This window comes from Panthera onca, chromosome D1 (genome assembly GCF_046562875.1).
Source record: "Panthera onca isolate mPanOnc1 chromosome D1, mPanOnc1 haplotype 2, whole genome shotgun sequence".
Classification (NCBI taxonomy): Eukaryota; Metazoa; Chordata; class Mammalia; order Carnivora; family Felidae; genus Panthera; species Panthera onca.
In genome coordinates, this window is record NC_138348.1 from 40854752 (window position 1) to 40997255 (window position 142504).

Here is a 142504-nt window from a genome sequence, read left to right on the forward strand (position 1 = left end):
CTGTACAGGACAAGGAAGTAGGCTGTACTGCTATGCTTTAAAGTCCACCTTTCAATAGGGGTGCCTGGGTGGCTCAGTCGGTTAAGCATCCAACTTCACCTCAGGTCATGATCTCGAGGTTCCTGGGTTCGAGCCCCACATCGAGCTCTGTGCTGACAGCTCAGAGCCTAGAGCCTGCTTCGGATTCTGTGTCTCCCTCTCTCTCTGCCCCTCCCCCACTCATGCTCTGTCTCTCAAAAATAAATATTGAAAAAAAAATTTTTTTAATTAAAAATAAATAAATAAGGTTCACATTTCAATGATATATGCAGGTGTCATGGCACTCATTACAGCCCATATGTCCCTTGAAGTCAATAAACTATGTAAACATATATTTTTTAATATCCTTCATCACTTTCCATTTATCCCACAATGTGCATCAATGTGACCTGGGTATTTCCAGTCTACTGTGGATTCTAGTAGGAAATAAATGGGCTCCAACAACGGACCTTCTCTCACAACTGTAGTTCTGAAATTCCATGATGCCTTGGAGGAGGCTTTATATGATTCATTGTACTAAGCACTTAATAATTCTTTTTTTTTTAACATTCTATTTTTAAATAATCTCCACACCCAACATGGGGCTCTAACTTACAACTCCAAGATAAGAAGTTGCGTACTCCACTGACTGAAACAGCCAGGCACCCCATTCAATAAATTCTTTGTATCTGCAAACTCACACCTTTCAGTTTTATAATTTTATCTCTTGAATAATTTTCTTCCCTCTCTTTCTTTTCACTTCCTAGAAACGTCCATGAGTGACTGGACTTCCTGATCGGTCCTCTAATTTCCTCTAATTTCATCTCTTTTCTGTATTCCATTGTTGACATTCTTCTTTCCAGCAGCCCAGTAGAAGTAAGGGGGATTCTTGCCTCACTGTCCAATATACAGATTTTTACCTGATCCTACTGCTTTGTATAAGATGCCTGTCTTTACTGTCCTTGATGTCTTAAGTGTAGAACATGCCTGATTCAATTACTCCAAAGAATGTACTCCTCCCCCTTGCCTGCTGGGATGTGAGAGGCAGTTACTTGGTTGATAAAGGTGCAGAAGAGAATCTGGTGGCTTTCCTTCTCATCATATAAACTTTTAACCAATTCTCCCATGTTTTTCCCATCCCTCACCTCCACCTTGTGAGACAACTGGTACTTCCGATTCCTAAGCCTTTCTTGGGGTTCTGGAATTTAACTGGCTTGGCTTTTTGTCATCTTGCTCTGCCAGTTTTAAAAAAAAGTCTATATAATATCATAAAGCTTTTAAGAACACAGGATCTGTGTCCAGATTGCCAAGGTTTGAATTCTAACTCCTTCACCTACTAGCCACTTGGCCATGGGCAAGTTACTTAATATCTATGTTTCAGTATTTTTGTTTATAAATGGAGATAACAGCACATACCTCCCAAGGTTGTTATAAAGATGAAATAATATCTTTAAAACATTTAGAGAAACAAAAGACTTGTACACTGAAAACTACAAAACGTCGCCGAAACAAATTAAAGAAGACACAAATAAATGGAAAGACATTGCATGATCACGGGTTGGAAGACCTAATATTGTTAAAATGTCAACATACCCAAAGTAATCTACAGATTTAGTGCAAACCCCTATGAAATCCCAATGGCATTTTTAAAAGAAATAGAAAAAAACTCCATGCTAAAATTAATATAAAATCTTAAAGGGCTCTGAATGACCAAAACAATCTTGAAAAAGAATAAATCTGGACGTCTCATGCTTCAAACCCTATTGCAAAGCTATAGTCATCAAAATAGTGTGGCATTGGCATAAAGAAATATAGACCAATGGAATAGAGAACCCAGAAATAAACTCTCACAGGGGTGCTTGGGTGGCTCAGTTGGTTAAATGCCCAACTCTTGATCTTGCTCAGGTCATGATCTCATGGTTTTTGAGATCACGCCCCACTTTGGGATCTGCACTGACAGCACAGAGCCTGCTTGGGATTCTCTCTTTCTCTGCCCCTCCCCTGCTGGCATGCATGCTCTCTCTCTCTCTCAAAATAAATAAACTTTAAAAAAAAGAAATAAACTCTCACATATATGGTCAAATGATTTTTGACAGGAATGCCAAAAACCATTCATTGTGAGAAAGGAGAGTCTTTTCAATAAATCATACTGGAATAATTGGATATTTACATGCAAAAGTATGAAGTTGGACCTATACCTTACACCATATACATAATTAAAATGGATCAAAGATATAAATGTAAGACCTAAAACTGTAAAACTCTGAGGAGAAAACAGAAGTGAAAAGATTCATAACATTGGATTTGGCAATGATTTTTGGATATGACACCAAGAGCTCCTGCAACAAAAGTAAAAATAGATCAATTGAACCACATTAAAATTTAAAAATGTGCATCAAAGAACACTATCAACAGAGTGAAAAAACCATGGAATGGAAAAAAAACACTGGAAAATAATATAATTGATAAGAGATTAATACCTAGAATAGAAAAAGAACTCCTACAAGTCAACAACAAATACCCTGATTTAAAATGGGCAAAGAATTTGAATACTTCTCCAAAGAAGATATACAAATTGCCAACAGCCACATGAAAAGATGCTGTGTAAACAGAAAGGAAAATTAAAGGACTTCCATTGTTATTTTATCAAATTGGTACTTGGATAATGAGCATGTAATACTTACAATTTTAAAAAACTTTTTTAAATATAAGCTTCTGGGAAATACGATTTTCACCCATTACTCTTCCAGGAAGGCAAGGTATGGAATCATTTAAACAGAATATTAACGAAATAATGCAATCAATGTTTCTCCTATGAATAAATGTAAGTGGTCTAGCAATGCCTGGCTAGACCATGTACTTTATCACATGGTAAACTCCAGATAAATGTTTCTTAAATTATGTCAAAATCAGATAAGTGAATATATATTTGCTATCAAAAGATTAGCCCTACAACCCTGAACTCATCAACACCTACAAGACTTCTTACTTACCTTCAATAAGATACAAATAGCACAGGCCATGCCTACAGCACCAGTTCCGACAATGGTGATCTTACTCTGGGAGATCTTCTCTTCCCCAATTAGATTCTCAATAAGCTTCTCCTTGACAGTTGACATGTTGAGAACCTGATAGGAATAATGAAATTTCAGTGGAATCAAACTCCCTAAATTGATCACTGTCATAACTACACTGAAGACCTAAGGACCTACCTTTTGGGTTTGCAGAAAGTTGGAACCAAGGGTGGGGGGTCAAGGGGTGTGGAGAGGTAAAGCAAGGACCAGTCTACCTATCAGTAGTAGGGGTTGGGGAACCAATAAGCTTTTATTTCCCCTTGCCCTCGAGCCACCATTTTCACCCCAGTACTAGACACTCACAAATGCTTTGCCTGGCACAACTTAGCCAGAAAGCACAACACACCGCCTTTAAGGAAGATTTAAAAAAACAAAAAAAAGTAACATCAGAAGAAAAGCATCAAAGGCAGCTGAAGCGCGGAGCCCTGTAACGGTTACTCTCTGGACGGCCAATGCACGCACGAACGCCCCCACGCACGATTCCCTTTCGTCAGCACGCAAGCTCCGCCCCCCCGCTGGCCCAGGGGCAGGCACCTAGGCAGGCTGTTGACTCTGCTCCCCGCCTGTGGGGAGAGGGAGGGGGACTTTTCCAGGTGCCTGGGGTTGAGCCCTCTTCCCTGTGAAGAATTCTAGGCGTTCTTTAAGAGTGTGAAAAGGAGGGATATTGGGGTATCGTTTCGTTTCCCTCAGCCAGCCTAGGCCTGGGAGTGAGTTTAGCGTCGAGTTTTTGGAGACTTCAGGCCCCACTGGGAAAAAGCCCTCTTGGGAGCACCTCATTTTCTTACGTTGGTGCCATCTTAAGACCGCGTCCTGATGACATAGCTTCCAAACTGCTTCCAGATAACTTGCCTCTTTCTGAGAGGGCATGCTGAAAGGACCTGAACCCCCAAAGACTAAGAATTTAAGGCTGGGCTTGGGAATGACCAACCTGAATTTGACGAGTATTTTTTGATGTGCTTTATCACGCCCTTGTGCATACATTTATTTGCAGGAATTCAAACATTATTATTGAGCTCCGAAACTTCAGGACAGAGGGCTGAAATAAAGTTTGAATTAAAGTAATAATAAGGGGCACCTGGGTAGTTAAATCAGTGGGGCATCTGACTCTTGATTTCAGCTCAGGTCATGATCTCACTGTTGGTCGGTTTGAGCCACAAGTCAGGCTCCATGAGCCTGCTTGGATTCTCTAATTCTCTCTCTCTCTCTCTCTCTCTCTCTCTCTCTCTCTCTCTCAGAATAAGTAATACATGTATACATACATACATAAAGTAGTAATGGAAAGGAAAAGCCATGTGTAATTTTCTAAGGGTGTTCTTAATTTATACCATGAATTTATAACTCACAGAAGGGGAGCCAACCTCCTTGGTCATCTTCTGTTGAGTATTTGCATTTGAAATCCTTTTCCATTTTCTGTTTCAAAGCCTATGGTTTGTTTTTAATGTACTTCAGACCATGCAATCAATCGCCCTGCTTAAAACTCTTCCATGGCTTTCCATTACATTTAAAATAACCAATTTTTACCATAACCTAAAAGACATTCAAGATTTGCCTCCTAAAAAAAAAAAAAAAAAAAAAAGATTTGGCCTCCTAGCTCTCCAACTTCATCTCAAGACATTCTCTCCTCACTCCCCACCAGCTTTTGGACTGCTTTTTCTTGGCTCAGGACTTTTTGCTGTTCCCTATATTTAGAAAGTTGTTGGGGCGCCTGGGTGGCCCCGTTGGTTAAGCGTCCGACTTCAGCTCAGGTCAGGATCTCACGGTTCGTGAGTTCGAGCCCCAAATCGGGCTGTGTGCTGACAGCTCAGAGCCTGGAGCCTGCTTCAGATTCTGTGTCCCTCTCTCTCTCTCTGCCCCTCCCCTGCTTGCATGCTCTCTCTCTCTCAAAAATAAACATTAAGAAAAAGTTAAAAAAAAGAAAAAAGTGCTTCCCTAGCCCTTCTCGAAGTTGATTTCTCGTTTTCGGTTTGGAACATAAATGGCACTTCCTCTAGCTTTCCTTGACCAATGTGTGACCAAGGACCATCTCCTCACATCTCTCCTGTTTCTCTCATGGCACTTTTCACAAACTACCAGCTCCAAGAAACAGGTTCCCTGTAGTAGACAGGAACAGTAGCCACTGTTGGTCCTGTACTACCTCTTGCTTGTATGCTTCCTTGCACAGCAACTCCCCACGCCTGCACCTCATTTACCAGGAGGTTAAGAGGGAGACACTGCTGGCGTGGATGATCATCTGGTGGCAGAAGGAGGTAGTGACCAAACTCCTGATCCGGATGAAGAAAAAGGCTCTTCATTCATACCTACCCAAAGTGCAGGGCTGGCCCTTGAGGTCCCCTGCCTGAGTGGGCTCTCTGGGTGGCTACAGTCCAAATTAACTTAGCCATTTTGCTTGATTGTACAGCTTGATTGTGCGGCAATGAAAATACAGGAGGGGCAAGATCTGTACATTCCAACATCTGCCCTAGTATAAATGCAGTAAAGAATTCTGAAAGAGCATGGCTTTGAAGTCCTGATACTTTGGCAACATGGGCTTCAGTGAAAAATATATGTGCATTTTTCTGTCTATATATATATATATATATATATATGAACATTATTTATGTATACATAATATACATTATTATATATGTATAATAAGGAAGGAAGGAAGGAAGGAAGACTATGTTCTGAACATCCCATTTGCTTCCCCACTAACTGGTATCTTCTGTAAATGGAGCTAAGGCATATTTAATCCACTTCCCCAAGGTTATTAAGACTAAAATGAGATATTACATTTAAATTTTAAGTCTATTTATTTTTGAGAGAGAGAGAGAATGAGCTGGGGGAGGGGCAGAGATGAGGGAGACAGAGAATCTGAAGCAGGCTCCAGGCTCTGAGCTATCAGCACAGAGCCCAACGCAGGGCTTGAACCCACAAACTGTGAGGTCATGACGGAGTCGTAGTTGGATTCTCAACCGAGTCACCCAGGCACCCTGAGATCATATTACATTTAAAAGAATCAAGACTTTGCAGAATTGGCCCATTCCTTGCCTGGAACAGGAAGATACAAGGTAATCCTGAAACACTTTTTGTGCCTGTGGCACAAGGGAGTGCTTTAGAAGGGAGGTGCTTTAAAGGGAGGAAGCTTTAGAAGATTAAATCTAAAAATTCATGGAAGATTAGGTTAATATATCTTTAAGCATGACTTTTCAGTCATGTTGGCATTGACTAATTTAGTCTATCAGATATGAAATTAATAAATGTAAATAAATTTTTATAGACTAAAGTTGCCCCAAAGTTAAAAGAGGCTATAGGCATAGGTACATGTTTGTTTTTGTAGTAATTAAAAAGTTCTAAGATTAGGTAGTGGTGGAGGTTGTACAACTATGTGAATTCACAGAATTATACGCTCTTTAAAAAAAAATTTTTTTTATAATGTTTATTTACTTTTGAAAGAGAGAGAGAGAGAGAGAGAGAGAGAGACAGAGCACAAGCGGGGGAGGAGCACAGAGAGAGGGAAACACAGAATCCGAAGCAGGCTCCAGGCTGTCAGCATAGAGCCCGATGTAGGGCTCTTGAGATCATAACCTGAGCCAAAATCGGACACTTAACGGACTGAACCACCCAGGCACCCCTGCACCCTTTCAAATGGTGAATTTTAGGGGCGCCTGGGTGCCTCAGTCAGTTGTGTGTCCGACTTTGGCTCAGGTCACAATCTCATAGTTCATGAGTTAGAGCCCCGCGTCAGGCTCTGTGCTGACAGCTCAGACCCTGGAGCCTGCTTCGGATTCTGCGTCTCCCGCTCTCTCTGTCCCTCCCCCACTCGTGCTCTGGCTCTCAGAAATAAACATTAAAAAAAATTTTTTTTAATGTAAATTTTATGATGTGTAAATTGTAGCTTGTCTATTTTTTTTAAAGCCTGTATAAAAAGCAAATCATATTATAGTACTTGTTAAGACTACATAGTTCATTCTTTTCCTTTTACATTTGACACACTGAAAAAAAAAAAGCATAATTCTTTCTCTTCACTAGCTTTCAGGAAGGAAACTTTAGTGAAAGATCCTGGAGAAGTGATGACAATAAAGTTGTTCTAGTTAACCTCTGGAAGTATTCGGGCCTGAATAAGGATCATAGTTGTAGACCTATTTTGAGGAAAATCTAAAAGTTTTTGAGTGGACAAACCACCAAGACTATTTGGTTTAAAACTGTTAAGTACCATCAAGTTACCGGCCTCCAGAGAGCCAAAGTTCTTAAAAATCTGTGTCTCCCTATAGTGACAAAGTACCACTGCCTATGTTGTTGGTAAGTGATATTTTTACATTCAGGTGTAGAATGCCATCTACTTGACTTGTAGGGTACCAGTTATGATTAGCCCTATTATCAAGTTATCTCTTAATATCTCGTGGCTTAGCATAGTAAAAGGATTGAATATAATGGAAATGGTACCAAAACAACCTACTCAATCTAGTCATCTATTAATTATATTAAATCATGTTAAACTAAAGTCTGATCATTAGTAAACAACACACCTTAAAAATACCACTGTAGTGTTGCCCATGAATACCCTAATGGGTCCCAATAATGTAGTAAGTCGCAGCTTTATTTATCTTAATATAGTAAGAGAGAAGTCACTGTTCAAAGTTTATTTGGTATTTTAGTTGGTTGGTATGACACTTAGATAGTTGGTTGCATTGTTTATATGTAGATCTTTCTTTTTACATTATATGGCAATGTACACTATGTTCTGACTTATATAGGACACAAAATAAGATCCTTTAGAACAGTTATGCACAATACATGCAATACTGAATTTATACATTGGATCCCAGGAGGTGATTGGCTGGAGAAAAAAAAAAAAAGGTTGGTCTAGGCATGTTGGGTGAAGGAACCAGAAGTAATACAACACGCAGTAAATACACGTCTGGTTTGAATAGCAACTGCAGCACATGCCACATTGGCAGTGGTGTCTCTGAGGTGGTGCAACTATTTTCAGTTAACCAACTTAGGACGACGCAAGATGGGTACCGTCCAGCATCAGGATGTAGCCGCAAGGTTTTGTGAACCATTCCTATTTGTAACTTAGGAAACTGATGTTTTTCCTAGGCCATTTTTAATATTATTACTTGAATAAGAGATCAGATAATAAGGACAATATACACAACCTCCAACTAAAAATCCTGTTGTAGTCTAGACAGTGAAGTGGTACACCATTAGAAAACGTTAAAACTGCAGCTCTTTTTGGATCCCCCAGAGCGTATCTGCACTCTTCTTCAAACGGGCCTCTTCCTCAGGAGTCAGGGTCACCTTCACAACGTCTGAGATTCCATTCTGTCCCAAGATGCAAGGAACACTGAGGAAGACATCATCTTTTATTCCATAGAGACCCTGAAGACAAAATGAAAGACATTTTATGTTTTGTCTATGCATTTTGGGGTCTCCCAAGACTTCCATGCTCTACAAATATGTATGCTTATTTAATACAACTTGGTAAGTAGAAATTTCTTTCCACATTTTCAGTTAGGATGTGATGAACAGTGCAAATCATCAAAATACTGGCAAGATTCCTATTGTAAAAGAAACTCTAAACTATTGCTGTTATCCGTAGTACTGTCACATTTTTATGGATAACATCTTGGTAACTCTAACTTCAGTGTGACTTCTTTTTTTCTTCAAAGAAAAAATTTTTCGTTTATGGTCATGCACCTACCCCAATTTATTATTAGTCAGTTACCAAGTATCTGTGTGGTGAACAGGGTACTAGTAGACATTATTCCTAAAGTGCAACCACGTCTCTCCAAAAAAGGAAAGTTGTTAGTGCATTAATTTATTTCACTCAAATCAAGGACTGATGACTAATCTGCTTTCATAGAAGACTCTTTTTTAAAAACCAGAAAATAATGGCATTTAAATACAATGTATCACTACACAGACCTACCTTAATCATGGTGGAAATTGGATGCACCCGCCTAAGATTCTTCATTATGCTTTCTGCCAAATCTGCCACAGACAGTCCAATGGCCCAGGAAGTGTAGCCTTTCAGTTTGATCACCTCATAGGCACTGTAGGGTACAGAAGGACAGGGAAGGTAGGAAAAAGTAGGGTAAGAGAAACAAAGAACAACAACGCTTTCACTGAACACAGGCTTTACAGCAAACAATGGCACAAAGTTGCATTATATACCTGAGTAATGATTGCCACGTATTGCCAGGATATTATGAACAGGGATGTTCACAACAGTGTTGTTAGTAATAGCAAAAGCCTGGCAACAAGCCCAGGATTCTCCAACAGGGGAATGGATAAATTGTGGTACATACAGTGAAATATTCAACACAGTGGAATGTTACATAATGGTCAAAAATAACTGTATCTACATGCAACAAAATAAATGATTCTTACAATGTAATACTGAATTTTGGAATATAAATCCAAGATTATGTATGGTATGCTTGACTCAAGATTATGTCAAGTAAGGGATGGGTGGAAGGGTGAGTGGGAGAAGGAGCTCAGAACTCACTCATTTCCAAGTACGAACATACTAATAATTCTAATTCCAACGAACACTATACTTAGTTGACAGCTACTGTCAACATTTCTTAGGTTTTATTTAATTAAACGAATACAAAGAGGGCCCTGCCTAAACCAATCATGATTCATTATTCAATTCTATATACCTGAGATCCACACATGACCACATGGTTTATAATAAGTAAATAATGCCACCAAGCATGAAAGCTTCCCTGTTTCAACAATTTCTAAGAGTTAATATTTACATTTTAGTACCATTACAAATCTAGACGTTCCTTGAAACTTTATAATCATTTGAATAAACAAATGTCTCTATTCATAAAGCCCATAACAGGAAATTGGATTTAAAAGTTCTTACTCCTGGGGTGGGGTGCCTGGGTGTCTCAGTTGGTTAAATGGCTGACTCTTAATTTCGTCTCAGGTCTTAATCTCATGGTTTGTGGGTCTGAGTCCCGCATCGGGCTCTGTGCTCACCGTGCTGAGCCTGCTTTGGATCTCTGTCTCCCTCACTCTGCCCGTCCCCCACTTGTGCTTGCTCACTCTCTCTCAAAAATAAATAAATGTTAAAAAAAATTCTTATTCCTGGGGCACCTGGCTGGCTCAGTCAGTGGAGCGTGTGACTCTAGATTTTGGGATCGTGAGTTCAAGCCCCACATGGGGTGTAGAGACTACTTCACTAAAACTTTTAAAATAATAAAAAATTCTTGGGGCGCCTGAGTGGCTCAGTTGGTTAAGCATCCAACTTCGGCTCAGGTCATGATCTCACGGTTTCTGGGTTTGAGCCCCATGTCAGGTTCTGTGCTGACAGCTCAGAGCCTGGAGCCTGCTTCAGATTCTGTATCTCCCTCTCTCGCTGCCCCTCCCCCACTCACACTCAGTTTCTCTCTCTCAAAAATAAACATTAAAAAAAAAAAAAGTCACATGCTCTACCCGACTAAACCAGTCAGACATCCCTAGAAAAAAGTTTTCTAACAAGAAGTACTCAAATGCTATTAAACTTCCAACTTTAAAATAAAAATAATAAATTTTAATCTTCTACATTGCCAAACTATGGAATCTATTACCTGTCAACCACCTGTTTGTGAACCTCTTTCCACTTTTCCTTATCTGCATCAGTGCCTAAGTCAGGGTGCAGATTCTTCAGGGAGACACCAGCAACATTTACTCCACTCCATACAGGTACTACAAGAAATAGCACAGAATACATTTATTTCCATACATCATCCAGCAGACTATAATAGCACTCCAGCCAGCCTTGCTTCAAGTTAACTCACTCCTTGCTTGCTGACTTAAGACCCTTGATCTTTAACAGAACTAATTTACTTTCTTTAAGATTTGCAGACCACTGGCCTTGGAGAATAAAAGACCAGAACTTTCCCAGGCCACAGAGGCCAGCAAGTCTGTTTGAGGTCACCTCACCTTTCTGATTAGCCCAGCAATCTTTCAACAAAATGTTTTTCTTTTTTAAGGTCACACAAATGACTTTACTGACCTCCTTTTGTACATCTGTAGACCTTGCCCTCTTTTGTAGAAAGAACAGAGTACTCTTGCACAACCCCTGGGTCCCATGGAACCAGACCTTCTTGCACAACCCCCACCCCCAGGCACCAAGGAACTAAGACCTTGCACAAACTCCAAGCACCGAGGTAACTCTGTAACTGGCATCATCAAATCTGCATGTAATCAAGGAATGTCACAGACCACTGCATTTTCTTAACTGATTAGACACCTTCAAAAATCTCTGGGCCTGGCAGAAACTTTGGAGTTGACTTTTGCACAAGAGTCTGCCTTCTCCCCACGTGGCCCGCCTCCTGAATAAAGCTCATATTCTTTTTCCAGTCAAAACCCTGCTCTTGAGTGCTGGCCTTTTGAGCAACAGGCCGCCAAACTTGGGTTTCGGTAACAAGACTAGTTATTTTGACCCATTTTTCTAATCCTCATTTCTTATCTGAGGAGGATTACCTGCTTTTGGTAGATGGTAAAGACTACCAATGCCCTTACTCTTAGATTTTCATTGATTAGATTATGTGAAACTAAGAATTTTCACCATATTCTGACCTTTTTTCCTAACCTATTGGGATGTTTAATCCTATTTGAAATATAAAGATAGTATGAGATCATAAGGGGAATTTTCTTAGTATAAGTAACTGTGAATTCAACTGTGATAGAATTTTTCCATGCACTCCATTTGGATTGGTTAACCTTTTCACAGCCTCACAGTTCAAGTCTCATATAGACAGTTGTGATAGTAAATGACTGAGGTCATCCTAAGAATTATCATCTTAAGTAAAAGAAATTTCATTCCCCATCCCCCATGCCATAAGAGGTCACATAAAATAGCTATAATCTGAATAATAGATTTTTAGAAATCATTCTACTCTAATGAATGGATATCTAATTTCAGCTCTGATTTAATAATAAAACTTCTATCAATATCTTACACAGTCTTTTTGAAAACAAAAATAGAAAATAAGTTATGCTTACCACTGGAGTCTCCATGCTCTCCAAGGACCCACCCATGACAGCTTAATGCGTGAACTCCCAGCCTTTCCCCCATTAGGTAACGGAACCGGGCTGAATCCAGATTGCAACCACTTCCAATAACACGGTTTTTGGGAAAGCCACTTATCTTCCAAGCCACATAGGTCAAGATATCCACTATGAAGAAAACATTTAGGCAAAAATACTAGGTAAATCATTAGATGATGTTTGGCTACTCAAGATACATGGCTCTGTAGGAATCTTGATATTGATCATAACCAATCAGTATCTTTGTCAATATTTTTAAACCTGTATGTATAATATAGCAAATTCATTAAGTATTCAAGAAGTGTAGTATAATGAAAATAAATTGTGCATCTAGAACACCTTATTCATACCCTTTTCCCTTATCTAAGATCTTCTCGGGAAAATAATTTTTAAGTTCTAACTACATTGAGGGGCACTGTACCCCTTTAATATGTTAAATTTAACTATTTTACCAAATCCATTCACAAGAGGAAAATGAAAAATACGAGAAATAAATATGTATATATAGAATATGACATATGCCATCAGTGTTACTCAAGCTCATCTATTTGTGCAATTAAAGGTCTCACCTGGATTGGAAACAACAAGCAACTTGCAGTTTGGGCTGTATTTTACAACATTAGGAATGATGAACTTAAAGATGTTCACATTACGCTGGACCAAATTAAGACGGCTCTCTCCCTCTTGCTGACGTGCCCCAGCTGTGATAATAACCAGCTTGGAGTTTGCAGTCACATTATAGTCTAGACAAAGGGGAAACAAAAACCAGATTAAGGCCTTAATCTCTTCCATACATTTTTTTTTATGGGCAATTTTATTAGTGTTTTGTTACCTCCCTTACTTCCTTTCACGCATAGGTAAACACAGATAAATGACACTAATGCCACCCCTCCCCCCAACCCATGACTCCTTTAGCTTTTGGTTTTTTCACTGTGGCCACCTAACATGGAGGAAGAGTACATCAACGCCTTCCTTGTATTCTGGTTTAGACTGTGACTTTATATAACCACAGTTGGGAGGAGCTGGAAAGAACCAAATGAGACATTATCCCCCAATTTTTTGCCACCTGAGCTCAATGCTCAGACTCTTCCATACCCCTATTTCTACTTAATTACTTTACTGTGATCATATCAGCACAGAGATAGGCGCCTTTTTTTTTTTTTTAAAGCAAAGGCAACTTTACACTTATCAAGATCTTGCTTCTAGATACCCTATGGCACAGGATGGTTAACCCAGCCCATAGATAAGTGGTCAGTTATTTTCAGGTGTCAAAAGAAACACTATTTGTACACATGCCAGGTTTCCTGACTAGGGCTCGTAAGTGTGAAAAGTCTGAACTGGCTCATTTACCTTATTCTCAACCTTGTCTTAGTGTCTGAAAGGAAGTAGGGGAAGTAAGTATATTAAATTTAAATATTTGAAGCAATGTGGTTAAATATGGACCTGAGAAGCATTACTAATTACATTCTAATTCAGATGATTTCCACATTATAGACTATTGGGTTTCCATTACTAGAAACTGAAACTTTGGTATAAACAGGTTGCCAATGCAAAATGGCTCAAGGGCTCTTTGCTCCTATACGAGAATAAATCTTTGAAAAAGGATTTCAAGCCTGATAAAAAAAATCAAATCTAGCATAGATCACAATATAAACTTGTTGAAATCAACCTTTGCCAGAGACAATTTTTGGTGTTCTAAGGAATAGGCTGCCATGCTGGAGATCCATCATCTCTCCCTTCAATTTGTCTTCCATGACATCAACAAGAGCAAGTTCATCTGCCAAGTCCTAAAAGATACAAAATTTTTAGTCAAATAGAAAAGAGCTGCTTCCACATTTTAGAAAGGGATGCAAAATTTCTATGTTTCTAGCATAGGAGAGCTCTGCCACTTTATTAGTATCAGGACATACCTCAAAGTAGAGGCAGGCCGCCATTTAAAAACGGACTCACGGGGGTGACTGCGTGGCTCAGTCAGTCCAGCATCCAACTCTTGATTGTGGCTCAGGGCATGATCTCACAGTTCCCGAGATTCTCTCTGCTCCCCCCACCCCATCCACTAGCATGTGTGTATGCTCTCTTTCTCTCTCAAGATAAATACATAAACTTTAAAAAGTGACTCACGGATGACCCATGCATAGGAAAAAGTACCGATCCTCTCTCTTCACGAGAGCAACTTCTTTTTTTTTTTTTAATTTATTTTCTTTACATTTATTTATTTTTTGAGAGACGGAGCACAAGTTGGGAAGGGGCAGAGAGAAGGAGACACAGAATCCGAAGCAGGCTCCAGGCTCCGAGCTGTCAGCACAGAGCCTGACACGGGGCTCGAACTCACAAACTGTGAGATGACCTGAGCTGAAGTCGGATGCTTAACTGACTGAGCCACCCAGGCGCCCCTTCACTAGAGCAACTTCTGCAAGCACTCCACCATTCGACTGTGTGGTAGCAGAACACTAGATTGGCAATGGCTGGAATAACATCCAATTACATAAGACTGCTCTGTTTAGTCTCTCAATTTTACACATTAATTTTAGGCCATTAATCATTACATAAGTGATGTTGACCAGTATTAAGACTTGGAAATTAAAAAGTGATATTCTGGATCATTCCTTTATATGTTTTCCATATATTAACCAACACTAAGTGTTCCAAGAAGACAGATTTGTGCATTTGCAAAATAATATTGGTGAAAAATATCCTTTCAGTTGAATCTGTAAATGTTTATAGGTGCATCTCAGACCAGGAGCACCAGCAACAGATTTAATACACATGGGGTGTGAACTGTTATAACCAAGTAAGTTATACTAGCTGAGCAACAGATCTACCCCCCCATGTCATCTGTAATATAATAACCTTATACACACCTGAGTTAGAGGGCATAGGTGTGGAAAAAACAAATGGCATCAATTCCTGATCCAGTGGAAAGCTGTAAAAATTGGTCCAGGTATCCCCTGATTGTCAGAAGTTTGCATTATGCCACTTCCCTTTTATAAAAGACCTAACTTTAGTACCTGTTTTCCCTAACTGAAATAAATCCAAAGAGGATTTCTGCCTTTAGGAAATAAGGCAATTGGGGCGCCTGGATGGCTCAGTCGGTTAAACGTCCGACTTCGGCTCAGGTCACGATCTCGCGGTCTGTGAGTTCGAGCCCCGCGTCGGGCTCTGGGCTGATGGCTCAGAGCCTGGAGCTTGCTTCCGATTCTGTGTCTCCCTCTCTCTCTGCCCCTCCCCCGTTCATGCTCTGTCTCTCTCTGTCTCAAAAAAAAAAAAAAAAAAAAAAAGTTTAAAAAAAAAATTTAGGAAATAAGGCAAAAAAACACAAAAAACAAAAAACAGCATTCAGTGTTTGTTTCGCAGTGAGCCCTTACAGAGGCAGCACACGTCCTAGTTACCACCTTGGTTCCACCTGATGAACCAAGTTCCTCAGGAACTTTACTCAGCATCTCAGCATCAAGCTGCCATAGCTTTGAACTTTGTGAGCATCTGTACCTTATCTCTATTTTGTGCATGCATTAGCACGATGTGTCCTAAGGTATCAGAAAATCCTAAGGTTATTTTTTGGGTCTGGGAATGTTAAAAAATTTTCCACATTAATTAATGGTAATTGCTTCTTTGCTTTACACCAGGCTTCAGAAAGGTTTCATAGGAATGCTCTCCTTTCGGATAGTGGGGGAAACCTTTATACTATGTGGCCCCTCCTAAGAACACATAAAAAGCAACCTATGTTGTTACACAACCTCTGCATAGCTCATTTCTGCCTTCAGTTCCTTATTTCAATCCTTTCCTGTTCAAAACCCAGAATTCATCATTACAGTCCCTTATTAGTAACTCCAAATCTAAACTTAAAATATTTTAATATTGTAAGCTGCCTCAATTTCTTTTTTTATATAAACCAGGCTCAACTACTATAAAACATATTCTTTATTCATTCTCAAATTATCTTTTGCTATCTAACTTTTAACTCCATAACTGGTACCAAAATTATTATTCAAGGTGAGGGGCACTGGGGATTTTTGTGGGAGAAAGACTTAAGATTCCCCACATTGTGTAACTAAAAAAATTTTTTTTTATTTTGAGAGACAGAGTGAGCGCACAAGCAGGTGAGGGGCAGAGAGAAAGAGAAACAGAATCCCAAGCAGGCTCCATGCCATCAATGCAGAGCCTGCCTGACGTGGGGCTCAAACTCACCAACCACATGATCATAACCTGAGCAGAGATCAAGAGTGGAACTCCCAACCAACTGGGCCACCCAGGCACACTCAGTGATTTTAATTTTACCAAATGTGTGTATCATTTTCAACTCAAAAATTACTTTAAAATAAAGGCATGTTTAACTTAAAGATATAGACTATGTTTTCATTTGTAGGCAATTCATGCATGTTAATACAGCACAGTGAATTTAAGGAACTGTGTCACCAGCCTTATAACTTTTAATGTTTTTAGTACAGATACTCTTTCGGTATAGCATCACATTACTAAAGTTTGTTCCACATAAAGTTCTTCAAATGAATGCATGAACCTAAATATTTGTATATACAATGTAATAATGCAATTCTTGGAGGTGTGGGGAGATCGTTGGGGTCAAGGTATCCTTGGCTTTCAGAGTGATGGGCTTTCACTTACCTTCATTAAGATACTGATGGCACAAGCCATGCCAACAGCACCAACCCCAACAACTGTAATCTTATTCTGGGGGGTATGGTCTTCCTTAAGAAGATTCTGAATCAGTTGATCCTTGAGAGTTGCCATATTGGATTTAGAAGCAAAAGGAATCTATAGGGGGGAAACACACACTGTCACTGCATCCTCTTTAAATTAACGCTTATTAACCAAAAGCTGTTCTAAAAGAGCTTATTTTACTTCCTTTTGGGATACTTGCCATTAAAAAGAGGGAAGGAACAAACCTAAAGATGGCCAAAGGGATACTGAAAGGCCTAAAGCCAGGGTCTGGTCTGGCTAGGATCTATCTTGGTATAAAGGATCTCACCTTGGCGTGGAAAAATAATATTGACGTTTGGGTGTAAGTATAACTTCCTGAGGACTCACTCATCTTGATTTATTAACCCCAAGCGGGGCTGCCTTTCCTCACACAAAATCGCTGTGACTGCCTGCCCAAATGTACTCCAATCACCAGTCCTGCAAACCCTCAAAAAAAAGTAGAGAGAAATGTGCGGAAGGTTCCCGTAAATGCCTCTTGGAACCACCTGGACGCCGTAGGATGTTAAAAACAACAACAACAACAAAAAAAACCTCTGCTCATGCGCACTCACTCCTTCCTCCAGCCCCAGAAGATGGGGCGGATATTAGACCAACAGCTCTGTTGGCTGGGAACCCTCGGGTTTTCCGCCCCTCCCCCACCCAGCCCGGCGCGACACTTGCGCGCATGCTCATTTCGAGCGCTGGGCGGGGACAAGAGTAGAGCCTACAGACCGCGGCTTTCGAGAGCTGGGTGCTGGCGCAGAGGCGCCAGTCTGGAAAGCCCCGCCCAAGAGCGGAAATAATTGGGAACTGTCCTGCTCTTAGGGTACAAGGGAGAGAGCCACGAGGCAGAGAGCCCCGAGGTGGACTTTAGACTTAACTAGTGCCCCTACTGGCAGCCTCCCTGGCCGCGGGCAGAGCCAGACTTTAAATCGGAATACTAGACCCAAGGAGCTGTTAACCAACAGGGAGGGAGGCGCCTCGTGTGGTTTCTGCCGTGATCCATGTTGCAAAGGCGTGAGGCCCGATATGAGGAAATTTTGTCAATACAGGAAGTGCAAAAATAGCTGCAGAGGCCTGGAGCCCTAAAGTTAATAGATACTTGGTGGAATCCTCCATTCCCAGTGTCGGGGAGGGGGCCTTCGCCCTGCTAATCCAACCCTGCACTGCATTCACTGGAAAGATTATCACAGGTTGCACCCTGAAGCACCACGTCTGGTCTTGACACCACCCCAAAGGGCAAAAATATCCGAGAGGACTTCCAGGCAGGCAGCCCAGAGTCACCAAGGTGGAATCAGATCTCTCCGCGTAAATCACTGCTATTTCTAGACCTGGCCTCACCAAAACCTAAACCCTGGGATCCAGCGTTCCCTTCAACGTGGGGGCACGGGTGAGGGACGAGCACTGCAGAAAGTGGGTCTACTCCCCCAACTCTGCCACCCACTCTGTGACCTCAGAGATGCCCTAACCCTCTCCCAGCTTTAGGTTCCCCCATTTCTCAAGAGGAGGGGACGGTACCAGATAGCCTGCTCTCAAAAGACCATCGGCAGGAGGGCTGAGACTCTTCCTGCTTCATCTTTGCATGCACCGTGCCTTGCGTAGCACCCGATACATCAGCAGCTGCTTAATAAGTGTAATTTGCGCAAAGAGCGCCCTATAATCCGCAGGCAGTAGCCGCCCCATGGAGTCCACCTCTTGAAGAGTCCCAGGGTTAAAAAGCGACCCAAGCAGCGCTCCGCGGTTGTCGACCCCCTCCCTCTATCCCTCACCCGCGACTGCTGAGGGTTTTTAGGCTGGGTGGGCTCTGGAAACCCGACCTCCAGTTCTGCGTTGTTTGCCTATTTTAAGCCCGGAGGTATGCCCCACCCTTTAGATCTGTCATTTCCTTGTCTTTCTGCATCCACCTGGGCTTTCAGCCACAGGATAGCTGCGGCCACCTCGGTTCCCCAGCCGGACCAGAGGCCATGGTGCCCACTTAGAGCAAAAGCAGAGTGCGGTGACCTCCGAGTCCACGTGAGGATCCTGCCTTCCCCCGACTCCCCGGGAGCAGAGACCCCTTCGGGGACAGCGCCGAGCTAGCGAGCCGGAGGCAGCTCGCTCTCCTGACCCTCCCGCGCAGTGCGCTCGGGGCCCGACCGTACCGGGAGTGCACGTCGAGCAGGCGGGCGTCGGCGGCGCGCGGTGTTGGGTCCGGACTTGGCGGCAGCGGCTCCCGTACTCGGAGCTGGGCGCGGGAGGGGCCTTAAATGGAACCGGGAGGCTGACGTCAGGGGGGTAGCCGGGCGGACGTGCGGGAACCCACGTGTGGGTCGGGCTAGGGGCGGGCTCGAAGCCAGGCGGGGCTGTGGGGAGGCTCAGGCGGCGCGCGCAGCGGGACCGAAGATCTGGGGACAGACCCACGTGTGCCTTGGGGACCTAAGGGGCTGCCGGAACCGCTCAGCCTCCGGCCACAAAAGCCCCGGCCCTCTAGAGCCACCAGCCAGTCCAGTCTACCCTCCGGAAAGGCTTAATCTGAATCTTCACGGTTGTTTCCCAATTGACCGGAAAGAACAGCTTCTGGCCCGTTAGGCACTCAACAATTTGTTGGAAGGGAGGGAATGCCTAGCACGGCATCAGTCTCCTTACCTAGGTCGAGTGATTCCCAAAACTTGACGCTGCTTCCCCACCCCCCACCCCCCTTTGCTCAGCCTGCCTTCCTGCTCCCTATCTTCTTTAAATCTCACCCATCATCTGGTTTCTCTCTCTCTCTGTCTCTCTGTGTCTCTTTCTGTCTCTCTCTCTCTCTCTCTCTCCCACACACACACACACACACACACACACACACACACACACAGAGTTAGTATCTGCCTTGTCTCTGCATCCGCTGAGCTGTGTCTCCTTCAAACTGGCTTGCATTAGAGACGTGTGTCACTTTGCTCTCCTACCTGACAGCGATTCTTTCAAAGGCATGGATCAGTCTACTTCCTCCTTTGAACCTGGGACCAACTTGGAGTCCAGTTCTGAGAAAGATCCATAATTATGGGTCTCTTGGTTTTGAAGGGAACAAGCTAACCTCAGCTCCAGAAAAGCAGGGTATCTGTCTAGCATGTTGTAATAGTTTTCCTATTGCTCTAGGAATCCCAGAAACCTAGGCTCTCACCTCAAACACACAGCTGGACAGGCTGAAGGCCAATCACAAATTCTCCGTTGTTTCTCAGGGCAGGGCTGACTGCTTGAGGTTCCCCAGTCTTTGCAACAATATCCTCATTCAGTCAGGGTTGGGCCCCTGCCTGCTTATCAGATGTGACTACAGCTGCTGGCAAGAGGGCAGAGTTCAGAGAATGGAAGGTAGGCTGGGGAGACAGGTAAGAACTCAGGAGGAGGACCTTGGGATGACCTCTAAAAATAATCTGGGTGGAAAGTTTACAGCTCCCTAAATTAAGGCACATAACAGCTCACTCCAAACACAGCTTCCTTCTTCTTATGCAGAACAATATCCTCTACTTAACTCTACAAATGTGGATAAAACAAGTACTATTTACTGAGCACCCCCTACGTGTCAGGCAGCAAGCCAGGTAATACCTTCACTCTAATTATTTGGAGTAGGCATAATTATTCACATTTTGCAGTTAAGAACCCAAGGCTCAGAAAAATTAGTTATTTTGCCAAGGTCAGACAACTAATAAGTGATTTCAGCTGGTTCTTTAGGACCAACTGGCTCCAACCTCTTATTTTTCCTGTTGTCCCTTCTCCACCCCTCACCACTGACTCCACAAAAGTCAAGAAATTGTGGTGCAGGGGGGGTGCGCCCAGGTGGCTCAGTTGGTTAAGCGTCCGACTTCAGCTCAGGTCATGATCTTACGGCTAGTGAGTTTGAACCCCGCCTCAGGCTCCGTGCTGACAGCTCGGAACCTGGAGCCTGCTTCAGATCCTGTGTCTCCCCCCCACCCTCTTTCTCTCTCTGCCCCTCCCCACTCACACTCTGCCTCTCTCAAAAATGAATACATGCTTTAAAAAAATTTTTTTAAGAAATCATGGTGGGGGCCCAAGCTAGTCCCAGGCTCAGAAAATTTCATTTTCTGTGAGAGCTAGTAGATGTTACTGGGTGTCTCTGCCCATCTGTTGAGCTGAGACATCAGTCTTCTCTGCCCTCAGACTGGTACTACTATCCATACTCCTGCTTTCCAGGCCTTTAAACTTGGACTGGAATTTACACCACCTGCTGTCATGGGTCTCCAGCTTACAGATGGAAGATCTTGGGATTTCTCAGCTTCCATAATTGCCTGAACCAATTCCTTATAATAAATTTTGTTATACCTCCTATTGGTTCTGTTTCTCTAGAGAACCCTGACTAATACAGCCCAAAGAGAAGAATTTCTGTACTAAAGCCCAAGCCGAATGTGGGATCCATGGGATGGATCAGAAAGCACTATTTCAGAGGGCAGAACAGACTTCTCCAAACTAACCAAGTGTTCTTCAAGGATGGCCCCTTTGAAAGGGAACATCTCACAAAAGAGGTGGCTTGACCAGGGGATAGTCTGACCTCAGAGAATGGGTGGTGCTCAGCAACCAATATAAGATTTTCCTAAAATGGACCTGGCCAACGAATGATGTCCACCCAAAATACAGTGCTGAGTCATTCCTTCATTAAGTATTTGTTACAGTCATCCTCAAAAAAGTTCAATAGTTCCTCATTCAACAGCATCAAGAATAAAATCCAAATTCCTTGGAAGGCACACTAGATGTTCTACAATACAGTGTCCACATCCCCTCTCTGGCCTTATCTTCTGTTTTCCTTCATGCTTCCCATATGCCGGTCCCAAGGCTCTTACACTACATTCCCCCGACATGCCATGTATTCCGCCTAGGCGAATTCTTCAACCTGAATGTTCTTTACCTTGCCACCATCCCTGTCCTCCCCAAACCCACACATTCATAGGTCAAATGCTGTTGCTTGAGCTTTATTTTATTTTATTAAACATTTTTTTTTAATTTTTTTTAACGTTTATTTATTTTTTGGGACAGAGAGAGACAGAGCACGAATGGGGGAGGGGCAGAGAGAGAGGGAGACACAGAATCAGAAGCAGGCTCCAGGCTCTGAGCCATCAGCCCAGAGCCTGACGCGGGGCTCGAACTCACGGACCGCGAGATCGTGACCTGAGCCGAAGTCGGAGGCTTAACCGACTGAGCCACCCAGGCGCCCCACTTGAGCTTTATTTTAAACTAATTCTTATTGCTATCCTCTTTTTCTCACTAGACTGTGAGCTCCACATGGACAGAAACTTTCTGCATATTCTCAGCACATATATTTATTTGTTTTTATAAATGTATTTTGAATTACATGCCTGCTATGCTAAATGCATGAGGGCACTATGCTAAATGCTGGGGATATAAAAATGAATAAGACATATTTATAAGCCTTCAAAGACTTTACCATTTAATGGGGAAGGCCAATGGCATTCCCCTCTTTGGTTAAAATGCAAGACAGAATATAACACTGCCTCAAAAGAGGCAGAAATAAATTGCCCTAACAATCATAAGAGAGAAGGGTCCTTTGGCCAGGACTATCAGAGAAGGCTTCCCAGGGGAGGTAGCATCTGAGCTTAGCCTAGAAAAAGACTTCAATTGCTGAAGATCAGGTGTTGAGAAAGCAGAGAATGAGTATGAGCAAATGCGTCGAGGCAGGAAATTCAAAGTGTATCTGGTAAATCTTTAGCTTTAAATGCCAGGCTATGAAATTTAGGTGTTTTGCTGTTTTGTTTTGTTTTTTTTTTTGTTTTGTTTTGTTTTGTTTTGTTTTTTGTTTTTTTTTTGTTTTTTTGTTTTTTTTTTTTTTTTGGTGGGCAGTGGAAGTCAGATGCTTTTGGAGAAGGGGAGAGAGAGAGAGAGTGAAAGCAAGGTAGTTGAGAAGTCTGGAAAGCACAGCGGGGTGGGGAGGAACACACCTTGTTTTGTAATAACACAACAAGAAGCTCGGAACATACGCAGCTCCAACCACAACGGCACAGAACATACACTTCTCTGATATACCCTACATGGCCCTGCAGCCCCTCTTTTTTTTTTTTTTTACCTTTTCCATGTTTGCAAAGCTGATGGCTTTTCTGAGTTTCAGGGCCCAAGATGCAGATGGCCTCATCAGTCTCTGTCCCCAACAGGCCAGGCTCTGTTGTGTACGTGCCAAAGCAAAGGCTCCTCTCTCTGGCAAGAGATCAGGTGCCTGTCCCTGGGACTGCTTCATATCATCCCCCTAACCCCATCCATCTCTCACATGATGGGAGTGGAAGCCACAGACTCCACCCTGACTCCTCAAGTCCCCCTGGGTGCCACGTCTCCTGGTACGCCAGTGCCCACCCTCCCCCACCTGTTTCTCCTCCCCTCTTCCTCCCCGACCTGCCCTCCTATCAGGTACTAGAAGCTGCCTCTGTGTCTCTTTTCGGCTTAGATTGTTATTCCCTCCAGAGTTCATTCCTCCCGTGAGCACCTAACAGAATCCACCTCAGAAACTCTGGATTCCTTTTTCTGTAGACTGAATGTTTGCGCCCTTTCCCCCAACTCATGCTGAAACCTAATCCGTAATGTGATAGTATTGAGATGGGGGAGCACTTAGGAGATGATTAGATCATCAGGGTGGAGCCTTCATGAACAGGATTAGTGCCCTTAAAAAAAAGAGGAGCTCCCTTGTCCCTTCTATCATGTGAAGACACGGCAAAAAGTCTATGAACTTGGAAGGCTCTCACCAGACATCTGCTGGAGCCTTGGTCTTGAACTTCCCAGACTCCAGAACCATAACAAATAAGTTTCCATTGTTTATAAGCCACCCAGTCTGTATTATTTTGTGACAGCAGCATGAATGGACTAAAGTACCTTCTTTTCCAAGGAAAAGAAATGAGACCTATGCCCTTTTCTCTCCATCCAACCCTGTCACAGAGTGAGGCCTCAAGCTTTCCATCACATTGACAGGTTCCAAGGCAAAAACTGTTACCAAAATATAAGTGGTTTCCAAATTGAGGGCCCACAAAATCAGTGTGCAGAGGGAGTCCCATGGTGTCTCCAAGCCAGACAATCCCCAGCATGGTAACATAGTGCCCTTTATCTAATCACCACAGGGAAGGACCGTGGGAAGCTGTGATAGCCTTTCCCTCCAACATCTTGGGTGGCAAGGACAGTGATGGGGATGGCTTAGCAAAGTTGAATGGGCAGCCTGCTGGAGAGGAGACACTGACCTGAGGGTCAGGAGACCTGAGTTTGGTCATGGACCTCTGAGTGACATTGTGGCAGTCACATTCCCTCTGTAGCCCCAATATCCTAGACTAAACATAAGAGGATCTCTGTTCCAGTTCTAACATCCAGGGGGGCTCTGAGTTAACGAATCAAGCCTCCACACACACCTTCATTTTTGCAATTGCTCAGAACTCAGAGGCAAAGCTGCCCCCCCTTTTTGGGAACTGGTTTGGGCTGCTCCTCATGTGGAATGAGGAGCTTCCAATGTGGAAGCAGACATTCAAGGGGCCTGACTGCACCCATGGCAACAAGAATCCCATGCCTAGCATTCTCTTGTCCTCCATTTTAGTTCGAAAACTGGGTCCAAAACACCCAAGGCACTGGTTGGGTGTTGCATCTGTTAATAAAAAGCCTCACTGGGCTTTGAAAACAAATTACTGATAACAGGAAGCCATCTCTGATTCTTTAAGGAATTCTTTACACCTTGCAACCTTACCAAGTGTGGAAGTACATTCCAAGCCCTAGCTCACGAAAGAAGGGTAATTTCCTATAAAATTCCAAGAGGATCAAAGCAATTGTAACTGTGAATAAAACCAGACAGGTCTATCCGTAATTTCCTGGGACTAGGGTGTGGGCAAGGAATGGAGGTCTCCTGATTTGTGCCGATGCTGACTGGCAGAACACCCTCGCTGAAATTTGGGTCTGTCGGCTCTGGGGCTTTGTTTAAACTCCTATACACAGCCACTCATCTAGCTACACCTCACAAAGGAGGTTCTGCCTGTACTTGGAGCCTGTTCAGAGGACTCTGACCTGAAAAGCCAGCCCCACCTCATTTTTTTAGGGTACTAGAAGGGGTTCTGGCTCCCTGGGGAATGTGGGATTCTGGTAAGAGAAGCAAAGGAGAGCTTCCCGGTACCCCAAGAGGGATCTCAGGCTGTGGTGGGGCTGGTGCAGGCAAGGAGAAGGCTCCCCCTGCAGCTAGATAAAGCTCACTGGGCCCTTCATTTGTGCATAGCCTAGGGTGGCTTTCATATCAGTTCTCTAGTGACATTTGTACTTCAACCAGAAGAAAGCAGAGCAGGAATTTTTACTTCCATTTTACTGGTGGGACTGTGGAAACCTCAAAACCTGGAATCGCCCCAGGCCCTGCAGCTGGAAAGCAGCCTGGTGGATTGCACATTCCCAGACCAGCTTTCCTTCCCCTGTAACACTCTGCCCCTCTGTCTTCACAGCCTGGAAAGCAGTTGGCCCTCTGCTCCTTGGATATCAAAGGGCAAATGTGACAGGGCTGCAGAAAGGTCCAGGCGGCTCGTCTGTCCACAGGGCTGCTCCAGGGCCTTATCTAAGCAGCCTCCCTCTCCCTGGCACTCCATTAGCTTGCACAGCCTGTGTGTGTACGGGGCCAAACTCTGCCCTTTGTACAAACACACTTGCAGTGTCAGGCCCTCTCAGAGGATATTTCAACTTAGCTCAGTCTCCAGTTTTAGCCACACGAGGGATGAAAGCCCAAGAGGGGCCCTCCCAGCCTTGGCCCTTCCCACCTGCCCCTCACGCCTGCCCCTGCTTTGCTTACACTGCAGGACCTCTCAGCTACTCTCTTCTGGCCCACAGGGCAAACATTCGCTGTGGGGAATTAGGGCTCGGTGCAGGGAAGGGAAGTGCTCTAGGCTCCCATAATGCTTCAGTGCTGGTGACTAAGGGCTGGAACCTCCCAACTAGTCCAGTACTTTCTCACTGCAACAGACACATGGCCTCTCAACCAGCCTGGGCTCTATCTTGTACTGTGGGTGTGGCTCTCATTGCGTCTCCAAATCCTGGGTTTTTTCCACTGTATCAGAGCCTCTTCCAAGAGCCTATGATTGAGGCTGGCACTTGGCAGTGAGGCCTCACTGTGCAAGAGGCCACACCCCAGCCATTAAAGCTACAGGACTGGCAGGAGGCCACCTCAGCCTCAGCCTTCTCTCCACCAACCCCCAGCAGCAGACTCATGATATCACAGACCCTCCCCTTAATCTCAGCTAGTTCTGAAGCAACTGCATTTCTCCTCCTCCTTCTCCATCAGCCTTGGGTGGGCACAGACTGTGCCAGCATCTCCATGGTAACCGGGGCCACAGCTTCCTGCCTTGGGCAATAATCCAGAGCCAGCACCCTTGCAGAGCTCCTTTGTAGACGCCAGGATGGCTGACTGTCGCTGCAGGCCCCACCACACCTCAGTGCCATCCCTGGGGACAGCCCGGGGAGGCAGCCAGGCTGGGTTGCACTGGAAGACTTTAAACCCATCTGTTCTTTGAGAAAGGTCTTGAAATGGGGTAGGCTGGGAAGCCCACCCCCTCTCCCCCACGTGGAATTGGTTCCTCACGGCAGGCTGTGGGGCTCTGGTGTTAAACTCTCTTCAGGGCAATGGGTGAAAGTTGAAAATTCCACAATATGTTGGTTGGCTTTAGACTTTGCTCTCCCTGGCAGAGGGGGTTGTGGTGGTGCCGGAGACAGAGCGCAATAGATTAGGCAATAATCCCAGTTCCTAGCATCCCTCACCCCACAAAATGGCTCCTGGGGCAGGTGAGGGGCTGGCAGGCTCTCAACCAGGGAGGGTGGTAATCAACAGGGAGTCAAAGACTCCAGAGGGAGACAGTAGGCAGATCTGCTCCTTGTTAGCTCTCCTAGTGGGGGAGGAAGATGGGCACTGGCAGTGTACCCCGGCGCTGACCTCACTGCCACCGTCCGAAGGACTGGGGAGAGTCTTCAGAGAGGTTCTGTCTCCAGGAGAAAAAGAAATCAGAATGCAAAGTAGAACTGCTCCTGGTTTCTCATGCTTCCCTTCTCAGCCCTCTGTGTACATCTCTGCTTCCACAACAGCACTTCTGGCAGAGGAGAGGAGTGGGCTTGCAATTCAGTTGTATATACACAGTATGTAGAGTTCACAGGGCCATTCCTGTTCACCTCCCCCCCCCCCCCCAGTCTCAGAGGGGGGTTTGTCTTTAGCTCAACCTGTTCTTTGGGCTTTTTTGATGCGGAATCAAGGGCACCAAGTTGGCCCTAAGACTATACAGGAAGGTTGAGGGGAGAAGGATTTAGGTCTACAGGCTGTTAATCCACATAATAATAAAGAGGAAGAAGACACATCTGAAGGGAATTTGAGAGGCAGTGGGGATGGGAGATTTAAACAGAGATGCCCTGACTCTGTGGTCTGTTGAAGGTAGGTGGGTTGCAGAGGAAAGGCGATTCTCAGTTTGTGCTGCTGTGATCCCACTTTGCCGCTCCCACTCCCACTTTGCCGAAAGGCCAGCCTAGGATTTGAGCTATTTTCAAATTCCTCGTGACTGCTGAAGGGTCAGTGCTGGGAGACCAAACCTCATGGGTCCAGACTTGGTGAGAATTGCCAGAATAATCACTCCCATGTTTACTGAACATTTAATATGTACCTAGCCCTCCTACTAAACCCCTTAAAAGCATTACCTAATTTAATCCTCACAACTACCCTTTGGAATAGGGAACATCATTATCATCATTTTAGAAATAGGAACTGAGTCTTAGGGAGGTGCTGGCACTTGCCCACAGTCACACAGCCAGATGTGCTGTGGCTAGGCTTCGAAGGCAGGAAATCCAGGTGGCATCTGGGCAGGCTCCAGCGTGGATGTCAGGAGCAGCTACTGCCTCTAACAGCAGGAACAACGGAGAGTTCCTCCCAGTAGGCTCTCTCAAGGACATCGCCAGGCCTTGCTGAAGAGGGCTCTCTCTGGAGCCGCAGACTCTCACTGACCTAATGAAGCAGAAAATGGATGAGGTTTACATGAGTTATTGCTGGTAGATGCTGCTCCCTCACTGATGTGAGCAGCAGGAATGCACCCGGAAGGGTGTGTGTGTGTGTGTGTGTGTGTGTGTGTGTGTGTGTGTGATTATCTGGAGCAGCTCCTGCCAGCCTGTTTCTGTGCCATTTTGCTAAATCCTGAGGGTGGAGGGGAGTGAGGAACACAAAGCCCAAGTGACCTCCTCTGAGGAGGCCCTTTGTATCTTTCTGTCCAGGCCTTTTAGAATATAGGCATCTCCCTCCTGCCCCTTCCATACAGAGAAATGCTTTTCACATCTCCTCCAGGACAAGGAGGCACAAAGAACAGGGCCTCAATCTGTGCAGCGTTGCTCTAGCTTATATCGAACCCACTATCCTTCAGTAGGATAGACTGTCTTAGTGGGAACCTCCAGTCTGGCAGCCACACAGACCTGGGTTCCAACCCTGACTCTATTCCTACTGCCCTTATGTCTCTGAGCAAGTCCTTTAATCTTTCTAAGCCTTATGCAGCTATGAGATAGGAAAAATAGTAGTACCTCTCTAATAGTTTTATTTTATGTTATATTAGTATCATTATTTTTAGAGAGAGCGAGAGCATGAGCAAGAAGGGCAGAGGCGGAGAGAGAGAGAATCCCAGGTGGGCTCTATGCTGAGCATGGAGCCTGATGAGGGTCTCGATCCCACGAGATCAGGACCTGAGCTGACATCAAGAGTCAGATGCTCAACTGACTGAGCCACCCAGGCAGTGCCCCCCCCCCCCCCCCCCCGCCAATAGTTTTAATGCAAGCAAAGGGACTCAGCACAGGGGAATTGCTCAGTATACCATTTCCTTATCTCAGGAAATGAGCTGAGGAGAGGAGGGTTTGTGGTCGCCGTTCTGACAGTTTGTCATCTATTTTGGACTGTAACTGGTTCACAGAATTATTCTTGGCCCTGCACCCAAGCCTAGTCTGACCTCTTCCTCAGGTGAAGGCTGTTCCATAACCTGTACATTCTGCCTGCCTTATCCAACTTTGTTTTTTTTTGTTTGTGTGTGTGGACTTGTTTTGGCTTTTTTTTTTTTTTTTTTTTTTTTTTTAAGAGGAACACTTTATTACTTAGAACTATAGTAAGTTACATATACTGGGCTAGGCTGGTCAGGGAGGGGCTACCAGTTTCCTAGTTTTTTATGGTGTCTCTAGACTATGATATAAAACACATGGGTGTTCCTGGCCACCCTAAAATGGCCATGCTGCCCGGCCATTGCCACACACGCCACATTTCTGCCTCTTGCATGGATTCAGAAAGGCAGCCTCTGCCTGGGAGGTCCTGGCTTTCTGCCATTTTCTTTTTCTCACACGTTTGAAGACAGACAGCCATGCAATGTCCAGACAGCAACCAAGGGAAGCATGCATCTCCAGGCAACAGGTTCTGCTTTGTGTCTTCCTGTCACTATGGCTCTTTGCTTTGGCCTCATACTACTCTGGGTTTGACTCCTGGCTCTGCCACTTATTATAAGAACTTGGACAAGTTACTTGATCGGGAGCCTCTGTAGAATGGGAATGATACCATTTGCATAGACTGTTGTGAGGTTTAAATGTAAAAAGCTCTGGGGCATAATAAATGGTGCCCAATAAATATTAGTTCCCTTTTCTATCCTTTTGGGTCGATCTGGAATGTTGAACTTTTGGGACACTTTCTGGGAAACTCTCAAGAGCCCAATCTAATAAGGGGGACCAACCCCCAGGAGCCAGGAGAGACCTCTGATACCAGGTGTTTCCCAACCTGCACTGCCTTGTCTGGGCTGGCGATATGCCAGGGGCAGCAAGACAGGCAAGGAGCCAGTTGCCTTCCCTGAGGCTAAGAACTAAACATTCCAGCTGCCAATTACCCTCCACTCCCATATGCTCACCTTGCATCTCAGGGCAGCAGGAGAAAGGTGCAAAGGAAGGAAGGTCCCTGGGAGCAGAAATACAGCCCTAAGAGGGAGGGGGTTTCTAGGAGGTCTGCTTTGCTATTGTAGTTCGTACCCTCTGCACATAGCCTCTTGCAATTCAGAATCTCAGCTAACTCACACCAGGGCAGAAGCATTTCTACATTCATTCCACAGAATCAAACTTGATTTCTGTGGGGAAGGCCAGCACTGGGCAATCCTTAGTTTTCATTCCAGTTTGGGGACCAGCAGGTAGGAGAAGAGCACACGTCCAGGGCTGTCTGGAAAGAAATGTGCTTCTTCTTCTTCCTTTTTTTTTTTTTTTAGGTTTATTTATTTATTTTGAGAGAGAGAGCACAAGTGTGTGTGGGGGGGGGGGGGAGGGCAGAGAGAAGGAGAGAGAGAATCCCAAGCAGTGTGGAGCCTGGTGCAGGGCTCCATCCCACGAACCATGAGATCATGATCTGAGCCAAATCAAGAATGGGATGCTTAACCAGCTGAGCCACTCAGTGCCCTGGAAAGAAATGTGCTTCACAAGTGTCCTTTCTGGATCATGTAGCACTAGCTAGCTTAACTCAGCAGGATTAGTGTTTACCACCTTTCAGTCATCGGCATATTGTTTGCCACTCCTGAATAGCACCTATATTATTATTTATTCAACACCTTTCTTTAAATTGACTCGCTGTTTTATTTAGACTCATCCTTAGCAAAATATGGTCCTGATGTGCTAGTTACATTTTATTTTTTAGTTTTGAGATCAAGAGTCAGAGGCTCTACTAAGAGTGCCAGCCAGGTGCCCCATGCTAGTTACATTTTTAAAAAATATATACAATAAAATACATAACTGTTACAATTACAATTTTGAAATGATCATTCGTCTAATACTTAGCCAAGCCCTTGGAGGTATGCTAACCACACTTTAGAAAACACTGGGCTAGGGGCACCTGGGTGGCTCAGTCAGTTAAGCCTCCGGCTTTGGCTCAGGCCTTGATCTCATGGTTCACAAGTTTGAGCCCTGCATTGGGCTTGCCGTCAGCACAGAGCCCGCTTCAGATCCTCTCTTCCCCCCTTTCTCTCCCCGTTCCCCATGCGCATGCGCTCTCTCTCAAAAATAAATAAATATTAACAAAAAAGAAAGAAAACACTGAGCTAGTGAAGAACTCAGTAGTAGAATCATGTGACATGCCCATGCCATGGGAAGAAGCTAGGTAACTGGCTTCCTGTATCACAAAGAGCTGAGGCTACCTAATAGGGGTTTGGGTGGTATTGATTTGGAGCAATCACCTTATGGGGCCTTTAGGCATGAACTGATGAGTATTTATCTAGACCTAAAATAAAACATCTCCAAAATTCATCACTAGTGGCTCTCTGGTTAAGCATGGTGGATTGAACTCATACGTTTATCTTAGCTAAACTAAATTGATGGTATAATCACACAAAGATGAAGGGACTGGAAGAGGAGATGACCGCAGGTGACATCTGCCAACAATGTTTCAGAAAACTGAGATCAGTGTAACTCACACTGGAGTGAAATCCAAGAGCCCACAGAAGGTTTACCCTGCGACTAGCAACTGGAGGTAGCAGGTACTGTGGAAGGTAGGAGTAAAATTTGGGACTGGCACAAGGGATCTAAGGGACAGTTAGACTCCCAGACTCCTATCGCCACCCTGTGAAACAAAACACCTGCCTCTTGTCTCTACCCTCACTGAAAATGTGAGGTTTATTCTTTGGGAAAGTGAACCAGGACCTAAGCACAGGGAGAGGTGTAGTGAGAGGTACTAAACACAGGAGCGTAAGACAATGTCTACATGCTGAACAGAGAACCTCATTCCCGAGGCAATTCCCGGAAAGCTAGCATCTAGGCTCACATTCCCAGGGAGAAACGCGGAGGCACCTTCTCTGGACAGACTGAATGGCCTCAGAGAAAAGTCCCCCAATACGGACACTTGAAGAATCCTGGGTGGAAAAGCAGGCCTCCCTCCCCAGTAACCCCTGGGAAGCCCTCTACTTGACAGGCCTGCCTCTGCACATTGAGCTTCAAAAATCCACTTTAAAGTATCTCACTCGTATATAAGGGCTAGTTGAGGGGGTTTATAGTTCTTTCACTGTGAAGTACAAGTAACCATAGGCATGTTAGAAGATCAGGCAAACTGCAGGCTGTAGTGAAGTTTTCCAGGAAAGACAAACAAGTTGGTCAGTGCTAAGTGACATAAGTCAGAGAAAGACAGACCATATAATTTCACTCATATGTGGAATTTAAGAAAGAAAACACACAAGCAAAGGGGGAAAAGAAGAGAGGGGAACAAACCAAGAAACAGACTCTTAACTATAGAGAACAAACTGATGGTCAGCAGCGGGGAGGTGGGGGAGGGGGTGGGTGACATAGGTGATGGGGATTAAGGAGTGCGCTTGTTGTGAGGAGCCCCGGGTGACGTATGGAAGTGTTGAGTCACTACATTGTACACCTGAAACTAATACAACACTGTATGCCAACTAACTGGAATTAAAATGAAAACTTAAAAGAAAAGAAAAAACCGGTTGAGAAGGTGGAGGGAAACAGCCCCTCGGCCAGGCCGCAGCGCTAGACTTCTATTTGCCCTGCAGGTCCACTCTCCCCTTCCCCGCTCTGCTCTGGGGTGTGGGGGACTGACCTGAATGACCCACACAGCAGTGGTGTCCCATGCCCTCTGCCTCTGCCTTCACTGGCAGAGACTGGGAGAGAGGGAGGGGGAGGGGGAGCTCTTCCCGTGGGACCATGGGTGGGCTGCGTTTCTTAACTCGCGTCTCTTCTGTCCTGGTAACTAACGACTCCTTTCCATCACCTCATCAGGCATAGGCCTAGTAAGTTAGGGTACTGCCCTATTCCTTATGGTTTCTCTATGCTCTGCCCCCACCTTTGGAAATAGTCTCCTTATTAATCCCCCCAAATTACCCAGTTTGAGGGTGCCATTTGTTTCCTGTCAGGACCATGACTGAGGCTGTACACAATATTTACATAATCAAAATGTAAGCACTGACTATTGATTATCAAAAAAAAACTGTGAAATATTGGGAGGATGCAGAGAGGGATATGGGAATAATGGTATAAGAACACTAAATCCCCAGGGGCACCTCAGTGGTTCAGTTGGTTAAGCATCTTGATTCGGCTCAGGTTATGGTCTCACGGTTCGTGGGTTTGAGCCCTGCATTGGACTCTGATGACAGCACAGAGCCTGCTCCTGATTCTTGCTCTCCCTCTCTCTCTGCTCCTCCCCCTCCTCCTCAAACTAAACATTAAAAAAAAAAAAAAAAAAAAGAAGAAGAACACTAAATCCCCAACTACCAAAATAGAAAGTCAGATAATAATAAAATTGATAAATTAAGGGGGCGCCTGGGTGGCTCAATCGGTTAAGTGGCCGACTTTGGCTCAGGTCATGATCTCGTGGTTTGTGGGCAGGTCATGATCTCACGGCTAGTAAGTTCGAGCCCAATGTCAGGCTCTGTGCTGACAGCTCAGAGCCTGGAGCCTGCTTCAGTTCTGTCTCTCTCTCTCTCTCTCTCTCTGCCTCTCCCCTGCTTGTGCTCTGTCTCTCTCAAAAATAAATAAACATTAAAATTTTGTTATTTTTAAGACAAAAGAAAATTTATTTTTAAGGAATAAAAAGACATTTTAATTTTATTTTTAAGAAAATGAAATTGGTAAATTAAGAATGGTATATAAGCAAAAGGAGTTGAAAGTGACTGATTCTGTGAAGAAGGAATAAAGAACAGGGAGCAGCGGGTTGGTGGACATAATGTTCTGGTATGTGCCTTTTAGTGCTTTTGACTTTTTAAAATAATGAACAGGTTGGGCACCTGGCTGGCTCAGTCGGAAGAGCATGTGGCTCTTGATCTTGGGTTCATGAGTTCAAGCCCCATGTAGGGTGTAGAGATTAAATAAATAAAAACATTTAAAAATTAAATTATGAACAGGTATAACTTCGCTTAGAAAACACAATTAAAAAAAAATCCAGTGTCAGGAGAAAATAGGACAGCAAAGGCCCTTTTACTCTTTTGAGGACCTAGCACATAATGGATACTTAGTGGCACCAACAGCAGAGTTCAAGCCTGTGTGGCTATCCCTAGCAGCTTTAGATCCAACAATCTGTCTCCTTCATTGCACATCAGGAGCATGAAGCAGTCTCTCAGCCTTAGAGCCATCTGTGCTTGTCAGTGCGTGGCCAGACAGAAATAAAATCGCTTTCCCTCTCTCCATTATTTATAGCAGGTAGAAGAGAAAGTTCCAGCCTGCCTGAGCAGGGTGGGGAGACAGTGAGTGGGGCAGGGAGAGGTCAACAGTTTGCAGCTACACAGATTTACATTCAAGAACGGCATTTGAATCCGCTCTCCACACCCAAGCTGGGAGTCAGGGGCTTTAGGAAAGTTGTTGCACCTTTCTGAGCCTCGGTTTATTCTTAAGTAAGCCTGATTAGGGCACAATCTATTTACCCATCATCTGGGACAGTGCCTTTTCATGACTGGAGACTATAAGGTGGGGACTGTGGACTGACACATAGTAGGAGCTTGGTAAATAACTGTCGAATGAATCCTAAGGATTAAATAAGAATATATTTATGCACGGCAAATGTTTGGCAAATAGACCTAATAGGTTTCCTTTATTCTCTGCCCCAGCTGCCTGTCTGTGTTGATATTATATACTGGCCTGAGTCAATAAGCTTTGAGCTGAAGCCGGGTGATGATAATGATGATAAATGCCAGGAAGAACATGTATTGCTTAATGTGTGCCAAGCACTGTTCTAAGCACTTACACTTATTAGCTCATTTAACAATAATAAATCTACAAGTACTATTAGTATGCCCGTTTTACAAAGGAGAAAACTGAGGTGTGAAGAGATTAAGTAATCACACCACTTGTAAGTGGCAGGGCTGGAATTTGAACTCAGCTCAACTGTACAGCTTGAGTGTTTAATCACTTTTTTTTCCCTTCTATTCATGTAGAACAGAAAATGGATCACTATTATGCTTTGAAAGAAATTCTCTCTTGCCTAAGCTAGAATTGTTGAGATGTCAAATAACCATATTTAGCTCTGTGGATGTGTTCACTGAAGCCTGTTAGTGACCTTGTTTCGCAGAGAAACCCTTTACACCTACTGAATCAAGTTCAAGGTTGCTCTCCTGATAACTTTTTTTTTTTTTTTTTACCTCAAGTTTGGGCCCAACCTCTTTTTATTTTTATTTTATGATTATTAGTATTTTATTGTTAAGGAGCCCAATTCTATGACCGTTATCCATTATCCTCACAATCACCTAATCAATGAAGTACTATTATAATGCCCATTTTACAGATGAGAGAATGGAGGTACAAATTAAATTGTTCAAGGTCACACAGCTAGTGAACTATGCAAGTCCACCAAAGTCTGCTCTAACATCTCTGCTAGAATATGTCTCTACTGTTCATGAGGCTGCAATCAATCCCGGTTAGGCCTACGGGAACACTCTTTCTCTCCTCCCTGTATCTGTGGGTGTAAATGTTCTTGGTGATAACGATCTTGATTGCACATGCAAAGCCCAAAGAATTTTTGTATTTTTGTATGGATAACCAGGTGCCAGAAATAGCCCACTAATGGATAGGACCATAATTCACAAAAATTTGGCTTACAGAATTAGGACCATGAATGGCTTCTATAAGATGAAACCCACTGTCCAGGTTTACCTTAAAGGGCATGAATGTGTACACAGATATCTCTTGCCAGAAATATCTCAGGTTGTAGGTTAGAAAAATAATTAAGTGCATAGAAAAATGTCCCTAAGAAAAAGCACTCTCAGCAGAGTGAGATTTGGGGGTAAAGGTACAGAACCATCTTCTATCTTATATACTTCAGTACTATTCACCCCTTAAAAAATTATGGCTCTGTTCACCAGACAGCTGCTAGAATGAGAGAAATAAATCTGAGTAATAAAGGACTTTGAACTCTAATACCTAGTGAACCTGAATTTGATACTTGTTGAGTGGGCAAGTCCAGTGAGCTAAGTGATTTATATAATCATTTCTGTGATTATAACTAGTGTATAGCTGAGGCTTTTTAATCCAATCTGACAAAATCTTTGTCTTTTAAAGAGTTCAGTGTGTTTCCATTTAATGTAATTGCTAATAGGTTGGGTTTAAGTACCATCTTGCTATTTGCTTATTTCTATGACTACAGAAATGTAAAATTTAAAAGTTAAGCCAGAATTTATCTTTAACTTGTCTGTTCTTATTATCAGCCATCCCAATAAACACAGCAGGTTATCAGGTGGCCAGAGAGAAAATAATGTTTTTCAGGCTGTATTCTTAGTGTACTGCTGGGGGGGCAGTGCATGGAGAGAGAAGCTGGATCTGTGGCTCTATCTCAATAGGTGCAAGTCCACGTTTGTTGTATTAGGAATTCCACGGAAGACTACGAACACAGGATTCTGTGGTTACAAAGTTGGAATTCTTAAGCCTTTTCAGGGACTTTAATATCCTCAAGCAATATGGACTACAAACTAAGGCTGATCACCCCTGAACCAATCCTCCAACTCTGGACAGTTTAAGAGCTGAAAATAACTTGGGTTTCCTTGGCCTCAGGAACTAGGAGAACAGCTGAGTCTTCAAGAAGCTAAACTGGGAAAGGGCAGAGGTAATGCACTGAGGAATCTCATGCAAGTCTTGACACTGGAGACAGCAAATCTAAGTTTAAAATAGGCAGCTTTCCATCCCAGGGCCCACTGTCAACTCCAGGTGGTGTGTGTGTGTGTGTGTGTGTGTGTGTGTGTGTGTATATACACATGCAGGAAATCACTTTCTGGACTCAACTGTCATGCAAGTCTTGACACTGGAGACAGCAAATCTAAGTTTAAAATAGGCAGCTTTCCATCCCAGGGCCCACTGTCAACTCCAGGTGGTGTGTGTGTGTGTGTGTGTGTGTGTGTGTGTGTGTGTGTGTATACACATGCAGGAAATCACTTTCTGGACTCAACTCTCCCCCTGGATGAGTGGGCTACCTTTCTAGCACAGATGTTAAAGCATTCTTTTAATTTTTCAGACTGAAGTGGGGGTCACAATGTAGCTATTCATTTTGCAGTGTAAGTCCAAAGCAGACTAGTACTACTGACTTCCTGCTTCTCTCAGGGAGAAACTCATTCTCCTAAAGCAGGACGTGCTGTATTACATTTTGCAGCCCTCTGGACCCATCAGGCAGACTAACTCCATACTATGATTTGCCAGAAAAGCAACGCAGAATAGAATCAGACAGGCAGGAATAGCAGGGCAGTCATAAGAAAAACTAATCAATGGAGCTGTGGGTTGGGGAATAAAAGCTTCCAACTTCACAAGCATCTTATCCCTAAGGGACTTGCAGCTTGCAGTTTGGGGCAAATCCCAGCTCTGCCACTTATTGGCTGTGTGTACCTGGGTAAATTACATAACATCTAAACCATTTCTAATTTGTAAAATAACCTGTAGCACCTACCTGCGTCACTGGTTACTGTGGGAATGAAGTGTGACATAGCAGGAAAGGTATTATCGTTTTCCACAATGGGAAGGTAGGAAAATAATAGGGCTAAACAGCTGCCAAGATTCACTCTGAAAAGAGTCCAAAGATCAAATACTTTATTATTTTTATTTTTTTAATGTTTATTTTTTTTGAGAGAGAGAGAATGTGAGTGGGGGAGGGGCAGAGAGCAAGCCAGAGAGAGAGCGCGAGAGCTAGCGAGTGAGACAGAAAGAGAATACCAAGCAGGCTCTGTGTTGTCAGTGCAGAGCCTGATGTGTGGCTTGATCCCACAAACTATGAGGTAATGACCTGTGATGAAATCAAAGAATTGGATGTATAACCCACCGAGCTGCCCAGGCGCCCCCAAGTATCAAATACTTTAAATGCAAGCTAGACATGAAATTGACTGTTAACTCTGGTGAAATCGCCCTTAAATCCTTTATTTCCTGTGAGACTTGGTCACATACATTAGGAATGTCTTTACCCAACCCCTCCTATTTACCAGAACTACACTATAATTTGGACATAGTTTCTAGTCTGGATTGTTCCAAAGGCCTTTTAGGTTTGGCCTTCCTAACTGCCAGACTTTTTATCTATAGACCAACCAACCCAGACTCTCATAAAAACAACTTACTCAAAGTTTTCTCTGACATAACCCATGCCGAATGGAGAAGGTCTGAATTTCTTACCTTGGCATACACAGCTATTTGCAACTTGATTTAAACTGATTATCCCAGTCACTTACTTGTCACTCTCAACCCTCCAATCTAACAAACACACTGGGGTCTTTCCAAGGCCTCACACTTTTATCATGCTTTTCTCTATTCAATATTTAGTAAAGCCTACCCAGTTCTCCAAAATGGTTTCTTTCTTCAGTCTCCGTTACATTTATCACTTAATCTTTAACAGAGCATTTTATTTGTTTATACCTGCCTTTCCCAACGGACATACTCTTCTATTTCAAACATTTTTCTACCTGCTCCATTGTTATTGCTTAGAGTAGCTGTAGTGATAATACACTTGAAAAGCACTTTGTAAAACTGTAAGGTGTAAGGGATTACACCATTACTATATTGATCTGAAGGAGAGATGGGAAGACTGAAGCCAAAAGGGATGTTGCCCCTTTTCCTTTACTAGTTCAATGTCCAGGTTTTTGACCTGCTGTAGCCATTATATGAAAGATAATCAGGATTTCCAGTTACGGAATCGATCAGCCACAAGGATGAAAGGTACAGCATACGGAATAGTCAATGGTACTGTAATAAATGGTGACAGACGGTAGCTACACGTGTGGTGAACAAATAGCATAACATGTAGAGTTGCAGAATCCCTATACTGTAAACCTGAAACGAATATAATATTGTAGGTCAACTACACTTCAATAAAAAAGTTTTTTTTTAAATAACAGAAGAAAAAAAATAAAATGAGCTTGTACAATGGCTTTAAGAGTAGCCCACCCACGTAAATATAACATGTGAGAAACCATAAGATGTCTTAATAGTTAAAGGAGTATCTATAAAAAAGTTTTACTTTTTTCTGTAATTTTTAATACAAGACATCTAAAATCTAGATAAACAGTGAGTTGATCCTATTAGGAACAAAATATGGCATGATTCCAGAAACAAGAATGAAACTTTTTTTTTTTCTTTTGCCATTTAGGCTTTTCAGTCACTATGCAATGATTATCGATTCGCCAAGGACAGTAACAGATACTCGAGAAAAGGAGATATGAGAAACATCTTTTATTTTTTTCTAAAGAGGTGAAAATAAGTAAGATTTCTTATATTTCTCACTCATAAGATTTTTAAACTCTTAAAAATGCAATTTCCTCTTTTCAAAGCACATGCCATCTTAAAAAAAAATCTTAGCAATGTACATTTGCACTCAAAGAAAAACATGCAGCGCCATTGTCTTCTGACAAAAATCTGCATAAAAAATCCCACGCAACTTTCTGCAAATATGTTCCCTCTTAATCATTTAGGGACTCCAAACCACAAACATTCAGTGCAACATTTATTGTTTCTTATTTCCGTAGGAAACACAGGACCAATATGATGTCTTCTGACTACAACTGTTTCCTGATGGTTGAGCAACAGTCTCCTGCTTTAAAGTACTCTCTTTAACTTGCTGATGTCAGGTACGACTAGAATTCAGTACAACTTGAGGATCCAAGTGGAGGATGGAGGAGAAATACTTAAGGTGTACCCTGTGCCATAAACTTAAGAAAAAAATTTACAAAGAAAAAAAAAACACCTCAGATTTTATCAATGCACCCTTTTAAAAAGTTTTTTTTTTTTTTTAAATTTCTGAAAGCAGCTTAATGTGAATCAAAAGCAGTTCCTGAGTAACTGCAGTAAACAGTGTCTCTTTAAAATATATATATATATGTATATATATATATTTGCAACTTAGCTCATTTTGGTTCTGCCTTAATTTACCTCCCCAGCTTCGAGTTTAGTCACAGTTCCTTTCCTTTCAGTTCACAATGTGCAAGTACAACAGCATCAGCTCCGAGAGTTGGCATGGTGCAGATGTTTGTCACTGCTGTGTGATCATCGGCATGTCTCAGGCCAGGTTTCCAGAGTCACTGCAGGTCACAGTTCTCTTACTCTCACAAAACCTGTGAGAGTCACAGACACTTCACGTTTTCTTCATCAGACGCCGTGACTGCCACTTGTGGAGCTTGTTGTAGGCTGTCTGGAGCATCTCCTCTATGTGACTTACCAACTGAAAAACACAGCAAGAAACTTCAGCAATAACTGGGCAAAGGCTGGGGAAGTTAATGCTTCTGATCCAGATCTGGCACATACTTCAGTGTAGTTTCTATGCTCATTTCTATTACCCCAATGAGGCAAAGGGCAAGCCCTCTGTGAAGGTATTACCAGACCCATTTTGTATAAAAGGGAAGAGATGGTGGGAGAGGCTGGAAATTCACCTGCTCTATCTGGGTTGTAGTGTCTGCCCTGCCATTAAGCAGCTAAAGGACAACATGAAAGTTGAACCTGCCTGGAAAGTATATAAAAATAATTTACTTTACTGGATGGGCATAGTGGTTCCATAGTGCCAATTAGAAGAGATGAATGGCAAGCCCTCCTGTAAGACTGTACAGGTATATCTTGTTTTACTGTGCGAAGTTTTATTATGCTTCTCAGGAATGTTTTTTTTTATTCTCTCTCCAACAAACTGAAAGTTTGTGGCAACACTGCATCAAGCAAGTCTCTCAGCACCGTTTTACCAACAGCATTTGCTCACTTTCTGTCTCTGTGTCAGGTCACATTTTGGTAATTCTTGCAATATTTCAAACTTTTTCATTATTATTATGTTGTTACCCTAATCTGTGACTAGTGTGACTTTGATGTTTTTGCAATTGTTTTTGGGCACCACGAACCATGCCTGTAAGATGGTGAACTTAATAAATGTTGTGTGTATTCTGACTGCTCCACTGACCAGCCATTCCCCTCTCTCCCTTTCCTCAAGACTCCTTATTCCCTGGAACACAACAATATTGAAATCAGGCCAATGAATAATCCTACAGTAGCCTCTACATATTCAACTGAAAGGAAGAGTCACATGTTTCTCACTTTAAATCAGAAGCTAGAAATGATTAAGCTTAGTGAGGAAGGTGTGTTGAAAGCTGAGACGGGCTGAAAGCAAAGACTCCTGTGCCAGTTAGCCAAGCTGTGAATGCAAAAGAAAAGTTCTTGAAAAAAATTAAGTGTTATTCCAGTGAACACATGAAATGAAAAGAAAGCAATACAGTCTTATAGCTGATATGGAGAAAGTTTTAGTGGTCTGGATAAAAACTCCAACCAGCCACAACATGCCCTTTAGCCAAAGCCTAATCCAGAGCAATGCCCTAACTCTGTTCAAGGCTGAGAGAGGTGAGGAAGCTGCAGAAGAGAAGTCTGAAGCAGCAGAAGCTGGTTCCTGAGGTTTAAGGAAAGAAGACAACTCTGTAACAGACAAAAAAGTACAAGGTGAAGCAGCAAGTGCTGATGTAGAAACTGTAGTGCGTTATCCAGAAGACCTGGCTAAGATAATTAATGAAGGTAGCTACATTAAACAACAGATTTTCTTTTCTTTTCTTTTTTTTTTCCAACGTTTTTTATTTATTTTTGGGACAGAGAGAGACAGAGCATGAATGGGGGAGGGGCAGAGAGAGAGGGAGACACAGAATCGGAAACAGGCTCCAGGCTCCGAGCCATCAGCCCAGAGCCTGATGCGGGGCTCGAACTCACGGACCGCGAGATCGTGACCTGGCTGAAGTCGGACGCTTAACCGACTGCGCCACCCAGGCGCCCCAAACAACAGATTTTCAACACAGACAAAACAGCCTTCTATTGGAAGAGGCCATCTAGGACTTTCATAGTTAGAGAGGAGAAGTCAATACTTGGTTTCAAAACTCCAAAGAACAGGCTGATTCTCTTACCAGGAACTGATGCAGTTGGTGACTTTAAGTTTTAGCCAATGCTCATTTAACATTCTGATTATCCTTGGGCCCTTAAAAATTATGCTGTATCCCCTCTGCCTGTGCTCTATGAATGGAACAACAAAGCCTAGATGACAGCACATCTATTTATAACACGGTTTAGTGAATATTTACGGTCACTGTTGAGATCTCAGAAAAAGATTCCTTTCAAAATATTACTGGTCATTGACAATGCACCTGGCTACCCAAGAGCTCTGATGGAGACATGATGAACATTGTTTTTATGCCTGCTAACCCAACATTCATTCTGTAACCCATGAGTCAAGGAGTAATTTTGACTTTTAAGTCTTATTATTTAAGAAATACAATTCCTTAGGCTATAACTGCCATAGACAGTGATTCCTCTGATGGATCTGGGCAAAGTAAACTAAACACCTTCTGGAAAGGATTCACCATTCTAGATACCATTAAGAATATTTGTGACTCAGGGGGCACCTGGGTGGCTCAGTCGGTTGAGTGTCCGACTTCGTCTCAGGTCATGATCTCACAGCTCATGAGTTCAAGCCCCACGTCAGGCTCTGTGCTGACAGCTCAGAGCCTGGAGCCTGCTTCTGCTTCTGTGTCTCCCTCTCTCTCTGCCCTTAACCCACTGGCATTCTGTCTCTGTCTCTCTCAAAAATAATAATTTTAAAAAAATTAAAAAAAAAAAAAAAAAAGAATATTTGTGACTCAGGACGCCCAGGTGGCTCAGTTAAGTGTCCGACTTCAGCTCAGGTCATAATCTTGCGGTTTGTGATTTTGAGCCCCACTTCGGGCTCTGTACTGACAGCTCAGAGCCTGGAGCCTGCTTCGTATTCTGTGTCTCCCTCTTTCTCTACTCCTCCTCCCCCCTCTCAAAAATAAACAAACATTAAAAAAAAATTAAGAATATTTGTGACTCATGGAAAGAGGTCAAAGTATCAATATTAACAGGAATTTGGAAGAAGCTGATTCCAACCCTCATGGATAACTCTGAATGGTTCAAGACTTCAGTGGAGGAAGTAACTGCAAGCTGGTGGAAAAAGCAAGAGAACTAGAAATAAAAGTGGAGTCTGAGGACATGACTGAACTGCTGCCATCTCATGACAAAACCTGAACAGATGAGGAGTGGCTTCTTTTTTTTTTTAATGTTTATTTTTGAGAGACAGAGAGAGAGAGAGAGAGAGAGAGCGAGCAAGTGGGGGAGGGGCAGAGAGAGAGGGAGACACAGAATCCGAAGCAGGCTCCAGGCTCTGAGCTGTCAGCACAGGGCCCGACACAGGCCTCAAACTCACGAACTGCGAGATCATGACCCGAGTTGAAGTTCGGATGCTTAACCGACTGAGCCACCCAGGCACCCCAGGAGTTGCTTCTTAGGGCTGAACAAAGAAAGTAGTTTTTTGAGATGGAATCTACTCCTGGTTGAGGATGCAGTGAAGACTGTAGAAGTGACAACAGAGGATTTACAATATTACATAAACTTAGTTGATAAAGGAGCAAGCAGGGTTTGGGAGGGCTGACTCTGAATTTTGAAAGAAGTTCTACTGTAGGTGAAATGCTGTCAAATAGCGTGGCATGTTACCCAGAAATCATTTGCAAAAGAAGTGTCAATTGCTGTGGCAAACTTCACTGTTGTCTTGTTATTTTTTTAAATGTTTATTTTGAAAGAGAAAGACAGAGTACAAGCAGGGGAGGGGCATAGAGAGAGGGAGACACAGAATCTGAAGCAGGCTCCAGGCTATGAGCTGTCAGGACTCGAACTCACGAACCGTAAGATCATGTCCTGAGCCGAAGTCAGACACTCAACCAACTGAACCACCCAGGCACCCCTACTGTTGTCTTATTTCAAGAAATTTCCACGGCCACCCCAACCTTCAGCAACCACCACCTGATCAGTCAGCAGCCACCAACAGAGAGGTAAGGTGGATGGCAATTTTAGCAATAAAGTATTTTCTTATTAAGGTATGCACAATGTTTTTTTTTTTTTTTTACATGCAATGCTGTTGCACATTTAACAGACTGCACTACAGTGTAACCTAACTTCTACATGCACTAGGAAACAGAAAAATTCATTTGACTCACTTTACTTCAGTGGTGTGGAAACAAACCTGCAGTATTCTCCAAGTTAATGCCTGCACGTGGCCTCAGAATCCTTTTTACCATAGTGCTCCAGGCAGTTACAATCAAGAAAACACATGAACTGAAACCTATGTGTCACTCTTGCTCTGCTGTTGGGAAGATACTCCAAGTTTCTTTTCTGATTGTAAGTACTACCGTTATATTTTGAGAAAAATCACTGAGGACATTAGGGAATAAATACTTACTAAAAACCTTACTGATGAATTTTTCAGCTTTCAATGATAAAACTCCTCTTTTGATTATGCTACTTACTCAAATACTAAATCCTGAATTTGTATATACTCTTCTTGCCCAGTCATCTCAGAGAGGACTGCATAACAAATGAAAAACCATCTCGTGTGGTTGTTGTAGCCTTGCATTCAAAAAAATGTTAAAAAACCTGGGCACCAAGTGACGCTCTGCACTCACTACCTCACCCACAGCCCTGCCCTGCTGTAAGCCATCAGGGAAGGCGAAGGCAGACCATAAGGCAGCAACTGTACAGTTTACTGTTACAGAGTAGCAAGTCTGCCTTTCTTTGCAGGGTTGGGTTTGTGTTTGCTAGTCAGGTTTTCTAAATAATTATTTTTTTAGGAACATACACACGGGTTGTAAATCTATAAAGCAAAACACGGAGATGATTGGAGCACTTGGCTGGCTCAGTGGGTAGAACAGGCAGCTCGACCTTGGGGTTGTTGAGTTTGAGCCCCATGCTGGGGGCAGTTTACTTAAAAAAGAGAAAAACAAACAAAAACCATGGAGATGATTATGATAAATTCCTGATTAGTTGTAGTCTTGAAAGAGTGCGAAGGAGGGATAGGCAACTGGACAGGGAATACCTATGGGTACCGGTTTTGTTCCATTTCTTATGATTTGTTGGTAGATACTCGTTTCATTGTTTTATTTTATTTTATTTATTTTTTTTTTTTTAAATTTTTTTTTCAACGTTTTTTATTTATTTTTGGGACAGAGAGAGACATAGCATGAACGGGGGAGGGGCAGAGAGAGAGGGAGACACAGAATCAGAAACAGGCTCCAGGCTCTGAGCCATCAGCCCAGAGCCTGACGCGGGGCTCGAACTCATGGACCGTGAGATCGTGACCTGGCTGAAGTCGGACGCTTAACCGACTGCGCCACCCAGGCGCCCCTCGTTTCATTGTTTTAAAAAGTGTATGTATTTTATACACTCTTCTGAATATATGATGCATTTTACAATTAAAAAACAGTCCTGTGAGAGGTGCTTGGCTGGCTCAGTTGGGTCTTGATCTTGGGGTCGTGAGTTTGAGCCCTATGATGGGTGTAGAGATTGCTAAAAAAATAAAATAAACTTAAAAAAAATAATGAGTAACAGAAAAAAATAAGAGCCAATGTATCTACTCATTTACATGAAAACAAAGTTAATTTCATCATTTTGCTACACAGAGAATGAGAATCAGGCCAATCAGATTGTTGCCTTACGTTTGTGCTTAAATACTGTCTCCGAATTTTTTCTTGGAATGGGCAGAGCTTTGTAACTTGAAATCGTTCCAAATTACTTTTCATTTTCACTACCTAAAAAAAGATGAGAGAAATTAATAAAATACAGAGAAATCTCAAAGAACCTTTAAGAAGCAAGAGAAAAAGATACATAGGAAGGTTACTTTTTTTTTTTTAATACATTAATTGGCTTCAGGCAGAGAAGCAGTATCTACCACCCCTCAGAGATAATTAACACTTTGGTTCATAATTCATATCCCTCTCGATATTTTTTTGTATATGTGTATAAATGCATTTATTATACTGTTTTAAAATTTCACTTGGTTTAACGTGAACATCTTTCAATCATTAAATACTCATCTAAGTCACTGTTTAAAATGGATGCATTGTATTCAGTGTACGGGCATACCAAATGCTTCTTTAACCAAGCCCCTTCTGGCCAAGAGTTAGGCCAGTTCCACATCTTTTGGAGACAGTGGTAGAGGAACATCTCTACTGCTAAATATTTATAAATATTCTTAATTACTTCCTTAGGTTAAATTTCTGAGTGTTGAATTTCTGGATCAAACTTTTTTTTTAAAAGGTAGTATGAATAATAAAAGAAAGAACTCTTAGCAACTCAGCCATCACTGATCACTTAAAATTTTTTCTTTTAAAAATCATTGATAAAAAAAAAATAAAAAAAATAAAAATAAATAATTGATAAAAAAATGCTCTTTTGCTGTAGCGTTAAAGATGAACTTATTTGGGGCGCCTGGGTGGCTCGGTCGGTTGAGCGTCCGACTTCAGCTCAGGTCACGATCTCACGGTTCGTGAGTTCGAGCCCCGCGTCAGGCTCTGGGCTGATGGCTCAGAGCCTGGAGCCTGCTTCCGATTCTGTGTCTCCCTCTCTCTCTGCCCCTCCCCCATTCATGCTCTGACTCTCTCTGTCTCAAAAATAAAAAATAAAACATTAAAAAAAAAAAAAAAAAAAAAAAAAAAAAGATGAACTTATTTGAATACTAGTGAGTACGAAAATTTCCTCTTAGGTTTCCTGAACCACCCGCATTCTTTAGTGAGGGGCCTGTTAAAAGTCTCTTGCCTATTATTTTTAATGGGGTATTTACCGTTCTCTTAAGAAATGTTTATAAGAGTAATCTACATAGTTAAGCTATTACTATTAAAGCTGTAAATATTTTCCCACGTATCAACTGTCCTTTAATTGATTAAAAGGGTTTTAGTGTTAAACAGCTAGTGCTATATTTGTTGTCAATATAAGTTTGAATTTAATTACCTCTAAAAAATATACCAAATAAATAATTTTACTGATGTGATGTGTTTTGGATCTGTGTTCTTCAATTACTCCCAGTGGCTTAGAGGTAGACACAAGTTTTAAGACGTACAATCATAAGTTATAGAACTGGCCTGTATCTCAAATTTCTTCATCTATAAAATGGGTTTTAATACCTACCTCCATCAGGATGCTGAAGGCTTAAATTAACGTATGCAAGTGCTTATCCCAGTGTCTAGCACATGGTAAACAATACAATTTTCAAATTTCAAAACAGTATCTCGCTAAGTCACACCACCACTGAGCTGGCTGTGTTTGGAATTAATTCTGACCTTTTCTTCTAGGAATGGTGTATTAACGGGAAAGCAGGACCAGAAGTGCCGTAGAAGTTCCCCAACAGCCACATACAGGTGTTTCAACTCAGACTGAATATCATTTGGCACCATCTCTGTAGAAGAAACAAGAGGTCTATAGGATAAAGGTTATTTTTACATATGTATAGCTTCTGAAAGAACGACCACTCATAGAATAAATCTGAACGTGTGTTCTCGGCCAATGCCAAACCAGGATGTGCTATTCTGAGATAAGTTCCCGATTTTGTGGCTAACAGATCCCAGAGTTTAAATTCCCTTGGATTTTGGAGCAATTTTCAGATTTCCCTTTATTCTAAGAGGTGTAAAGTAAAAAAGAAGGCTTTTGGTATGCTATAGGGAGACTAGCAATGCACCACTCTTTGTACTATTAAGACAATTACGAAACCTAAGCTCTTGTCTAAATAGATCTCAGGATCTATATGCACAAAAACAAAAATTTCAGAAAGCTCCAAACAAAAACCAATGTAACTTCAGCATTCCTCTCAAGCTGCTCTTTAGAGCTCATTTAAGTAAAGGGGCAGCAACAGAAAGCCCAGCACATACGGTTTATGGCTTGCTGTGTCCCTCCCTGCATAAGTGCTCCTCCAGGTGACAGTGTTGTGATAGTACTGCTGGCAGCACTACTTGAGAGAACCTGCAAGAAGCGAAGACACAGAAAGTGATTTCCTCTTCCTGTCATCTTTCTTACCTAACATTTCAGTTTTACAGCAAAATGGTCAGTGCATCTTTACTCCGGCATAAACACATAATCTACAGCAACTAGAGTGAACTACTTTGTGTGAGGCCAGAAACACAGTGTGCATAGAAACAGAATAACTACCAATCTTCCAGTAATGCCTGGCACATCTTTAGACCCCAAAAGTCACACTTTGGCCCTTCTTAAGTACCAACTCAACTTGTGAGCTCTACAACTGAAGCTAAAACTGAGCTTAAGAAAACAACTAAAACAACATGTTAACATGTATACTTACTGGCAGCTAGGGGGAAGAAAGAGAAAAGTCAACAGAGCAGAAATATATCATTTGTAGTTTTCCAAGGAAGTGAATACTTAACCAAAAGGGGCAAAAACACACTCCCCACTGTATCAGTATCAACAGGAAAATAATTCACATATCTATTCAGTGAGTGCCTAACAAGTGCCAGGCACTGTGGTTATAGAGGAACAAGTCATTTGTTGAATAGCTCAAGTGCAGGGTTACCCTCTCTAAGGCTTTTCAATGGAGTTTTTATTAAGTAGAAATCCATGATATATGGACTGGGTGAAAACAAAATTTCAACTTGGTGTAAGAGTACAGGATATGACCACCACAAGTTAAGGGGACATGGGAGTTCATGTTATTCCTATCTACTTTTGTCAGAAATTTTATAATGCTTTGGAACTAGAAGCTTCTGTGATTGCTGAGCTGGCGGACTAGCCACAGGCCGTACTCAGGTATATACACCCAGACAATTGATTTCTTGGGCCTTCCTGACTCAATTCATGTGTCTCAGATATGAAATCATTTTTGGCATGCAGGGTGAGTATGGGGAAGAATTTAAGTATCTAGGATTGACCACAGCTTGAAAAAGTTAGGAGGATCTACTTAGGCCCAAGGGCCAGATGCTGGGTTACACTACAGATGAAAAAAAGGAGTCAAATTATCCCACAATTGTTATGTGTACATATATGAACATATATGTATTTCCTAGCTCTGTTCGCGGAGGGAGGGGACGATAAACCAGTAGCAAATGACACCCCAACAGCAACCAGTACACCACACCCAGATCTTGGGTTTCTAAGTGTACCCAACCTTAAAAAAGATTCTGTGGCTGGGGCAGGGCAAGCATAAGATGAACCTGGAACATCTATCTCATCGTTCCATAAAGTAAGGTACTCAAAAGGAGGTGCTCAAAAATTGATGAGGACATTGTCAGAAAGATATAGGAGCCAGTGTGAAGGGTGTGGGAAGGGTCTGATTGCAAAGAGGCACGGGTACATTTTTGGGGGTGACAAATTTTTTTTTTTTAATTGTGTCAGTGGTTACACAACTGTGTTTATTAAAATTTGCAGAAGAGACAAAAAAGGTACATTTAACTATGTAAATTATACTTTAGTTTAACAAAAAGACAGCAACAGTTCATAACCCACAAAATAATGTAAAAACCCATGAGTCCATTCTGTTATAAATAAACACAGAAGGAAAGGGAAGCTCTTTGTCTTAGCAAAGTGTCAACTGACAAATGTAGAAGGGATGATGGAATCAGAAAATCACCACTTCACCACCACCACCACAGAAGTAAGTGTTTTGTAAGAATCATCAACGGATTCTAAAAAACTAGTGGGTAAAAGTTTGATAGGAAATAGAATATTTATATGGTCTTAAAATATCTCTCAAGATACTCATTACAGAGGGAAAAATATTAACTTTTTGGTGGAAAAACCAGATAGATACTACCCTACCCAAGTGATCAAAAGTTAGGACAAATTAAGTATGTGCCTCCTGATACGATACACTGAGGATGACACATCATTTCTATGGTATTCTTGCCCAAAATGCTTAATGTGAATCCAGTCATGAGGAAACATTAGAGAAACTCAAAGTGAAGGTATTTTACAAAAACTGGCTTTTATTCAAATATCAAGATCATGAAAAACAAAAAGAGATTGAAAAACGATACCATTTCACCTTATTTTATTTATTTATTTATTTATTTTTAAAATGATACCATTTTAAAAGAGACTAAAAAACATGAGAACTAAATGCAACTCAATGAACTTGACTTGGATGCTGGACCAAGAAAAAAAAAGTTTTCTTTTGCTCCAAGGGACACTGGTAGTACAACTGGTGAAATTTTTGTTAAGACTTATAGGCTGGATAATAATACTTTATCAATGTTAGGGGCACGTGGGTGGCTGAGTCGGTTAAGCGTCTCACTTCAGCTCAGGGCATCATCTTGTGACTTGGGAGTTTGAACCCCATGTCAGGCTCTCTGCTCTCAGCATGGAGCCTGCTTTGGATCCTCTGTCTCCCTCTCTCTATGCCCCTAACCTGCTTGCACTCTCTCAAAAATAAACAAACATTAAAAAAAAAAATTCTTTATCAATGTTAACTTATCGTTTCTGTAATTGTACTGTGTTATTTATGAGAATGTCTTGTTTTAGGAAATACACACTGAAATATTTGAGTTTCTATCTCAAAACAGCCAGAAAACATTTTTTTGCAACTTTCTGTAAGTAAAAAAAATAAGTTCCAATATGTGGTAAGCACTACAAGACAGATGTAAACTCTGATTCAGAGTTTACAAAAATAGACAAAAGATGTGCCCCAGCCCCCCACCCCCCCCCCCCCCCCCACCTCCAAAACTTGTTACTGGGCATGCTGAGGATTGCTTTACAGAGACAATGTAATTTGAGTTCAGTTTTGAATAATTATGATTAGGTCCTCAGGGTCAGGAAACAGGCTAAGAGAGAAAGTATGACTTTGTTTCTATGACTTTGTTTGGGCAGTTTTGTGTGTTAGGCTGGAGAGAGGATTCTTGGTTGTGTGTGGAAAGGAATGGTGGAAATGCAGCTGGAGATGTGGGTTCGGGCCAGATGTAAAGATTCTGGCACACCAGATAAGGCATTCAGACAATAACTATAGCAACAAAAGGGGCCAGTAAAGGATTTAAGCTACAGGGTGATAAATTTGTTTTTAGAAAGAGAACTTGTAGTGGCATTGTGGAAAACTACTCAGGTTTGCTTAAACCAAGGTGATAGGAGTCAAGAAATAATGAAGAATGGACAGAACTTGCTGATCCATGTAAGTATGAATAAGAGCAGGGAAAAATAAAGACTAGATAATAAGATCTATTTTATATACTCTAGTTTAAGGTCATGCAAAATATTTAGACAGTGATATCCACAAGTTTTCTGGAAATCTGGGAAATTTCCCCAGCAACACTATGTATACGGAAGGGAAAAAATTGGCACAAAACTCATTATCTTATTTTTCATTACCACCTTAACTTCAGATGCTTCTTGAATATGCCAAATACCTTTTTCTTCCTACCTCTTTTTTTCAGTTTATTTAGTGGCAATATGTCTTTAAACGCAATTAAAACAGTTTATATAATTCAATGTGTTTGTCCTCATAAACTGAGGAAATAACTAAGGGAACTTTGGTTTTCAAACAGTACAAGTCACCTACCTGAGTTAATTTGGGTGTATAAGCTTCCATTTCTTGCCTAATACTTTGAAAAGAATTAATAATGTCCTGACTTGTTGCATACTGTAGTGACTGGATTGGAGTTGGACCATGATAATACCTGAAGATTAGCAAGGAAGAAAGAAATGACTCATAACACAGAATAAAGGCACGTAACATTTGTCCTTCAAATATTTTAGCAGTCTCAATATAACATTATCCCCAAAGCAAAAAATAATATAAGCTAAATAGATTTCAATAAAGTAACTTAATTCCTATATGGGCAGTAAGCAAACAGTACAGAGAACACATTTTTATCTTGGCTTTGATCATTTAGCATCCTTTTCTGAAATGCACAAAGTAAATTCTCAAAGAAAAAGATAATATATTTTTATGGTAAAGTGATTTAAAACTGGAGTGCTATACTTGCAGAATATACTCTGCAGTGACTTGTGTTATAAAACTATTGTGTCTCAGGTTAATTTAATATTGACCAAACTTACCTATCTGACTTCTTGAGGTTTAGTGCAATTGTTTTTATGGAATTATTTTTTCCCAAGTCTTCATATTCAATGGACTCTTGTAACTTCGCCTATAATTATTAACACAGCACTTTATATGGAAACTTTTCCTTACTAGAGTAATGAACATGATTGAAAAAGTACAACTCTACAGAGAGTAAAATATGAAGTCTTCCCACCATGAGCTTCAGTTCCTAGAGATAACTGCTCTACAATTGGTTGAACTCATTTTCTTACCAACCATTTACAGAATACCTGTTTTCCTACACTCTGACCATATTATTACTGAACCTTTAATTTTTAATAGTCTGGCAGATGAAAATGGTATCTTTTACTATTTTTCCACCACATAAGACTATTTTTTTTTTCCTAAGTAGACTTCACACCCAGCACAGAGCCCAATTCAGTGCTTGAATTCACGACCCTGAGATCAAGACCTGAGCGGAGGTCAAGAGTCGGACACTTAACTGATTGAGCCACCCAGGCGGCCAAAAGACTAATTTATTAGAAGTGTTGTAAATACGTTTTCTTCCAATTGGGCGTTTTTTGGTTTTAACTATCCCTTTTTTGCTTATTCTTCTGTGGATTAATTTTCTGCTTAAATCTTTGATCCACTTAGAATTTATTTTGGAATAAGAAGTAAGGCAGGGAATCTGAGCTTCTTTTTACTAAATTATTAGTCAGTCCTCTTAACACTCATTTGTAGAATAATCTGTCTTGTCCCATTAATCCTGAAATATCATGTTTATCATATATATATTTAATTCTTCCATGTATTTGGGTTTACTTCTGTACTCTTTACTTTGTTTTGCTCATCTTCCTCCTGTACTAGTAACAAACTGCTAAACTTCTACAGCCTACTTTATAAGACACAAGAAAGCAATCTACATGGACATTTGTGAAAATAATTCTACAACATTTCAGCCTTTACACAGCAATGAAACCTTTCTTTTTTAGTTTTATTTTCTTAACGTTTATTCATTTTTGAGAGACAGAGAGGGACAGACTGTGAGCGGAGTAGGGGCAGAGAGAGAGGGAGACACAGAGACCAAAGCAGGCTCCAGGCTCTGAGCTGTCAGCACAGAGCCCAACACGGGGCTTGAACTCACAAACTGTGAGATTGTGACCTGAGCTGAAGTCGGACACGCAACTGACTGAGCCACCCAGGTGCCCCTTTAACAATGAAACCTTCTGGTCAACCCTCACCTGTAGCTACCAGGACTAGGATCAAAACCTTTAGGTTATTAAGTAACTCTCAAAAAGGATTTGAAACTTAGTATTTTAAAGTGTCCCTATTTTGACAGTCTGAATAGTCCTCTTGTAGTTTAGGAACAGACCTGACGGTAGAATATTCAAAGTAACACATTCATCAGCCCCATTTTTTACTACTTTCTCAACTCTATACCCTTCAGCTAAATTCAAGGCATACCAATATCTTCATTACTTTCCATGTATGTCAAGCTCATTTCTACCCCTGCTGTTGCCTAAGTCATGTCCCTCCCTAACCTCCCATAACAACCCAAATCCTAAACCTCTGCTAAGGCCTCGTTAGGCATCCTGACTCACATACCTAAATGAAAAATCTATAAAGTAAGGACTTTGTCTATCACTACTTCTGAATCGCTCATTCTTTAAGACCCTTTTGCAGAACATAGAGCAGACTATTTCAAACTACTGATTTGAAAGAAGAGTAATATTGAATATTGTGAAAATGTAACAAACTATGACTTTTGACAACTCTTTAATTACCAAGAATCAAATGTACTTAGTGCACAGTATTGCAAAGAGTGTCACTTCCTGTATTTCTCCTTAAACTCCTCTCTATAACTTCCATTTCATTTTTTATTTTATTAACGTTTATTTACTTATTTGGAGAGAGAGCGCATGCATGCATGTGAGGGGGAGAGTGAGAGCGAGAGAATCCTAAGCAGACTTCCACACAGTTAGTGTGGAGCCTAATGAGGGCTTGATCTCACTAATCGTGAGACTATGTGACCCGAGCCGAAATTAATGGTCACTCAACTGAGTTCAGTCAACTGACTGAGCCACCCAACCTCCCCTGTAACTTTAATTTTCCTTTCACTTTTCTTAGTCGATTATTTATGGCTTCAATAAGTATTTTTTAAAGGAGTACACCAAGTGATGATCACCAAGCATTGTACGTAAGTGCTGAATCACTAAATTGTACACCTAAAACTAGTATTACATTGTATGTTAACTAACAGGAATTTAAATAAAAACTTGGGGTGCCAAGGTGGCTCAGTCGGTTAAGCATTCAACTTCAGGTCATGATCTTGCAGTTCATGGGTTCAAGCCCTATGTAGGGCTCTGTTGACAGCTCAGAGCCTGGAGCCTGCTGCAGATTTTGTGTCTCCTTCTCTCTCACTCCTGCCCCGCTCATGCTCTCTCTCTCAAAAATAAATAAACATTTAAAAAAATAGTTAAAAACTTAAGAAAAAAAAATATTTTCTTGGGTTTGTTAATTTTAAAAGTGTATATGCCTGTAAAAACATATTAAGTTACTGAAACATGAACTCAAGTTAAAAATCACCCATAATCCCTTTATGGAAAGATAAGCCCTTAGCGTATATTTCTGAGGTCCTTTTTAAAAAGTTCTTAAAGTTTTTTTTACATATGAAATTGTGTCACACAGTCTGATCTGTGAACTTCTTATTTAATTCATTAATTTTTATTCTGGTTCCTATTGTAAATAACACTACTATACTTTTTTTTTTCACATTTACTTTTATTTATTTTGAGAGACATACAGAGCAAGTGGGGGACGGGCAGAGAGAGAGGGAGACAAATCCTAAGCATACTCCACAGTGTCAGCACAGAGCCCGATGCAGGGCTTGAATTCACACAACGGGCGATCATGACCTGAATCAAAGTCAAGAGTCAGACGCTCGACCAACTGAGCCACCCAGGCACCCCACAATTACTATACCTTATTTTGAAATTGTTCTTTTGATTTCGTCTTCCCTATAGACACTGAACGCTGAGAATAAGAACTGTTAAATTCATTTTTGTTTCCCACCCTTTAGTATTTTAGGCAACTCAAAAATGGTTTCTTGGGTGCCTGGGTGGCTCAGTCAGTTGAGCCTCTGACTCTTGATTCTGGGTCAGATCATGATCTCATGGTTCGTGAGATCAAGCCCTACATTTGGCTCTGCACTGAAAGCATGGAGCCTGCTTGGGATTCTCTCTCTCTCTCTCTCTCTCTCTCTCTCTCTCTGTCCCTCTCTCATGCATGTACGTACTCTCTCTCTCAAAATAAACAATTAAAAAAATTGGTGTCTTTAATTTTTTATGAACTACACTACTGTTATGGTAAATGTGAACTCCTTTCAATTCAGTAGGTCATGAATCCTTTTCAAGTTATTCATGGCTGCATCGATCTACATTGTTTGGACACACCACAGATATTATTAGGATATTTGCTATTTTCTCTATTATAGTACTGTAATGAATATTTATATCTAAATATTTGCACATCTTTACCTTTTTAAATAAGTGTCCAAAATGAAATGCTGTCCCAAAATAGACAGGGCAATAAACCTTTAAAATTTTAATATATATTGCCTGATTGCCCTCTAAGAAAACTTTATCATATTCATTTTTTGTAATTGGGAAGGAACTTTAAAAAACTGAAAGAGTAGCTTGGCAAAGTTGCAAAGAAAGAAGAAATATGGAAGTAGACAATTGTGTCCTTATTCTCTCATAGCCCTAAATGATTTCTTCAATATCTAATGAGAACACATTTCTAGCTCTGAAATGCTAGGGTTAATATAAGGCCCAAACCCTATCTTCTAAAATCATATACACAGACCTTTAGTTTTTATTCTTGTCATATTGCCTTTGTTGACACTCTTGCCCACAACACAAACTGTATGTGTAGATGTGAAGGAAAAAAAGAGAAGAAAGCCAATAAAAACAGTGAATAGACAGGAGTTCATGGAAAGGTGGCTGGCAAGTTAAAACCAAGAAAGTGTTCTTTTAAGTGTTCTATAACTTATGCCAAACACCTAATGTCTCGACCAGAAGAACTGAGTCATTTTAAATAATCAAGGATCAACATAAAGTACTAGTAAGTTATACAAGGTTTCTGGAGAAACCTGAGTTCTAAACGTTCCACACTTTTTACTCATACCCTTTTGACTGCTGGTTGGAAGCAATCTGCATCTCCAGAATTTCCATCAATGCTGCTGGGCTCACCATTTTGTTCATTTTGTGCTTCTCTTAAAACAAAGTGGGAAAAATGTTAAAAATCACAAGCAGAGCAACAATACAACTCCATCTGGCTATCTTGAAAAGTCCAGTTATTGAACCTTTGCATGTATACTTAACTGTTTCCTGAGACCTGCTGCCAGGACCATGGCACTGTGATGGTTAAACCTCTTGATGATGGCAGCATTACTATTCTCCTTTATGGATTTGGAATTAGAAGCAGATGGCACAGAAGAAATGCCATAGCCCTAGGAGACATAATTTAGAGGATTAAAATTCAAAATAAAATTCTAGTTTTCTTACCCATTATGAGAGATATGCTAGCTGAAAAAATTGGATGATGGGACTTCATTAATTCTGAGAATTACTTAATTTTTACAGGTAAACATTTAAAAATAAGTTACAGATTAAAAATACAACATATTCCTTCTGGCTTCACAAAAATAATCTTAACCTTAAACCATGCATTTGTTTTTAAGATTTTATTTTTAAAAGTAATCTCTACACCCAATGTGGGGCTCAAAGTTGTTCACATCCTTTAGATCAAGAGTTGCATGCTCTACCGAGTCAGCCAGGTGCCTCGAAAGATGCATTTTTTTAAAGACCAGTTTTAGATATAGCTAGCAAAATATTAAATGAAGTAATAGAATATGGTAGGGGAAAAAAAAGCATGGACTTTGGAGTCAGATAGATATGTTTTTAAATTCTGGCTTTATAACTTTGCTAGTATTAGTGTAAGCAAGTCTAAGCTATGTAAAATGAGATACTGGAGAAACAGATATTTTCAAACATGTATTGAGTTTATGCTATGTGCTAGGCCCTATAGACAGAAACTTAATAAGATCTTGTGCCAAAGGAGCCAGTATAGTAGTTAGTGGGATGCTGGGCTGTAAGTGTACACGTAGTTAAAACTTGTATGATGTGCTGTAATAGAAGAAGTAGCCAATCCCACTGGAGGAGAGCAGAGGTAGATTCAAAAAAGCTTCAAGAAGCACCATAAGTTGAATAAGTGCTTGCAAGCCAGACATAGAGACAATGATATTTTAGGGAGAAAAATCTGCTTAAACAAAGGTACAGAAGCAACAGAATACATATTATGAGTTTTTTTCTGTATTGCAGTACACTTGGAATGAAGGGTGGGCCAGGGATTGGTAAGACATAAGACTAAAGATGTAAAAGAAAAATTACAAAAAGACTCATATACCATTCATTCATTTATCAAATAATTACTGAGTGCCTAATACATGCCATGTATGGGTGACAAGCCAATACAACAAGAAGAGTCACCCTCTGACAAGATAAAAAGATCACTTTTGAAAATGACTGATGGTATGAAAAAAAATAAAGAGGGGTGGCATGATACAGTGACTAGATGGAGAGGAGGAGCTACTTTAGATAGAAAGGTTAGGGAAGGTCTTTCTTGAAGAAGTAGCATTTGAACAGATGTCTAAAAGATGAGTAGAAGCTAGTTAGGTGGAAGAGCAGGGAGGAGAAACAGTAAGTGCAAAGACCCTGAGGTAGAAAAAGCCTGGAACAGACCTGAAAGAAGGTGTGGCCCAAAGTGAGGTAGAAGCAGACAGAGTCCAAGTCAAGAAGAGCCTTGTAGGAGTTTTGATTTTTATTTTAATTTCAATGAGAATCCATCAAAAAGTTTTACATAGGAAACTATTATGATCTGATTTATAACTCTTACTGCTAGGGGAGAATAAATTATAGGGAAAAACAGTGGAAATAAGAATACCAATTAGGAGGCTAACGCAAGCAATCAAGACAAAAATGGTGGTAGCCTAATAGTGAGGGTGTAAGGGTACAGATGGACAGATGTAGACAAATCAGAGATGTTTTGTAGAGGACTTACTGATGAACTGAGTTTTGGAGGTGAAGGAAGGGAAGGAATCAAGGAGACTCCCAGGTTTTGGCTTGAGCAACTGTGTCTATGGCAATGTTTTGTTTTGTTTTTTACTGAGATGGGAAAGACTCAGAAAGAAACAGATATATGAGGAATAAAAGGTTCCAGTTTGGACATGCTATGCTGAGATGTCTGAAATATCTAAGTGAAGATATCAAGTAAACAGGCAGATGTATGATTTTGGGAGTTCTGGGGTTAGAGAGACCACAGCTACCTGGGATTCATCATTTCATATTCATCATCATCATATTAGTATTCAAAGCAATGGAATGAAGAGAATGTATTGAGAAGGTGGCCCAAGGCCATACCTAGGACAGTTATAACACCTAGAGGATGAAAGAAAAAGGCACCAAAGGAAAAAGTGAATCAACCAAGGTCTCTATTAAGGGGTTTGGTTATATATATGTTTATATATCCATACAATCAAATATTGTATAGCACTAAAAACAGAAATTATAGTAACACCTATTATTTGTTGAGTACTCACTGTGTACCACACTCTTTTAACTCTTGTAGCAATCCCATAAAGTCCGCACTTTTTTTGTTTTGCATTTTTTCCAGATATATAATTGACATGTAACATTTTAGAAGTTAAAGGTATAAATGTGTTGATTTGATACTTACGTGCTCCAACATGATACCCTACAGCTAACTAACATCTCTATCATGTCACATACTTATCATTTTTTGTTTCGAGGTAAGGGCAATTAAGATGCAGCAACTCTGAAGTTTATAACACAGCACTGTTGACTCCGCTGTGCATTAGATATCTAAAATTTATTTATCTACTAGTGGCAAGTTGATACCCTTAAACAACATCTCAACTTTCCTACTCCCTACTAAGATCAGTACTATTAACCTCATTTTATAAGAAAACCGGGCTTGAGGGCAGGGGGAAGCACTAAAATCTTTTCCCCATATAAAGCTTCATTTTTTTCCGGATGACTTCAGAGGGTCATATTTTAATGTGTTGAAATTCAGCAAGGAAGTGCCTGAATGTGGAGAATTACCAAGAAAACTAAATTTCATTAAGGAAATGACTTATCTGGGCACCAAGGGTTATTTTCTGTTAATTTATAATCTAGACTGTAGGTCAAAATTTTAACATTAGTTTCCTCACTTGGAGAGTACATACATGAAAATAAAGGAAAAAGTTAAGAAAAACAAGATAGGAAGGTATAAGCATGTGTATATGGCCAGCAGAAGAGAAACCAAAAGAAAGGTAAGAAAATGAAAATATAAGTGTGAAGAGAATAACTGAGGAAGGCAGTTCCTACCCTAGAAGATACAAACAGGAATGGAATTTGCCCTAATCAGAAGGGATCATATCTCTCTCCATAACTGGATAAATCTGTAAGTCTGGAGACACGATGCAGGGGTAGGTAGCTCACACTTGATGGTCTAGTTGTTGAAACATATTGGAGCTAGCATAGGGTAAGGGTCATGAGTGTGTTCAAGGTCTGCCAAATAGTGGGCTATGGAAAAATGCTTGTTATCTTTTCTTCATCTACTAATATTTATCCACATTTCTTTAGATTAATGTCAGCTAGAGCATAAAGCTGGACTCACAAATACATGTTAAGCCTTCACATTATTACCTAGAGAATTGCTATGTGGAAGCTAGAAAATTCTTTTATTTTTTATTTTTTTATTTTTTTTTAAGTTTATTTAATTTTGAGAGAGAGAGTGTGTGTACAAATGGGGGAGAGGCAGAGAGAGAGAGGGAGACACAGAATCTGAAGCAGGCTCCAGGCTCTGAGCTGCCAGAACACAGCCTGATGCGGGCTTGGAACCACAAACCATGAGATCATGACCTGAGCTGAAGTCCAACACTCAACCGACTAAAATTCTGTTACAAAAGTTTTAGCAACGCCTATAAGTTCAATTCTCCAAGGCAATTTTAACAGCAAACAGTGCTACTAAGAAGCACTTCTGATAAATCACTCCAAATAACAGTACTTTGTGTATTTTATTCTCAGAAGTGGAATATCTACACTGAAGGCAATTTTTAAACTAGTTGAAACTAGGAAGACTGTTTTTTCTCATAAATTCTTTTTTTAACTAAAATTTATGGGGCACCTGGGCGGCTCAGCCAGTTAAGCATCTGACTTCGGCTCAGGTCATGATCTCACAGTTCGTGGGTTCGAGCCCTACATCGGGCTCTGTGCTGACAGTTCAGAGCCCGGAGCCTGCCTTGGATTCTGTGTCTCCCTCTCTCTCTGCTCCTACCTCATTCATGCTCTGTCTCTATCTCTCAAAAATAAACAAAAGTTAAAAAAAAATTAAAATTTGTTTTTGTTTTTTAGTAGGCTCTATGCCCAATGTGGGGCTCAAATTCACAACCCCTAGATCAAGAGTTGCATGCTCTACCAACTGAGCCAGCCAGGCACCCCTCTCATAAATTCTTTTGGTACTGCTTACCTCATCTAATGGTTTATCTTCCAAAGCTGTCAAGTCAAGCAGTGGGTTTTTTACTCCTAGTGAAACCATGGTTTTTAACCCTACAAAATCAATGAAATAAAAGTTGGTCAAGTCTTACCTTTCTCAAAAATAAAAAAAGTCATTAACAGCACTGTAACTAGAGGACTAGAGAACAGCAAATTAAATTTTAGCATGTGAGGGATAAGCAGTTACCTTTTTCATCTATTTTGGCACATTCTGCAAAGAGGTCTTTTGACCCTGTATTCAGCCGGTCCCTGTGAAAATAATGGGACTGAAAAAAACGTGTCCAAAATTCCTTTTCTGTCATGTTGTGGGGAACATTTTCTGCATATTTCATTTTTACTGTGGAAAAAAACCGTAATAGTTACATAGAGAGTTTCCATTTCTTAAAACTTCTTAAATTAGTTGAAATACAGAATAGCAAAAACTAGATTACTAAACTGCTCAACTTTACATACCATATATAATAATCTAATTGTAAATTTGAAATATAACTTGAGAGACTAGGTGAGGCACTCACTACCTGTATAAATCTTAACCAATTACAAACGAAACCTTATTTTGCACCAAAAGAATTAACAAGTTTCAAAGTTTTAGTAGAAATACCAAGAATCAATACCCACTAGGACTATCAGTTCAGCACACCTCAGAAGCTCACAATCCAATGAGCAAAGAGGTTAAGAGCATGGTCTCTTGAGCCAGAGAGCCTGGGTTTGAAATTCTAGGTCTGCCACTTACTATCTATGTGACCTTGTGTAAATTACTTAATCTTTCTCCATCTCGGTTTCCTCATCTGTCCTATGAGGGTATCAACAATGCCTACTTCATAGGGTTACTTGTGATGACTAAATGACTTAATATATATCAAGGCCTCGGAATGGTGTCTGGTATGTAATATGCACTACAGAATTACATTCTTATCAGAAAGATATAAAAATTACAACGTGATAACTTGTTGAGGCAGACACAAGCCCCTACAGAAGCAAAGGGGAGCTGAATACCTGCCCAAAGAAGTCAGGATTTTATAGAGGTGGTAGTGAGGCAGTACTTGTGTTGAATCCCATGGGGGAGTTATGTTTCTGAAGGACTAACGGGGCACAGTGAGGAAGTGAGAAGAGAGAACAGCATATGCTTTGAGACAGAACTGTTTGCTCAGAATGACTGAAGTGGTGGGGCTCGCAACCTCAGCTGCACACTTCAATTAATAAAGCTGGGATCAAGTCATTTATACTTTTAAGATGGTTTCTGCAAGGGTAATGATTTGTGGGTTAGAAAGGTCACTTTGGAGGCAGCATGATGATGGATCTGAGTTAGCGTTGTAGAAACTATGTACTGATACCTCTGGAGCAGGCCATCTTGTGCAGGTTTGCTGAAGGGTAAATAGAGTTTAAGAACCACTGATGGAAGAATGGAAAAATCATCATACCAATGAACTGATGACAGCACATTATATACTAAGCCCTTAATAACTACTATATGTCAGATGTTGGGTAAGTACTTCACGCTTATTTTATTGCACTTCATCAGGAATAAAGGTAAAGCTTTCTTTTTTTTAAACTAACAACTCTGACTTTTAATAATGGAAACAATTTGCCATTCCAGAATCAACTGTAGGGAAGAAAAATCTCCCCTAAAACAATAAACTCAATAAAATCGTAAGTACTGTAACTTTTTTACTTTGGCTATTTAAAATGCTCCCTTGCAATACTTGTTTTTCACTTAAGTATTATTACTGAATTCATCCAAATATTTCTACTATGTGGAAAGACTGATTCTTCTTACCTGCTGGATAGGTCCTAAATATGGACTCAATGATATCAGAGGTTAAATTGTATCTCAGACCATTACATCCATCTGTTTGGGGCCGGACATCAGCCTAAAATAAAGACCACACGTATATATTTACTAGAATATTGGGGGAAGATGTGTAAACATATAATAGACACTGGACAAAGGTGGAAAAATAGACTTTCTGAATAAACTAGAGAGACAGAAATATGTCCCTCACCTTTATTTTTGGCATAGAGATAGGGCTCAAAGAAGCCTGGCTTGGTTTCACATAGTCTTACTGATGTGAAATCGGTTTCCTTGAAAATTCAACATGGTCAAATAGGTATGTGTACGTGTGGCCAAAGGAAGATAGCTAGTGGAGCTTTAACATAACACTTGTACAGTTACCAAAATAACTATAAACCTTGGTTACTAAATAAATAAATATTATCTGATTGGTTTCTCTTTTTTTTTACTATTTTATTTTTTATTTTTTTAATATGAAATTTATTGTCAAATTGGTTTTTCATACAACACCCAGTGCTCATCTCAACAGGTGCCCTCCTTAATGTCCATCACTCACTTTGCCCTCCTTCCCACCCCCCATCGACCCTCAGTGTATTCTCAGTTTTTTTAAGAGTCTCTTATGGTCTGACTGGTTTCTTTCGGAAAGGCCTCGTTCATTCAATTTACTACTAAGTGCCCAGAAAGATGCTAAACATAACTGGTACTCAAGTTCTTGTTAAATGCATAAACACTGCTTTGGTTCCACCGAAGCATAGACTAAATGAATCCCATTTTCTAATTCCACAGGAAGGGTATTCTCAATCTTTCACTAAAATACATTTTACAAGTCTTACTTTTTCTGTCATACCATGGTCATTTCACATTTAACTCTGCATTTATATATATAGCAATCATAAAATAAAGTATCAGAAAGCCCTAACTTTAAAAGAATTTGGGGAAACAAGTATTAGTCCAATTGCTAAAAGATTCTCTTTTATTAAACTCCTTTTAATTTCCAGCATATTAGGGTCAAGTCCAAAAACCAAAAAAAGTTAACTGGCAAGAAGAAGCATCTATTTAAAAAAAAATTTTTTTTAACGTTTATTCATTTTTGAGAGAGACAGAGTGTGAGTGGGAGAGGGGCAGAGAGAGAGAGGGAGGGAGATGCAGAACGCAAAGCAGGCTCCAGGCTCTGAACTGTCAGCATAGAGCTTGACACAGGACTGGAACTCTTGAACCGCGAGATCATGAGCTGAGCCAAAGTTGGACGCTTAACCGACTGAGCCACCCAGGGGCCACAAGAAGCATCCATTTAAAAAATACTGCATCTATTTTTAAAATACTTTAGAATACCATGGATACCAAAGTAACTATTGATTTGCTTTAAGGAAATGCTAAGTTTTACAAAAGAAATGGCATTGCTAACACATATATCAGTTTTCTTTTTTCCTTCAGAAATCTAGAAGGGTCACATACCAGAAATGCTGCAGAAATGCCAACATCCTGCTTATGATTGGATGTAGAAGAACTCTCTGTCGCATTTATATTTAAACGATTGGCCCAGAATTCCTCAGCACTGATCACTTGACTCACAACAAGGTCTTTATAAAGCTGAAACAAAACAGGATCTTCTTGCAGCATTCTGGTGATAGAATATATTGAATATATTGAACTTCTAGAATAAAACACCATTTATGTTAACACTTTAAAAAGACACACACACAAAAAAAAGGACTTTAACAACACAAAACAGTGAGACCCACAACTTTCATTTTACGATGATGGAGCAGCAGAAGTCATTTAGTTCATCTCTTAATAATTCAAACTAAAAAAAAAGCTTTTGGAGGAACAAATGAAGATAAATGGAAGTAAGTCTGAAGAAGCAAAGCCTAAATTCTCTGAGGGTTATTGGTGTTATTCATCTCAATATCCCAGTGATACAAAGGTCACTATGCCTGTATTTGTATTGTACTGTATTCTCTTTTATAAATAAAGATGAAAGGGAAAGAGAAAAGGTATGCTTGAGATTTTCTGGACACTAATTTTTCATGGTGATAAGCACTTGGAGACTTAAGCATGGATGGCCTGGAAAATACTGGCAATGGAGTAATTCACCTTATCAGAAATTCTCATTACTTTACACGCTTTCTCAACTTTTTTTACAGCGTGATTTTTCAGGTTTCTCATTCACAAACACATTCCTAATAGTTCAGTGTCTTCTCTGTGACGGAGAACTGGGAGAAGGAATTAAAGAACTTTGGCACCTCTGAATCTCAGTTCTGTTCCTCACCCGATTATTAGAGTTGAGGCAGTTAATTTAATGTAGCACAAGGGTTAAGACTTAACAGCTGTTACTCTACTAAGAGACTGGAGAGAATCTAGTGTCCCTTCAAAAGGCTATTCTTTTCCTCCTTCACCTGTTTTTCTCTTCCAGTTCTTTATTTGCTTTCCTCTTGAATTTGGGCAGCAGCTGCTGAAGAAGGTCTTTCACTGCATCTCGCTCTTTCACAGCTGTGCTTTCATTGGAAAAATGGAAGTTAGTTGTGTCCCCTGCATGCAACACCAGCTGAAGTTGAATTTTAGCTTTTCCTTCTGGACTAATTTTCTGGCCTAAAAAGAAACATGAGACAAATTAGATGAGGACACCCACATTGTGGAAATCGTTCTACAATACACCATTTCTCCTCCCAAGAAGATTCAGAATTCCTTTGGGCTTTAGCTGCCCTGTTCCAATCTTAATGCTTTTGCAGAAATGAACTCTTCTCAAATAATCCCATATAATCAGAGCATAGTTTAACAAATTCACCGCTAACACTCTGCTTCCTTCTTCAGCACCCTCTTTGTGTGGCACTTCTCACCCACTGCTTCCATCGCCAGATATTAAAGGGCTTTTGTTTTCACTCAACTGGGGAAAATCTCCAAATAGCCAACTAGGAGTCCTGACCGTGAACAGCTACCTCCAATCATCATTATCATAAATAAAAATGATTTGTCCTAATTCAAAAAGCTCCAAATCACAGCCCATGTCTTACTAACTGCAAAGAAGAATACATAATTTTACATTTCAGAGATCTGGTGTCATCACTTCAACCAAGTGATCAAACTTTATCTCATCCAGAGTCGGACAACCTGACACTACAGGCTTTCTCAGGGAATAGAATAGTAAGTAAAGACCACCAATGTGTTGTTCTTGCTGCAAATGTTTAACTTGAGTATAATCAAGCCTGTAAACTTTTCAGTTTATAAGAAACACAAGTATGCATGAAAATAATTTTCAAAAAACCTTGAGAGGATAAGCAGACATAATCAGAATGTATGATATTTGACAAGTCTATAAAGACTGAAGGTACTACAACTACATATGTGAACCCAGACTGGATAGGGTTTAAAAAAAAATCATTACTACAAAAGAACATTACTGGGACAACTGGGGATGTAACAATGTCCTGGATGTTTACTATTAAAATTTTCTCAGTGCGAAATATTACAAAGCAGAGTGTATGCACACGTAAGTCAGATATATTGTATAGTATGCATTGTACCATTCTTAAAATTTTTCTGCAACTTTGAAAATTTTCATAATAAATAGATGTTGGGAACCTCAAAATACATCCACATTATAGACAACTTGTATTCTTAAAGAGTGGGCCTCATGGCAACAGTAGTCCTTGTCTTCCACAGAGGGAGAGGGATGGAGGGGTTCTGTCTCATGAAATGGGAGACTCATGACAGTGCGAACATGCTGCCTAGAGCTCATGGTCCAAACCACCTACTAATCCCTAAACAAACTTTTTCAATCAAGATGCTGCTTCCAGGCCAACAGTCTAGATGAAATATCTAACTACCAAAAGCAGCAATACGGAGCAATGTAGGCTGTCAGCCAGCCTATTGTGGCTTTCCATTTCTCCAAAACAAACCATCACTCCTTTTTATTCATCTTTTCTCAGTGACTGCTGTAGCCTTGCTCTAGCTTGGCTCTTGCCTCTAAGAGGCCTATTTCTGAAGTTCTGTAATTAGCTAACCTAACTGCTGATTTTCACCTTAGTAATTTATTACTGATAATTTTCAATGGCTTCTTTCAGAAATGGGCTTTATTTCAAATATTCAACTTAAAATGAATACTGATCTGGTGCAGATCTAGATTTGAGTATGTGCTCTCCTTCCCAATAACAGAATTGTCAAGAAATAGGAGAAGGGTATATTCTTTATTGTACGTTGTGGGTATCACAACGAGTGCATGTTTTACAGAGCTACAGGACCAACTTCCTGTTGAAGAGAAATGCTAACAGAGGAAGTTCCTAATTTATGAGTCTCTTCTGGTACAAATGTTAGTTTGTAAGAGTACTATGAGGAACTTGGTGAGTCACTTTTCCACAGAAACAAAGTTTTAAAAGGAGGTAATATTACCAGAATAGCGGACAAAAGACCAGACAGCTTAGGCAGTACTTAATTATGATGAATTTCAAACAGTATTTCCTTTTGAAAGTAAAAATTCTAAATTATTTCAGTGAAAATGGATGAAAATCTTGGTCATTTCCAGTAGCAAAGTTGAGGTTAAGTCCTTAGGGCAACTGTTCACACACAAAGGACATTTACAAATCTAGCACCTGCAAGGTGAAGAGTGTCTTATTTTTTGAGGTATCACATTCCTTGAAATCTACATAAGATTTTATCTTGGAGAAGAATTTTATATCCAAGAAAATAAATGAATCCAAATTAAGGTCACAGTTCAGATACCACAATTTGTTAAGGATACTGTGCTCTGTATTTCTCCTATTTATCTCCAATAAAAAATTGAGTCTATCTTCTCAACAGACAATGGCCACATAACCAAAGATTAACTACACAACTTGCTTAAACAATACAATTTCGTTAAAGGGCAATCTGGCATCAACCTACATTTTAAATGCATGAACCATCTGAATCAGTAAATCCACTGCAGGGATGTATCCCACATATACAACCTCACAAAGATATTAGTACACAGACCTATACTGCAATACTGTTTGCAATAAAAAGAATTCTGTAAACTTCTTAACTGTCCTTCAAGGAAACTGATTAAATTATGATTCTATATCCATTCAGTGGAGTATTATCCAACTCTTAAAAGTGGCGATGTGTGGAAACTTTTACATGATGTAGATTCACATGTGTAAAACTATATAAACTTTTATTATTATAAAGTGGGAAAGGCAGGTTACAGAATAACATACGTTCAGCGATCCCACTTTAACATTATTTCCATACAGCTGGTTTTTTGGACACTATAATAAAAAAATCCACAAAGATCGTATAAGCAATCTTCTTATAAAATTATTAGCAAATGTTACATCAGGCCTTAGTATAGCTGACTTACATTTAATATCTGCATACATATGGCTGATTGTAAATCTATCTTTGCCTTCAGGTGCCCAAGCAATCCTTTCTGCCATGAGGTATAAAGCTCCATCTTGCTTCTTTTGACGCACCTTCTTTACAATTAGCAAAACTTCTTCAGATGAAGTTGCCATGATGCCTAGAAAGTGCTAAGAAAGACAAAAGATTTCACATCTCAATTAGGATCAAATTTGTTGACTTTCGGAGTCCTTTCCAAATTAAAAAAAAAAAAAAGGTTTTAACATTTATTTATTACTGTGAGACAGAGAGAGACAGACCGTGAGCAGGGGAGGGGCAGAGAGAGAGGGAGACACTGAATCTGAAGCAGGCTCCAGGCTCTGAGCTGTCAGCACAAAGCCCAACGTGGGGCTTGAATTCACAAACCGCGAGATCATGCCCTGAGCCGAAGTCGGACGTTTAACTGACTGAGCCACCCAGGTGCCCCTGAGTCCTTTCCAAATTTAAACCTAAATTGATACTAAGGAAGAAAAAAGTCCCTGATTCAAAGTTGAAGATAAAGTTGTATAGCATTATCCTTTAAAATAAAATTTAATTTGCTCATTATCACAGGTTTGAATTTACACAACAGTTTATGACATTTGGCAGTTTTTAAACCATTTCTACATATTCTAATCAGAGTATTTTCAATTTACTTTTAGTTCCTCAGTAATATTCTTAAATCTTAAATGTATGATTTGACTATAGATATGTTGTCTTTAACCTACATTTAAAATTGTAGAACTTTAGGGGCGCCTGGGTGGCTCAGTCGGTTAAGTGGCCGACTTCGGCTCAGGTCATGATCTCGCGGTCCGTGAGTTCGAGCCCCGCATCGGGCTCTGTGCTGACAGCTCAGAGCCTGGAGCCTGTTTTAGATTCTGTGTCTCCCTCTCTCTCTCTGACCCTTCCCTGTTCATGCTCTGTCTCTATCTGTCTCAAAAATAAATAAACGTTAAAAAAAAATCATTAAAATTGTAGAACTTTAGAATTACGACTCTACTGAATATTTAGTTCAATTTTGTTTCAACTGAAAACAACTAAGGGCCACAGGGTTTGTGTGACCTTACCAGAACCACTCTCAGAGCTGAAACCACACCCACATTTCCTGATTCCTGGTCTAAGTTTCTTCCTGTGTACTTTGAAAGAAAACCATTAATACTTAACACCTCATGCAACAATGTGGATGGAACTGGAGTGTAATTATGCCAAGTGAAATCAGAGAAAAATAAATGTATGATGGAATCATACGTGGAATTTAAGAAACAGATGAACATAGAGAAAGGAAAGGAAAAATAGAGAGGGAGGCAAACCATAAGAGACTCTTGAATACAGAGAACAAACAGGGATGCTGTAGGGGTGTTGGGTGGGTGGACAGGCTAAACAGGTGATGGGCATTATGGAGGGCACTTCTTGGGATGAGCACCGGGAGTTATATGTAAGTAATGAATCACTAAATTCTATTCCTGAAATCGTTATTGTATTATATGTTAACTAACTTGGATTTAAATAAAATTTAAAACATTGAAAACAAAATAAATAAACATTAAAAAAATAATTCTACTTAAAAAAAATTAACACTTCAGATGCTACTTCCCCCACCTTTTAACAATCAAATTGTCTTCAACTGTTCTCCAGGTCTTGGCCAAAGATTCACTTGTACTTGGCTAATTCATTACCTAGGAAACAGCCTTTAGTTACCTCCACCTCCTTCCTCCCCAGTTCTGGGGAATCTTAAATATTCAACTGAAATCCTAGAGGCTTAAGTGTGGCTGCCTGGAATATGAGGCTGAAAGGGAACTTGAAGCTATAAGGGCTTAATAGGAAAGAAGCCATGATTGATGGTGATGTCTGCCATGGGATGAGATGGGAAAAAGTGATAGCACAAATACCCCATATAGGTCATTTCCGGTGAAGTTATGACTAAGATTTTATTCCCAAAGAAATGATTCAAAGTATAATTTTAAAACAGTAACTTCTTCAGATATAGTTTAAAATATAATTTTAGAGAAATTTGCATATCTAGATATTTTAAGAATTAAATTTGCCCTGAGAAAACAAGTGAAGTCTTATTGAAACATTTTTCCTGGAGGTTAAAACAAATGGGAACAATGAAATACTGGATCTGCCATTAGTTATTCAAAATAATTGAGGAATGTTTTTTTTTAATTGTTTTAAATTTACATCCGAGTAAATTAGCATATAGTGCAATAATGATTTCAGGAGTGGAATTGAGTAACACTTCTATTTGGATTAAGTGGGAAAGTAAGCATCAGAAGAATGGCAGGCATTAAAAATAATGGAAACCAGGGGTGCCTGGGTGGCTTAGTCAGTTGAGCATCTGGCTCTTGATTTCAACTCAGGTCATGATCTTGCCATTTGTGATATTGAACCCTGTGTTAACTGGCGTTGACACGTTACATTAGTTTCATGTGTATAACATAGTAATTTGATGAGTCTATATGTTATTTTATGCTCACCACAAGTGTAGCTACAATCAAAAAAGTCATTCAAGCAGGAATTTAGAAATAAAAAATACAAATTAAAAAAAAAGGCAAAATCTTAATTTCTCTGAAGTTGATTTCCTCTATTTTGAGTAGTCAAATATTCCCTTTCATAGGTACCCTTACAGGCTACTCTACCCCAGGAATGGAAAGAAAAATGGTCAATGTGAACACATTTATTCAATAAACGTGTGCTGAGCCAACAAGTCTAGGGTTATCAAAGACGAATGTGTGACAATAATGATTTCTGCTTTCAAAGAGGTTCCAGTTAGCAAGATTATTTGTGTGTCAGTGTATACAAATAAGAACACGTGATGCTCCAAAAGGGAGATAAAAAAATGTTCTGAATTAGGACTCAGAGGCCATTTCTTCACAGAGGATACTTCTTTTATAATAGATTTTTTTAGTGCAAATAAAAAAAAATGGGGTATAATTAACAAATCACCAAAATACATACATCTTAGGTGGTCTGTTTGATGTATTTTGACAATTGAATACACCCATGCACCGTTACTTGAAATAAGAGGACATTTCCACCACTCCCCAAGATTCCCTCATGTTCCTTTCCATTCAACTCTCTTCCTCTCCCCCTCCAGCAACTATTTTCTGATTTCTATCACCACAGATTAGCTTCTGTGTCTTCTGGGTTTTCACAGAAATGGAATCACATACTACGTATTCTGTCTCTGGCTTTCCGCCTAATCTGTTTCTCGAAATTCACCATATTATCACATATATCAGTAATTTGGTTTTTTTACACTTAATAAGTTAGTTATGAATTGGGTCTTGAATGAGGATTTTGACAGAGAAAGGGAAATAGGCATCACAGGCAAAGGGAATGCTTTGGGGCAAAGGCTTGAGACTCTGGGAATGGTAAGTAGTTTGCGCTGGATGTAGTATAAAGTTCATGATAAAGATCAGTGGGCTGTGGAGTTCGGTGGTTAAGACGGAGACAGTGCAGAATGCCACCCTATGTGGTAGACAAGAAAAAACCTCTAAGGACTTTTGAATAGGGCAGCAATTTCTATTTTAGGAAATGAATCTGTGGACAGTATGAGAGAGACTTAAGAAAAGGACTAGTAGGGTCTGAACCAGGCTGGTGGCAGCAAGAATGGAGAGGACGGAACGAGGAGGAATACTGAGGAAGCAGGATAAATAGGCGAGTGCTGAAGGAGGTGTCACAGCTGCTTGCTCACACCCCACTCCTAAGCCCTACCGACACAAGTACAGTGGAACAGGTTTGAAAGTGAAGACAAGGAATTCAGTTCTGGACATGAAAAGTGTGAGGTGCTGTTGAGTCATCAGGTGGAGATTAATTAACTTGTTTTTCACTTGCCACTGAAAACACTTCCTTATGTTGTTTTATAATCTCCAGTTTGGATATCTATAAAACATATATGATAAAGGTTAAAATTCTTAACATATACATATGCCATCTTTTAAATGATATACTTATTTAATATCCTCCTAAGATTTTCATTAGAGAGTTACTGCTGCTTAAAAAGTTTAAAAACCACTGTTTCAAAACACTATTTAATGACATGAAAAGATACACTGTCAGGTGATCAAAGAAAAAAAAGCTTGTAGTTTGATTCTATATTCTTAAATTAAAAAAAAAAAATATCTAAAATGTACTCAAGAGGCGCCTGGGGTGGCTTGGTCGGTTAAGTGTCTGACTTCGGCTCAGGTCATGATCTCACGGTTTGTGGGATTTAGCCCTGTGTCAGACTCTGTGCTGACAGCTCAGAGCCTGGAGCCTGCTTTGGATTCTGTCTCCCTCTCTCTCTGTCTCTCCCCCATTCACGCTGTCTCTCAAAAATAAATAAATCATTAAAAATTTTTAAAAAATAAATAAAATGTACTCAACGTGGCGAGCCTGACTGGCTCAGTTGGTAAAGCATGCAACTCTCGATCTCAGAGTTGTGAGCTCAAGCCCCACGCTGGGTATAGAGCTTACATTTAAAAAAAAAAAAGGGTGCCTGGCTGGCTCAGTCGGTTGAGCCTCCGACTTCAGCTCAGGTCACGATCTCACGGTCCGTGAGTTCGAGCCCTGCATCGGGCTCTGTGCTGACAGCTCAGAGCCTGGAGCCTGCTTCGGATTCTGTGTCTCCCTCTCTCACTGACCCTTCCCCGTTCATGCTCTGTCTCTGTCTCAAAAATAAATAAACATTAAAAAAAAAAAATACTCAATGCCTAGTATGTGCCAGGCACTGGGCTAATTTCTTTATAGGTATTAACTCATTCAGCCCCAGTTAACAATCCTGAGGTAGGGTATTAGTCCCATTCTGCAGATAAAGGAAACTGGGTCTAAAAAAAAAATCAAGACGCTTTCCCAAAGCATCAAGGAAGTAACTAGGTTTCAATGTGGGTCAGTCTGACCTTGGACTTCCACCATGCTATTTTGCAAATACATATGACTTGGAGGAATATATACACCCAACTTCACAGTGGTTACTGATGGGTGATAGGATTACAGATAACTTAAATGTTCTTTTTGTTTTCTGGATTATCTATATTTTGTAATGAAAAGAGTAGCATTTTAAAAAATATTTATTAATTTATTTTGAGAGAGAGAGAGAAAGCATGCCCATGTGCATGTGGGGGAGGGGCAGAGAGACAGAGAAAGAGAGACAGAATCCCAAGCAGGCTTTGTGCTGGTGGCGAAGAGCCTGACATGCGGCTTAAACTCTCCAACTGGGGCTTGGACTCTTGAATGGTGAGATCATGACCTGAGTCAAAATCAAGAGTCAGATGCTTAACTGACTGAGCCACCCAGTTGCCCCAAAAAGTAGTTATTTAAAAAGTCTTTCCAAGAGTTTGTTCCCTATCAAACCACAGGCTTATAAGGTAACACAGGAAAGTGTTGCAGGTATTAGTGTGGGTAAGAAAACAATTGTTATTTTCAGTTTCTGTAATAAGTGTATATGAATTTATTCACTTTAAAAATTTAATGTACAAAAGAAATTTCATATATGTATGGAACTAATTAATACCTTAATATTAATTTTGATATTCATTATAATAAACATTATAGTAACTTAAAAAAACAATTTGTATTACTTGAAATTATACTGCATATTATATGAACCACATTTTAGGAAACGTGAATTAAAATCTGAAAGATAGGAGGGGAGGTTTTGTCGACACAGAGAAAGCAGATAATTACAAAACAATTTTAAGTATGTCCATATACAGAGGAAAAGCACTGAAGGAGTTTCCAATTAACTGGGCTTATAAGCACAAATAAAGTATAAGCTTCGGAAAAGAACAGAAAAACTTCTAAGATAGGAAGGTAAGAAAGAAAAGATGAGTGAAGACAGAGAAACTGTAAAAAGGAGAGGAAGTTAGATGGAGAGAAACAGCCACTTGGGAGAACACTGACAATAAGTCAGGGGTAAGTAACTGAACATTGGAATGACTAGTCAGTGGTCTCATAGCTAACTTGCTTGGCAAATTTCCTTGTTCATCCATAGCACCTCTGTTAATTGTACGAGGACCAGTTTTAGAAAGTTTAACAGAATCAGTGGGGCTATCCTACAAAGCCCAACATGGTTTTCAGATGTTTCTTGAAGATGGCTCCTTGGGTGGCAAAAAAATTCTTCTTCCCAGTAGAATTCTAGAAGGGCCACAGAATATTTGTTCATGAAAAATATCAGTTAGTTCCATTTAAACAAATTGACCCGATGAAGATCTAGCTTTACTTAAAAGATTTACATTATGAAACCATCTGCCACTTCTTTAAATACCAAGATCCTCCAGTAAAGACATTAATTCATTTGCAGTTAAATATTTGCCTGAAGGTAAATGTACATGCTTTGCTCTGAGCCTTTGCACATTCTCCTCCTCCTTTCCTATCACCCGGCCTTTACTCATTTTTTTGTCTACTCTAAGTTTCAAAGTTACTAGGCAAGACCTTCCATTCTTTTCTTGATAGCACTTACCACAACTATAATTAATTTTTAAAGTAGTTCTTTGAATTGTCTGTCTCCCCTGACAGACTGCAAGCTTCATAAAGGGAAGAGGATGCATGTGTTGTATTCACTGCAATACAGCACCCAGCAGCATATTTAGCCCATAGGAAGAGTCCAATAAACATCTGTGATTATCTATTTAAGATATTTGGTGTTAAAATAACACCATCCTGGTAAGATACATAAGACACCTTCATACATATATCCTTGGCTAAACTCCAGGAAGCATTATAGCTCTCTACTCAGAGATCACAGTATCATTCCTCAGGGATTCCAATAACTGGGTTTTAAGGAAACAGGGATAGGAAAAATTTCAAACTATTCAACAGAAATCTTTAAATTGCATTTCTCTTCTAATATGCACAGATAAATGGGGCAGAAATAAGGACAACAAGTGAACTATAAACTCCACATCACCCTCTAAAAGGAGGATTATTAGAGAGAGCTGCTGTATCTGCCAGGATACAAAATGGAGATCTGGAATGCTGCTTGCTATGAGGCAATCCAAAAAAATTTTAACAATCCAGCATTACAGAGAACAGGACCTTGGAAGTATGTAAAAAGTGACCAAAATTTACCATTTCAATGAAAGTTACACACACAATGAAGCTATTAAGGGGAGTAACTGATGTAGCAATTTTAAGACCAAGCACTTTTTCATTTTTACAGCAGTGCAGGGAGAGGCAGAAGGAGGAAAATGCGACAGACACAAGGCAGAACGAAATGTATGCTCATATTCACTAATAAATACTGCATGCTGACAAGAGTATAATATCCAAATCAAGAGAAGAGCAATCAGTCTGTAATCAAAGTGGGGAAGGGAGGGACTTACTAGTTATTAGCTGGATGCCAGATACTGCCACACTAAAGGCAAGCTAAGAGAGAAAAGAGGAAGGGCACAAGGGACCTCCTCCAGCAGTATCCACAAGGTAGAAACACTGGTCAAAATGCTAGGAAAGCTCAATGGTAGGGGAAAAACCTAGCAGCACAGAAAAGTAAGGCTAAAAGGTGGAAAGATTAACCAGCAGGGAGAAGATATATGCCTCGAGGGCAGTATGTGCAGGAAGCTGATCATTTGGTTTATTAAACCGATTCCTCTCTGCACCAATCTTCCTAGTATTTTTAAAGAGCCCTCTCTGCATTTGCATGAATAATTTTTTTACAGTTGCACTACCATATATATTTAATATCACCTAGGAGAAACTCAAACTTTCAATCTGCTGCTAAATGTCAGCTGAGTGAGGGTAAAGGACAGGTTTAATAGCCCTAAATTGTCTCTCCCTCCTTCCCAAATGAGGGATTTAGGTCTGCTAAAAGGTACAAAGTTCTCTCCAGAGTCCATTCCTTCTGCAAGCCATAGGCCTGATACTAGAGGTTATTTTCCTTTCTGTTGTGACTTCTCCATCTCCTTTGTCCTACTTTTGACTTTAAAAAGCTATGTTAGGATTGGCAATTTTGGCTTATTTACCAAAGCCCAGTTCAGTGGTTTTCAAACTGTGTTCCAACAGGGTAGGCCGACTGGGTGGGGCTCGGCACTCCCAAATTCAATTCCATCAGAGCATGCTGTTTTGTATAACGGAGTTCCCAGTAAGAATTAGTGGGGAGAAATTGTTCCACTCCTTTATGGAGTTAATACTTACTACAGTGTGTATTTCAAACCACTTAGTTTTTGTATGTTTTTCACATTGTCTTTTAATGGGCTAACGATTAAGTTTCTGGATCTTTTCCCTCTCCGCAACCATACAGACCCCGAAATGAGTGTTTAAGAATCAATGGAACACACTGCCTTAGTCGACTTAGTCTTAGAACACTGGGGGCTTTATAAAATAATTACATATTTCCATAGGTTAGTGGTCTATTTTTCATCATTACAAGACAATCAAATTGGGCAAGGACCAAAGCCGGGGGTGTGGATTGGCACATGTGTTAAGAAGCTTTTACGAAGCCGCAGAATTGACAGGTCAAGCAAAAGATGTGTGGACACTACAGGGAAAGGTGTTCTCCTACAGAAACCGAAAGACTTAAGAGCACATTTCCTAACGGGAAGGGCTCCTCTGTCACTCAGAGGCCTCCACGTCCTTCATTCTCAAAAGCTAAGTCTAACCCTTGCTTTGGGGAAATCTTCGAGTCCCTGCTCTTAGTAAAGGGGCAGACTTCCTATAGGCCAGCAGATTAGGGGTCGCCTATTCCTCGCTTCAGGACAATAAAAGGCTACCGAGATGGCAGGCGTAGGAGCTGTGGCGACGGCAACAGGGACACTGGGAAAAGGGGCAGAATCCGCGCCGTCCAGCGGCCCCCAGGCCTGTCAGCTCCTCACCCACCCTCCCACCCGCCCCCATTCTTCGGTCTAAACTTACCAAGTGAGAGCTACGGCCCTGGGCAGGGAGTAACTGGGCTGGGTCGGGTCGAGTTCCGCTGCGCTTCTTAGAGACGCTGCCGGGAAGAGGCTGAAACCCAGTAGCCACCACCGTCGCCACCGCCTCTGTTACTGGGGGGTCTCGCCTCCATCGCTGGCTGCGAGGACTCTGAGGGCACGTGACCGGAAGTACCAAGGCGGGCCTGCCGGGCACGTGACCCAGAGCGCGGCCGACATGACACCTTCCGCTAGTTCCCTCCCTCCCCCGCCGGTTCCCGCCTGTTTCATTTCCTTTCGCCGGCCTCAAGCTGTGAAGGGTCCCAGGATCCTGGCTGGCTCACCCCTTTGGCCTAACGCTCTTCCGGTCTCCGACGGCGCTGTGTCTTCGGCCAGCAGCAGCCCGCTGACTGCAGGCCGCAGAGAGCGTAATTGCGACCGCGGCCGGAGGGGGAGGGACCACGCGCAAGCAGGGGGCGTAACCCGTCACGTGACAAGGAAGTGCCGTTAATAGCGGTGTCCCTGCGTCCCCGTCGCTTCTGGGTGACGTAAACGCGGGAGGGGCGGTACGGAAGGAGGGAAAGACTCTCCGGTATCGTTCTTAGTTGCTCGTTGAGTGTACGGCTTTTAGTTGCTCGGTGAGTGTCCCAGCGGCCATCCGTGAGAGGGGGTCTGATCTATTGAGAATTGGGGGTTTCCGGCCTTGGAAGTGGTGGAGCGGAGCCGAGACCTCTGGGCTGCTGGTCTGTGAGCCTGGCTTGGAAAACATGGTTACCGAAGCTTCTCTCCTCAAGAGATCTGAATACAGTGTTAAAGATATCGCTGCAGAAAAGTTACTAGTTCCGCTAGGGAGCTTCTTGTGGCCAGGGACTGTGTCCGGCGATGGGTACAAAGAATGTTGACTGCATGATGCATGTATGAATCGCCATTTCTCTGTGGTGAAGCGTTCTCTGATTATTACTTCTCGGGTAGAAAGATCCCACTATGGAATGGTGGAATCTCGTATATACCCTTTGCATAGTATCTTTACTTTTTGCTTGATTCCATCTTTTCCGTCCACGTAGCTAGTGGGGGGAGAAAGAATGCTGTGATTTGCTTTTAATGTGTAAGCAGCAAACACTGTGGTCCGTTGGTGAAATGAGTACTAGGGCGATGATAAAAAGCCTTTTCTTAATCCTACGACTCGTTTATGTTACCATAAAGGATTGCATGGAAGTGGAAAGGTGATTAGATTAGGACTCAGGTGAAGTGGATTCTAGTCACAGCTCTACCTCTCAGGAGCTCTGTAACCTTGGGTAAGCCAACCCCTCAAGAAGTTGTTTTACTGACTTTGGTAAGCATTTATAGCCACCTTCTAATTGTTTAGTTGTTTGTTTGTTTGTTTGTTTGTTTGTTTTTGGCTAGAGGTGTGCAGGCTTGACAGAAGTAGTATTTAAACCCAGCTTTGCAGAAAGGTAGGATTTTATTAGATGGATGAAGATTCAGAAAACAGTATCTATTGAACCACAAAGGCACAGGAAGTTTATACAATGAAAGAGAAACAAAAAATAGCAAGGTATAGTTGGACAATAGGGGTAGAGTGGAAGATGGGGCTGGAAAAATAAATAAGGATGAGATCATAGATTAAGAGGGGGAGGTTTCGAAGGTTTGTACACTGACTGATTTCTTTTTAAAAGTAGGTACTGAAAAAATCTTGTGATTATGGAAAATTGCAAACGTAGACACAAGTAGACAGGATAATAAAATGAACCCCATGTACTCATAACCCATTTTTAACAGTTGTCAACATTCTACTGTTTTTATTACAGAGAATTTAAATGTGTTGGTACTTTTTATATGCATTGTCACATTTGATTAATAGTAGATTTTTATTTGAGCTCAATTCTATGGTATTTAAGTACCAGCTAGGATGATTATATTTGTGTGAAAATTCCTTTGGGTTTTAGTTGAATCAACAGTGTGACATGGCTACTTTAAAAACGGTGCTGTTTTAGGTTATAACATAGAAATTTAATGTCCAGATCAAGAAGTCACTGTTTCTATTCTAGTCTTTGTTATTCAGCCACTTAAGGTGTATTATGTTCAGTTCTAGGCACCATATTTTTGGGCAAAGTAAATGGCCTTTGTAGAAGGTTGACAAGAATAGAGGAAGTTAGTAATTGTCGTGTCAGAAATTATCGAAGAATTGGGAATGCTAAATTTTTAGAAGACCTGATACCACTTTTCAAATACTGAAGGGTTGTTTTGGGAGAAGTAAACATTCCTTTAAACTGCAGAAGACACAATTAGAAATAATCAGTAAAAGCTCTAAGTGAACAAAGGAAAGTATAAATATAGAGTTGGCTTAACTCTATACCATCTTAATTCTTTTTTTTTTTTTAACGTTTTATTTATTTTTGAGACAGGGAGAGACAGAGCATGAACAGGGGAGGGTCAGAGAGAGGGAGACACAGAATCTGAAACAGGCCCCAGGCTCTGAGCTGTCAGCACAGGGCCCAACGTGGGGCTCGAACTCACGGACTGTGAGATCATGACCTGAGCCGAAGTCGGACGCTTAACTGACTGAGCCACCCAGGCGCCCCATATACCATCTTAATTCTTTTTTTTTTTTTTTTTTTAATTTTTTTTTTTTAATTTATTTTTGAGACAGAGAGAGACAGAGCATGAACAGGGGAGGGGCAGAGAGAGAGGGAGACAGAATCGGAAGCAGGTTCCAGGCTCTGAGCCATCAGCCCAGAGCCCGACACGGGGCTCGAACTCACGGACGGTGAGATCGTGACCTGAGCCGAAGTCGGACGCTTAACGACTGAGCCACCCAGGCGCCCCTATACCATCTTAATTCTTAACCATCACCCCGCAACTTCTCTTGAGAACTGACATTGCTGACGCTGTTTCTTTTCCGTTCTCATTTCCCATTAAATATATATTTTTTGAAAATTAGGAACCTGTTTAGTTTTTTTTTACCTCATTAAATTATAACTTGCAGGACACTGAGATCAAGGCCCGATGGTCCACTTCAGAGTTTAAGATCACAAGTGGAAGAGATAGACAATGTGGACTTGATGTCATTCCTTTCCAGCTTCTTTAGGATCTTATACCATGGTTTTATCTTTTTCTTGTGTCTTCAGTCTTTTTCATTCTAAAGACTCTTAGCTACTCTTTACAAATCTGTTTGAGTCTCTCCTGGTCAGAAAGTCCAGAGAGATTTTCTCCTTTTCCACCAGATTTCTTGAGTAATTGAAAGGCCTTGTCTTTACTACCTTACTACCCACCACTTTTCTTAAGTCTTTGTTTTCTAGGGTGTACCCACAGCGCTTCACAGAAATTATGTGATTGCCTAACACCACATCCTTTGATGTCTTTCTGTTGCCTACCAAATTAAAATTTCTTCAGGTTCTTTGGTTTGAAATTAGAAGTGTTTCATGCTTTGTGTTGAATTACTATTCCACTTTTATTTTTCATTACTCTGTTCCTTGTATCCTGTTGTCTCAACCAAAAACTAAACTTGTATTCTCCAAATGTATCCTCTGTATTTTTGCTTATTGCTGCCCTTACCCTTTTCCTTCTGATAAAAGCCTATTCGGCTCCAGTGCTGCTTCCCTTAGGAAGTTTTCTACAGTTCCCTTTAACTCAGTGTGAAATGTGATTCTTCTGTCCTTTAAGTTCCAACATAGCATTCTGCTTATGTTTTTCTTATTAGGTGTGTGTGTGCGCACGCGCATGTTCTTTTTCTCCCTGTTTATAAAGTGACTGATTTCCAGAATTATTTTGTCATTTCTACCACTGTGTCTCATATTTCACAAGGAACTCAATAAAATGAATGAGTGAAAAGAATGATAGTTTTTTTCTTAGGTCAAGAATTCTCAAAAGAAGTCTTTTTCAAAGATTTTATTTTATTTTATGTTTATGTTGGAGAGAGAGAGAGTGAAAGAGGCAGAGAGAGGACACAAGAGAATCCCATGCAGGCTCTGCAATGTCAGTGCAGTGTAGCTCAAACCCACGGACCATGAGATTATGACCTGAGAGGAAATCAAGGGTCGGGATGCTCAACTGACTGAGCCACCCAGGCATCCCTAAAGATTTTAAGTCATCTCTACAGCTGACATGGGCTTGAACTCAAAATTCCAGGTTCAGGAGTTGCATGCTTCGCTGACTGACCAACCAGCTGCCCTGGAATTCTTAAAGATTTTGAGTATAGGACTACTAAAGATTTGGTTTTCTTTTTGGAATATTATTCTTACACTAAAAATAGTATAACGAAGAGGAGATAAGACTATATTATGTGTATGCAGTAAAAAACATCGTAAGCTTATGTGTGTTTTGCCACTGGAAGGTACGCTCCATGAATGTTAGGACTTTGTTTTGTCCTCTGTTTTATCTCTCCAACCTAGAACAGTGCACAAGTTGGTGCTACTGTAACAACAAACATGAGTTCCCTCCTGTGAGTCAAGGTAGAAACTACAATGGGTAGAGTTGTTGCACAAAGGAAACTTTATTTGCAGCAAACAAGGAGATCACAGGGAATAACTTTCAAAGCCATGACTCCCTGACAAAGAGTGAATGTTTGTTTGTTTGTTTGTTTTAGAGTTAGAATGAGTATTTGAATAAGGGAGACTTGTCACCTCTGTGTAGAGGCCCACGCATGCTCCTTTAGGAAATATGCTTATATGTACATAGTATATCATGTAAAGGAGGCTTGTGCTTCTGTTTAGGTGGAGATTTTCATATTCAAATGAGGTAAAAGTAACTGTCCGTCACTCCCTGGATTACTTCGTAGTCCATCTGCACTGGCATGAGTCGGGAGGTGAGCTCAAACTGGTCAGGGTGGTTTGGGCCACCAGAACTCCTAACCAGGCAATTGTTGCTTGAGGGGTTGTTTCAGTTTCCATCACATGATGCTATGCCCCTCCGGTCTTTTGCCTGAGTTAAGAAGTAAGCTGGAAGGAAGAGCTTAAGGAAAAATGTGGGACAGAGGTTGGTAGGAGCAAGCAGGTGAGCAGTAAAGGTCGAGGTTTGGGGTCTTACTGGTAACACTATGTACATATTTGTTAAATAAATAAGTGAATACATGTTCTGAAAAAAACTGTAAATTAAAAACAAGTATAAGCAGTTGTTTCTGAATTTTTCAGTAGTGTTTGCTTTTTTTTTTTTTAACGTTTATTTTGAGAGAGAGTTGGGGGGTGGGGGAGAGGGAGAGAAAATCCCAAGTAGGTTCTGTGTCATCGATGCAGAAGAGCCTGACACAGGGCTCGATCTCATGAACCCTGAGATCATGACCTGAGCCAAAGCCAAGAGTTGGGCACTCAACCTACTGAGCCACCCAGGTGCCCCTGTAGTGTTTGCTTTTATTCTTAATTTGGCATGTTACAAAAAATGGAGAAAAGTTAAATTAACGGATAAGAATTTTCTTGAATTTTGTTTCTTTTCTGGAAGCTGGTGCAATTTGACAAAAATATACACTTGAGAGTTGCTGAACAGATAACTCTTGTGTTAGTGTACAAAGTCTTCATTGGTTATTTAGCATTTGCTGCTTTGTATTCCTATTCCTATTCATTCCTATCAGTTTTCTTATTGAAGCTCTTACTTTGAGCTTTAATTCTCTGTACCTTACTTCCCACTTAGTAGGTGCATTCATTCATTTAACAGATACTTACTGAGCCCTTGATAGTGTGGAGAAAGAGATCCAGAGGTGTGTTTCTATTGAGCACAGTTAAATTATTGGCTGATAACTATTGAATTTGCTCATAAGGGTTTATAGTTTGAAGCCTTTACAGATGTTGCCTTTTAATGAGAGACTCTGAAAGGTAGAGGAAGATTTACAACTCAAAAAGTACAACTGAGGTTGCTATTTTACCAAAGAGGAACTTGACCAATTTTTCTCTTACATCCTCCGTTCTACCTACTCACGCTGTTAGATAAATAGAGTGGGACAGGATTATGGAGGGACCTTGAGAATCTGGGCTTGATTGTCTGGGAGCTTCAGAGTCAGGGAATGATACAGTACACGCTGATGGTTGCACATAATGTTATCTATGTGTGTTTTCTTTCCTCATAGATGCTAAGTACCTCCAAAGTAGGGATCCTTGTTCCTTTCTCCTGTTTCTCCATGGTCTCCATATATCCATTAAATGCTTACTAACTAAGCAAGGAGCTTCTAAAAATTATATTTTTTTGCAGGTTTTATTCAGGAATACTGTGCCTGTTACTCAACGTAGTTTCACCTTTCCAGCTAAATGACTTTTGTGCCAGTGATACCGGAGTCCTACAGCCACGTACTGGCAGAATTTGAGTCTCTGGATCCATTACTTTCAGCCCTGAGGCTGGACTCCAGTCGTCTGAAGGTGAATTTCTTGATCTGCGTATCTGTTTCATGTTCATATTTGTATATTTTGTGCACACTGTTATATATGCTCCCTGCCATCTAGTTCTTTATGTTTAATGGAATCATGGGTATTCTTCCCTGTGCTAGTAATACCTTACATACAAGTAGCATGTTCATAGGTCTTTCTTTTTTCTTTTTTTTTTGTATTAAAAAGATTTTTTTTTATATTTGAGAGAGCGAGAGGGAGACAGAGTGTGAGTGGGGGAGGGGCAGAGAGCAAGAGGGAGACACAGAATCTGAAGCAGGCTCCAGGCTCTGAGCTGTCGGCACAGAGCCTGATATGGGGCTCAAGCCCACAAACCGTGAGAACGTTTCTTGAGCCAAAGTTGGATGCTTAACTGACTGAGCCACTCAGGCGCCCCAACTCTTTCTTTTTCTTTTTTTTTTTTTAACTTGTTTTTTTATTTTTTTAAATTTACTTCCAAATTAGCATATAGTGCAACAATGATTTCAGGAGTAGATTCCTTAATGCCCCTTACCTATTTAGCCCATCCACCCTCCCAAAACCCCTCCCGTAACCCTCAGTTTGTTCTCCATATTTATGAGTCTCTTCTCTTTTGTTCCCCTCACTGTTTTTATATTATTTTTGTTTCCCTTCCCTTATGTTCATCTGTTTTGTCTCTTAAAGTCCTCAGATGAGTGAAGTGATAACGATTTTTGTCTTTCTCTGACTGACTAATTTCACTTAGCATCATACCCTCCAGTTCTATCCACATAGTTGCAAATGGCAAAATTTCATTCTTTTTGATTGCTGAGTAATAAATACTCCATTGTATATCTATACCACATCTTTTTTATCCATTCATCCATTGGTGGACATTTGGGCTCTTCCCATACTTTGGCTATTGTTGATAGTGCTGCTATAAACATGGGGGTGCACGTGTCCCTTCGAAACAGCACACCTGTATCCCGTGGATAAATGCCTAATAGTGCAATTGCTGGGTGGTAGGGTAGTTCTATTTTTAGTTTTTTGAGGAACCTCCATACTGTTTTCCAGAGTGGCTGCACCAACTTGCATTCCCTTCCCAACTCTTTCTTGATTTACTTTCTGAGCTATCATTTGCTTTCCCATTCTTGAAAACCATGATATTGATTGGTCAGATTTTTTTTTTTCCTTCACAATAATCTTGCTGTTTTCCCTAAGAAAGTAATGTATTTGGTTGAAAATAAATAGTATAAATGAGTATACCATGTTGCATTTTAAGCATCATGGACCACTGCAGTTATACTAAGCTCATTACAGAACAAGGAGTTTGATATACCCTCCATTTTAGGGAACAGAGCAAAAGCCATTAGCTGTGTGGGATAAAGTATGTGCTTCCCTCAAACCCTGAGTTCTTTTGATAAACTCAGGAATGACATAGTGAAGAACAAATCTTATGACCAATTCCAAAATAATTTCATTCTTATACTTTTGCTCCCCTACCCCAGTAATTTTCTAGCCTCTAAGCAGAAGAGTAGGATGTAATAGGCAAAGTGATATGAGCAACACTCATGAGGGGTTGATTTCAGTTAGACTTTTTTTTTTTTTTTTTTTAAGTTTATTTTTGAGAGAGAGAATGAGCAGGGGAGGGGCAGAGTGAAAGAATCCCAAGCAGGCTCTGTGCTGTTAGAGCAGAGCCTGACACAGGGCTTGAACTCACGAACCATGAAATCATGACCTGAGCTGAAATCAATAGTTGGATGCTTAACCGACTGAGCCACCCAGGCGCCCGTCTTTAATCCATTTTGACTTTATTTTTCTGTAGGTGAAAGAAAGTGGTCCGGTTTCATTCTTTGCCTGTTGCTGTCTAGAGTCCTCAATACCATTTGTTGAAGAGTGTCTGTTTCCCATTTATTCCTCCTTTGTTGAAGATTAATTGACCATATAATTGTACTTTTATTTCTGGGTTTTCTGTTCTATTCCCTTGATCTGTGTGTCTATTTTTATGCTAGTACTATACTGTTTTAATTACTACCATTTTGTAATATAACTTGAAATCTGAACTTGTGATACCTCCAGTGTTTCCAAAATTGCTTTGGCTATTCAAGACCTTGTGTAGTTCCATGCAAAATTTAGGATGGGTTGTTCTAGTTCTGTGAAAAATGCTGTTGGTGTTTTGATAGGGATTGCATTTAAACTATAGATTGCTTTGAATAGTAGAAACATTTTAACAATATTCTGTCAATCCATGAGCATGGAATATCTTTCCATTTCTTTGCATCGTCTTGAATTTTTTTTATCAGTGTTTTATATAGTTTTCAGAGTACAGCATTTTCACCTGTTTGGTTAAATTTATTCCTAGATATTTTATTGTTTTAGGGGTAGTTGTAAATGGGATTGTTTTCTTAATTTCACTTTCTGCTGCTTCATTGTTAGTGTATAGGAATGCAAAAGATTTCTGTACATTGATTTTGTATCCTGTTAGTTTACTATTCATTCATTTATCATTTCTCCTGGTTTTCATTTATCAGTTTTAGTGGTTTTTTGGTGGTGTCTTTAGTGTTTTCTCTATATAGTAACATGTTATCTGCAAATAGTGGGAGTTTTACTTTTTCCATACCAATTTGGATGCCTTCTATTTTTTTATGTTGTCTAATAGCTGTGTCTAGGACTTCCAGTATTATGTTGAATAAAAGTGGTGAGAGTGGATATCCTTGTCTTGTTCCTGACCTTAAGGGGAAAGCTCTGTTTTTCACCATTAAGTATGATGTTGGCTGTGGGTTTTTCATATAAGGTCCTTATTGTGTTGAGGTATGTTCCCTCTAGACCTACTTTGCAGAGGGTTTTTATCATGAATGGATGTTGTACTTTGGCAAATGCTTTTTCTCCATCTGTTGAAATAATTACATGGTTTTATCCTCTTATTGATGTGATGTGTCACATTGTTTGTGAATATTGAACCATTCTTGTATCCTGGGACTAAGTCCCACTTGATAAAGATATAATATTTTTTTGATGTGTTCTTGGATTCAGCTTGCTAATATTTTGTTGAGGATATTTGCATCGATATTCATGAGAGATATTGAACTGTAGGTTTTTGTTTTTGTTTTTGTTTTTTTGTGGTGTTTTTATCTGGTTTTGGTATCAGGGTGATACTGGCTTCATAGAATGAATTTGGAAATTTTTCTTCCTCTTGTATTTTTTGGAACAATTTGAGAAGAATAGGTATTAACTCTTTTTTTTAATGTTTGACAGAATTTGCCTGTGAAGCCATCTGGTCCTGGACTTTTTGTTTGTTGTGAGTTTCTTATTCTGATTTAATTATTTTGCTGGTAATTGGTCTCTTTAGATTTTCTATTTCCTCCTACTTTAATTTGGGGAGGTTATACATTTCTAAGAACTTATCCATTTCTTTCAAGTTGTCCAATTTGTTGACATACAGGTTTTTATAATATTTTGATATAATTGCTTGTATTTCTATGGTGTTAGTTGTGATTTTTCCTCTTTCATTAGTGGCTTTGTTTATTTGGGTTCTCTCTCTTTTTTTTAATGAGTCTGGCTACAGGTTTGTCAATTTTGTTGATCTTTTCAAAGAACCAGCTCCTGAGAGCCCCTGGTTTGAGTGTCTGACTCTTGATTTTGGCTCAGGTCATGATCCCAGGGTTGTGGGATCAAGCCCCACCTTGGGCTCTGTGAGCATGGAGCCTGCTTAAGATTCTCCTTCTCTCTCTCTCTGTCTCTCTCTCTCTCTCTCTCTCCCCCTTCTTCTCTCCCCCACTTGCACGCATGCACTCTCTCTCTCTCTCTCTTAAACACACACACACACACACACACACTCACTCAAAGAACCAGCTCCTGGATTCATTGATCTGCTGTATTGTTTTTTTAGTTTCTATATCATTTATTTCTGCTCTGATCTTTATTATTTCCTTCCTTTTCCTGGGTTTGGGTTTTATTCTTCTTTTTCTAGCTCTTTTAGGTGTGAGGTTATTCTTCCTGCTTCTTGAGGTAGGCCTGTATTGCTATAAACTGCCTTCTTGGAACTTCTTTTGCTGCATCCCAAAGATTTTGGACTGTTGTGTTTTCATTTTCATTTGTTTCCAGTAATTTTTAATTTCTTCTTTAATTTCTTGTTTGATCCATTCATTGTTTAGTAGCATGTTATTTAACCTCCCTGTATTGTGCTCTTTCCAAATTTTTTCTTGTGATTGATTTCTAGTTTCATAGTATTGTGGTCAGAAAAGATGCATGGTATGACTTCAATTTTTTGAATTTGTTGAGACTTGTTTTGTGGCCTAATGTGTAATCTATTCTGGAGAATGTTCCATGTGCACTTGAAAAGAATGTTGCATTCTGCTGTTTTAGGGTGGAATTTCCTGAAGATGTCTGTTAAATTCATCTATTCCAGTGTGTCAAAGCCCCTGTTTCCTTGTTGATTTTCTATTTGGATGATATGTCCATTGATCTAAGTCAGGTGTTCCAGTCCCCTGCTATTATTATGTCACTGTATGTGTATATAGTGTATATGTATTTGTACGCACACACACACACACACACACACTATTAATATATATATTGATTGTTTCCCAAAGGCTTTCTTTTTTTCTAACTCTTCCTTTTACCTGGTAAGGTAAACCTTTCTAAGAAACCCCAGCAGGCTTAGTCTTATTAGCTGGAGTTTAGTCAGATAGCTCTCACTAGCTTCAGGAAAAACTGAGTAAATGAATATTTAGATTTTCCAGTTTCTGTGGTGGAAAGCAAGGTTGAAGAGGGTTGGGAGTGTCTGTTCATCAGCAAAGCAACAAATTTTGCCACAGGGTGTTGGGCACAGCATGGCCACTGTTTTCTGTGGTAGATAAGGAAAGGAATTAGCAGGCTGAGGGTCTAACAGCATAGTGACCTGCATCTGTGTCCTCTATAGTTTCACCCATTCTAAAAGCTGTGGGTGATTTGTGTGCTAATTATGTGGACTAGAAATGATTCAAGTGAGTAAATGGTTAAAGCGTTGCTTTATCCCCTGGGGACTTACTTGGTCTTTCATCTTTGTGGTCAGCAGTGGAATGATTTAGCCAAATTACACAAAAGATGAATGATCTGATAACTGGATTTTGCCAAGGGAAAATTACTCATTTGTATAATTGAGCCTATTCAGTCATTTTGAGATTCAGTTAAAAATTTAAAACTACAATGTTCTGTCTGTGTCTTCTGCTCGAATGAGAAGCTGAGTGCCATAACATGGTGTCCAGCTGGGCAGGAAGTGGGGTGGGGGAGGAACCTGCTACACAGATCTTAGTATTTATGTCTAGTAGTTTCTTTTATTTAGTTACGTGACTACGATCACCTCACCCTTGTCTGTTTACATGTTTTCAGTGCACGAGCATAGCTGTGTCTCGGAAATGGCTGGCTTTGGGCAGTTCGGGAGGAGGACTCAATCTCATTCAGAAGGAAGGCTGGAAGCACAGGCTTTTTCTTTCACATAGGGTAAGCTTAATTAATCATAGTTCTGTCATATCATTCGGAGTATCTTTCATAGATCCCAATTTCTCCATTATGAATAATCATTTGGAGTAAAAGAGGAATGTAAATCTTGAGATTTAAAAGTAAAAAATTACCATTTTTGAGAAGCCTAATATTTTTCCTTTTGTGTTCTAGGAAGGTGCAATTTCTCAGGTTGCCTGTTGTTTACATGATGATGATTATGTTGCTGTAGCTACCAGGTAAGAAACTGCTTTAAAATTATCTGATCTTTTCTAAATACATTTTAAATTGACAAGCCCTAGTTATGTGTTTTTTAGGGTGGCTAACCGTCCTGGTTTGTCTACGACTGTCCCAATTTTAGCACTGAAAGTCCTGAGTCCTAAGGAAATCTCTCAGTTCCCAGCAAACCAGGACAGACATTTGGTCACCCTATGGTTTATGGAAAATGTCAGTATGACACAACAACATTTCAGTGGCCTTAAAAGCGAAAGGTAACAGAGATAATTTAGAACATCTTAAGTTCTCTTGTACTGGATTTGTGGACTAAAGAAAGGAAATCAGTACCTTGACTTCCTACTTCCTACTTTTTTCTAAACAAACAGGAGTTTGCATATATATTTAATATAACTGATACTGTGATACAAATAATATTGTACCTTTTTGACCCTTGCCAAAAATTTGCTTCTGTGATTCAATTCTTACAGTCAAGGTCTCGTAGTTATTTGGGAATTAAATCAGGAGCGTCGTGGGAAACCAGAACGAATTTATGTGTCTTCAGAACACAAAGGCCGAAAAGTTACAGCTCTCTGTTGGGATACAGCTATTCTTAGAGTTTTTGTAGGTGATCATATGGGGAAAGTTTCTGCCATCAAACTCAACACTTCTAAACAAGTAAAGGTGAGAGCCAGTCCAATTCTTTGTGTATGTGGTGAGATAGAAGATATTAACAGAATTTCAGTTGAGGGGCACAATTTTATCTACTCTTTCTTGGGGGACTGATCTAGAGCCCACACTATTAATTTTGTGGAGAACTGTTTATGTGTAGCCTGGTTTAGCTTAATACTGTTGCAGGATGGCTTCTGTGAGCTAACTTCAATAATATGCACATTGTCTATTACAGTACTCTGTAACTTACCTATATGGTTCACTTAAATAAAGCATTACCTCTAAACTGTTAATAAGATAAGATGCCGCTTTATTAGTTGTGTGAATAAAATGACAAACACAGAAATGGTACTACTTGCCCAGGCTCCTATTCTCTTGGTCCCTGATTAGAAGAAACTCATGAGTCTAGGTATATTTTTTTTTACAATGGATGTAACTTACTGTGAACTGAATCTTAAAGGCACCTCCTGGATTGTGCTCAGCTGCACGGGTCCCAGGCTTCCTGCCAAAGTTGTTGCAGTAGAAGGGTTGAGTATCAGGTTACCCTGACAGAATGCTCCAGTCTCTCATTAAGGCAGAGCAGACCAGGGGTGCCTAGGTGGCTCAGTTGGTTAAGTGTCCGACTTAGTTTCAGCTCAGGTCTTGACCTCATGGTTCATAAGAGCTCCACATCAGGCCTTGTGCTGATAACACAGAGCCTGGTTGGATTTCTCTTTCTCCCTCTCTCTCTCTGCCCGTTCCTCGCTTGTGTTCTCTCTCTCTTTCTAACTTAAAAAAAAAAGGCAGAGCAGACCAACTTCTTACAGTCCCTCTCCTCCAGGACTGTTAAAATGGGGAACTTGGCTTATTTCTATTTAGGATCTTGGCAAAAAAGAAGAAATCTAACTACCATTGGCTAAATTATTTTATTTTAATTAACATATCAGAATATTCTTCTGGTTTGATCATGGTGACCCTTCAAAGTTGCCACTTGATTCCTAACATATTTTTGATCCCAAATATAGTTGGAACATTATAGGTAGTACAGTCCTAATTTGTCTTTTTTCCGAAGGAAGAAGTACTGTCTTCTGTGTGACAAAATTCTCTCACATGTTCCAAAACTTGTTTCACCTTGTTATTCCAATTTCTAAGATTAGATAACCAGAAACAGTCTTAAGAATTGTCTTCTACAGTTACGTAACAAATTATTTCACAGAACCTTTAAATGACTGAAGCTTTGATATCCTAACAGGCAAATTAAATTTTGACCCATTAAATTTTTTTATTTTGCTGTCCAAAGTTATTTTCACTTAGAAGGTAAAGGAGGTCACATGTATACGTAAAGATAAATCTTCTTTCCTTATCGTGTCTTTTTTAGGCAGCTGCTGCTTTTGTGATGTTTCCTGTTCAGACAATAACAACAGTTGACTCCTGTGTTGTCCAGTTAGATTATTTGGATGGAAGACTACTTATATCCTCACTTACTCGATCCTTCTTGTGTGACACTGAGAGGTATATTGACCAACTGTGGGTCATAGGTTATGCAGAATTCTAGAACTTTCGGAGACTTAGAAGTCATTTAGTCCAAACCCCTCTGTTCAGTAATACAGATGTTAATGAGGAACAAGCTGTGTGCAAGCTGATGTTAGGGAGTAGGAAAGACCTAGAGGAGACTGAGCCAGTGGGCGACGAAGACAGATGTTCACTTAACTCTCCATGAAGTGTGGTCAAAGAGCTATGAGGGAAGGCCAAACAAAGGCCTGTTTTGATATGGGGAATCAGGAAGTCTTCCTTGATTAAATTTGTTGTTGTTTAGATTTGTTGTGTGTTTAGTAGAATGTTACTAACGGGTAAAACTGGGTGAAGAATAAGAACTTTGTGAATATCTATTTTATTGAAATCTCAAGGGTGGAGTTAAGTTTCAGTGAATGGCAAAGACATGTATTGGAGGTAGCTGTGAAACACCAGAACAGAAACATCTTGAAATCAGTATTATGTGTGACTGTGCTGAAGTTCCTCAGCCATTCTCACTGCAGGGAAATTTTCACTGGTGGTTCTTTTTTCCCCACTACCATATTCTTTAGGACCAGCCACTCTTTAAACTATTTAGTAAGGAGAACTTTGAGCATACATAAAAGAATTGTATATTGAACCCCCATGAACCCACCAGCCAGCTTCAATAATTTTGATGATGATTTTGGTAGGCTAAATTTGGAGTAAAACAGGAAGGAAGGGACATTCTAGCAGGAAGGAACAGTCTCTTGTGGAAAAGTGAGAAAGAATTGGGCATATTTTAAAACCTTCCAGTCTGGCGTAGTAAGTAGGGGAGTTGTGGAAGATCAAGTTGGTAAATTGGCTCCACAGTGAGAGTGACAGCCTTAAATGTCACATTAATTAGGTGGGGTTTTAGATCATTTTAAGAAGTGTGCTTAAAGAATAGCAGGGTTTGAAAATTGATTTCATTAGAACTATCCAGGCTTGGAAAGTCTTTATGTATTTCCAGGATTTCATGTATCTGTTAGAAGTCTGCTATTTTAGAAAGCAGGAGTTGTTTATTACAAAAGGTTTGAAGGAGTGTTTGCTGACTGTCAGGGATGGTAGAGGGAAGGTTGGGAAGAAGGCGTACTTTGTATTTATTTTTTTGGATGGGAAAGGCACGTGGGAAGGAGGCCAGTTATAGCAGGTGGTAGGTGTGTGATATCAGAGAACCTAGCTGGATAGCAGAGAGGCAATGGTCAGTTTACATGAAATTCGTGGGAAGGAGGATGTATCTGGTTCTGACTTGTTTCAGACTATGTACATCAGTGAAGTTAGACTTGGAGAACTGGAGATCACCTAGTGCCACCCTTTCATTCTTGGAGCTTGTCTGACATCACACAGCTGAGAAGAGACAGGCGAGACTACAACCTTTCTGTCTTGATTCAGTGCCCTTGCTCTTAACCTCACAGTTACCTCATACATCCTTTGACGTTGGACCTTTGGTCATTAACTCCACACTTGAGATTTTGGGGAAGTATTTGTTAGCTTCACCAAATTGATAACTATTCTTCATCTGTAGGTTTCCAAGTTTACAAAGTGCCCCGTGTAGAAAGCTATATGATAGACTTTATAAAACAAAGACCTAAGTAAGTAGAGGTTTATTTTTCCTTCTGTGCAGTGGAATTGCTGATCTTCATTTTCCCATTTCACAGGGATGTAGCTAGAGTTGGTTATGAGAATAACCTAGATTCTGCTGCTAAAATAACACATTCTAGAAATGCCCACTTCCTGTTAGCTAGAATTCAGTTTGGGGGGACATGAATAGTACAATAATTTTAAAAATTCATTTATGTTTAATTTTTTGTTTGTTTGTTTCAACTTATATTCCCTCCCAACAAAAAGCATTAAAAAAAATAAAAATAAAAACAACGGGGGCTCCTAGTAACTAACGGAAGTGATAGATAGGAATGTGCTTCTCTTGCCCGCCACTGGCTACTTTGTCAATATCATTGATGAGCAAGGTGGAACCTGGGAAGAAATAGAAGAAATAGAAACAAAGAACTATGGTATAGTGGAGAGAACACTGACTAATGGAAACTGGAAATATGGTTTCAAATTCTGGTTCTGCCACTTTTTAAACCTTGCTAAATGTTGGTTTCCCCATCCAGAATAGTAGAGATAGTATTAACTAAGATAACATATATGACATACTTCATCTTATGCCTGTTACATATTGTTTGAAAATGTAGAAATCAAGGTTAATGAGCATACAAATAAACAAATTGCCTGTATTTGTTCAATCAACAAACATTTACTGCACTCTTCTGGACCCTTAGTATTGTATTAAGCACCATAGAAGATATAAAGTAAGCAAGAAATAGATTTTATTTCCCAAGTAAGGAATATAAGTAGTAAATCCATAGCTTCTTAGATTGCTCTGTATACATTTCAAAGCACTTTCATATCCATGTTCTCGTGGTACACATAGTTCTCACAGTTTTTCATAGTACTAAAGCTGATGTTACTTTTTACCCATGAAAACAGATAAGTACAGGGATATTGAATCATCTAAGGTCACCTAGTAAATTCACACTAGAGGGCATATTAGGTCATTCTCTAATAGAAGAGTTTGAGTGCATGGAGCACTATAATGTAGTTAATGCTCTCTGTGGGTCAGACACTGTGCTGTACATTGGGAATTTAAAGAAGAGAAACAAATGGCCTTTGTCTTAAGAAAAGTCATAATCTATTGTTCAGAGACACAGTTGCCGTATATAAGGTGGTAAGTGCCATGGGAAGCGTGTAATTCAGCTTATGGGCATCAATGAAGTCTCTTGTGGAAGAATGGTGAAGTCTTGAAGAATACTTAAGTAAAGCAGGTTTTAGGAAGAGAGTATCACCTTCCATTGTTCCCAGGCAGTGTACTAAGCACTTTTGTGTATTTAGGTCGTGTAATCATAAGGAAACAGAATGTTCAAAGTTAGAGTTTCAGAAGGACTTGGCATTTTGAGGAAAGAGCAAAGAGTTTACTGGGTGTTTGTGGCAGGAGAATGGCTGGAAGACAGGGTTGGAGAGGTAGCTTAGTAACTTCCATGGAGTGTCCAAAGAACCTTTTGCAAGGTGATTTTGCAAGGTGATTTGCAAGGGATAGATTTTAAACCACTTTATGATAGGATTTAAGGATGTATGCAATGGTTTGCTAGCACTCATTTTGTGGATTTGAAAGGGGCCTTCACATGAATTCTGAGCCCCTCATTCTGTGGATAATAAACTGAGCACTAATGTGAAGTGGTTTGCTTCCTGTTACAGAAATCGTTAATGGCAAATCAGAGCCAAAACCCTATTTTGACCTTTCCATGCTGCCGTTCTTTCCAATATATTGCTAATACAAATACAGAGAGGATATTTTGGGTGCGGTTATTATGGCCATAGGGTTATTATGTCCATTAGTAGTGCCATTTGTTTTTGACTTTTTTATAAGTAAACGTGCTTTCTTTTCTTTTGGGGGGATTAGAGAAAAATTTTGGAAAATCGGAAGCAAGGAAAGAGATGGAGAATATGGAGCTTGTTTCTTCCCTGGAAGATGTTCTGCGGGCCAGCAACCCCTAATATATTGTGCTCGCCCTGGCTCTAGGATGTGGGAAGTGAACTTTGATGGTGAAGTTATAAGCACACATCAGTTTAAGAAACTCCTCTCGTCACCACCTCTCCCTGTGATTACTCTAAGGTAATGATTTGTATTGCTGATAGGGACTATCTGAGGAATTTACATGCAGGAGTTCGGTTGAAATCTCTGATATTCTAGACGCATTAAAGATTATGCTTTCTAAAAGTGAAGTCGAATTTTTACTCAAGATTTAGAGAAACCAAAAAGCCTTTAACCAGCTATCTTTGATATGATTAAAGTAGATTGAATACAGGCAGATGAGTTAGATGCTGCAAAACTTTTCCTACGTAGGGAACAGCATGCTTTTTTGTTGTGGTTAATTCATTAACAGACTGTTTACTTCCTAGATCTGAACCTCAGTATGATCATACAGTTGGATCTTCCCAGTCTTTGTCTTTCCCCAAACTCTTGCACCTTAGGTAAGTTTCTCCTTTTGATGTTCAAAAAAAAAAAAAAAAATGAGCACTTAACTTTGTCTCTTTGTTTCTTGTTCACGGGTGGTTTTTTAAACGTTGTTTTTGTACTAAGATATTTTTGGAAAATTAGGAAATGACTATGTTACATGACGTGTTCTAAGAGGAATAAAAAGATCATAGAAGTATGCTTCTTTTTTTGTTGTTTCAAATTGACCTAAACCAATTGGACAGTCGATAATTGTCAGGGAACTTCTGACAGTTAGAGCTAAGAACTGTCAGTACTCTTTTCTTTTCATAACCTCCCCTGCCTGGTGGGAGGTTAAAATGAAAGCAAGTCTCAGACTGAAGTCAGCCACACAGATGTATGCTTCTTAGCAAGTAGGCACAAAAATAATTGTAGAACTTGTTCTTGTAAGCTTGGTGAACTTTCAGCTTCTGTCCTTTAGGTGCTCCGACAAGTACCTTGCATGAAAGATCTGTACATTCAGCTGTATTCTAATATCAGGGTTCAGCTACCCTTCCAGCAGGATTAGGGGCAGCACACAGAGTCACTAAAGGCTGGGTTTGCCAATTCTTACACCTTGTTCTTCAAGCATGGGGGTGCCAATGTATGATTTCTAGCCAGTCTGTATATCTTGAGGTCATTTCATCAATGGATATTATTTCCAGTATCCCTTAAGCTAACATGTTAAGATCTCTAATGCAGATTCAGAGAATGTTATTTAGAGATTGTTTTACGGTGGTCTGTTATAGGGACTGCTGATTGGGTTCTTTCAAAGGCTAACTAACCGCTCTTAGAATGTGATTTTTTAAAAAAAACTTTAGAAACGTGAACTAATTGCCCCTAACTAATGTAGGTATATGTCACACTGCCTACACTGACGTATTTCACATTAAATTATAAATTCATAAATCACGTTAGTAAATTCATGATTCTCCCTGAAAATTAGGTAAAGCATAAAGAGTTTTTAATACTCTTCCTTTATGGTAGTTTTTACGATTTCTAATTACATATTCATACAGCATTTACGTTTGTCTTACTCTTAGAGGGTAAGTTCTATAAGGGCCTTGTTTCTATTTGGTTCATTATATTATTCGTAGTGCTTGGCATAGCATCTGGTACATAGACACTTCTGACTGTGATGTGATATGTGAGGAAGTCCTTTACTCAAGGGTGTGTTTTCTAATGGCAAGACCATGGTCTGCTTGGCTCTTCTGGTAGAGTTACTCTTTTGAGTTAAGCTATTTAAAGCTCCTGTTACAGTTTCTGCCATAGCAAACAAAGCCCTTGATGATCTGGCTGTGCCTACTCTTCAGCTTAAGCAATAATTAATGCCAGTTTGAAGCCTTTGCAGACTCTTCCAGCAGGCTTAGATTAGACACTTACTCCTGGGCACTATTGTCACCCTTTTTCATTCCTCTGTCACCACCCCTATTTCACTGTACTTTGAATATCCATCCCAGCACCAGATTGTCAACTCCTTTGCTGTGGGCACAGTGTTAGTCACATAGTAAGCTCTCAAGTAATAGCTCAATTAAAGAATTCAATGAAGATTTTTTTTTTTTAAATCATGAGTAGAAGGGCTTTTTGTTCCTGTTTGTTTCCTTTTCCCCCCTCACCTATACACTTGTGTCCTATGGTAACCTTTACTGTTACACCCACAAATCCCACAGGGAGGCAAATTTATATGCTTAGTTTTCTTTTGGGTAAATAGTATCCCTTTTCCCTCCTTGAGTTTTTAACCAATGCTCTTAGGCTGCGTTCTAGTCCCTTTATTATCAAAGAAAGGACAAGGGGATGAGGGATGTGTAAATTACAAAGTATCAGCTTTTACCTGAACCTCTCTCCTAAGATTTCCTAAGGAATCTTTTCAAGCCGAGTATCACTTTCAGTGTCAAAATCATGATCTTATAACTCTACTCAGGGGTCCTCTGGCCTCTTGCTTTTTTCTCCTCTGGCTCCTGAAGGTAGCCTTCCAATTTTTCTTCCTCTGGATTAGCATTCTGACCATTTCTTCCATCTTTGTGTCAAAGATTATTTTCCCATAGCGACAGTGATCTGGTCTTATATTGGCAAGATGTTTAATATTTGTGTGAGGATCCAGTTCCTGTTAAATACCACTCCTAGTTTCATAGCCACATAGTACCATGTTTAGTACTCTTGGGGGTATAAAGAAAAAAAAGGTTCCTGTTTTTAAGATTATAATTTGTTGGAGAGATGTGGTGTTTCTACAAAAATCTGAACAATAATAAAGAAAAAGGGTTCCAACAGTGCGGTACATGACTAAGTGCCATATGAACAGGGTTGACAAGAAGTAGGATGAGTGCAGGAGGAACAGTAGTTGCCCTCGGCTCTCAGCTCTCGGAGGATTCCAGAGGGGCGTGGCGCTTCTGTGATCCTTGGGAAATGGCTAGAGTGAGAGTACTACAAGCTCGGCCGCCCTGACCAAGGGGAAGAAACAGAGTTTACCAGTGGTATATGAGAAATAGTAGCAGCCTTGAGAGGGGAAATGAGATATATAAGCAAAGAGTATGAAAGAAATGAGAGACGTGGAGAGTAGCAGAGGACTGGGGAAGGAGGTGGACCAACAAAGTGCAGTGTCCCGGAGTCCAGGGAGGTGAGATTCAGGAAGGAACAGTCCGTGGGGTTTGGCCCCTGCATGAGGATCAAGAAGAAAGGATAAGGAAGGGTTATTTCATTTGGCATTTAGGAAATCTATGACTTTTTGAAAATGCAGTTTCGTGGAATAATCAGGATTCTAGATAATAATAGTTGGTAGATGGGTCAGTGAGGATAAATGAGAGAAAAAGTACATTCTGTGAGGTAGAGGGAGAAAAGTCCAGGTTTTGGAGACAGACTGTCCTTGGGCATATTATTTAAGTTTTAAGTGTTTATTTGTAAGAAAAAAGGAAAAAACACTTCTATCTTGATGGGCTGCCACAAGGTTAGATAATAGGTAGGGCCTTTGATAAAGCTCCTGGCAGATAGTGGACCAGGAGTTTTCAACCTTTTATTGCCTGCTCACAACTACGGACATCAAAATATTACCATCCCTAAAAGTGTTTCACTAGAGCAGTGATTTGTGGTGAGGTATGTCATCTGTTTTAAATGTGCCCATTTCATACTAGTTATGGGGAATTCGGCTGCTTTAACAAACATTAGTAAGATAACAGCCTTTTCTTTTTCTAGAAGATTTTTAGTGTATGTATCTAAATTTTTCCCAGTTTGGCATCATATTTTTTAGGGGGCTTTTGCTACAGACATAAAAGGGGTGTCAGGACTTGATTAACTGGATCACTGTTGTGATTTTTTTTTTTTTTTTTTTGTACAGTCTCAATTTACTTTTATAGCTGATGTGAGGGTCTGAGTTCAGGGAATTGTATCACAAACTTCTGTATCCAAGCAAACTAGAATTCTCTTAACTTCTCTTTTCTTTTGCAGTGAGCACTGTGTGGTGACGTGGACAGAAAGAGGAATTTATATTTTCATTCCTCAGAATGTTCAAGTTCTTCTTTGGAGTGAAATCAAAGGTAATTGTATTTTTCTTCCTTATGTAATTTTTAATCTCATGCTTGTGAAGGATTTAGTTATTGTAGGAGAATTCATTTGCAGTGTGAAAAGTAGAGAAATAGAATGAGGTGACATTTCTTATAAAGGTTAACATCATAGACATTTCCCGCCATAAGGTATAATCCAAGCATCCACTTTTGAATTTGTGGTCAGTTATTTAGTTTTTCATGGGTAGTTTTAAATACAGTTTCCATTTATTCTTTAATATTAGTAACCACTGCTAAGGATTGAATGAGTTCATCTTTTCCTTCTGTTTACCCTGAATTTTGATGCCTGTTGGAAGTCTTGCTTGAACTTCCATTTTGTGTCTTAATAGTTTGAGGTTCAAGAAGTCCTTGTGAGAGCAACAGCATTTTATGTGGCTGAGGCAGAGAAAGTCAATCTCTATGTTTTTTTAGTTTAAACCAGAAATAGAAGACATCTAGCTGTGTTAGCATTGCTACTCAGAGAGTGTATCTTATCTTTTTGGGTCATTTTCTACCTTGTAAAAATATAAAAAAGAGGAACCATTATTTACCAATCTGATCAATATTGATTTCTTGTGGATTAAGTTCACTAAGCTTGTCCCTTTAAAACGAGTTTGTTTTTTCAAAAAATGACATATACACTGTATAAGTTTAAGGCATACAAAGTATTGATGTGATACAGTTACACAGTTAACCCCTGAACAACGTGGGAGTGAGGGGCACAGACAAGTCGAAAATCTGCATGTAGCTTTTGACTCCCCACAAACTTAACTACTAATAGCCTACTGTTCATCTGAAGCCTTACTGATAACATAGTTTACATACTTTGTATGTTACATGTATTATTTGCTGTATTCTTACAATAAAGCTAGAGAAGAAAAAATGTTAAAATCATAAGAAAGAAAATAGATTTACCGTAATATATTTATTGAAAAAAATTCACATATCATTGGACCTGTGCAGTTCAAACTCATGTTGTTAAAGGGTCAACTATATATTGTGATGATTACTATCTTTTATGATGAGAACATTTAATATTTAGTCTCTTAGCAGCTTTGCAGTATATGATACATTATTGTTAACTATAACCACAATGCTGTGTGTGCGTTAGATCTCTAGAACTTATTTGTCTTCTAACTTTGTACCCCTTGACCAACATCCACTACCCCTCCAGCCCCTGGTTACCACCATTCTACTCTGCTTCTACTTGTTTGGCTTTTTTTAGATTCTACCTATAAGTGATATCAAAAACTAGTTTTTTAAGTCCTTTTGTGATGTTCTGCCAAGACAGGTATTTTTCTCATGAATTGTTTGTCAGTGTACATGCTGTGTTAAAAATCCATTCATTGACGCTAGATTGTAACTCTCAGAACTGTTGTAGTCTGGCCTCTAATGTAGAGTGCTCTTTTGAAGTCCCAATTCCTTTTCATAGAAAGTAGCATTTTATTTTTTTATTTATTTTATTATTACTTTTCAAAATTCCAGTGTAGTTAACATACAGTTTAATATTAGTTTCAGGTGTACAGTATAGTGATTCAGCAGTTCCATACATCACCCCAGTGCTCATCAGGACAAGTACACTCTTTAATCCCCATCACCTATTTCACCCATCCCCCACCCACTTCCCCTCTGGTACCCATCAGTGTGTTCTCTATAGTTGAGAGGCTGTTTCTTTGTCTTTCTCTCTTTCCTTTGCTCATTTGTTTTGTTCAGAACAGATTTTAACCATAGAATTTTAGATTAAACAGATGCGTTTGTCTCTTATTTTTTTAGAAGTGTCTAAAAATATGATTTCTTCATTGAAATGCAAGTATAAATGAGACGAAATTCAGTCAAGTCAAACTCATTGTAAAAAAATGAATTTCTTAGAATAATTGCAGCCCTTGCCAAAATGGAAAAGGAATATTTGCTTAAACTTCTGTGTGTTCACCCCTGTGGTTTTTGTAGATATTCAGGATGTGGCCGTCTACAAGAATGAGCTGTTCTGTTTGCACCTGAATGGAAAAGTCTCACATCTTTCTCTGTTATCTGTGGAACGCTGTGTGGAGCGCCTGCTGAGGAGAGGCCTGTGGAACCTGGCGGCTTGCACCTGCTGTCTTTTCCAGAACTCTATCATTGCCAGCAGAGTGAGTCAGAGAGCTTACATACTCATCTCGGTTGTTAAAACCACCCTAGCCTGCAGGATTGTGTTACAAAGTTGCTTGTCTTTATTAGCAAATGAAGCCCCCATAAATCCCTACAGGAAGCATGGCATATAAATCTAGGGGTGGGTGGAGGGTAAGAAAAAGAAAAAAAGAAAAAGGGAATACTTCCCACTTAAAAGAAAATTAAATTTTCTCATAAACTTACTTGAATTTCAGACCTTGTTTTAAGGGGGAATGATTGTGTGTAATAGCATTTAATTCTTAATTTCTAAGATAATTCTCATTAACTCTTTTACTACCTTGTTAAACCTTTTTAAAGCAACTTTGAGGTTTTATGTTCTCTGTTAGATCTCTTTCAGTATATTGGCCACTGAATTTAGATTTCATTATAAATAGTAAGCTATTCTACTTGGTTTCTACTTACCCTTTCATTAGGGAAGAAAATCTTTGACTGTGGATAAGTTGGAGCATTTGAAATCTCAGCTGGACCTCACAACCTATAGTGATCTGATTTCTCAACTGGAAGAATTGATCTTAAAATTTGAACCTTTGGATTCAGCTTGCAGCAGTAGAAGAAGTTCCATTTCATCACATGTAGGTATTTTTACTTTTCAAAGGGTTTATCTGTACAGTAAGGCTTTTCTTCCTCAGGTTGTACTCCTATATCTCTTGAGATCCCAAAGCTTATCTTCTTTCCATGTGATAGATTTAGAGAGAGGGGAGAGTTGTCAAGAGGGGGCTTTCTTTCAGCCGTTGGGCAGCCCTATGAAGCCTCCACTTAGGTATGTCTTGGAGCCATATTTTGTTTCATCATTGTTTATTATATTCTGTTTTAGTACCTCATGTAGCTTCCAGCACAAGTTAAGTTGCTCCTAATCTGTGATTTCAGAGCTTCATGCTAATTTGAGTCATAGTGCAGCTCAGGGTTGTCTTCGTGACTCCCCATTCTCACAGCCAGGATTCATGGAGGCAAGCTAGAGAAAGATGTTAGTGTGACGTCATCAGCATGTGAGGGTGGTCCAGCTGCCAGAAACCTAAACCTTGCTCACCAGTTTGTTCTATGAAGCCATAATTGTTGTTATTGGCTTGCTACTTACTCTTGTTGGTTTTTCTCTTTAAAAACCATTTTTGTGTTATGAAGGAAAGTTTTATTTTGATTTTTTTGGGATTCTTTTTATTTTTAGGAAAGTTTCAGCATCTTGGACTCCGGTATTTATCGTATCATTAGTAGTAGAAGAAGCAGTCAGTCAGATGAAGACTCTTGTTCTCTTCACAGCCAAACTCTCTCAGAAGATGAGAGACTCAAAGAATTCACCTCACATCAAGAAGAGGACCAACCGGATCAGAGTTGGAGCTCACACGGGAATGAAGGTGATAATGGTGCGTTTTGTTGGTTGCTGACATGAAGCAGTTATATTCTGTGACTTCTCTTTGCCGGGATTAACTTGTGCATTGAGTTTTCTCCATGGTGTTAATAATTTTTCTTATGTTGACAGACTTTCCACTCAAACATGTTGATCTGTTTGTCATAGAAGAATGGGTTTAGGTTTAGTTGTATTTTTCCCCCTCCTGTTTAGGTGAATATTGATACAGTCTGTAATTTTAATCACACATCAAAATGCTGCAAGAGTTAAGAAAGGAAGTCATTAATCAAAGGAGCAGAACAATTTTATCTTGACTAACCAAATTATTTTCCATCAGGAATGAAAAATTACTACAGTTTTGGAGGCCATTGCCTTCACTTTTCGATGTTCGAGTATTCCTGTGACTCAACTGTTGAGAAGAGCTTAATAAAGACTCTAAACTTCCTTTTTGACTTATGGGGATTCAGGGTTAGTAGGCAAATGAAGGTACCTGCCTCAGTGTTTTATATGTGGACCATCCCGTGCATCTTGTAAACCTGTGTTCTGCTCATTTGTATCTGGCTCAGTTGTGATTTCGGTATTGAATCCTTCATTTCCTTTGGTTTATTCATTTCAGAATTTTTTTAAAGATTAAAAAAAACTCCAGTGTGATTAAATTTTGTTTCTTTTTCCCCTGATTACATTCATCAGACAGTGTTTCCCATGTTCCCGTGACGTTTGAGACAGATAAGAATGAAACATTCCTTCCCTTCAGCATTCCATTACCATTTCGTTCTCCTTCTCCTCTTGTGTCTCTTCAGGCGGTCAAGGAAAGGTAAACTCATTAGTCCTGTCCCCTAATCCTGTTTCTGGTTTCATTTCAGTTGTCACATTAGGTACTTTTGTGCTGAGGATGGAAAGACATTTTGAATAAGAAAAAACAAGTCTCTAGGTTATTTCTCATATAGCCTGTTATTTCCATCTTCGACAGTTTAGCTTCCCTCTTTGGGTAGTTGGGTATTTGGGTTGTTACAAATGTGTCTTCCATCCCAAACAGAGTAACATTTTGAAAAATCTGTTTTTTCCTCATCCCTGATACTAACAGTTTCCATATATCATTAGTCATTTTTTTTTTTTTTTTATCCTTTCAGTTCGCACTCAGAATTGGAGACTCTTTGGAAGTCTTTCCAACTACTCCATGGGCCTAGAATTGGCATTCCAGTTTGAGAGCAAAGACTTGTATAGTTACTTAACCACTTATCTGAGTCTTACTGGATACTGTTTTTTTTTTTGTTTTGTTTTGTTTTTTTAATTCCAGTAGAGTTAACATACAGTGTTGTATTACTTTCAGGTGTACAGTATAATGATTCACTTACCAGATACGGTTTTGCTTGTAAAGGAGGTTATATTATGACTTGTTAGCCACTGAATTTCATGAAGAAATTCTGTTAATTCGCTGGGCAGTATGGGGCAGGTGGTTACATGGCCTCCTTTGCCTAAGTTACAGAAACATTGCAGACCTAGCTGGAGTTAAAGACTTTTTCTTTAGCACTGAATCAAGGCAGTTTAGTAAATGAAGTGAATTTTTATTATATTGTATGTTTTATGTGGGCCTTATGTGAAATATGTAGCTGATTAAGAAAGTTGCTATAAGTATAGTCTTTATTAAGTCCAAGTTGCTTTTCTAGGACTAATGGGAACAGAGAGAACTCAGGTACTGAATTTTTTGTTCTTGGGAGTAATGAGGTGTTTTTCATATTAGTCTTTTGGTATTTGACTTCCAGTGTCTCTAGCTTTGTACGTAAAACTACTGAGAAGATTGGCACCCTTCATACAGGCCCTGATTTGAAAATAAGACCAGAACCCAGGGGTGATGAGCAGTTATGTGAAGAGGATATGAGTCCAGTCACTTGCCCAAAAGAAGAAGACACTGAGTAAGCTCTTACATATAAATCTGGGTAAATTCTAGAGGACTGAGCTGTCATTTTGCAGAAAGCCATAGAGAAGGCACACATTAGAGAAGGCACACATCTGACCCTGTTCATTATAGATTGTGTAGCTCATAAAAAATGTGAACACCATAAAGTAAGTGTTGGAAAATGACACCTACCCATAGCAAGTCTGTTGAGAGAGAGTTTTAATTTAGCACCTCTTTCATCTGTCCTCTGCACAACATCCCTCCCCTCCAAATCTCTTCAAACTTCTGGGATGTTAGAGAAGACTATTAGATTAAGAGTAGGATTGCCAAAGATCTAGGCCTTGTCCTTGCTGTGCTTCTGACTAGCGTGTGGCCTTGGGTAAGTCACTAATGCTCTCTGGCCTGTAGGATGAGAGCATTGGCATTGATGTCATGTCAGCATGATATGCTGGTGGCATAATCCTTATGTAGTGGGGTTGCAGCAGAGCCCGTGGTCTGGCACAGTGTGAAATGTCTTGTCCATCTGGTCTCTGCCTTAACTCACAGTTCATAGGATCTGAGCATTGGAAGCACACCAGCTCAGTACTCACCCAGGAATTGAGACACCCCCAGGCCCAGTTGTAGGTAGACAGATAATATAGGATAATTTTCTGAATGCTTACATTTACAGGAAAAAAAGTACAGGTATTGTTGTGGCATTTAAGGCAATCCTCACTCTGACCTTAGCCCACCTTTCCAGCCTCATTTCCAACTGCATGCTTCTAAGTGCTCTCTATTCTGGTCCTGTCAGAGCATTGGGTGGGTACACTTCACTACCTTTGTTCATGCTGTTTCTTTCACCTGTGCTATTCCCCACCCCACCCCCATTCTTTTTATTTTTAAGTTTATTTATTTATTTTGAGAGAGAGGGTGCACATGTGAGGGGGGAGGGGTGGGGGAGAGAGGGAGAGAGAGAATCCCAAGCACGCTTTGGGCTTGAACTCATGAACCATGAGACTATGACCTGAGCTGAAATCCAGAGTCGTTTACTTAACCCACTTAACCACCCAGGCGCCCATCCCCCCTTTCTTCCTAATACACATACCACCTCCTTGGGAACACTTCCCTTGATTGCCTTATCAGAAAAATTACTCCTTTTTCCGTGCTTTACGAACACAGTGTTTGTGCCGCTCTTTAGCATTCATTTTATTCTCATTTATGTTATGGTTAGTTGTTTGCATGCCTTTCTTTCTCTCTTGAGTTTACTCATCTTGAAGCCGTGGATTATTTTTTGTATTCATCTGTTTGTGTCATGTAACGTTCAGTACAGTACGTGTCACTTAGTAAGCACTTAGAAATATTTGTTTAAGGAAGCTCTGATCCCCTCTAACACTTTTCACACTTCTCTAGGGAGAAAAAAGAAGTAATTAGTCAACCTCCAGAAGAGGACAAGTTCCAAGACCTCAAAGTAGCAACAGCAGAAGCAATGTGAGTATTTATGAACAAGAGAGGGTTTTTTTTTTTTTTTATGTTTGTTTATTTTAGAGAGAGAGAGAGAGAGAGCCAGTGAGCGTGAGTGGGGAGGGGCAGAAAGAGAGGGAGACAGAATCCTAAGCAGGCTCCAGTATCCGAGCTGTCAGCACAGAGCCTCGCATGGTGCTCGAACCCACAAACCATGAGATCATGACCTGAGCCGAAGTTGGATGTTTAACCGACTGAGCCACCCAGGCGCCCTGAATGGGAGAGTTTTATAGTGAATGGGAATGACTTCAAGGTCATCAGAAGTGGTCCTGAGACCATGTGGGCAAAGATAGTCTCATTTGTAATTGAAATTCAACAATTAGTATTAAAGTTACTCTCATATTGTCATCTTGCTGAGATAATTGTTAAAAGTTGAAAAGTAACATTTATTCCAGATAAGTATGCTATGTCCAGTAGGTTTGCTTAGCATGAAATAATTTGTTTTAAAAAAACACATGAAACATAAATTTCATACTTGTCTGTCTTGTGTAGGACCAAGCTACAGGACCCACTGGTTTTGTTTGAACCCAAGTCTCTGAGAATGGTTTTACAAGAGTGGCTTTCGCAGTTAGAAAAAACATTTGCCATGAAGGACTTTTCAGGCATTTCAGATACTGGTAACTCATCCATGGCATCAAACCAGGATGTGCTATTGTTTGATGAGTCAAAAAAGGGAGTATTAGATGAAGATAATGAAAAAGAAAAAAGAGACTCTTTAGGCAATGAAGAAACTGTTGATCAAAGAACATGTGAATCTACAAGTAGTCTGAGGGAGCCCTTGGATGACCTTTTCCAAGTGTGTTCTCCATGCAGCATAGCTAACAGTCTTCAGAAGGATCTGGCTGAATTGGCAACGTTGTGTTTGGAATTGAATGTATTGAATTCTGAGACCAAAAGCACAAGTGGACATGTGGACCACACTTTGCAACAGTACTCTCCTGAAATTCTGGCTTGTCAGTTCATAAAGAAGTACTTTTTTGTCCTGGACTTGAAAAGAGCAAAGGAGAGTATCAAGCTTAGTTACGCTAAAAGTCCTTGTGTTTGGGATACTTTTATTGAAGGATTGAAAGGTAATAATCAGATTGCCTTATCAAATAGAAATCAGTATAGAGGACAATAGCCTCTTAGCATTTTTGCATTTAAAAAAAAAAGATTTAAGTACAAGATTATTTCCATTTTGGTCAACCTCCATTCTGTTTCCCACTCAATTTAATTTTTATGGTTTAATTTGCAACTGTATTATAAGAAATTCATTTTATTTCTCTTAAAGTCATACTCAGAAAACATATATATAGCAAAATTGGAGAAGTTGAGATTCAAATGAAATGTGTTACAAATGCAGTCATATAAAAACAAGAAAATCGTTTATGTAACTTACTAATGTAGAGATAATATAGGCCATATTTTGAGTACTTACTGTGTGTCACATATTGTGCTAAACACTTTAAGGAGGTTTCATTTCCTATCTTAGAATTATTTTCAGAGTGGAGGGTGTTACTCCATTTAACGGGTGAAAAGAGTGAGGCACAGAGAGATTTTAATAATTGAGTAGTCTAAACTGTTGTGATAAATGTGTCACAATAACTCAGATGTAGAAGTTTATTTCTTGCTCATATAATCTCCAGGACAGGTTCCAAGTCATTGGGAAACTCGCTCCCACGTGGTAATCTAGGTTGATCTTAAGGTCCTTAAAAGTAGAGATTGTGTCCTGTCCTTTTTTTGTTTGTCCTCCAGTGCTTAACCATTGTGCCATGCACCCAGTAGGTCCATAACTAATGACTGTTGAATGAATGTGTTCATGAACTGAGTATTTACAGCTACGAGATGAAAGGAAAAGGGTGTGCTTTATCTTTCAGAAATGGCAAGTTCCAGTCCTGCGTATATGGAGATAAAGGAAGGAGACCTACCAACAAGATTAAAGTTAGTGAATGACTCAGTCCCCTTTGACAGTCCTTTGTTGATTGCTTATGCCGCCAGGTAAGTTGTCCTCTGCCATTTATATGAACTAAAGTCATGGTGTTTGGTTCTGGTTTTGGTCTTAATCTCTAAAGTTTTACTCAGTTGTATGGTGGGCAGCTTCTTGTCATTTTTTTTTCTTTTTGAAAAAATTGTTTTTTCTTTTTGAGAGAGAGAGAGAGCACGCAAGCAGGGGAGGGGCAGAGAGTGAGGGAGACACAGAATCTGAAGCAGGCTCCAGGCTCTCAGTTGCCAGCACAGAACCTGACTCGGGTCTGGAACTCACCATGAGATCATGACCTGATCCAAAGTTGGAAGCTTAACCACCTGAGCCACCCAGGCACCCCGATTGTCATTTTTATTTCTAATAAATGCTTAGATAATGTAACCAAGTTACATCATCTCATTGAAGTTGGAGACTAACTGGTTTTGTTTTTAAATGCAGATTGTATGAAACGTTTGGAGAATCTGCTCTTCGGTCCTTAATCAGGTTTTACCCATCTATTTTGCCTTTGGATGTCATGCAACTTTGTCATCATCATCCTGCTCAGTTTTTGGCCTATTTAGACAGTCTGGTGAAATCAAGGCCTGAAGATCAACGGTGAGAAGGCGAGAATATTTGCAGACTCTCTTTTCTTTTGATAAGGCATTGTTTCCCTTGTATAAGCTGTTGTTATGTTCTTACTGCCACCTGCCGCACAACTGACACACCTGTTATGGAAAGGATGGTTTTGGCAGTCATGTACCGTTCTTTCACAGTCCACAACACATACCATAAATGTGCACATAGCTAGTGTACTTCTCTTCACTCTGTCTCAGGGATTCTCAGTGAATCAGTGATGATCAATGATGATCAATGTAAAATTAAACCCCTGCTTCACGTCCTACACTAAGGCAAATAAGCTTCCTTGTTGTCTCTGCTGGTGAGTGGATTTATTGCCACCTCTTTGTTGATAATATCCCAGTTTTTTGTGGATCTCAGTCCCAGATCTCATCTCTTTTTTAGACTGAGGTCTCATTTCCTATTTCCACATGGCCCTTGGTTTCAACACCTGCCCACCCCCCCGCCCCCCGCCCTTTCTTCATCTCATTGATTTACATTTGCCCTACTGGCTTTCATTTCTCTTTTTGTTTTAGGCCTTTTGGTATCTTCCTTATTATCTTGAGCTCAACTGTTCATTTAATAGGCTATTAGATTTTCACCAGCATTTCTAGACATTATGTAGCAGAGGGTTTTCAAGTCATTTCATCTACTATTTTGGTCCCCTAATAACATTTTCTTCACATTCCTACATTTTATGTTTCCTTTCTCAGCATGAAGATGATTTTTCTCCCCAACTTTCTTTTAGGCCATCCTTTCTTGAGTCCCTTCTACAACCAGAATCTTTAAGATTGGATTGGCTGCTTTTAGCAGTGACCCATGATGCTCCCCCAAGCACAAGCACTATGGATGATGAAGGAAACCCCAGGTATAAAAGTTCTCCTTCCAGCTCCGATGTTCTCCTAGAATGGAACTGCTTTATTCATTCATAGCATTCTGGGCTTACTTCAAGAATAGCTATGGAAGAGACTGACCCAAGTCATAGTAGTAAGGAAACTGAGTGTACTTCTTAGTGGTTCTGAACATTTTTTGAGTTACAGATCTCCGATGATTCCTTTCAGAAAAATGCACATCCTTGCACAATTTTGTACATGATTTCAGATAATTAAGCTCTTTCATGTATCCACTTTAAGAGTCCTTGATGGTTAAACCTGTATTAGAGGGAGGAAATTATATGTTTTCTTCCTGGAAATTTCTAGACATAGCTTGATTTGGGACTAAAAAAAATAATCCATAAGAAATACATACTGATACATGTAATGTATTAGAAATGTCTCTTGTGTTTACCTCTAAGAGAAGCTTTTTAAAAGCCTCCCCCGCCCCGCCATATGCCTATCATATATGCCTAGACAAAAGGTCTAGAAGGAGATACAGTGGCTGTCTATGAGTGAGAATTATAGGCTTCTTTCTTTTGCTTTTTATTACCTAAAATGTCTAATTTTAAAAAATAAACAGGTATTTGTTATAGGAAAAATAGCTATTTTTAATTTTTCAAAAGCTAAGTAAAAATGTTTGAAAAATATAATAATAATTGATATAATGATATGGATATTATAAAAATATAATAACAATGGGAAAAATAAGTGACAATATGTTAATTATGTGACAAATATAATTAAACTCTATACTTATCTATTAGATGGTGCATAAGCATTTTGTAAAAAGTGTTTCATGTCTAATTCACTGAGAGTTGTTCATTTCACAGGCCCCATTCACACTTGCTTTCCTGGGGTTACAATCAGCTGCTGCTCCATCTCATTAAACTACCTGCAGATTTTACAACCAAAGAGAAAATGGCTGACATCTGTAGGTCTCATGGGTAAGTGAGAATTGTTTTAGAAGCTAAAGTTTAGCTTCTTAGTTCATAACTTTATAGTGAAGGACCTGAATCGATATGCTTTATAATTTGGGAATTCTCTTTACTACAGAGAAGTGACTTTTATTTTAAGTGATAGTAAAGTAGATGTCTTTTTCTTTTAAAATTTTATACATATTTTTCTTTTGTGTAGAAGACATTGGCCTTTGCTAATTCCTCTCTCCCCCTGGTCCTTGGTAGCTAACTCCAGTTCTCAGGCACTTGGATGGTATTTAATTAAGCACCAGACTATGTGCTAAGAGTTAACAGTTGATACAGGGTTCCTGAGAAGGGAGAGATTAGAATGTGCTCAATAGAATTGTTGGTGAAGGACTTAGGGAGGAGGGAGGAGACTTTGGAGGTAAAGCCCTGAAGGCTGGACAGGATTTGTATTGATAAAGGAGCCCAAGAGGAGGGTGGGTCAGATGAGAGAAACAGCAAGAACAAGGGCATGAGAAACTGACCATTGCTTTTTATCCATACCGCATATTAGTTATTTATTGCCTGGCAGTGTTATCTTATGGCTCTACCTGGATTATAATCTTTTGGAGATAGGGACCAATGTCTTTCTTTTTCTTTGTAATTCCTAATTCATACAGTGATAGGTACTTGATACATATCTGTTTATTGATAATAAGGGATGAAACTAGCCAGGTATGGTAGGTGATGAGATCATGTAGGACCTTGAAAGCTCATCAGAAGAATTTATTGGTACAGAAATGACATGATAAAGATGGAGCTTTCTGAAAATCATCTCTGGTGTTGGAGATAGGAGGGCCAGCTAGGAAGCTGTCATAGTAATTCAGGTATGACTGAATTGGTGATGAGTATGGCAGCAGAAGGAGCATATCCAAGGGACATTCTGAGGGAAAATACAGTGGGACTTATAAACCATGGGTATAGCAAATAAAAGAGGGGGAAGAGTCAAGGAGAACTTACATAGTTTGCATATTTGGGGAAGAAATCTGAAAGTTTATAAAGTATATATAAGCTTACACATCTCATAATTAGTGCTTGGCCTCAAATATCAGTATTTATCTCTAGCTTTTATTCTTTTTTTCGTACACACTCTAGATCGAGGCTGTCTAATAGAATTGTCTATTAGATAATAGGAATATTATCTAGTTATTTCTAATTATTTCTGTTATCTATTAGATAATAGAATAATGCTACCACATTGTCCAACATGGTAGCCATTAGCCACTTGAAAACTTGAAATATGGATTAGTCCACTGAAGAACTGACTTTTTATTTAATTTAAATTTAAGGCTAATGTCTACTTTATTGGACAGCACAGCTCCAGATAAATTCACTGTTTTTATTCCTTTCTTCAATTTTTGTTTCTTTAAAGTTTCTGGCCTGGGTATCTTACTCTTTGTTTGGAGCTGGAGAGAAGAAGAGAGGCCTTCACCAACATTGTGTGTCTTAACGATATGAGCCTAATGGAAGGGGACAATGGTATGTAACTCCCAGTTGGTTACTTTTGGTTGTAGTATATTAGAAGCCACTGCAGAATTTTCAATAAGGATACTTGGTTGAACATTTCAGTGATCCTGTATGTAATCCTGGTTAGCTGTCAAATTTGTGGAGGTTTGTTTTGTTTTGCTTTGTTATTTATTTATTTACTTATTTTTTATTTAATTTATTAAGAGAGAGAGCATGAGCTGGGGAGGGCAGAGAAAGAGAGAGAATCCCAAGCAGGCTCTGCACTCTCAGTGCAGAGAGCATCTCAGGGCTTGATCTCATGAACCATGAGACTGTGACCTGAGCCAAAATCAAGAGTTGGACGCCTAACCAACTGAGCCACCCAGGTGCCCATTGTTTTGTTTTGGTTTTTATCAGTACCACTTAGTATATTATAAAATCATAATTAGAATAAACTATAGGCAATTTTTCTATTAACAAGTGCCTACTATGTGTTAGTCACTACACTAGACACTTTTCCATCTGCTGTTTAAATAACAAACCTTTGGGATATTTACTGTTATTTCTGTTTTACAGAAGTTATAACTGAGGTCTGGGGGAAGGACAGTTAGTTTCCCCAAAGCCACACAACTGGTGGAGCAGGTGTTCAGACCCAGGTCTCACTGACTGTCTTTAAAGTTTGTGCTCAGAATCTTTTCTCTGCACCATGTTGCCTTTTACACAGCCAACAGTTCAGTATCATTAAAATGAACTTAAAGTGGAGTGGCAGCCAGCTTTCCCAAGTATTTAAATACTTAAAAATTGTTTTTAAATTTTTATCAATCCAACACAGATAAAATGACAGAAGGCCAGGGCTTTGACACACTGATATCTGAGGTCTGAGAGTCCATCTTGGTCTGTTTTCTCATGTTGCTTTATTCCTCTCAGTGCAAAGATGCCAACTGCATGACATCAGGGTCCTTCATTCAGCAGTGTGACCTATAGCCTTTTGCAGCTCTATTGGTGTGGGAGAGGGAAAGTTAGAACAGAGCAAAAAAGCCAGTTCACTGGCAAGTGTTAGTTAGCTTCAGATGTCCCAACTATTGCAAAAATAATTATCATCTTTGTTTCAGAAATGAAGAGGAGGGGGGCGCCTGGGTGGCTCGGTTGGGCGTCCGACTTCGGCTGAGGGCATGATTTCGCGGTTCGTGAGTTCAAGCCCCGCATTGGGCTCTTTGCTGACAGCTCAGAGCCTGGAGCCTGCTTCGGATTCTGTGTCTCCCTCTCTCTGCTCCTCCCCACTCACACTCTCTCTCTCTCTCTCTCTTTCAAAAATAAATAAAGCTTAAAAAAATTTTTTTTTAAAAACAAACGAAGAGGAGACTATAAACATACAAATCCTTCTGAAAAATAACAGAATAGTTAAGATGATATAGTTAACAGATAATAGTTAAGATAATATCTTAACAGAATAGTTAAGATGTATGTGGTTTACATTTTTAAAGTCATGATACAATGTTTGTTATAGATAAAAACTGAAAATTCAAGAAGCATAAACAAAATAAATCCCACTTAAAATCCTTTCTGCCCATTTTGTTAATAAAATAATAGTTGTTCTTACCCTTGGTGTGTTAAGTGGGGGTCTTTTCTTGACACTTCTCTTTTCCCCATAACTCATATTAATTGCTCTTCAAGGCGTTGTTAGTTTTATTGCCGGATGTGTATCTCATATCTGTCTACATATTTTTGCTCCACCACCAGCTCCCTGGTCCTAGCTACTCGCCTAGATGGCTGCAGTCACCTCAGAATAGTCATCTGGTTTCCATTCTCTCCCACCTTTAATCCATTTTCCCCGGAGCAGCCAGAAGGGTTCTTAAAAACAAAAATTGGATGACGTGGCTCCCTTCCTTGAAACATGCTACATGGAAATCAGAATAAAATCCAGGCCTTTGTGCACTGTAGGCCATCCTTTGAGTTCCTTCCTTGAATTCCAGTTCTGTTCTGTGTCAAGTTGCCTTCCATGTTTCCTTTGTCAGAAATGCAGGCTCCTTCACCCTCCATTCCCGACACCCTGCGACCTCACGCTTGTCCATATGTGAGGCACAGGCATGTGCATCTCTGAGCTTGCCCAGTCTTTCAGCTATTTGCTCATCTATCCCGTCCTCACAGAGCCCTTCTCAGATTCCCCCTAAACATGCCATTCTCTCTGATGGTTCCCTGACCTTTTCCTTTAATGCACTTAGCCCAGTTTATAAGTATAGATTTAGGTCTGTGTTTACCTCCTTTACTAGACTGAGCTCCAGAAGAGTGTAGGGCTCATCATGTCTGGTTGGTCTCACACTGCACATCATGTGCCTAGCCTAGACTGTACCCAAGTAGTCCTAAGTGAGCAAAATGAAGAATTTTGAAGCTAATGTTGTGACCTCTCCTATCATGAGTTACTTATTCAACAAATGTTCAGAAAACAATTTTGTGTTAGGATGATATTATGTTCTTATGTTTTGGTTTTAAATGTTTTCACAATGGTTCTGACTGTCTCCTATATGCAGGCAGAGCATTAAGAGCCATTAGAGCCAAAATTGTGTGTTTCTGTGTGTTTGTGTAGGTTGGATCCCAGAGACTGTGGAGGAATGGAAGCTTCTCCTACATCTCGTACAGAACAAGAGTACAAAGCCAGCCCCCCAGAAGTCACAGAATGGGAACTTCAGTGATGGGCCTTCCCCCATCAATGTGGAAAATGTGGCACTTCTGTTAGCTAAGGCCATGGGCCCAGATCAGGCCTGGTCATTGCTACAGGAATGTGGTTTGACCCTTGAGCTGTCACAGAGGTTTACTAGAACCTGCGATATCCTAAGGATTGCGGAGAAAAGACAGAGGTAATAACCTGTCATGCCCTTGTCATGCCGTCTCCACAGGTGCTTGGGGAATGTGGAAGCTCAGAGATTTTCAGAAGGGGGTGGGGCTGTAGAGATCATTCAGTCCCAGCCCCTCACTAACAGATGAGGGGACTGAGACGCCTCTGCTAATTAAGGTGATTGAGGGAAGAGGCTAAAAGTAATTATTGTGTCTCATACTTGTGACCAAGACACTCTGTAAGTTCATGTGAATACCCAAATCTGGTGTGTACTCAGTTCTTGAAGACCGTTATTAGTACCAAATATCAAGTTGTCTCAGGGCTTTTTTTGCTTTTGTTTTAATTTTGGTAAAATACAGATAAAATAAAATTCACCATCTTAACCATTTTTAAATTTGGTTCAGTAGTGTTAATTATGTTCATATCATCTTGAAGACCTTAAACTTTACCCATTAAACAACAACTCCTCGTGACCCCCTCCATGCAGCTTCTCGTAACCACCAATCTATTTTCTGTCTCTATAATTTTGACTACAGTAGTCTCTTTGAGACCCTGCTTTCAATTCTTTTGGGTGTATACCCAGAAGTGGAATTGCTAGATCATATGGGATTCTAGTTTTAATTTTTTTCAGGAACTGCCATACTGTTCTCCATAGGGGCTGCACCATTTTACATTCCCACCAATGATGCACAAGGGCTCCATTTTCTCCATATTCTCACCAACAGTAGTTATGTTATTACTATTATTTTTTGATAGTAACCATCCTAATGGGCATGAGGTGAGAAGTATTTTGGTTTTTATTTGCATTTTCTTAGTGATTAATGATGTTGAACATCTTTCCATGTGCTTGTTGGCTGTTGTATATTGTCTTTGGAGACATTTCTATTCAAGTCTTTTTGCCTGTTTTTAAATCACGTTTTTTTGTTATTGTATGAATTTTTTATATATTCTGAATATTAACCCTTTATCAGATATATGGTTTGTGATATTTTCCCCTATTGGATAGGATGCCTTTTCACTGTGTTGATTGTGTCTTTTGATGCACAGAATCCGTCAACTTTTTGAATCCTTTAATTCTTTGTGGGTTCAAAAAAATTTTTTTTGTAAATAGAACAATGAAAACTAAATGTGCTTGTTTCTTTTCTTTGGGATTTCAGAGCCTTGATACAAAGCATGCTTGAAAAATGTGATCGGTTTCTCTGGTCTCAGCAGGCCTAGTGGAAGAAGATTCATCACAATGTCATAATATTTTGAGAAAAACTGAGTCATGCTCCTGAGCCTCCTGAACACATTTGCTGTGGAAGGAAAGGTACCACCTCAAAACCCTGCCACCTTCCTGGGAATACTTTTGTCAGTGTCCATAACTTCTGTATCTGTGGCTCTGTGAACTCAGTGTTTGTCAACCAGGGTTGAATTTTGAAAGGAATCAGTCCTTGTTTGCTGAATCGAAGTGTCCTGGAGTCCGAATGTGAAAGTTCACAGCTGAATTACAGTATTATTTTCCCCTTGCTAGTGAATCGGGGGAATTATTTTCCTATTGTGACTCTTCATGTAAGAACAGAAGTTTCTCATCCTGCTTATAATGAAGACAGATAAAGTCATTGGCAGGAGTTGAATTTTTTTTTATATCTTACCTGGAATAGTTGAGAAATTTATTGACATAAGACTGGGCATAACGGAATTAACACATAAAATACACGAAACACTGAAGATTCAGATTAGATATTTACATGAAATGGCCCCATATTTAAATTGAGCTAATTTAAAAAATATTTTTCTCCAATATTTGACATTTTCTAATCTGAACATATATACAAATGACTAATTTATTACCAGAAATGTTTTATCTCTAATCTTTCCTAAACAGTGGTCCAAAGGAATCATGCACCTTTAAAAATTATTTTTTTTAAAGCCATAATAAAGGAAAGCTTAAGTACTAACAAAGACTGCAGCGAGCACTTGTGTCATTGAAGCCATGCACTAGAATGCCTCCATCAAGCTCCTGTGTGTTTGCATAGCATGTTACATTAATGATACATGTAAAATCTGGTTACGTTTTTATTTGAATAGAATACAGACATGAGGTTTATTGTGAGCAATTTGCAGGAAGGTGTTGGAGTAAGCTCAACGTGGAGTAAGAAAAGTGTTGGATACGTTGAATGATTCGCTTCTTTTTTTCATTCAGAACACGGCCAAAGAACTATAGACAGAAATTGCTGTCATGCTTCCACATGATATTCAGATATCATGTAACCAGATGGGTTGAAGACATTATCAGAGAAAGGAGGCTTCACAAAGTTTCTTAGAGTTTTGGGAAGCTTGGAAAACCTAACAATTATGGTCTACAGTGGGGGTGGGGGTGGAGTGTGTGTGTGTGTGTGTGTGTGTGTGTGTGTGTGTGTGTGTGTGTGTGTATGTGTGGTGTTTCCCCTTATCAAACAATTTCCTGACACCAGTTGGGTGTCCTACAATGCAACCCAATTCTGACACTATTGACCCAAAGGCAGCATCAGATCCCACAGGTAAAGGACTCAGTCCCAAAAAACCTCTCCTCCACTTTAGACACTAATTCCAAGTCCAGGTTGTTAACTATACTTCTGACCAAGAAGAAACATTTTATTTACTAGATTGCCAACTTCTTATAAAAGGATGTAATTTAGGAACAGCCAGATAGAAGACACATGTAGGGCAGGGTACGGGGAAAAGCATAAGGAGCTTCCATGTCTGCTCTAAGCGCCACCTTCTCCAAATCTTTGTGTTCCCAATCTAGAAGCTCTCTGAATCAAGTTCTCTGCTTTTTTTTTATACCTTCATTACAGGGGCGTGATTAATTAAATCATTTGTCATTAGCTATTGAACTCAATGTCCAGTCCCTTTCCCTTCCTGAGGTCAGGGGTGGGGCTTGGGGGATGAGACTGAAAGTACAAGACACCTCTATGGCACTCATCACTTGGGAAATTCTAAGGGCTTTAGGAGCTCTGTGCCAGAAAAGGGAGGAAGACCAAATATATATTTCTTACTATAAGTCACAATATCATACCTTCCCACTAGCATTAGCTGGATTTTGGCTGTATTGGATTATGTTGAATGTGAGTCTGTACTAAGGTAAAGAGCAAGAACCCTTCCTTCACTGTCTCTCAGCTTTTGTCATTACATAATGACATACTGTCCACAAGAGAAAAGAAATCTCAGGAGACAGCCTGAACTGGCACAGTTGTGCAGTCATTTCCTAACAGATTATTCTAGGGCATATTACAGCAATCCTCATTTGCCAAAAGGGTACAGAGAAATTTATAGCACTAAAAAACATAATTGCATCATCTGAATTTATCTTCCAAAGTAAACCAAGCAACAACAACAAAAGTCCCCTTCAGTTAAACATTTAAATTTCATCAGTCTAGTTGGCTATTAGGCAGTGTTTTCAAATACAACTTGTATCTTTGACTTCCCTGGAGATGGCTGGACAGTGATTCATGGTTGCATCAGTTTTAACAGGGCCACAGATTCACATAGTGGCTGAGAGCTTGGGTTCTGAGGTACACTGTCTAGCTTTGAATGTTGCTGTGTGTCTTTCTAAGTGACCTTGGGAGAGTTACTTTGTTTTCTGAGTTTCAGTTTTCTCATCTATATTATGGGGACAGTAGTAGCAGTCACTCAGGATAGTTTGAGAATTAACTGAGGTCATAAATGTGAAGCACAGAACACAGTGCCCGGCGCATAGGTTAGAGCCAGCTGTTAGTGACACATGAGACTAGAGTGCAGGGCAGTAGTGCTTGTGACCAGTGCACGGGTAATAAATATTAGCTGTCATTTGAAAGGTATGGAATATCCTTTTACTGCTTTTACCCTGTAGTGATCAGACCCATGTAAACTGGTTTGTATGAATCTGAGAGAGTGAGAAGACCAAAACTGAAGTTAGTAATTTCCTTGTATGTGTTAAATCTGTCCCCGTTCTGCCCAAGGCTCAAAACCTTGTAGTCATCCCTGCCTCTCCCGCTCCTCAACCCTCACTTCTAGTCATCAGATAAATCCTCCCAATACTGTGTTGGTGGTGTTCTCTAGAGGTCGTTTTTTTCTCCAGTCTCCGTTGCTGCCCATCCACATTCTCGTTACTCCTTGCTTGCCTGAACACTTGGAGCAGTCTTAGTGACCTTTCTTTCTTCACGTCTAAAGTCTTGCCTTCTCCACTGCCGCCACTCAGTCTCAGCTCCTCAAAGTGTAAGCACCTAGGTATCACCCAAGTTAGGTGATTGACAAACTTGCTGTATGTCAGAGTCACCACAGGAGCACGTGAAAGATAACTGATTTCAGGGATCCTGGCCCAGACCTGGATTCTATACATCTAGGGTCTAATTTTATCCTCAATTGACCTCCCACCCCCATATCGTTCCTAGATTTAGATACAGAGTTATTTATCCTGGCTTATAGATGAACCCCTGTCTTGGTCCCATGGGAAGTTAATTAGACATCCACTGTCAGAATCCTTGTCCTCTCGAGACAGCCTTAATCATGCCTTTTCCCAATCAGAAACTTTCAGATTCCCCTCTGCTTTCAAAATAAAACCCAAATCCTTGAGCCTGTCATTGAAGGCCCTCCGTGACTTGTTTCCAAACTCCGTTTCTCGGCTCCAGAGTTTGTCCTTCATCCTGGGTTCTCTGTTTCTTGGATACGCTCTGCACTTGGACCTCTGGTTGTGCCTCTGCTTAACCTGGACATGTCCTTTGCCCCAGTCCCCACCTGCTGAAACCCACCAGGGTTCTGTGCCTTCAAGTTCTATATGTCAAGTTTGGTTGTTTTAAAATGTGATAACATACAGGTAACTTAAACCTTACCATCTTAACCATTTTTGTTGCAGAACAAGGGGCTGAAATCTCTCCTCCTGCCAGGAAACAGTAACTTTAGAGTGGGTTCAGAGCTTTCCCTACCCTTTCATTTAGAAGAAACCTGCATACCACTAAACTTCCCGAATAACACTACAGAATTACAACACACGCTGCTGTGTGAGATGGGGAGTCTGGAGTTTCCAGTCAGCCCTGGTCTAATGGATCAGATACAAACCACAGAAGAAGGCTGGGAAAATTTCCACTTGATAATTCTTTCCAGAGGGCTCAGAGAAGTACTACCTGGCACCACTGTGTCTTAAACAGAGAATGTTTTCCCATCTTGCCCAAGTAATACATTATTCCAGCTGGGTGACTCTGAGTCAGTGTGAATATTCAAGGTGATGGTTCCCGCTAGTGATGCGGCACTGTTACCGGTAGGCAGAGCCTGGGTTTAGTGACATCGTGTCAGTGGTCTTGATCCCCCTGTAGCTTTTCCTAATAAACCTCCTGTCTTTATAGCATGAGGCCTGTGTAGTTCTGCAGAGCCCCATACTTAGCCAGGGCCCTGGGCCTGCTTGAATGGCCTGCTTTCATCATCTTGGAATTTTTAATAATTTCTGAACACATTTTTATTTTGCATTGGGACCCATTACATTAAGTAACTGGCCCTGGCTGCCACAGTAGATCTGAGGTGGGGCCTGAGATTTTGCATTTTTTAAAAAAATTTTTTAATGTTTATTTTTGACAGAGACAGAGCATGAGCGGGGGAGGGGCAGAGAGAGAGGGAGACACAGAATCCAAAGCAGGCTCCAGGCTCCGAGCTGTCAGCACAGAGTCTGACGCGGGGCTCGAACTCAGACCACGAGACCCGATCTCACAGATCATGACCTGAGCTGAAGTCAGACGCTCAACCGACTGAGCCACCCAGGCGCCCCTGAGATTTTGCATTTCTAACGGGATCCCAGGTGATGCTTCCTTGAGTCACCCTTTGAGTAGCAAGGCTCAGTCTGAAGTCTGGTAGCAACTTAGAAGGAATCTGAAGGACAATATGGATCCAAGGCCCCTGGCAGCTGGATTACTTGCCACATTAAGGGAAACGTGAATTTTTGTATTCCTTAAGCTTCTGTGTTTTTGTTACAGCCAGTTAGCCTTACCCTAATTAGAGGAAGTGAGGTAGAGCCAGTCTCACAACTTGTTGCGTTCTCAGTTTGTTTAGGCTTAAATAATTTTAGAGAAAGAGCCTTCTCTGAAGTATGCCTGGAAACTTGCCTCCAAATGTGTCAAACACAAGCTCAGGCTCTCTGGTTCCTCCTCCAGTGTTGGTGGGTGCCGATTGGAATGGCCTTTTTAATCTTGGAGACTGGAGTTGGAGTTTGAAATTAGAGGAGAAGAAGATGAGGCAGTGTGGCCCAGGTTTACCAGAATTCGGTTTTGATGTTTGGAGGCAAATCCTAACCAATAAAAACTTGCTTCTCCTTGTCCTTCAAACCTGTCTCCCGTGGGGAACTTGTGGCTCGGATATTCCTTGGATCCCCTAACCATAATGGTCATTGTATCACCTTAATTTTACTCCAACCTCTAACTACTTTTGTTGTAGGAAAACAAAAATAAGTTATCTTAACCAAAATACGAGGTGGAGTGTAGCAGATCCAACCCCGTTGCTAAGAATGTCTCCATATCCCTACCAAGCCCCGTAGCACTCAGTCCCTCAAAGAGCACTGTGTTCCAGATCACATCCCCCTGGGGTGGCATCTGGTTTGTGGCATTACCAGGCTCATGGCTGGTTCATTCCACAAGTCCGTGGTAGCTTACATTTCTTTGTCCTTCCTAGTGTCCCTGCCTGTCTCCCTGTCTTGGCTAACCAGCTTCTTTCCCTCTTCTCTCTTTTATCCTCAACCTAAGATCCAATCAATCCCTTCATTCGTGAGTGAATTTACTGTCCATATGTTGGAGATGCCTGTGCTTTTCTTTTTTCTTTCCTTTTTTTCAATTTTTATTAGTACAAGCAAGAGGGGGGTAGAGGGAGAAAGAGAGAGAGAGAGAGAGAGAGAGGCAATCTTAAGCAGACTCCATGCTCAGCACAGGTCTTGATGTTGGGCTCAATTCCACGACCCTGGGATCATGACCTGAGCCCAAATCAAAGAGAGTTGGATACTCTACTGAGTGATTCACCCAGGCACCCTGCTGCATATGTTTTTTCCATGAGCTTTAGAAAAGCACAAGGTTTTGGTATATCAGATACGGCTTACGTACTATTTCAGATCCTCTGGCCCCCTCCTTTTCCTGCAGCCACTTCTACAATGACGATTCCATCGTTTATGAGCATTGATCCATTTCATGCAGGTGCAACCTGCTTTGGGTCTGTTCCACAGCCTTCTGTTCCACACACTAGGGAAATCCACAGGGCACTGAGCATGTGCACAACCATGGAATGTAGAAAGGTTAATATTCAAGGGGTCACACTTAACCACTGGAGAGGGAAGCCAGTTGATAGGTGCTTTTCTTTTTGAATCGTGGTGGATAGTGCTCAGGTATCTTTTATGACATTCCTCAGAAGTCGCAGTGGGATTGAGCTCCGGGTATAAGGCTCTTAATTATGGCCTGCTCCATTATGCATCCTTATGTTGGCCATGCTCCCTCCCTGGTCTACACCCCTGTCTCTCACTCCTGCTCACTGGGGTTGTTTCCAAGTAAAGTACCCGAGAACCTAGGGGAGGTGGTGGGGGTGAGGACGGCAGGAGGTAAGGGGATTCTTCTATTCTTTGAGGATTTATCGCCTAGACTTAGTCTGTTATTCAAGTGAAGGATCCATTAGGTAAGAAATAGCAGTCATCCAGCCATCATTGCTGGTTGGATTGTCTCTCCCCTGACATGACCTGCTTCCTTAACCTTCCCCCTACTCTGATGTCCTCAGATTCCCACAGCTAAGCCCCCTGACTCCCTTACCTGCAGGTACAGCTCAGCTCATGGCTTGGTGTAGAAAGCACTGAAGGATCATCAATCTAACCTCCAGGCAGCCCTCCAACTACAGCCTGGGGTACCAGGGAGAATGGCACATCCATACTTACTCAATAGTGAGAGACCCCACGGGCCCAGGGCCCATCAGATGGTGCCCCAGATGCCAAACAGAGTCCAAATTGTGACACAGCTGGGGCTCTATACGCACCCTCACTGCTCACCTGCCCACAGACCCTAGCTGGATCTTGCCTGGACCAAAAATGTTTCCATTTCTCCCCAAACAATTACCTCAGCAGTGGAGGCTTTTATCTCACTGACCTATTAACTGTAAATCCCCATCAGAGAACTAGGGACTATTATCAAGGAAGTAGTGTGGGTGAAGGGAAAAGCCTTAAGCCAGACTGCCTGCATTCAAATCCTGGCTTTACCACTCACTAGATCTGTGATCTTGAGCAAGGTACTCAGTCTCTCTGTCCCCCAGTGTCCACATCTGAGAAATAATCTACACCTGTAGAGTTGTGGCACCCTGTGGGAATAGAATAAGCTCAGTAAATGAGCCATTATGACTAGTGTTATTATTCAGTAATCTTCTGGCCAATCTCAGTAATCCTGGTGTTTTTTTTTTTAACTGAAATATAGTTAACATTTCACACTAAACATAGCAAGAGTTTTCCTTTTTTTGTTTGTTTTGTTTTTGTTTATTAAAAAAGTGCCAGTATGCACGAGCAGGGGAGGGGCAGAGAGAAAGGGAGACAGGATCCCAAGTGGGCTCTGCGCTGACAGTGGAGAGCCTGATGTGGGGCTCAAACCAAGAAACCACAAGATCCTGACCTGAGCCGAAGTTGGACATTTAACCGACTGAGCCACCCAGGTACCCTTACTTTTCTTTTTTCATAAGGAGATGATAATAGTATTTTCTAGAAAATTTCCCTATGCATAAGATAAACAACAGATTCTTTTGTTGTCTTACCAAGATAATATTAAACAGAATTAAAAAAAAAAAAAAAACTCTGCTATGTAACATGGATATTATCTGAGAAGACTGCATAGTATTCCATCTTATGTGTGTGATACACATGACTTGATGACTGTTCTTTTCCTTTTCCCCGCTGGGCCCTAATCTATTATTTACATTTTTTTCCTCGTACAGTTTTTAACTGAGATATAATTCACATACCATAAAATTCACCCTCTTTATCCTATTGAGGGGTTTCTTAGTATATTTACCAGGTTGTGTAGCCATCACTTCTGTGCAATTCCAGAATATTTTCATCATCCCAGCAAGAAACTTCATACCCTTTAGCAGTCACTCCCTCTCCCCCACTCCTTCCAGGCCATGGCAGCCACTAATCTCTCTTGCCTCTGGACTTGTCAATTCTGGACATTTCATACACATATATTCATATTATAAATAGCCTTTTGTGTCTGGATTTTATTTAGCCTAATGTTTTCAAGGTTCATCCTTGTTTTTAAGGTTCATTCTGCGCTGTCAGCACAGAGCCAGACTTGGGACTTGATCTCATGAACTGCGAGATCATGAACCAAGCCAAAGTCAAGAGTCAGATGCTCAACCGACAGAGCCAACCATGCACCCCTATGCAGTATTACTTCTGATTAAGGAACTCATTTTGCAACAGATAAAACATGACAATGGACCTATACTTATGGAGCTCACTGGTTTAACCATGTTCCCCATGATCTTGAAGTAGCCAGCTGGGTAGAATGGTGGAATAACTTTTTGAAAACAGGTACAGTGCTAGGTAGTTGGCAACACCTTGCAGGCATAGGACAATGCCCTCCCCACCCTCACCAAGGATATGGTATGTGCTTTAGATCAGTGTCCAATATATGCTACTGTTTCTCCCATAGCCACAATTCATGGGCCCGAGAATTAAGGCAAGGAAGGGATAGTGACTTCTCTCACTAATACCCCTACTGACCCACTAGCAAAATTTTTGTTTTCCATCCTTGTGACTTGAGGTTCTGGTGGTCTAAAAGACTTAGGTCCAAAGAGAGAAACCACCCAAGGGTGGGAAGAGTCCACCTATGGACGACAGCTTGCGCCCATGCCTGTGGAATTCCAGCCCATTTGTGATCCTCCCTGCTTGGTTGAATGGAAAACAGGTCTTCTTTATAGACTTTGAACTTACTTAGTCAGCCCTCACCATTGCATAAGCAAATTCCTTGTGACAAATCTAAATCTGTCTTTATGATCCTGTTCCTGTAAACAACTTATAGTACCAAATTCTGAGTCAGAGTTCAACCAGAGGACCGGAACCAATAGGATATATATATGTATATATTAGTGGACTTATTACAAGGAACTGGCTTACACGGCTCTAGGGGCAGGCTAAGCAGACAGGATAGGCAGTCAGGATGGTGCCATACAGAGGGAAGGAGAGCAATTGTAGGCGACTACTTGGAGACCAGTTTGGGGAAGACCTAAGCCTTTTTCTTCTTCTTCTTCTTCTTCTTCTTCTTCTTCTTCTTCTTCTTCTGCTTCTGCTTCTGCTTCTGCTTCTGCTTCTGCTTCTGCTGGTGCTGCTGCTTCTTCTGCTGCTGCTGCTGCTTCTTCTTCTTCTTCTTCTTCTTCTTCTTCTTCTTTTAATTTACATCCAAGTTAGTTAGCATATAGTGCAACAGTGATTTCAGGGGTAGATTCCTTAATGCCCCTTACCCATTTAGCCCATCCCCCCTTCCCACAACCCCTCCAGTAACCCTCTGTTTGTTCTCCATATTTAAGAGTCCCTTATGTTTTTATCCCCCTCCCTGTTTTTATATTATTTTTGCTTCCCTTCCCTTGTGTTCATCTGTTCTGTGTCTTAGAGCCCTCATATGAGTGAAGTCATATGATATTTGTCTTTCTCTGACTATCTAATTTCGCTTAGCATAATACTCTCTAGTTCCATCCACGTAGTTGCAAATGGCAAGATTTTATTCTTTTTGATTGCTGAGTAATACTCCATTGTGTATATATACCACATCTTCTTTATCCATTCATCCATTGATGGACATTTGGGCTCTTTCCATACTTTGGCTATTGTTGATAGTGCTGCTATAAACATTGGGATGCATGTGTCCCTTCGAAACACACACCTGTATCCCTTGGATAAATATCTAGTAGTGCAATTGCTGCGTCGTAGGGTAGTTCTATTTTTAATTTTTTGAGGAACCTCCATACTGTTTTCCGGAGTGGCTGCACCAGCTTGCATTGCCACCAACAATGCAAAAGAGATCCTCTTTATCCACATCCTCGCCAACATCTGTTGTTGCCTGAGTTGTTAATAATGTTAGCCATTCTGATAGGTGTGAGGTGGTATCTCATTGTGGTTTTGATTTATATTTCCCTGAGGATGAGTGATGTAGAACATTTTTCATGTGTTGGTTAGCCATCTGGATGTCTTCTTTGGAGAAGTGTCTATGCATATCTTTTCCCCATATTCACTGGATTGTTTTTTTGAGTGTTGAGTTTGATAAATTCTTTATAGATTTTGGATACTAAGCCTTTCTCTGATATGTCATTTGCAAATATCTTCTCCCATTCCTTCAGTTGCTTTTTATTTTGATGAGGTCCCAGTAGTTCATTTTTGCTTTTGTTTCCCTTGTCTCCAGAGACGTGTTGAGTAAGAAGTTGCTGTGGCCAAGATCAAAGAGTTTTTGCCTGCTTTCTCCTTGAGGATTTTGATGGCTTCCTGTCTTACATTGAGGTCTTTCATCCATTTTGAGCTTATTTTTGTGTATGGTGTAAGAAAGTGGTCCAGGTTCATTCTTCTGCATGTCACTGTCCACTTTTCCCAGCACCACTTGCTGAAGAGACTGTCTTTATTCCATTGGATATTCTTTCCTGCTTTGTCAAAGATTACTTGGCCATACGTTTGTGGGTCCATTTCTGGGTTCTGTATTCTGTTCATTGATCTGAGTGTCTGTTCTTGTGCCAGTACCATACTGTCTTGATGATTACAACTTTGTAGTATAGCTTGAAGTCTGGGATTGTGATGCCTCCAGCTTTGGTTTTCTTTTTCAAGATTACTTTGGCTATTTGGGGTCTTTCTAGTTCCATACAAATTTTAGGATTGTTTGTTCTAGCTCTGTGAAGAATGCTGGTGTTATTTTGATAGGGATTGCATTGAAAATGTAGATTGCTTTGGGCAGTATTGACATTTTAACGATATTTGTTCTTCCTATCCAGAGCATGGAATCTTTTTCTTTTTTGTGTGTGTGTGTCTTCAATTTCTTTCATAAGCTTTCTATAGTTTTCAGTGTATAGATTTTTCACCTGCTTGGTTAGATGTATTCCTAGGTATTTTATGAGTTTTGGTGCAATTGTAAATGGGATCGATTCCTTGATTTCTCTTTGTTGCTTCATTGTTGGCATATAGGAATGCAACCGATTTCTGTGCATTGATTTTATATCCTATAATGTTGCTGGATTCATGAATCAGTTCTAGCAGTTTTTTGGTGGAATCTTTTGGGTTTTCTTACCTAAGCCTTTTTCTAAAGGCCTTCCAACTGATGAAGCCAGTTGCACGTAGGATAACCCCTCATTTGATTAAAGAGAATTTATTAAGAACTTTAATCATGTCTGCAAAAAAACCTCACAGCAGCATCTAAATCAGTGTTTGAATAACTGAGGGAAGATGTGTGTATACAACAAAGTGATCCATTTCCCTTCATCCTTTCACTCTGGACAGAATAGCTCTTACAGCCCATCCACCTGGACTCACAGTCAAAGGGAACTGTGAGGACTGTAGTTCAGCCTAGCCAAGTTGACACATCGAAAAGCCGTCACTGGGCCAGGGCCGGGTTGGGGGGAGGCAGGTGGATGGGGGGATCGAAATTTTCATGTCTAATGAGAAAGCTTGCAAAACATTGCTAGGAAACTATTTTTTTCTAAGATAAAGTGAAATTATGTCCACCTTAGATGGTACTTTAGTATAGATTTTGGTATAGATTTGGGTATTCATCTTTAAGTGAAACATTTCCACATTCTGCAGACCAAAACCTGTATCAAATCTCCCCACCCTCTACAAGTCCCAGACACCACTCCCAGATCTGTCATCCTGTGCAGAATACTTTTCTTTCTGCTTCATTCATTCACTCAGTAAATGTTTACTGAGCCTCTACTATGAGCCAGGAGCTGTGGCAGGTACTCTGGGACAAGGATGACATACAGCAAGATAGACATGCTTTTTGCCCTTTGTGATGAGTCCTGGGGGCAATAATGTACAACCATAGCAGGTACAACTGGACTCCCTCAGGTTCCTTCTCCCTCTGAAATGTTAGGTATCTCCTGACCACATTCTCTTTACCTTCCTTCCTTTCTCATGAGTCACTCCTTACTCCTTTTCAGGTTAACCCATCATCTATGAGCCTACCTCATCCCCTCCTTTTTACTAATTAGTTAAAAAATAAATTATTTCAATCATTCATTCATTTATTCAGTAAGTGTTGAGGTTCTAGTATGTTACCAGATACTTTGCTTAGTGCCAGATATTTAAAGTTAAATAAGACAGAAATTGTTAACTAGGATGGAAGACAGACCAAGAAAAACAAACAAAAACAAAACAGAATAACAGAAAAATGTAAAGCAAAAAATAAGAAAAATCATCCTAGATATTGATGCCTGGTAGGAAGGGGAGAATAGCATGGTAGGTGACTCAGAGCAGTCAGAGAAGGCCTCTCTGAAGAGCGATTTCACGTGAGAGACACAGGATGAGAAAGGAGCAGCCGTGTGAAGAGCTGGTGAATTGAGTGTTCTAGGCAGAGGGAACATCACGTACAAACATCCTATGGCAAATTAGAGCTTGACTTTTTGGTGGAACTGAGGGAAGACCAATGCTGGAGAGCAGTGGGCGAAGAGGGTGTGACAAAGAGGGTGATATAATGAAGACAATTGACATCTCTCAGGAAGGTGGGAGAAGGCAGGTGTGCTGGACTTTGCTCAGAGGCCTCTTGATACGAGGACGAATATGTCACTTGTTTGGGGCCACGCCCCAAAGTCCGTGGTGGACAAGAGCTACTTTACCGGAGCTGTGGGTACAGAAGCCAGGCTGGAGCAGGTTCAAATGTGAGTCTGAAGGCAGGAATCAGACAGTGTAGGTGGGTGGCTTTTTCAACAAGTCAGACCAGGAGGAGGAAGAGGAGAAGGTGCAAGAGTGAAAAGTGAGGTGGGCTGAGTCCGGGTTTTCAATGTGGTAATTTATCGGGGAAACGGTTGGTGAGTGCCTGGACCGTGTGAGGTGTAGCACATTCGATGATGAGCAAGCTGCGGTGCCCGTCCTCAAACAAGTCAGGCATCTCCCGATTATAAGTGCTCTCCTGCCCGTTTAAACCTGGTGCTGAGATCCAGGAAGGAGAGAGAGGCCTCCCCCCTCACCCCGCTGAAGCCCTTGGCCTTGTACAGCACATCCCAGGTTCTGGAGGCAGACACACCAGCCTGCAATCCTGGCTCTGCACCCTTACGTGGGCAACACTGCACAAGGTCCTAACTGTGTGCCTCTAAACCTGGTTCTCCAGCTGAGAACTGCAAAAACTTTTTCTGTGGCTTAAGTCAAATAAGGCAGGGACAGAATAGAGCACAGTTTGGCATTTGCAAACGAAGAAAATGGCAGCTACCTTATTAATTAGTATTCACCAGCCTCCCACACCCCAGCAGAGTTTGGATTGTCACCAGCGTGCGCTTCAGTGGAGGCTTTTATTAAGTTGTGTTTATCTACAATCTGACTTTCTAGAACATTAGACATCATCAAAAGAAAAGTTATGTAGAAAGTAGAAAGCGGGTGCCTGGGTGGCTCAGTCGGCCAAGCGTCTGCCTCTTCGTTTTGGCTCAGGTCATGATTTCACAGTTCGTGAGTTTGAAGCCCACATCGGGCTCTGTGCTGACAGTGCAGAGCCTGCTTGGGATTTTCTCTCTCTCCCTCTCTCTTTGCCCCTCCCCCGCTTGCACGCACACTCTCCCAAAATAAACTTTTAAAAGTAATTATCTTACTAAAAAAAAGAAAGTAGAATGAAAATGTTTTATGAACTGTAAACTACTGTTCAGATATGAGTTATGTTAGACTTGAAATCTATTAGGGGAACTGACATATTGAAGAAGCAGAGGGAATGCTGTAAAGAGGCCAGGAGGTGTGAACGAAGCTCTGTGAGAGCCCCAAACTCTGCCCCAGAATGGAGTGAGTGGGCTACTGGGATGGTTCTTCAAGAAAGTAGAAGTTTTATCTGGATCTGAGTTCAAGGACAGTAGGAATAAAGATGAGAGAAACTACTATGAGAGCCATTCCTCACGTAGGACCAAAGGAACTGGTTAAAACTGTCACTGGGGACAGGGGTTGGTGTTTGGGAAGGCAAGACATCAGTTGCCGGAACCCCTGGGATTAGACTTCCCAAAGCCTAATGAAAAGAGGCCACTGAGGGACAAGGTGCAGAGGCAAAAGAGGACACAGTGACTGGGCAGTGAACAGGTGGGGACATAGAGAGGCCTCAGCATGATAAGGGTAGGAAGTGGAGAGAGGTATGAGAGGAGATATCAAAGGAGAGATTCCATGTAGAACTTCAGTATATTGAAGACCCCTCATCAGTCAGGGGCCAGTCAGCAAACAGAAACCAGGCAGTATTTTCAAGAGGAAGGTTTATGGGTTTTGTTTTGTTTTGTTTTGTATTAATATTTATTTAAGGGGCATCTGGGTGGCTTGGTCAGTTGAGCATGCGACTTCAGGTCACGATCTCATGGTTTGTGGGCTCAAACCCCATGTCAGGCTTTGCGCTGACTACACGGAGCCTACTTTGGGTTCTCTGTCTCCCTCTCTCTATGCCCTTCCTCTGTTCACACTCTCGCTCTTTCTCAAAAATAAACATTAAACTTTCATTAAAGTTTTATTTATTATTAAGTAACCTCCACAGCCAATATGGCTCAAACTCACACTTCAAAATCAAGAATTACGCTTTTGCAACTGAGCCAGCCAGGTGACCAGAAGGAGGGTTAACATTAAGAATTATTAAATAGTTACAGGAGTTGAGCTATAAAGCGGTAAAAATGAAGGAAGGAATAAATTAAGGAAAGGGCCTTCACGAGGCTGGGATTAAGGTCTGTTAGGAAGTGTGTGGCGATAGTCCAGGTCTATAATCTTGTCAAACTTGACAAGAGAGCCTCCGCTGACGTGACAACAAAACCTGCTAGAGGTTGATGTTGTCACTATGCCACCAATTTGCTGACATATTTTGTTCCTGGGAGCTTTTGTGGAAGGCGTGAGATATGGCGGAGAAAAACTACTTTGGTTGCAGGTCTCAGATGGCATGGACAGGAACTGGTTTTAACTAGATTTGAAGGTTCTGCTGGGAAACCAACACAAGATCAAGATGGCAGTAGCTGGAGCAGGATTCCACAAACCCATCCTCCCATGGCTGTGTCCCCTGTCCTCAGGGATAGAGACCATGAGGAAAAAAACCAAGGGGGACTGGAAGCTGAGGACAGAGAGGGAGACAGGACACAACTGGCAGGAGAGAAGGGTCTGGACACAGAAGAACCTGGAGAGAGCACCAGGGCAACCAGAGGGGAGTGGACAGGGCAGCAGATCTGATCTGGGAAGGGTGGGTGCAGGGCGTCTCCTCTGTGTGACACTGACATGGTCTCCCCCACACCAACCACACGGGCACAGGCCCGGCCTGCACCTGGGTGTCCGTCCATCACCCCTGGGAACGAACAAACTTACAGTCCTTACATCAAAGAATAACACACACTTTTCAACAATCTCGTAAACATTTATTAGACAACTGTCAGGTGCCTTCCATCAGCCTCTGTGGACAGAGAACTCAATGATTCCGCGTCCCTGCCCTCAGAGGGCTCCCAGCCCCTCTCCTGAGTGCTGAGCAAAGAGGAAATTCAGTACTTGCTAGGCAGGCCATCAGGTCGAAAGTGGTTGGGGTCTTTGCCGCTCCGGCCCCATTCATTGGCGGCCTGGTCAGCCTTCGAGTCCTCTGCTCCGTGGCCGCTGCTTCCGTGCCTGAAAAAGTCTGTGACTCTCTGAGAATTCTCTCTCAGGTCGCTGGAATGGAGGAAGGCAGGTAGGAGATCAGTTAGGGAGCTGATGAGGAATAGCCCCTTCCCCCATCTCTCTTCTTTGCAAGGGAGAGCTGACTGGAGCCAAGGAAAGAGGGAATAAAACACTGACCCCCCCAGCCCAGAAACAGAGCATCTCAGCCCAGGCTGATCCCTTACTGGGTGAACAGCACCCATAGGGGGAGGGTCGGGAATCACCCATTCCCACTGGCCTTGCTCTGACCCCATCAGCCACTCACGCCAACACTGGGCGCAGAGGGGATGGTGGGCAAGAGAAGGAGGAGCCACAGTGTCTACAGGAGACTTCTCCAGGGCTTGGCCCCTCCTGGCTGTCCAAGGCAGCCAGGCTCAGCTCACCCAGCCCTGCATCCCCAGGAGCCTGTGTTACCTGATCACTTTGGCCGCCCAAGCGCCCCCAGGTCCCCTCCGTGCGGCATCATAGTTCCCCCGGGCGTGGAAGTATTTGTCTGCACCTATGTAATTGGCTTCTCTCATGTCAGAGTACGCTCTCCACATGTCTTTAGTCCCTGGAAAGGAAAGCAAATGATGAGATGAAGGTGATCGTGTCTTGGCAAAATAGAGGAAAAGACATTTTCCTCCCACCGATTCTAAGATCTCAGTCTTTGACAAAATCCTTGGAGAGGATGTTGGCTGGGATGAGTATTCCTTTACATTTCACTTCCCTGGGTGAATGTTATGAGAAGCACCCTTGGTGCGTTTTATTCTGCTTGATTCCATTCTGAGTACTGTTGCTACTTTATGTTTGGCTGTGGGATGTGTGTGAACAAGAGGTGGGATGGTCTTTAAAGGATGCTTTGTCCTGCGATGACCTCTACCTGGACAGACGCAGGGAACCCTGTGACTGGGGCATCAGAACAAAGGCAAGTCAGAGGGAGGCTGCTGACCCAGAGGGCTCCCAACCAGGTCAAGGGGAGAAATTCATCCCTGTGAGCAGCTTGAAGACAACTTGGTCCTAAGTATTTCTGAAAGTCTGGGGCATGTTTGGCACCCAGGCAACTGTCAGAAGTCAACCAGCAGGTGGTAAAGGGGAGTTCTCCTAGAGAGATTTACAAAAACAGGTCATCAGACGCAGAAAAAGTACAACTGGTCCCTCAGCTCTAAAGTCAGTGTCCTCCCAGTAAATGCAGGAGTATATTGCCATCCGCAGGGTGGTTATGCAGATGTACTGAGAAAAATGCGCGTATAACTTCTAGAAGATTGTAGGTGTTCAATATGCTATCACTTCTCTGGGCCTTCGGAAGGCTGGGACAAAAACAGTAAAGCGACTAAGCTAAGAGGAAGATCAGACAGTCACAGACTGAAGGAATCTGAGCAGGCTACATAAAATGCAGACCCTGAAAAAGTAATGTATGGGGTGCCTGGGTGGCTCAGTCAGTTAAATGTCCAACTTCAGCTCAGGTCACGATCTCACGGTTCGTGAATTTGAGCCCTGCATCGGGCTCTGTGCTGACAGCTCAGAGCCTGGAACCTGCTTTGGATTCTGTGTCTCCTCTGTCTCTGTTCTCCTCCCCTGCTCCCACTCTGTATCTCTCTCAAAAATAAATAAACATTAAAAAAAAAAAGTAATGTAGTAGGCAAAAGAGAAAGACCTAGTGTCGAGTGTAATCATAGTTTATGTAATATCCATGTAATGCCTCATCTTCATTTTATGTGTTTATTATTTCTACTGTTTAGGATTCATTCATACATGTAAAGCTCTTAGAACAGTGCCTGGGACAGGCTGAGCTCAGCTACTGTTGGTTGTAGTTACTAAGAGCACAAGTTTGATGCACCCACTTCATGGCTGAGACACAGCAATGAGCTGTCCCCGGTTTCCCACTAGGTGGCAATGGAGTCCCAGTTGTGAGTGGGGAGCAGGCGCCCTGGACCCCAGATGTCTTCTGCTCTGCTGCAAGTTAAAACCCAAAGCTTATGTGACCTTCGTCCTGGGGATCCCCATGGAACAGTGCAATGCTGGCCAGAAGGGCCAGGGCTGGAGGGATAGGACACATGTCATTTAAGGGGAAAAACCACCAGTAGAAAATAAGCTCTAGACATCTAGCGCACAGTAAAATGAAGGCAAATCAATACCGTATCATAATTAGCAAACTTGCTACAGTCTAGAACTTAATTATCTCAACTAGTAAAGGGAAAGGATAATTTTGTCACGTGATAGAGGTGCTCTCTATAGCCACAATGCCAATCATATTAAGTAAACAAATGTGTCATTAACATGCATTCACCTTAAATATACACAAAGTTATAATGCCAGATGTGGTTCAATTGTTCAAAAAAGCCTGGGAAACTGCTATCTTGCAAACCGTGCTGCTTTTCTTCCCACTTGTGGCCTCTGCCCTGTGGGGATGTGGCCTCCACTGTGGTCAATTCTGGTGGGGGGCCAGTTGCTGCCTTCCCCGGACCGCCATCCTTTGGTCCTTACCTTGACCAGCTTCCTTGAGGAACGTGAGCCATCTTTGGCTGCTGACGCCCAGGACCAGGGAGCACAACAGGATGCCCACGAAAAGCTTCATCCTGTGGCAGAGTCACAGAGACACACAAGGAGGACACACTTTTGGTTTGGTTTGGTTTGGGGTTTTCGGGGGGAGGCACGTGGACCCACACCTGTATCTCACCTATTACCTACACCTACTTATTATTAGATGTTACCGATATCTATTTATCTATACACATACCTGCATATATACACACATATGTGTACGTATACACCCGTGTATATACACATGTGTGTATAAATGTAGGTAGAAAGAAATAGGCAATGTGTATACACATATATACGCAGGTGACACACGATACATAGAACAGAGGGTCCAGTTCTCCGTTGCCATTTGCCCCATAGGAATCCCGGTATGAGAGATCGCGCTGCGCTTCTAATATAAACCACTTGCCATTTCAGTCATCCCCTAGGAGCCCTGAAACCCGCTGTCCGGAAAGGTTCCAAAGAGGCCTTTGGGGATTTCGTGACCGTGTACCCATCTGTAAAATGAGGATTGTGGGACATTGCACACATATTTGCAGAACGCCTGCTCTACCCATCCGTGACTCCCACAGAGAAAGTACACGACCAAATCCCAATCCCAGAAAGTATTCACATCTGGAGAATTCAAATTGCCAGGAGAGTAGATTCAGGAAGGAAGCAGAGAGTGAGGACACAGCGAAAGAACGCCTTCGGGTAAGAGAATCTGCAAAGAAGGAAAGTGTAGGAAAGTCTAGCACCTCACCTTTGGCTGTCCCTTCGTGCCGAGGCTCCTGGTGAGGCTGAGCTGCCCGTGTCTCCTGCCTGCGAGGGGGGCTGGCATTATATATACTGACACTCTGCTAGGGGAGTGGGTGGGAAAGCAGGTGTGAAGCAAAAACACTGAGATTTGGGAAATTCCTTTTGGCCAGCACACAGCATCCAGAACATCAGGCTCCTCCTTCACGCCCGTCTACTTTCCAAGGTTGTGCAATCTGGCAGCTTTGAGGCGTGTAGCAAACTTGGAAATTTCTGCCTGTTTCCAGTGTCACTCCTGGTAAGAAAGGTTTTCTTCCCCACACAACAGTGCATTGAAAAATGCTGTGCAGGGTAATCAAAATTAGAAAGGGGAATTGATTGCCCGAAGAATGAGAGAACACAAGGCAAATGGAGGAGCAGCAGGGGCTCCATTAAAGGGGTGGCTCAGGATAGAGCTGGGACCCCAGGGAGCAGGAGTTGGAGAGGAAGGACAGACAACCAGGAAAATGGAGCTTCCAGCACCCAGTGGGTGCACTTGACCCTGATCAGTTGCTATGGAAGCTCCTAATGGCAGGTTACAACTGAGGAACTGCAGTGTAGAAATGTGATAACAGTGTCACATGGCAAGGATGCATTATAAAATGGTCAGGAAAAGGGCATCTGGATGACTGTGTCTGTTAAGCATCTGACTCCTGACTTTTGCTCAGGTCATATCTCCTGGCTCATGAGTTTGTTGAGCCCTACATTGGGCTCTGCACTGACAGTATGGACCCTACTTGGGATTCTTTCTCTCCTCGTCTCTCTCTCTGCCATTCTCCCTCTCTCAAAAATAAATAATAAACATTTTTAAAGAAGTGATTAGGAAATAGCCCACCAGCTGCTAAGTTTTCAGACTAGAAGATTCAGGAAGGGTGCAGAAAAAGCTGGGATGCTGCCCAAGATGGGCGGTTGTGATGATACAGCTGTTTCAGCTGGAAAAGCAGGACTGGGCTTCACTGTGGGAGTTGCGGAAGATTATGCTGGGAAAAAATTGCACACAGGCGTTATTAGCCTGGTGGAGGCCATGGTCCACTCACCAACCTACCCATCACTGCCCCTTCACGAGAAAGGGAAAGTTTCAGGTCATTGGATTTCCCTGGAGATGAGAGAGTTATGGATGTGTAATGTGGCAGCAATGATGGGGGACCTAGAGGATAGACCTGCATCCAGTGTCTTCCTTACAGTGGGCTCCAGGGCTGGACACCTGAGGACGGTAGTAGGGCAAGGAAGGCCCCTGCCAGGGAGCGCCAGCTCAGGGGTTCTGCCCCAATTGTGTCTGGGAGAAGAAGTATATGAGCAGACACTGGAGATGCTAGGGCCTCCAAGATGATGCAAGCAAATCCTGGAGGCTGGACAGCGCAGAGCTGGGAAGATGGGAATTACAGACAGGAAGGAGGTGGGCCCCGTGTCACCCAAAGTCACCCAGAAACGAAGCAGGATGTGGACCTTGGATTTGTTACAGGACAGGAGGAGTTCTGAGCAGGACGTGGCAGAGGGGAGGCTGACCCAGGACGAAGCAAATCAGGCAAGGACTGCACTGGTGTGAGGATATCACTGTCTTAGATTGGAGCCTGCCACTCTGGGAGTGATGCCTCTCTCTGGGTCTGGCGTTATGTTAATTCTTGCAGATACAATGATATGAATGTTGTAAGGCAGACAACTGTCAAAGGATCTCTCTGTCCCTGTGGTTCTCTTATCCAAGGCAATGCTAAGTGACATTTAGATATTCTGCGTACAAATCATTACCTGGGAAAGGTGGGGTCCATGAGCTCTGCCCAGGCCAGGACCCTCAGCAGCTTTGGCTCCCTGGGTCCTAGGAGTAGACATGTGGGGAGAGGGGCAGTTATCAACCTTCCACAGCCCTTGGTGACAGGGAACTCGGGGGCCGCTTCACAGAGGAGGCCATGTGATGCCCACACCCCTCCTCCCACATTCCCCAGGGCAGATATCCTGGTCCAGTGATCACCCCTCTGACAAGCCTTTCACTCCCTTTGGGGCCATTCCGTGCTGGAAAGCCACTGCCCACTTTCCGACATCATTCAAGTCATTGCTTTCTTTGGTAGAAACATTGCAGAGAGAGCAAGGACAACAATGTCTAGACACGGAGCGGGGCCCCTCACAGGGACCTGGGGAAGCACTGCAAGTTCTCCTCCTTTGTTACTTGTGTACTGTAGCTTCTTGGAGGGACACTCCGTTCCCTGCAAGGCCATGCTTACAACAATAGACAATAGTGGCAGGTGGCTCTTTCCCCTTGTGTCTCCTGCAAAAGAAAGCCGTCCTGGCATGGTGGTATGACACTCTCCAGGCCTTAAAGAGACACCCCCAAGTCTCCCATGAGTCCCTGCGTCCCAGCTTGCAGGGACCGTCTCCGTTAGGGCCCGATGTGCCAGCTTAATACATAGTGACAACCCCTTTCACTCTCAAAAGTGACCTGGTTTCCATAATACATTAGATGCTACCCCTCCTCTTTTGGCCACGTGTGACCAGGCTGTCGAGAGGCCTCAGACACCTCCCTTTTCTCTGTTACAATTAATTTAAGTGGATGAGAAGAACGCCAAGGCTATGAAGAGTCAGAAAACCAAAGTTAAAAAACAAGCCCCACAGGTACCGTGGCCAAGCATGGCATGTGAAGCGTAGGTCCCACACATGCAGGGACAGAGGAAGGAATGAGGAACAGTTTCATGAATTTAAAATGAGAAAGACAGTGATACCCACCTGAGATACTGTCGTGTTTTTGAGAAATAAAAATTTGGTCATTCAGATGATGAAAATATGTGTGGTTTTTATCTGGTCTTTCACAGTGCCTGCCTCCCAAGCCTTTGGAATTTCCTGAGTGTTGAGAGTGACAGTGGTGTCTTTGGTTAATGAGGTGATCTTTGGACCTCACTAAGGATGGGGGCTGATCACCAGGAGGACCAGCCATGTGATTAGAGGAATGGACCTTTCATTCCCTCCTCCTGACCTCCAGGCAGGGGTCAACGGCTGGAGGGTTCAATCAGTCACCAATGGCCAAGGATTTCATTAATCCTTATGCATTGAAGCCTCCATAAAAACCCAAAATGGCTGGGCTTGCAGGGCTGCTGGGGTTGGTGAACATTGGGAAAATGGTGGGCCTGGAGGGGGTGTGGAAGCCCGTGCTATCTTCCCAGTCCTTGCCCTATATATCTCCTCATCTGGCTGTTGATTTTCGTCCTTTTTCGTATCCTTTAATAAACTGGTAAATGTGAATAAGTGTTCTCCCCAAGTTCTGTGAGCCACTCTAGCAAATAATCGTACCCAAGAAGGAGTCACTGGAACCTCTGATCCAGTGGGTCAGTGAGAAGCACACATAACAGTCTGGGGTGTAGTCCTATAGGACTGACCTGGGGTGTAGTCCTATAGGACTGAGTCTTTAACATGTAAGATCTGAGCCATCTTTGGGAAGAGAGTGTCAGAATTGAGAGGAATTCTTGTACAACCTGTTGGGGTCTGAGAACTGCTTGCTGATGCATGTGGAGAACGCCCCCAAACACTGGAACTGGGCATGGGAGCCCTAAAAGTCTACCTCATCAGGTTGTGTCAGGGTAGAATGCTTAAGGCTGAAAAGGGCTTGGATTAATTCTGAACACTTACAAAGCACTTTATACATTGAACTCTTCTGGCTTAGCCAAGAAAATTCATAATCATTTATACTTTGCTGGAGACAGGAAGATTAATATAGTGTTACCAAGTCCACACATTATTAACACATTAATAAGTAAGATTACCAATCAGAGTTGCAGTTTCAATGATCTGGGTTTAATTTTTCAGGACACAGGAATATTCTTTCAAGTATGGGTATCTCTCAAGATTCCTTTGTTAGAGGGGTGCCTGGGTGGCTCAGTCGGTTAAGCATCCGACTTTAGCTCAGGTATTGATCTCACGGTTCTCAAGTTTGAGCCCCACATCGGGCTCTGTGCTGACAGCTCATAGCCTGGAGCCTGCTTCAGTTTCTCTCTCTGACCCTCCCCTGCTTGCATTCTGTCTCTCTCTCTCTCTCAAAAATAAATAAATATTTTTAAAAAATTTTTTTAGGAGAAAAAAATTGAGTCAAAAATTTCTATATATTTGCATGGGACCCTGACTCATTTATCAATTTGTAACTTAAAATCTTCATTAATTTGGGCGAACTATTGATGTGTACGGAGGTGTTTGCACATTTAGCGCTGTTGTGGGGGGGGGGGTGTTTATGTGATGAGAGACACAGGCACATACATGTAAATTATATGATGCATAGACATTTGCTGCTCTTCCTGATCTCAACACTGGAATCCCAATCAGGACAGGCACTGGGCTGTTGGTTTTTTCACCATTAACGCTCAGTGCCTAGGAAGATGCCTAGAATATAGTCAGGCTAACAAAACTTAGTTGAACAAACGTGTTTACTGAAGAGAACTTGAACAGTATTAAATAAGTATAAAGAGAAAAAGAAAAGGCAGTAGTAATTTCATCAGCCTGGATTGGGGGAGGGGGCGGGAAGAACCTCGTTAGATCCTCCACGTTTGGCCTCCAGGCTACTTTCTAAGTGTATGTACATATGTGAAGACATAAACTAAGACAGGGATATAATACTCGTCATTTTATATTCTGCTTTTACCCTGAACAACTTACTGTGACCATTGGTCCTTGTTACTACGCTTACCCACCACCAAGTCAGTGACAAAGCTGAAGTTCAAATCTGGTCTGCTAAGAGTGAGCATTTGGAATCTTAGCCATCTGCCATGCAGCTGCCACCTGAACTTGGCAGAATACAATAATTGTACAATATAATTTATTATTTTATTTTAATTCAATTCTAGTAAACATGCATGAACTTAAGAATGGCTCTCCCAGGGGAGTGATCCCTGCCAGGGAACACTGAGGTCTTCTGTGCCATTGCCTGCTCTGTTCCCAGGGCCTAGCTCAGTTCCTGCCACATACTGGGAGCTCATTCAAGAAGTAGTGGATAAGGGGATGGATGGATGAATGAGTTTTGCAAGCATCTTTGCTGACAGTGCAAACAGTTGGAGGCTTTTGAAGGCTCTGAGTTAAACCGTTTGGACTTTCCTAGGTCAAGGCCTGCATGGGAGGAAGGGAAGACTGCAGTGCTGAGTGGCTCCCTCTGAGGTTATGTCATTCAGGAGCAAGGCCCGTTGGCCAGCCTGGAGTTCTTGTCACTTTGCCCAGCTCTTTCAGGAAAGGGACAAGTGGGTCATTAACAGGAGGCTTTGTAAACATGTTTTAAACAGCATGGTTTGACAGGACTCCATAAATCATGAATTGTGTGTAAACCACACGTTTTTTTTTTTGTTTGTTTGTTTGTTTGTTTGTTTGTTTTTCAGAAAAGACCTGGATTTTCCTCCCCTAGTTACAGATTTCAAAAAGCAAACCTGGGAAATTAGAGAATTGTGAAAGAGCCCCCTTTGCACCTGAGTTTGAAAAGCAGGCTGTTGAGTGACACTTCTTCCCCGCCTCCCACACCTTGAGGCCCAAGAGGCTCCATGTACCCCACATCCCAGGGAGAGCATCCAGGAGGCAGGCCAGATCTGATGAGCCGCCATGATGAATAGGTAGCACTGAAGGCCTGGGCAATTGCCACCTCCTCGGCCACCCCTGGACCATATAGGAAAGGCCTGGGCAGGAGGAGAAGAGGCCCTCGGTCGCTCTGGGGGTCTGCCGGGAAGACCACTGAGGTTAGAGGAAAGGCAGTGACTGGGCCAGCTGAGGCAACACCTTTCGTAGAGAGGGGCTTGGAACATGGGCCACTGTCAGGACCAGTGGTGGATACACCAGCACCTCTTGGGGGAGGTCCTGCATGGCTGGGGGTGCTGGTGTAGAGCTGAACTTCACCTCAGGGACACTGCCGGCACACTTTGTGATTAACAATAAGTAAAGCCTATTACTTCTTCCTAGTCAATATAATGAGAGCAAACCTGTATAGGCTTAAATGGTATTGGTATATTTCATTATTTCTAAGATACGCATTTCTTGAGTATAATTTCCTGAAATTAGGACATGTCTTACATTCACTAATGACCAGGCAGCATTCATAAAATAGTTGTCATTGCTTTAGGAATCCATTTTGTGTATTTTTTTCCCCTTTTTTGCTTATACACAAGAGTGAAAGATATAAATGTGCGCCTAAGGAGGTCCAAAGAGTCTCTTTCAATAGGTATAAAATAAAAATGGTGAATGATAAGGAAAAATGTTACATCTTCACTTAATTAACAACACTTTTTTCTGGGTGGTTGATAAAAAATAATGCTTCTTTCAATCCATGGTGACTTGCACTCAGAGAAATGCAGTGTGCCTTTTCATCTCCTCTGTTCTCACAGAGTGCTCTCTGCAAACCTGACCCTCAGGTTACTCTGGAAGTTTGAAATATGTATTGCTTTCTCCCAAGGCTTCTCCTCAGAAACCGTACTAAGAATTTATGTACACTTGAGGTTTCTAATTTGCATTTCTATGAGAGAGAGCACAAAGCACTCCTAGAGAAAGTTACATATTTTCTGTGATAAAGGAAAATTTGGTCATTCTTTGTGTATCTTAGCAGAGATTTTGGTGTAGATTTATGTAGTCACCTCCGAGGGCCTCATTACCCCATTCTGCATATCAAACCCTGTAGCAAACCTCTGTACTTTGTACAATCCCAACCTCCCTCCCGGTTCTGGCTACTTTTGAACAATACTTTTCTACATCATTCATTCATTTCAACAGAAATTTATTAATCCACTCCTATTTGCCAGGTGCTATGACAGGTACTGTGGATACAAGGCTGACATACAAGAGGAGAGCCATGGTTTTTGGGATTTCTTGGGATTCCTTTCTTGGGCTTTCTTGGGATTCCTACCTACTTGCCCTAAAGACAGACACATCCACAGACAAACACGGTCGAGCATGATGAGTCCTGGGGTTGGGGTACAGCAAGAGCTGAGTTCCTGAGGTCCCTGTCCTCCATCTCAAGTGTGCTGCCCGCCTCTTGTCAGCTTTCTTCCTTCTCAGAGCACAAGATGTTTCTTCTCCCTTCGGGGTTACCACCCCTGTGGGCTTGACCCCACCCCCTCCTGCTTCCCCTTGACTTTGAGGCATCTTTTGTCCCCTCCACTTTATCTTTAGTGTGTACAAACAAGAAGAGAGTGGAGTGAAATATTTAAAGTGTTTGGAGGGAATAAAAAAACCACCAACATACATTCTGTATGCTGTGTAATTATCCTACAAAATGAATGAGAAATAAAGACTTTCTCAAAAAAAAAAAAAAAAAAAAAAAGGTGAGGTACAGGGTGCTTGAGTGGCTCAGTTGGTGAAGCATCTGACTTCAGCTCGGGTCATGGTCTTGTGGCTTGCGGGTTTGAGATCTGCTGTCAGCACGGAGCCCTCTTTGGATCCTGGGTCCCTCTCTCCCGCTGCCCCTCCCCCATTCATTCTCCCTTGCTCTCTCTTGCTCGCTCTCTCTCAATAATAAACAAACATTTAAAAATTTTAAAAAGAAAGGTGAGGGGGGTTGTTGGCATACACCTGCCTTGAAAAAATGTTAGAAGCTCTTTAGAGAGAAGTAAAATAAGAACTGAGATCCACAGGAAGAAAGGACCAGCACTGAGGAAGGAATAAATAAAGGTAAAACAGGGGTAATAACAGCCCGTACATTCTCATTAGGTCATTTCAGGCTGTGCACACTGCACACCAATCTCCCCAGCATGTGGAGCCTGCTGTCACTAGCCAGTGGCCATACTGTGGCCTGCACCTATTTCTCCTGCTCCTGCCTTATTTTGACGTAGACTCACTCCTGTCGCACTAAGCCTCAAGCCTCCCACACCTCCTCCACCTGCACTGCCACTAGTGCTTTCTGATGGGCACCAGAAGTCTCTTGGGACTAACTGCTTCCTAGCCACACTTTTATTTAACAATGAATGAGATTTGTCATTGACCCTCATCCATTAGGAGTTCTCATCAATTCCCTTTTCGGAGACGAGTCGCATTCCAGTTATCAATTTAAGTATTCGAGCTTCATACCCGCCTTTCTTTGCCCTGTTTGTGATACTGGAGCTGGTCCCTGTTATAGTTCTCCTGTGCCAGCCAAGCACGATGCCAATCTTTGTCAGTAGAGGGCGCGGGAGGGACGAACGGGAAAGAAAGACTCTCCCAGGCCTGGGCTTTGCCTCCTTCTAGCTCCTGGGTTGCTCTTCTCAAGTGCGGGGTACCCAGTGACACTCACCACAGGCAGTTTTGTTGGTATCCCACTGAAGTTTCTGGACAAGTTCCAGGATACCTCCCTGGATTTCCATGGTGTTCTATAGCACTTTGCCTGTGTTGGGGAGCTGCCTAACCATATACCACAGACTGAGTGACTTAAACCACAGAAATGTAGTTCTCATATTTCTGGGAGCTGGGAAGTCCAAGATCAAGGTGCAAACTAATTTGGTGCTTGGTGGGCCCTCTCTTCTTGGATGGCAGATGGACAGACACCTTGTAGCTGTGTCCTCACAGGGCAGAAAAGAGGGAGCAAGATCTCTGGTATCTGATATTATAAATACATTAATCCTATCTGACCAGGTTCCACACTTCTGACTTATTTATCCTTAGTTACTTCCTTATAGCCACATTGGGACTAAAGGCTTCAACATATGAATTTGATGCGTGGGGGATGCAATTCAATCCACGACACTGCCCCTTCAGGGCTGGCCTTGGGCCATCAGCAGCATTGTCCCTCCTGCCCCCATGGGGGCTGCCTCCCGTGAGTTTGTGACAACCCCCGCTGTGTCCCAGTTCAGCTGCATGCCCACGCGGTTTCCTGCCAAGTACCCTTGGCACCTCAGTGGGAGAGTCCTTGCTTGTCAGCTTTGGCTTGTGACACCCAGCAGTCTTTATCAGCCGTCCAACGGGCTGCAGGATTTCCAACAAATCTACATCTCAGCTTTGTGTGTTCTGTGCCACTTAGTATTGAATCGT

General features: G+C 41.2%; 5 protein-coding genes and 1 pseudogene across 11 annotated transcripts in view; 1 reads left to right on the forward strand and 5 right to left on the reverse strand.

Annotated features, from left to right (window-relative positions):
• Positions 1-1865, reverse strand: part of LOC132661526 (twinfilin-1 pseudogene) — a 3623-nt pseudogene extending 1758 nt beyond the window's left edge.
• Positions 1-3564, reverse strand: part of LOC132660639 (L-lactate dehydrogenase C chain) — a 43028-nt gene extending 39464 nt beyond the window's left edge. The window contains exons 1-2 of one of the 2 annotated variants that reach the window (XM_078433291.2): positions 3396-3564; positions 3012-3146 (exon numbers count right to left, since the gene is read on the reverse strand). In XM_078433291.2, the coding sequence (XP_078289417.1) occupies positions 3012-3137 (126 nt within the window). In that variant the 5' untranslated portion in view covers positions 3138-3146; positions 3396-3564. Of the gene's footprint in view, positions 1-3011; positions 3147-3230 lie in introns of both variants that reach the window. The other variant, XM_078433293.2, reaches the window with a different exon arrangement.
• A 4132-nt stretch (positions 3565-7696) lies between these two features.
• Positions 7697-19058, reverse strand: LOC132661527 (L-lactate dehydrogenase A chain). Of its 2 annotated transcripts, none has more exons than XM_060606166.3 (8): positions 18959-19058; positions 16743-16892; positions 13792-13909; positions 12692-12865; positions 12078-12251; positions 10658-10775; positions 9004-9127; positions 7697-8453 (listed from the first exon to the last, which is right to left on the reverse strand). In XM_060606166.3, exons 2-8 carry the CDS (start codon positions 16866-16868, stop codon positions 8289-8291), a joined length of 999 nt encoding a protein of 332 aa, XP_060462149.1. In that variant the 5' UTR covers positions 16869-16892; positions 18959-19058; the 3' UTR covers positions 7697-8288. The 2 variants fall into 2 exon arrangements, with proteins under 2 accessions (XP_060462149.1, XP_078289416.1); XM_078433290.2 differs by lacking the exon at positions 18959-19058 and adding an exon at positions 17107-17184.
• A 19878-nt stretch (positions 19059-38936) lies between these two features.
• GTF2H1 (general transcription factor IIH subunit 1) lies at positions 38937-76401 on the reverse strand. The gene is made up of 15 exons (XM_060606165.3): positions 76138-76401; positions 67292-67460; positions 64353-64545; positions 63412-63577; positions 61942-62035; positions 60352-60501; positions 60139-60218; positions 55929-56056; positions 55732-55819; positions 51564-51652; positions 51064-51181; positions 47438-47528; positions 46853-46968; positions 45233-45325; positions 38937-39936 (listed from the first exon to the last, which is right to left on the reverse strand). The coding sequence occupies exons 2-15, from the start codon at positions 67443-67445 to the stop codon at positions 39850-39852; spliced, it is 1647 nt and encodes a 548-aa protein (XP_060462148.1). The 5' UTR covers positions 67446-67460; positions 76138-76401; the 3' UTR covers positions 38937-39849.
• A 183-nt stretch (positions 76402-76584) lies between these two features.
• HPS5 (HPS5 biogenesis of lysosomal organelles complex 2 subunit 2) lies at positions 76585-116577 on the forward strand. 5 transcript variants are annotated; one of them, XM_060606161.3, is made up of 23 exons: positions 76585-76699; positions 82311-82474; positions 87809-87919; positions 88091-88155; positions 88621-88813; positions 90159-90292; positions 93774-93986; positions 94274-94345; positions 97785-97873; positions 99827-100005; positions 100459-100617; positions 101208-101403; positions 102078-102201; positions 103151-103300; positions 104674-104751; positions 105277-105854; positions 106641-106761; positions 107186-107341; positions 108090-108209; positions 109047-109160; positions 110548-110654; positions 113206-113476; positions 114612-116577. In XM_060606161.3, the coding sequence occupies exons 2-23, from the start codon at positions 82367-82369 to the stop codon at positions 114670-114672; spliced, it is 3399 nt and encodes a 1132-aa protein (XP_060462144.3). In that variant the 5' UTR covers positions 76585-76699; positions 82311-82366; the 3' UTR covers positions 114673-116577. The 5 variants fall into 5 exon arrangements, with proteins under 5 accessions (XP_060462144.3, XP_060462143.3, XP_060462146.3 ...); XM_060606160.3 differs by having other exon boundaries at positions 76655-76771; XM_060606163.3 differs by having other exon boundaries at positions 76655-76771; positions 101208-101394.
• Positions 116578-129971: 13394 nt separating this feature from the next.
• LOC144612941 (serum amyloid A protein-like) lies at positions 129972-133649 on the reverse strand. The gene is made up of 4 exons (XM_078433287.1): positions 133530-133649; positions 132731-132822; positions 130679-130817; positions 129972-130276 (listed from the first exon to the last, which is right to left on the reverse strand). Exons 2-4 carry the CDS (start codon positions 132819-132821, stop codon positions 130114-130116), a joined length of 393 nt encoding a protein of 130 aa, XP_078289413.1. The 5' UTR covers position 132822; positions 133530-133649; the 3' UTR covers positions 129972-130113.
• Positions 133650-142504: the final 8855 nt, after the last annotated feature.

What these genes read in the sequence shown, in the direction of transcription:
- LOC144612941 (XM_078433287.1), bottom strand. Translation starts at nt 132,821, where the DNA reads ATGAAGCTTTTCGTGGGCATCCTGTTGTGCTCCCTGGTCCTGGGCGTC. An exon ending in CCTCAAGGAAGCTGGTCAAG is followed by an intron (nt 130,818 to 132,730) that starts GTAAGGACCAAA and finishes TTTCCTTTCCAG; the next exon opens with GGACTAAAGACATGTGGAGA. An exon ending in TGGGCGGCCAAAGTGATCAG is followed by an intron (nt 130,277 to 130,678) that starts GTAACACAGGCT and finishes CCTCCATTCCAG; the next exon opens with CGACCTGAGAGAGAATTCTC.
- HPS5 (XM_060606161.3), top strand. Translation starts at nt 82,367, where the DNA reads ATGACTTTTGTGCCAGTGATACCGGAGTCCTACAGCCACGTACTGGCA. An exon ending in TTCTTGTGTGACACTGAGAG is followed by an intron (nt 90,293 to 93,773) that starts GTATATTGACCA and finishes TGGGGGGATTAG; the next exon opens with AGAAAAATTTTGGAAAATCG. An exon ending in GACATCTGTAGGTCTCATGG is followed by an intron (nt 109,161 to 110,547) that starts GTAAGTGAGAAT and finishes GTTTCTTTAAAG; the next exon opens with TTTCTGGCCTGGGTATCTTA.
- GTF2H1 (XM_060606165.3), bottom strand. Translation starts at nt 67,445, where the DNA reads ATGGCAACTTCATCTGAAGAAGTTTTGCTAATTGTAAAGAAGGTGCGT. An exon ending in GCATTTCTGCAGCATTTCTG is followed by an intron (nt 62,036 to 63,411) that starts GTATGTGACCCT and finishes TCTTTATTTTAG; the next exon opens with GCTGATGTCCGGCCCCAAAC. An exon ending in TCCAACCAGCAGTCAAAAGG is followed by an intron (nt 51,653 to 55,731) that starts GTATGAGTAAAA and finishes TAATAATTATAG; the next exon opens with GCGAAGTTACAAGAGTCCAT.
- LOC132661527 (XM_078433290.2), bottom strand. Translation starts at nt 17,169, where the DNA reads ATGAGTGAGTCCTCAGGAAGTTATACTTACACCCAAACGTCAATATTA. An exon ending in GCTTGTTGTTTCCAATCCAG is followed by an intron (nt 12,252 to 12,691) that starts GTGAGACCTTTA and finishes TTTTCTTCATAG; the next exon opens with TGGATATCTTGACCTATGTG. An exon ending in CAATTTCCACCATGATTAAG is followed by an intron (nt 8,454 to 9,003) that starts GTAGGTCTGTGT and finishes TTTTGTCTTCAG; the next exon opens with GGTCTCTATGGAATAAAAGA.